This window comes from Cyprinus carpio, chromosome B18 (assembly GCF_018340385.1).
Source record: "Cyprinus carpio isolate SPL01 chromosome B18, ASM1834038v1, whole genome shotgun sequence".
Lineage (NCBI taxonomy): Eukaryota > Metazoa > Chordata > Actinopteri > Cypriniformes > Cyprinidae > Cyprinus > Cyprinus carpio.
Window position 1 is genome coordinate 8,392,485 of NC_056614.1, and position 144,179 is coordinate 8,536,663.

Sequence of the window (144,179 nt, forward strand, 5' to 3'; positions counted from 1 at the left end):
ATTTAGCAAGGGGTATCTGTACTTTTACTCAAGTAATGAAGCTGTGTACTCTGTCCGCCTCTGAGAATGACATGAGGATGAATTAACAATCTGTTTAATCTGTTATACACATTCATGATCCTATCCCAAAATAGGTCAGTGCATGGTGTTCCAAAGAAAAATGTTTGTTTCATCCAAATATAATGACTTGTTCCACCTCTTAGACAAATCTGCGACCTTATTCATTTGATTTCCAAGCCTGCTTATTTTAACCCATCTCCTTCAAGCATCTGTTAAAAAACAAACAAAAAAAAAAAACCCATGCACAGCTTTATGATTGTTTTGTCTTTTTAGGATGGTCAGAGGGTCCTCTATCCAAATGTAGCTGGACAGTTGGATATCGCTACAGTGTCCGGTGATGCAAAACCACTCACTGTTTCCCTAAAACAGCTGAGAGTGCAGTCAGATCAAATGACTCCCCCCGACACAACCGTCCCCGGCATCAGCTGCCATGCCTCCAGCAGGCCCTCTGCTGCTCAACAGCAAACCTGGAGGTGAACCTCAATCCCACTCACACAGCTCACTGCTGCTCTAAAACTGCTGTGCTTCTCCAGCCCCACTGGTGAACGTGAATCATATGAAAATGCATGGTTTTTAGGGAGCAGATTGTGCACAGATTGAACATACAAATGAGACTATATGAATTCAGATGAATTAGCCACTAATTTGCCAAAGTGTTGGTCATTCTCAAAGTAAGCTGTGATTTCTTTTAAGGCTGCAGCATCTCTGCCGATCAGAAAGTGTTGCGTGTCACCTCGGGTGTAATGCAAGACAGGTGCCTGGCTAAAGGATGCTGTTTTGATGCAGAGACCTCAGTCTGCTGTTATTCCATGGATGGTATGTCCTCATCTACTTCATCTACTTCTGAAACTGCATATTCAAGAAACTTAAGTCTATAAGGCAAGTCAGTTCACATAGTGTTATCATAAGTACCTCAAATCCTGCAGATTTTATGTCGGTCCACTTAATGCACACACATTCTTAGGGCTGTAAAATACTTGAATAAAAAAAGTCTCCAAAATTACCCAAATATGATACTTGCACTTTTACTTGATTAAATTTCGGAGGAAAAAGCAGCACCCTAAAAATATTTGTCACATTTTTGCATTTTTATTTTATCTTGCATGCATTAAATGCAGTAAACAGAAGCTCAAACGTATGCATCTGTGTGAGAACCAATGAGGTTTGTTTTCATGCAACAAGCACATTTCAGCTTCAGTTATAAATTTCATGGAATAAATTTCTGACTTTAAAAGTTTGCCATAAAATCTGAGAAAGCATATTGAGGTACATGTCTACCTTTTCATGGATGTGATATGTTATACTGTAGTGCTGTCAAACAAGTAATCACATTCAAAATAAAAGTTTTTGTTTAAATAATGTTCATGTACAGTGTATATTTATGTATATAAATACACACACGTGGATATATTTATAAAAAAAGTTATGTTTACATATTAAATGTGTATAAAATAAAAATCATATGAATATAAATATACACATGTAAATATTTTCAAAATATATACTGTATGTGTGTGAATTTATATATGCATAAATATACACAGTATTCATACATTATGTAAATAAAAACTTTTTGGGATGTGATTAATCATTTGACAGCACTAGTTTACTGCCTAACTTAGATTTATATGTATAAATTTTTTTTAATGTCTTGTTTTCCCAGAATGCACTGCTGATAAGAAATTTGTCTTTGTTGTTTATAATGATTTTGCAAACATCCCTGTGAACCCCATGAGCCTGATGTTTGCTGGAAAGCCTGGTTGCAAGCCTGTTATCTCCAACAAAGACTTTGCCATCTTCAAGTTTTCTGTCTCTTTCATGAATATTTTGTGAGTCGGCTTCTTCTGTACACTGATTCACTGAATTTATTTAAATAAGAGGACAGCTGCTGTAGTTCTGCAGGTCCTTGGCGAGACGATAATTTACCTGGCTGAGGTACAGACCATCATCAGAGTTCTCAGCCTGAAGTACGGCATGATCTCCAGGGATAATCCATTCAGGTTTTAAAAATGATCTAGCCTGTTCTTTTGCTTTCTTCAATGCATGTGCCTGTTCTTATAGTGCATTTTTTTATCAGTACATATTGTTCCAAGTCTTCACTGTAAAAAAAAAAAACCTTGACCTATCTCAAAATAAGTCTACCTATCACACTCAACTTAAGTTAACTCAAGCAACCAACAACTTAAAACCTTTAGCTCATCTAATGAATAAAAGTCAGTCTATTGAATTTTCAAAGATCTGTCAGATCAACTAAAGATTATTTAGCAATGCTAATCCTCTTTAACAATAGTGTTTTTTATATTTATCATTATTTTCAAAGCCTGCTGTATAAAGTGGGTAATATCTGCCTCTTAACTAAAGGCAAAAATTTATGCTGATGTATGACAAATGTATTAAGTTGCAATGAGATGCACATACTGTATAAAGTTCCCCGGTACACAATTCATGATCATGGTGAGGATCAACAAATTTTAAATCAGTAAAAATATGAACTCTGATCCACATGACAGCTAACTGTCAGTGACAGCAGCATAAATTAACCCAGTAAAGTGTAAAACGATAATATTTGAAGAATAATTAATGTTTTCAAGCTGCAATGCTGGGAACTGGTGCAGTATTGTTCAATGTAAAATTGTTTGTTCAGATGGCTCAATCTGGAAAGTTGGGAGAACATTTGAATATGTTGTGAACAAATACTTGAGTATCTAAGTAAGGTAAACAAAACTTTTAAACTGACTTCTCCTACTTAAAATTATATGTTAAGGCTACTTTTTAAAAATTTGTAAGAACTTTTGTTAAAACAAAAGTTGGATTTATTTATTTTCTTTTACGTTTATAAGGATATAATCAAAGGAAGATTTGTCGGGGTAACCTCCAACCTCCAAAACCAAAGATGATACCTTTTTAAAAGCTCATTATTGTCAAATGTTTCTAAAATGTTTATATTCTGAGGCAGATTGCTGGCAACAGCCGTTTTAGGAATAGTTTGTGTCTTGGTCTTAGTGACTTGGGAGTCCTCTACACTACTCCTAACCTTTCACAGATTTAGTAGCTTGTATTACTGCTAAAACGCTTTAAGAAATACTCTTAGAGCAAATTTTAGGACTCCCAAATTTAAGACTTTCTCCAAAATAGGCGAGTTATGAGCTATTTTTAGCCTTAAGATGTTTTGTGAATACAGCGACAATCATAGTTAACTACTGTGTGACCTATCCACGCTCTGCTCAGAGCACCCTGATTCTGCTGTTTGATGGGTAAGACACAGAGGCATATTTGATTTGTATGCATTTTTATATTTTAAGCTCATTAACATTTCAGTTTCCATAGTTACTTGTTGCACTTCAAAGCCTTTCAATTTCAGTTCAGTTAATTCCGTAAAAATTGTTGATTATGCATAGTCACCTTTTTTATGTATGCATTATACAATACAGATTGTCAAAGCAGCTTTATAGTTTTAAACAGTAAAGTAAGTTGGAAGTTTTGCTCTTCTCAGATGTCTTTTTATTCAGCATTGACTTATTCTGCAGATACCCCAATCCTCTCGACTCTGGCAGCACCTCCATCCTTTATATGAAAGATCTTCCTCAGAATCGGCACCAGTGCGCTTTTCAGTTCATGGATTTGTCCACCAGAAAATACCTGAATGAGGAGGCAACTACACAAACACGATCCGAAGCATGATTTGGAAAGACAAGCCAATGGTTCACGTGTTTCTCTCTGCAAACAGATTTACTTCATGTGCTCCACTGAAGTGTGCTTGCCCTCTGGGTCACCTTGCACAGAGACCTGCTTCGATGGAAAGGTGAGTGTGTTCAGAATTTGTGTATATTCACTCAGATGTTCATGATCTATTACAGTGACTTATTTCTATTGTCTGCCAGCTGATGTGATTTGTTGTCCTTTTTTTTGTAATCTCCCTGAACAAGGCACAGGTGAACCACTGGCAATGGGAGTGTGTGAATATTTTTATCTCTATCTTTGCACAATGTTCATTCTGACAAGCACTTAAGACTAAAGCATATAACTGTCCAGGAATGCAGATTTATCAGGGGCCAAAAAGCTGATGTCCCAGGACGACCGTACACATCCTCTCATTGAATAAATACGTTTAATATCACTTTCAGAAGTTTTGGAGGGGAAAAATAGCTTTATTAATACTAGACATAACTACATTCAAATAATCAACATTGTGTTTACAAATGTGCAAACCTTAACATCATTCTTACAAAAACTCAGTTATTAGTCATGAGCGGTTTCTGAGGTAAGTTTACCTTAAACGCCTCTGATTGGATGTTGTGTTGTGACTACAACACTGCAGTAACATGTAAACAGAAAACTTTGACACTTTTAACAGAGCTTGGAAAACAATGTGTGCGTTAACTTATTTAAACCCATAAATCTATAAACCAAAGAAATCCCCCCCCCCCAAAAAAAGGCTCTAGACATTTAGTATGAAGTAAAATTTTAATAGGAACTGGTTTTATTTACTACATGTAAAAACACTTCAGCAAGCTTAAACTCAAAGTAAGCGTGAGAGCTACAAAGCAGTATGTTTAAAATTAAGATAATACATTAAAAATAATATGGTGAGAAACACCCGTTTTTTGCTGTTTTCAACAGCTAAAGTTCTGGAAGCGGATAACACCAGAAGCAGACCAGTTAAATTTACTAATGGCCACATCTGCTCTTAAAATAAGGTGGATATTATGAAATGCATATGACCTTTAACTTACAATACTGCTATTTAACATTCCTCGTTTCTTTTAATTTGTTACATACAAATCTGTTTAAAATTTCTAGGTAACAATGAATCTGTTTTTCAGTCAATTGTGCTAACTTTACTCATGACATGATCTGTGGTGTCTCATGTTTATTTCTACATAGCGAAAGAAAGCTATTAATACTGAAGAAAAAATACAGTTCATCTGCAGTCAACAAAGCCAAATCTTCAACTAAGTAATTGTTTTGCAACCACTAAATAAACCTGTAACATCACTTATTCAAAACTTAAGAGCAACACTTATTTTGAAAAATTCATACTTTGATCTCCGTCGTCTTGTGACTCAAACAGTAAAACAAGCTCTAGTAATGGGTCATGAGTTTGAGTCTCATGAAATATATCAACTGGTGAAATGTATAGCTTGAATGCAGTGGATAAAAGCATTTACCAAATGTATTAATGTAACAAAAGAATATGGCCATCCACTGAAATGTTTGACCTAACCTGAATAAACCTTTTTGGCTGTAACAGTGAATGACTACAGCTTCCATAACCTCCTTTGTTAGGAAAAGGGGGCAAAATGTGTTATTCCAGATATTTTACAGTTTCCTTGAGCTTAAGGGGGTAAAGGTTAAAAATCCCCCATATGTCATGTCCTTTCTCATCACACATGAACATGCATAAAAACACTGCACAGTCTGAAAGTAGCATGATCAAAGTAGTCATTACAAACTATCGGTTTAAGTAACCTACATACTTAAGAGAATTTATGAAAGCAAAGAACATGTTTGCTCTTATGAAAAACAAAAAAATAACAAATCCAAAAATTGAAATTCAATCTCCATCTTCAGTCACTACTTTTCCTGCTTCCTATGGCACAAAAATAAATCATAATCAATATCGCAGTGTAACATGACTATAAGATTCATTTCTTTAACACAATTGTGGAATACATACACTATTTTTCAGTTGGCGATAATTATCACTCCATTGGGTCCTTTGATAGAGGGAAACGAATGAGAAAAATGTCAGAATCATTTAAGTAAACTTCATATACTGTATGCTTATAGTTAGAGATGCACCAGTGTTCAGTAGCCCTGGCCACTTCAGTCCCTTGATTGCATTATAAACACAGGTCGTAATGTAACAGCAGCACATACTGGATAAAGTGAAACAATGTTAACAATATAATTTTCTATCAACATGAGGTTAAGAGCACAAAGTAATGTTATTTTATTATTATTAAATAATTTAAAAAATAATGCAAAGGCTAGTTAGGCTGCAATGTGAACATTTCCAAACAAATTGTACTAATTTGTGAATATGACATGCTACTTCAAATTGTAAAAATGTAAATTTCTGCTTTCTAATTATGCCATTATTTTTCTAATTTTTGAGATATAATCATTTAAATGGATGTTATAAATACATGTTTATATTCTGCAAAATATATAAACATTTAACTACCATTAGAAAAATAATAATTTTGAAAAGAAGCAATTGAATTTGAGGCTATTTACATCCAAAAGAGGTAAAATCAGAAACATTACAGACATACAGCATTTTTATATGCAGTTCCCTTTTGAAGGGTAAGTCAGTGAGAGGTTTCAGATTTGAGCTGTTCCCTGATTGTTTCAGTAACAATTAAGCAGTTAACAACTGTAGTTAATAACTGTAGTTTATTCCAAATGTTAAATTTCATTTTCGAGATATTGCTGGGAACAGTAGAGACTATTTCTAAGTCTCTACAATCAAGAGAAGATCTAGTGAAGGTAAAGACATTACAGAGGGTTTACTACAAGGCAGGTAACTAAAATAATTACATTCTAAACAATTTATTACATTAATAATTTAATACTTATGTGCAGTTTAAACATTTTTTTATTTTAATCTTTTATGCAATGAATTACCACACAGCCCTTATGGCACATTATTTCAGAAAACAGCAGATATTTCTGCTGTATCTGCACTGATAACTGCTTACCTCCATTGACTGCTGTTGGTGCATGTCCATTACTATTATATCCTGTGAAATCCAAAGAGGAAGCTTATTTGCTTACACAGAAAGCTTATTCATTTCAATTTACCATAAAATTATGCATATTTTAAACAGGTCAAAGTGAGTGTTACATTAGTGAAATGGTCACAATAAGTGTGTGCTTTAAAATAAAGCAGATAAGTAATTAATTTACTTATTTCAAATAAACAATAATAAACAATGAATCATATTTATTGGTGGTGGTGGTTTCATGGAAACTTGTCTGTATTTATGGTAACTCCCTGAAATTGTTTATCTAATACATAATTCCTGGTGGTCTAAAATGAAATTGAAACTATGATTGTGGGAAACACCAAATCGTTAAACTATGTTGCTAACTTGCTAACAATGCTTTTGGGAACCGCACTCCAGAATGTTATTAGCAGTGAAAAACTGATTCCCCAAAACATACTTGATATGTGTTTTAAAGCAATCCATAGAATTTGTTATTTTTTCTAATTTAATAACCTGTGAGAAGCACATTAAAACATCCAGCAGTAGGTGTACTCACATCCACCCAAGCTCTAGTGATAAAATTCATTAATGTGTGAACACCCCATACCACTTTTCCAAAGAGAAATACAGATTCATTCCACTTATTCTCTGAAGCAGTTTACCTGGGAGAAGATTTTCATTTACTTCATAAGCACCTTGTACTTGTCCATTGGTTGCACTCTGTTGTCGGCAAGCTAGAGAGGATTACAAATATAGATGATAAATACAGGTGCAATCTGTAAGCATTACTGTCAGGTACAGAGATAAACATGTCAGGATAGCACAACAAAAATTAATTATTAAGGTGTGTAATTAAGCAGCTAAGCTAGTTAAGCAGAGTTTAGTTGTTTGCAACTTAACCACATTATTATAGATTTCAACTATTTCAAGATTTTGGTCATTCATACTCCCCACATAAAACAATAGAGTTATATTTCTCTCTCTGAAGCAGTCCTGTCAATTCTAATAGTTGAGGCACCTTTATTAAAGAATTAAAGAAAAATATTAAAAGCAGTGTGCCCAGAATCTGTAATCATGTAGTAATACTCACTGAGTCTTTTAGTCATAAAAAGGTAAAGGCAGACTGCTGCAACAACAACTATTACAAGTACAGCTCCAATCACAATTCCAATAACCAGGGAGCTTCCGCAGTCTGGGCACGTTCCATCTGCAAAAACAAAAAATTCAAATTAAAACACTGAAATGTACTACATTTAGAGAACTGACATTCAATTACATAGTTAAGTCTCTAATCAAGAGTGATTTTAAGGGATCCTCTATTTTATCCATAGATTTTAACAAAGGTTTTTGTGTTGCACATTATAGAAAACAATGTTAGCAAGTGTTAAATTTTATGGTGTTTGTAAACTGGTTAAGCTTTTTGGTACTATTTTTGTCTTGCACATTGAAAATCTTCAGTGTCACAGGATGTGGCTTGTTCTCACGTTACAGTACTCTGATGACTCATTGTCTCATTATTATTCCTGAGACTGTGCATGCTTATCCTATGAGAGCATTTGTTTTCACTGCACATATGTATAAGTATTCCATGATTCATGTAATAAAATGTTCATAGTGTAATATGTTTTTGTATGAGAAATTGATTGCATTATCAAGTTACATTTTTTTTTTTTCGATTAGGGCTATCAATTTTACATGTTAATTTGATTAATTAGTTTTGAAAAAATAACATGGTAATTTTTCATGCATTTGACACACCATTTGATCCCCTTATTATTTTTGTTAAAATATTTTGGAGCTTTAGAGCTGAGTATAACTGAGCAAAGCTGAGCAATACTACTCCATCTTTCACTAGAAAAAAATACATACTTTTTCAAAGGTTTTCTTTCATTATTTTTTTTTATGTGATTTTATGTAATTTGATTAATTAATCGCCACATTGTGTAATTAATTAAATTAAACATTTTAATTTTTTGACAGCCCTATTTATTGATTTATTTTTGTGAACTGATCTTCAGCCTTTTCTTTTACAATTACTCTCCAACAAACCCACAACAAGCTTAGGGGGTCTAATAAAACTCAACAGAGAGTCAATTCGTCAGAACATCGCTTGATTGTTCATCCCAAAGAAGCACAAAGTCACTTTTACTGACTTTTTAATTAAATGTTCCCTCCTAGTGGAATGAGCTGCCCAACTCAATCCCAGCAGCTGAGTCCTTAACCATCTTCAAGAATCGGCTAAAAACACATCTCTTCCATCTTTATTTGACCCTCTAACTCTAGCACTCTCTATTCTAATTCTATTTAAAAAAAAAAAAAAAATCTAACTACCTTTCTAATCTTTTTGTATTCTATCTATTTTCTTTTCATTTATTATACAATTATAAAAAAAGACCTCTAACACTAGCTTGCTCTATTCTTTTTCTATACTATAGGTTTTCTTTTTATTTATTATATTATTTAAAAGCCCTTGCTACGTGTACTGCGTTTAAGCTAACTGAGACTTGTTATAGCACTTACATATCATTGCTCTTTTGTTGTTTTTGATTGCTTCCATTGTCCTCATTTGTAAGTCGCTTTGGATAAAAGCATCTGCTAAATGACTAAATGTAAATTCAATTCAAGAGAGATGCTGTAGCTTTAATCTGTAACTTTTATCTGTAACTCCTCCTGTAACTATAATAACTGGTGTCACTGTTGAACAGTGTCACTGTTAAAAAAACATTAATTTATATACTTTTTAATATCATATTATGTAATATTTGTGTTGTTTTTTTTTTACTGTGGATTATTTTCTCATCCAATTTTTAAGGAGTCACTGCCACCCTTGCTTCCTCGAAGGAAACGCCCCTGCTTTAACGAGCATTTAATTTAATGCTTTCAGTTTTGCCTACCCCATTTGGTGATAATTGTCTCGTTGAGGGTGCTGTGAGACACAACACAATCATAATCTGCTTTTTCATCCTCCTGGATAATCACAGTCTTCTTCAGCTGGTAGGTTCCATCATGGTTAGGTCTGACTCCTGAGGATTCAATCTCTTTTTCAGGCAGGGGTGAGCGATATTTCCTTATACTCAATATCACGTCTTTGGGGTAGAAGCCAGTGGCAAAACAGGTGAGTTCCAGCTTGGTTTTGTCCCTGGTGCACCTTTTTGCAAACACGTGAACTTCTGGAGGAGCTGAGGACACAGTGTACAGTTTATCAGTGAGTTATATCTCTATGACAGCTGCAGATCATCAACAAATACAAATACTGTACATTTACTCACAGCCCTTTCTGATCACCTCATCTCCGTATTCTCTGAACTTGTTAAGCCAGTCCACACACTCTTTCTCCAGGTAGCCCTTGGTGTACTGGTTTAGAATTGTTACATTATCCCACTTCCTCTTGGTTGGAACAGCTGCAGCAACGGGAGCGACCCACTGAGACTCCTTATCATCAAAAGACAGGAAGTTCGCTCCATCGTAGCTGTACTCATCAATGCCTTTGGAAAACTTCACTTCATCTCCATTTTTCTCAATTTCACAACCATGTCTCCACTGAAGAACATGAACATCTGAAATAGACACAAATTAAAATGTTTGTGAGTTTTTATTATGATAAAAAAAAGAAAGTTCATAAAAATATGCATGTTAAAATGTATCAGTGTTCTTCACCTGACTCATTGTGTCTCATGCGTTTCATCAGAATGTCGACGTTCACATTAAACCACTGTTCTTTGCTCTTTCTGGACTGGGTGCCTTTTTCCCAGTAATCCTCCTGCATTTTCTCCTTCATCCAGTGCTGTCTGGGAATCTTTCTCTGTTCCTTGCTATTGTAATAGTCAATCTCTCTGTCATCTAGCAGACCCATAGCAGTGAACTGATAGATGCCCGGCTGATCGACAGGTTTGGACAGCGCTGTGTAAATGTAATACAGGGAGTGTTTCTCTGCAATAAAGAGAAATATTATATGCATTATATCAACTATTTATGTAAATGAGATAAAATAGGTAGCTACATTGCTGAAGGAAATGGCAAATAAAACATGATGTGAACTCTACAGTCTCAAAACATTTCAGTTACAGAAAGAACTGAACAGACTAAATATACTATAACATATAAAGTCAGACCTATAATTCACTGAGAGACAAAGGAATAAAGCTGAATAAAGTGAAAATCATATTTTCATTTTTTTTTTTTATGCCAGAATTTCCGTTTATCCAGAAGGATCGTATTCTTAATTAAAATAATTAAAACATAATCCAGTTGACCCTGTACTTATGTCTAATCCTGGTCTCGATCTTGTGATCAATAATAAGGGTGTTGGTAAATATAGGCCTCTGCGCTGAAACGTTTATCGACGTTTAGGACATCAAGTCTGTGGATAATTGCTTTTAAGTTGACAAAACTCTTATATAATTATTTTTATGAGTATGTAGATACACTTTTAAATGCATGATGTTAGCATACATTCGTAATCAAGTTTAAATTCTATCGAGACAAAGCCGTTTTAGACCAGGAAGGGTAACGTTACAGTTACTTTCACTTTCTTTCTCTGACAGAAAGAGCAAAATGCGATCGTTTACCTGTTTGAAGTGAGGGCTCACAGAGAAGAAAAACACACAGCAGAGCAAAACTCGCGGTCACGACGGAGGTGCCCATGGCTGGAAAGCTTTTAATTATGTTTAAACTATCCTGATATTTACTGAATACAGCTACGCAACAACTGAACGCAGAAACAGTCTGGTGTCAGAAAATGGTGGCTGAACGAAGGCTGACCAATAAGAAAATACAGCGATGATTTCACTCGTATCTGGGCAGATGCACTGAAGCAAGATTACTAAATCAATACAAGCCGTGGAGGTGCACAGTCTAGACCCGGTTATTACCCGAAAACATGATAAACAGCTTGATGTGTTCGATGATTAACATTTATTAATACCCTATTTTTACAACAAGCAGTTCTTCCACCAAGTTCACTTCTTGCTTGAAGCAACGTTTTAGTGACGTGACGCAGCATGGGCAAAATATCCTTAGAAAAAAAGTAGCTACATTTACATTAAAATTATATTCCAGCTGACAGTAAGTTTGTTTGGGCTTTGTTTAAACGGGTTTGAGTTTAAAAATGCATTATTAACCATTTAGTCCATCTGTATATAATGTGGTACCAACAGAACTAATGTAAAAACAAAAACAGGCCTACATTATAACATTAAAATATTTTACAGAATAAGACATTCAGAATTGTTAGTTTTAAAGAAGCTGAATGAAATACAGATTCACTCTCTGACCGTAGAAAGGAAGTCAATTGGTAGTTTATTTACATGCTATCAAACAGTCTTTCGAATTTTTGTATTCAAAATGGTGTTTACCAACTAATACCAAATAAGATATGTCCTGCATCTATATACAGTCACTTAGCAAAATAATCTGTTCACCCTCAAAGAGAAGAGAGGAGAACACAGGAAAGGTGACTGGCTATCTTTGTGCTAGTTTTCAATAGCAGTTGGGCTGGCTTTGATTCACAGATCTGGCAACCCTGATTAGAAGGCCTCTCAATGAAAAAATACACTGCATTGACTTTATGCAAATATTCATGTCAGTCTAAACAGATGCATTAACAGTCATTCAAATTAAAAGTTTATCACACCAGATATTCATCTTAATGTTAACAGGCCTGTAGTCTATTTTGACATGTAATCAATAAAACCAACAAATCGTAGCAAATGTTAAAACAGATTCAATTATAGACTTATAAATCATTGATTTGTCAACAAGGTCTTTAGCTTCCTATGTGAATATAACTGATTTTGAAACAATAACATTTGTTTTCCAGCCAGCTTATGTTCTATCAATGTATCAAGATATGAGTATTGACTAACCATGTCAACCTCCTTACCAGCAATGATTAATTTCAATCTGAAAATGGCCCTCTGTGCATAAAAGTGCATTTTAAGTCTAAAAATCTACACACTACTCATTAAAATCATGTTTATAAAAAAAAAATAAATTAGTTTGCAAAATCACAGTAGAGTTTATAGGTTATTTCTTTAAAAGTCTCCACTAACTGAATCCTCATAGATTCCTTCCCATTTATTTCCACACAGCTTTTATTCCCCTTACCCCAGTACATCTGATGTCTTATATTTCAGTTTAGTCTTCCTGATTTCCCTTTTCACTGCCGTCCAAAATTTAAAGCATGATGTACAGTTACAGTAACGTGGCGTTCTCATGGTAACCATGGTAATAATGCCTCTGTTTACAGAATCACATGGCATACTGTAATGTAAAATTCTGTATTTGATGCCATCTGTATAAACCGTAACATCACCATATTAAGTGGGAGAGCTTTATTGTAATGGGATTACATCTGGTGAGATGATTTGGATATGTTAAACGGTTGAAAAATAAAAGAGTAACACTTGGTCCCTTGGTACCTTCATGGTCAAAAATGACTGTGGAAAAAATAGCTCATGAAAACTGAATAAATATTGCATAGTAGCTATCATAAAAATCCTCTCAAAATTCTTAATAATACTAAAAGATATTATTAAACAAATTTATATTACATTGATTTTCCAGAAGCAAATATATATATATATATATATATATATATATATATATATATACTGTCACTTTTGACCTTAAAGTGTGATCCAAAAAACGAAGAGAATGCAAAGGATTCAGCATTAGCTGCACTGACATTCAGTTTTTCATGATCTCGTCTCATTCAGATGCTCTTTATGTATAATATATGACTGAATCTATTCATTGTGTCTCATGCAGTTCATCATAATGCTGACATTTACATGAAAAAAATTGTTCTAAACAGACTAAATTTCTATTATAATAAGCTAAATAATTATATAAATTTAGTCTCCAAAACCCAAATTTAAAAGCAATGCTATAACAGAATTAATCAATATAATGAATAAACTGAAATTCCTATTTTTCTGTTTACTTTGTCAGAATTACTGTTTATCCAACAGAAGGATCGTATTCTTAATTAACATAATTAAAACATAATCCAGTTGACCCTGTACTTATGTCTAATCCTGGTCTCGATCTTGTGATCAATAATAAGGGTGTTGGTAAATATAGGCCCCTGCGCTGCCGTGTTGATCGATGTTTAGGACATCAAGTCTGTGGATAATTGCTTTTAAGTTGACAAAACTGATTTATAATTATTTTTATGAGTATGTAGATACACTTTTAAATGTGTGATGTTAGCACACATTCGTAATCAAGTTTAAATTCTGTCGAGACAAAGCCGTTTTAGACCAGGAAGGGTAACGTTAGAGTTACTTTCACTTTATTTCTCTGACAAACAAAGCTAAATGTGATCGTTTACCTGTTTGAAGTGAGGGCTCACAGAGAAGAAAAACACACAGCAGAGCAAAACTCGCGGTCACGACGGAGGTGCCCATGGCTGGAAAGCTTTTAATTATGTTTAAACTATCCTGATATTTACTGAATACAGCTACGCAACAACTGAACGCAGAAACAGTCTGGTGTCAGAAAATGGTGGCTGAACGAAGGCTGACCAATAAGAAAATACAGCGATGATTTCATTCGTATCTGGGCAGATGCACTGAAGCACTGAAGCAAGATTACTAAATCAATACAAGCCGTGAAGGTGCACAGTCTAGACCGGGTTATTACCCGAAAACATGATAAACAGCTTGATGTGTTCGATGATTAACATTTATTAATAGCCTACCCTATTTTTACAATAAGTTCTTCCACCAAGTTCACTTCTTGCTTGAAGCAACGTTTTAGTGACGTGACGCAGCATGGGCAAAATATCCTTAGAAAAAAAGTAGCTACATTTACATTAAAATTATATTCCAGCTGACAGTAGTTTGGGCTTTGTTTAAACGGGTGTGAGTTTAAAAATGCATTATTAACCATTTAGACCATCTATAGCAACACTCCAGCAACCACTGAAGATGCAGTTGTTTTATTTTCTGTTCTATTAAATGTTAAAAATGTTAATTAACAGGTAGTTATTTTAAGCAGGTAGACAGTTATCACAATGAAAACAGCTGTCATATTTGTCAATTTTTGTCTTATAATGTTAAAACTAAACCTGAAACTAATCATAATTTCTAGAAACTAGAATAGCCTAAATACTGTAGATCCCACATAAATAACATTTATAAATAAAATACTACCTATTGATTTGATACCATGAAAAATGATTGTGATTACAATATAAATCTACCTCAACAGATATTAGAAAATACTATCCATTCAATTATTATCAGTGACCATGCCCCTGTATCTTTAACATTAAACATCCCAGCACAAAAGAAAATCTCTACAAGATGGCGCTTCACCAATTCTCTACTAGAAGATCCCAATTTTACCACCCTTATAAGAAGAGAGTGGGCATCCTTTCTGGAGATGAACGACTCTCCAGAAATCTCACCATCAACACTTTGGGAATCGGGCAAAGCAGTCATGAGAGGCATAATTATATCATATTCATCACACAAGAAAAACAGCAACAACAATTGGAAAACACTCTTGAGCAGAAAATAAAACTGCTTAGCAATCCACAGTTTACCGTCCCATCTGAAGAAGTACAAACTGAACTCAAGCAACTTAGGACTCAATTAGATAGTATCATAAACAAAAAAACACAGTTCTGTATACAGCAACTCAAATATGATCAGTTTCACCTCAGCAATAAAGCAGGCAAGTATTTGGCAAACATGTTACAATACAAAAAAAGACAAATCACTTATCCCATCTCTTTTGGACACTTCAGGCAAAACTATGCAGGATCCTCAAGAAATCAAACTCTTTTCGCCATTTCTACAGTTCTTTGTACACTAACGGCACCCAACCTCTACAATCTGAAATTGACTCTTTTCTTAACAATCTGGACCTTCCCTCATTAACCACAGAACAAGCAAACTTTTTAGAACAATCCATCACCCCTGAAGAACTTATCAAAGCCTTACAAAGCATGCAAAACAATAAATCACCTGGACCTGACGGACTACCGGCAGAATTCTACAAACACTTTTGGGACATCTTATCTCCAACTTTTAACAAATTACTCACAGAAATCCAAACTACATGTACCATTCCCACACATATGAACACAGCGCTCATTACTGTTTTTTTGAAACCCAATAAGGACCCAACACATCCTTCTAGTTACAGCCCACTTTCATTAATCAACACTGATCTGAAAATTATCACAAAGACTCTAACTACCAGGATTGAAACAGTTATGCATTCACTAATTCACCCAGACCAGACAGGCTTCATCAAAAATAGAAATGCAAAAGACAATATCCGCAGACTTTTTAATCTCATCAGCATTGCACAAGGACAGTCACAAAAAACTATAGTTGCATCACTAGACGCAGAAAAAGCATTCGACAAGGTCAACTGGACATTTTTATTCACCACCCTCCGTAAATTCGGTTTTGGAGAGTCATTCATTCAATGGATAACAACACTATACACTTCTCCAAGGGCCGCAGTCATCACAAATGGGATCACTTCACCAAGCTTCACTCTGCACCAAGGAACCAGACAGGGATGCCCACTCTCTCCATCCCTCTTTGCCATATTCATCGAACCACTCGCAGCAGCAATACGCCAAAACAATAAAATTAAAGGAATCCAAGTCAACAACTCTCAACACAAAATTAGTCTATATGCAGATGATTTACTGTTATACTTACAAACTCCATCCCAATCACTTAACGAAGCATTCAATGTCATCAACAAATTCTCAAAAGTCTCTCACTACAAAATCAACTGGAATAAATCAACTCTACTTCCGCTATTAGGAGACGATGTGGACTCTGCAGCTCATGACCCCTCCCTTCCCCTCAACACGGGTAATATCAAGTATTTAGGCATATCAATCTCCCCCAGGCTGTCAGAGCTATACAACCTCAACTATGCCTCACTCCTCAAGAAAATAGAAGATGATTATAAACGATGGAACAAGCTCCCACTCACACTCATAGGCCGTATAGCAACAATCAAAATGAAGATACTCCCCCAGATCAATTACCTATTTTCAATGATCCCAATTACCCCGACAGACTATTGGTTCAAAAAAATAAATTCCCTCACCACTCACTTCTACTGGAAAAATAAAAAACCAAGGATAGCACTTACAACACTTCAAAACGCAAAACACAGGCGGACTTGAAGCACCAAATTTCATGCACTATTACCTGGCAAACCAATTACAATACCTATATAAATGGACTCAACAACAGACACATTCCGATCCATGGCTTGATCTTGAGCAATACTTGTGCTCCCCCAACTCAATCGCAGACCTCCCCTTTCTACCACAGTCAATCAAAAAACTAGACTTCTATAATAACATTACAATAGCAACAACTCTGTCAGCTTGGTGGAAAACTAATAAAATCACCAAATCACCCCAAGCTCCATGTAGGTTTACCCCAATCTGGCACAACCCTGACCTCCGTCTTTACAATAAACCAATCCACTTCCCCAAATGGCAACAAAATGGCATCACCCACCTTCACCACGTATTTGAAAATTATAAATTTATGTCATTCCCCTCAATTGTCCAGAAATTCGGGATTGGGAGAGACCAATTTCTCCACTACCAACAGCTTAAATTTTTAATTCAAAGTAAAATAACACTAACTAACACCCTACAGCCTTCTAAAATAAGTTATAAGTTATTAGAGATAGGCAACCACCCGAGAAAACTTATATCTAAACTCTACAGCCTCATCACTTCATCTAACCCCACAATAACCCTGCCCAAGGGGAAGTGGGAAAGTGACCTCATGCTATCCTCCGACCCGGATTTCTGGACGCAGATCTGCTGGAACACCTTTTCTATGACCACCAACACCAATTTACAAACTCATACAATATAAAACTATCCACAGAATCCACATCACTCAGAGTAAACTATTTAAAATGAAATTATCTGACACAGACATTTGCTCACAGTGTACCTCTGGGAGCACAGACACCTATCTCCACGCAACCTGGCTCTGCCAGCCTGTTCACTCTCTTTGGACCACATTAACCAACACACTATCTTCGATCCTGGACTGCAGAGTCCCACTGTCTCCTGCACTCTGTCTCCTGGGAGACATTTCAGAAACCTCTATCCCTTCCAAATACAAAACCCCAGTTCTTGTCTCTCTAGCAATCGCTAAAAAAATAATCTTTCAAAACTGGAAATCCAAATCTTCTTGTCATTTTTCCCATTGGACTAACTTAATCACAGAATTCATTTTGACAGAAGAAACCATAGCTCATAAAAAGAACAATATATTTGCCTTTAAAAAAACCTGGAATCCTCTCATAACCTTTCTACAAATTCAACAGCTGATGTAAACCACGTCCTTACCCCCCCCCCCCCCCCCCCCCAATATAGCTGCCTTAATAACACCTAACAGTCACACACTTACAGACATACCAATCTCACACTTATAACTATTCTCTGTCTGTCTGTCTGTCTGTCTGACTGTTTATCTGTCTGTCTGTCTGTCTGTCTATTTGTCTATCTGGCCGTGTGTCTGTCTGACTGTCTGTCTGTGTACCTCCCTGTCTCCCTGTTACGGCTTGTCACTCTTTATTAATTACAAATATATGATCTGTCTTATTTTGTTATATGAATAAAAATAAAGTTGACCTCCGAAGACGGGGGGGTGGTGGCTGGGCAAAAAAACAAAACAAAAAAAAAAACAATATAAATCTACCTAATAAAACAGAACGGTCCCACTTTATGTTAGGTGGCCTTAACTACTATGTTTTTACATCAAGAAATAAGTAAAATGTACTTATTGTGTTCATATTGTATTGCAAAACACTTCTGCTGCTATTGAGGTGGTATTTATAAGGTTAGGGACAGGTTTGGTGGTATGGGTAGGTTTAAGGTGTAAGGGATGAATCAACAGTGTAATTCTAAAGACTCATCTTTTTCGCCTGCACTTAACCAACTAATACTAGTCCTTACCTTTTCTTTTTCTTGTCTATCATATTCAAAAAAAAAAAAAAAAAACCCTGGCTATATGTTCTGTACTAGACTAACTGAGACTTGTCATAGCACTTGTATACCGTTGTTGTTCTCTCGTTGATCTGATTGTTTCTACTGTTCTCATTTGTAAGTCGCTTTGGATAAAAGCATCTGCTAAATGATTAAAATGTAAATGTAAATCTGTGGAAAGTTTGTGAGGAAGGCTCGAACTAAAATTCAGGAGAGCTATTTTAATTTTTGTCTTGCAATCGTAAAGGTTTTTTAATCAATAAGTAGAGCACTATTTAATGGTAGTGAGAGTTGTTGCTGACCCCATAATCATGGTTCCTCATGAAGCAGCTGATCTGGCCGTACGGGGTGTGCTGGCTCTCGCCGGGGTCTGAGGTTTCAGTGAGGGTTTTGCAGGCGCTCCAGTATCCAGCCAACTGCTGCTCATCCACACAACAGAGAGATGCAGAGGAATCCAGCTGCCATCAGACACAGCAGCAAAAACAATGTCATGACTGAAAAACGCAGTTGGATTATCTCAAAAGATTACTACAGTCCTGGATGCTGATTGGTCAATACAGCATTGGTCATGAAGGTGGGTATATAATGACAACATGTACTTTTTTGAGTGAAGTGTTATTTTAATTTAATAACGACTCACCTTTGTGAGCAGTTCTCGTGCTTTTCTGAAGTGTTCCTTGGCTTTCTCGTACACTGAAGGGTCAGAACAGCCTTGCTGAAAGTAAATGCCTCCTAAATTGTAATGCACCTGCCATATATTAATTATAGCTCACTTTTAAAGGAGAAATTAACCCCCCAATTTTTTTTTCCTGGAAATACCCTCACCCTCAGGCCATCCAAAATTTAGAAGAGTTTGTTTCTTCATGGGAACAGGTTTGGAGCAATAAAACATCACAATAATCCACACGACTCTTCATATATTCTTTAAACTGTCACTTCTAATGAAAATGCGAGTCCATAATAACGGTTGCCTCACTGAACAAGTCTCTCACAAAGTCTCTCTTTAAGTTTGCAAACGTTGTTTGATCTGTGCATATTCCTCTCCTGATGATTTTTCACTGGTGAAAGCAAAATTATGGATTATAGATTTTAGCTGGAGGCAAAAGTTTAAAGTTAAAAACATCTTAATGATTTATTTCTTAAAAATCTGTTCTGTTATTAAAGGAATAGTTCACTCAAAAATTAAAATTTGCTGAAATTTTACTCACCCTCAGGCCATTCAAGAAGTAGATGCTTTTTTAGTTAGTAATAATATTTTCGATAGATTTAAATCAGGTTTCAGAGCTGGTCAGAGTAGAGAGTCTGCTTTAATGAGGGTTTCAAATTACATTTTATTAGATGTAGATTCGGGTAGTCATGTTGTCTTCTACTGCTGGATCACAGTGCTGCCTTCGACACGGTTGATCATGCTATCCTTATTGATCGTCTCAAAGACCAAGTGGATATCCAAGGTATAGCCTTGGACTGGTTTTCCTCATATCTTAAGGGAAGAACCATTTCAGTCAGTTTGGGAAACTGTTCTTCTTCTGTTGTACCATTAACGTGTGGGGTTCCTCAGGGCTCGATTTTGGGAGCCGTTTTGTTTTCCCTATTTGCTTCCATTAGGAAAGATATTTGATAAGCATGGTATAAATTACCATCTGTATGCTGATGATTCTCAAATTTATTTCTCTATAAAATATGGAGAGCAGTCTTCTCTTGAGTCTTTGTATAACTGTTTGGCTTATGTGAAGAGTTGGTTGGCAAACAACTTTCTCCAATTGAATGAGGACAAGTCAGAGTTTATTGTTTTTGGCCAGAAAGGATGTGGTATGGATTCTAATGACAATCTGTTACTGCTTCCTGGGAATAAACTTTCCTTCATTAAAAGCCTTGGCTTTATTTTTGACTCCAAGCTTAAATTCAATCACCAAATAAATGCTGTTGTTAAAAATAGTTTGTTTGTTTTTTGTTTTTTTTACTTAGATCTATAGCTGAGTTGAAGTCTATCCTCTCTTTCAGTGATTTGGAGAAGGTTGTTTATGCCTTTGTGTCTTCTCGTTTGGACTATTGCAACACTTTGTATCTGGGTGTTAGTCAGGCCTCCCTCTCTCACCAGCAGCTGGTTCAGAACTCAGCTGCTAGGCTTTTAACTGGTACCAAAAAAAGAGACCACATAACCCCTGTATTTGTTTCATTGAATTGGTTACCGATTCGATACAGAATCCAGTATAAAGTTTTATATGTTTTTAAATCTCTCCATAGCTTGGCACCAGAGTATGTTTCTGATTTGATTAGTCTACATCAACCTTTGAGATCTCTTCGCTCCAAGGATCAACTGTGTCTGACGGTTCCTCGATTGCGCTTGAAATGTAGAGGAGAGAGCTTTTTCCCTTGCAGCTCCTAGACTATGCAATGAGCTTCCACTGTCATTAAAAAAAATCTCCTAGTCATTTCAGAGGATGTTAAAAACTTATTTATTTTCTTTGGCTTTTAATAATGTCTTGTAAATTCTATGTATTTGGGTAATATGTATTTGTTTTTTTCTTTTCTTTTTTTTTTCATGTACAGCACTTTGGTGCCCATTGTGGTTGAGTTTATGTTTAATTTTTTTTTCCATAAACCTTCTCTCATTTCAAAGGCTGTGACTTTGTAGGCCACATACAGCACTGAGGAGGTCTCATTTCAGATAAGCAATCATTACAAAATTGACTGTAATCCTCATGAGGCATAATCTACTGTCATTTCTTTTTAACTTAAGAATGTAATGGGAACTTTTCTGAATTGAGACAGCCTCAATGATGTATTTGGCCGGCAAATGCGATCTTCGGAGGACGTTTGAAAGGAGAAGCAGCCACAGAAATTACAAAGTTTAACTAAACCGGCATAAACTATGACACAGTTGCACTGTCACACTGACCATCTGTTGTAGATGATCACAGCCATGGCTGTGGTTGGCGGCAGGGTTGACAAATCCAGATCTACATGCTTAACTCCAGGAGGAACACGACTGACGCACAGAAACTCATTCAATAACATATTAAGAACAGGGATGGTCAAACTGTCAATCAAACAGAAAGACAAAAAGAAGAAATCAGTAATCATGTAATTCCTTGAATATCCACATTTTATTTATTATGTCCAAATGTCCAACACAATTTTTACATTTTCATAAGAGAATGTATGTGGAGTTTGCCTGTGCAAAGGCTGTGTGTTGTAATGTGGTAATCCAGACCTGCCAACCTTTGGAAAAAAAATTGAGTACCACTAGGTTTACGAGACGGGACACAGGGTTTTTTTGGGGGGGGGGGGTTAAATGTGAGCTAAAATCATCACAATTACAGACAGACACAACAGAGATGCTTCTCATCACAAGGAAAGAGGTTTGGTGTGTTTTGTTTTTTCAAATGCAGGTTAAGCAGGGAGGCATTTCCTCATCTCAGCGTACAGACTCACGCACACACACAAACAGAGCCAGTGAGGAGACAAATAAAACGCACAGAGATTATTTAAACCAACGTACTTTGAGGTAAAAAATGTGTACAGGTTGGCAGGTCTGGGTAATCTGGGTGGTTGCTAATAATACATTTATTTCAGGTGACAGAGAAAATCAGTATTTATATCAGTATTAATATCAATGTTTTATCATCACTCACCCTTTCTCTAGCAGGTTCAAATCCCATGTCAGGTGTGCAGTAACTTTGAGTGCCATTAGCTTCAGTGTGCGGTTCCTTCGGTTGTCCGCTGGCGGCTGAACCTGGTTTTGCTAATACACAGGCAGTTTGGAGGCTTGCTCAAGAAACTGAACGATGAGCTGAACGGGAGATGGATCTGTGAAAAAGCATTTGAAACTTAATTCTGAAGCTTATCTCAGGAAACTAAGAACTCATGGAAAAGCATTTGCAGCCGATTTTACTTCTGTAATGTGACACATGTACCAGTGAATCAGCACATTCAGATTTTATCCATCAAGAGATTATGAAGACATGTTACCAAGCTAAACTTAAAATAATATACAGCACACTTATTACAAGGACAGTCCTCTGGCATAACCTCAGCCTTAGAAAAATACTTATATTTACTTCAGTCAATATGTGACCCTCGAGTACTAAACCAGTCTTAAGTCGCTGGGGTATATTTGTAGCGATAGCCAACAATACATTGTATGGGTCAAAAGGATAGATTTTTCCTTTATGCCAAAAATCATTAGGATATTATGTAAAGATCATATTCCATGAAGATATTTAGTAAATTTCCTCCTGTAAATATATCAAAACTTAATTTTTGATTAGTAATATGCATTGATAAGGACTTAATTTGGACAACTTTAAAGGCGATTTTCTCAATATTTAGATTTTTTTTTTTTCACCCTCAGATTCCAGATTTTCAAACAGTACAAACGCTGTTGTCCTATACTAACAAACCATACATCAGTTTATTCAACTTTCAGAAGATGCATAAATCTCAGACCCTTATGACTGGTATGTGGTCCAGGATTTGTTTGTTTTCCTGACATTTTGTTTATGTGTCATCACCATTCATAAACTGACCCGGAAATATTTTACAGTTATCATGAAAGAGCTCTAACACTGTGTTTTGCGTCATTGTTTTGGCAATGCATCTGTCAGTCGTGTGTTGTTATATTAATTATGTTGATAATGTCAATAATATATTCTCTATATGTTTTCTTTAAGACATCCATTCAATATAGCCTAATTATTTGTGTGAATCTGGTGGTGAACAGCATTTAAGACATAGTTAAATACTTCAGTTCTGCAAATTCATTATTTCTTCTTCTTCCTCATACAGGCATGGACAGTTCTCATGAAGTCGAGCGGGTGTTTAAAGGCGCTGGCTTTTTGTCACATGACCTTATTAATATTCTGCGTGAGGTAATCATGCCCGGACTGCTGGAGACAGGTGTTATGAGTGATTCAGTTTAAAAACCTTGGTGTTATGAGTCAGGTTCTCTCCGACACTTTAATGCTCTGGTTTCTGCAGCGCTGCTCTTTATTTTTAATCCGTGCTCTGCTGGCACACACGTCTCGGCAGGGCGTGAACACGTTAATACTGGTTTTGTGTGGCATTGAGTTGGCACTGTCACAGAGTTCAACGCCGATATCTACTTTAGGTCCTTTTTCAATCATAGATGATAATGATAATGATTATTTTCGTGGTGAAGCCATAGACTGGTGAAGCTGATCACTCAGAAGTGGCAGTTCAAGACAGTGGCTCTCTCAGTCAGGTTAAGATTTTGGGTAAGTACTAGTATGCTCAGCAATTTATGTTTTCTTGCATGCATGCATGTTTAAATAAAATGTCAGTTTCTGTTGTCAAAATGTGTGTAATTATTTCCAGGTGCTTCAGTAATTGATTCTGTGCTTGGGGCCCAATGGTCTGTGGTTACTCTCTGACACAAGACCACAGCAGTAATGTTTTGGATGTTGACTACACTGGCTGTCATGTCACCTGGGGGTTTTAATGAAGTTATACATGTACATTACATTTAGATTTAGTCATTTAGCAGAAACTTTTATCCAAAGCGACTTAAAAATGAAGTAATCAAAAGAGCAGGAATATGCAAGTGCTATGACAAGTCTCAGTTAGCTTAACGCAGTACACGTAGCACGTTTTTTTTTTTTTTTTTTTTACATAATAAATAAAAATAAAACAGATAGAAAAAGAATAGAGCAAGCTAGTGTTAGAGGCCTTTTATTGCTTTTTGTTAATTGTATAATAAATAAAAAGAAAACAAATAGATAAGAGCATCTACAAAGAATAGAGAAGCTAGTGTTAGTTTTTAATAAAGAATGGAAATAGAATAGAGAGTGCTAGAGTTAGAGGGTCAAATAAAGATGGAAGAGATGTGTTTTCAGCCGATTCTTGAAGATGGATAAGGACTCAGCTGCTGGGATTGAGTTGGGCAGCTCATTCCACCAGGAGGGAACATTTAATTTAAAAGTCTGTGAAAGTGATTTTGTGCCTCTTTGGGATGAACAATAATGTGCCGTTCACTTGCAGAACACAAGCTTCTAGAGGGCATATAAGTCTGGAGTAATGAATTTAGGTAAAGGGTTGCAGAGCCAGTGGTGGTTTTGTATGCAAACATCAATGCCTTGAATTTTATGCGAGCAGCTATTGGTAGCCAGTGCAAATTGATAAACAGAGGAGTTTCACTTTTATGAGTGGGGGGCACCCACTGACAGACAAGCCAAGAGCACTTTTTTATATGTTCTACATTTCATGTATTTATTTACACACATTATACATTAAATATACATTTAGAATGAACAATAACTGCTGTACAATGAGTAAAAAAAATAAAAATGTAGAAAAGCCACCTCTTTTTCCAAATTGCGTAGATGACCTCTATTTTTCTTTCATCTCTTCTAACAAATTTTCAGTCAAATCATTCTGTGTGTGCTAGATCAGAGCCAGTTTCTTATTCTCCTCATAACTGAGAAACTTATTTCTGATGTAGCCAAAATTTAGAGCCCTGCATTTCAGCCCGCGGGCCTGATGGCCCCGACTTTTTACGCCCCTCAGGCTGGGCTTCGGGCCAATTTTCACATCATAGTTCAGACGCAAGCTGGGCCTCAAGCTTGTTGTACGCTTCTCCTTATTTTTATATTTTAGACATCCATCAATTAGAGATGAAAAAATGCTATGCTGGTGGAAACACCAGACCGTGCTGCCATGACTGTCAAGAGCGGCTCGACGGTGTTTAGTGTCCCGCAGCAGCAGCAGTATGGTGTATGCCGTCAGCGCAGCTGAACAGTTCTGCGTTCAAATGCACGCAATAGGCTTAAGCTTGCTGCAAAGCATTGGCAAAAGTAATTACAACAAATGGAAAAACAGAAAGGAGATATTTGAATTAATTACCAATAAATAGTGTTTTCTGGGTTGGTGTCGCAAGGATGAAGTTTCCGATCCTGACTCGGCATCTCCTCATCAGACACACCTTTAGAGAGAAGTGCATCTTTACGGATTATGATTATAATGAAAGAGTGTTTTTTTTTTTTTTTGATTTGTTTTATTTCGTTAAGTATTAATTTAAAGCTTAAAATAGATATATTTATCATGTCTGTGAGGCATGTACAGTATTCACTGAGTTTTGGTTTATTTTTGTGAAGCACTCCTGTTCAAGACGAGACGGCAGAAAGCGCATATTGTGAGCGCACACAAAAAACTAGACCCTTTACAGTTACGAATGGTGTATTACTTGAGTCTTACCTTTATGAGCAAAAATGACGGTGTATCCACTGAAAAAAATGCAAGCGATCGCACTGGTGCCTCCATGTCTTGCAAAGTGTGCTTTAGCTTCCACTCTCCGCGCAAACTATTGGATATAGTGCACATTTATCTAGGTTAAATGTTTAAACATTGTTATATGCTTGAACTGTTTTATATCTATAGATTTTATTTTAGGCAAGTCATGATGATTTTAGAAGGCTAAATTAAACATATGCTCACTCACCGCTGGCCGCTTGGGCATTACTTTAAAAAACAAAAACTTCTATTTAACAAACAAAAATGCTCCAAACGTTTTTCTAAATTAACTTAATACAAAAAACAAAACAAAATATAATCACTTTGCCATTACATACAAAACTGAACTATTTTAATAGCTGAAACAGCCGTGTTACGGAGTCATGTCAAGTCACCCTTTTTTATATAGCGCTTTTAACAATACAGATTGTGTCAGAGCAGATTTACAGTATTAAATAGGAGAACAGTGTGTCAATAATGAAAAAGTGAAAAAAGTGAATGTTGTGACATTTGCCAAGTATGGTAACCCATACTCGAAATTGGTGCTCTGCATTTAACCCATCCAAGTGCACAAATACAGCAGTGAGAAGTGAACACACACCCGGAGCAGTGGGCAGCTATATATCCAGCGCCCAGGGAGCAACTGGGGGTTCAGTGCCTTGCTCAAGGGCACTTCAGCCATGGATATTGAGGGTGGAAAAGAGCGCTGTTCATTCACTCCCTCCCACCTACAACTCCTGCCAGCACTGAGACTCGAACCTGCGACCTTCGGGTTACAAGTCCAAATCTCTAACCATTAGGCCACAGCTGACCCGTAATGCCATATTTACTGTTGTCCCTTCGGATTAGCTTCCCCGTAATGGGAAGGGACAACAGTAAATGCTCAGTTTCAGTTAAAGTCAGTTCATCATTGGTTCGGCGATGTCATCGTCCAGCTCAGTTCAGTTCAATAGTATCTGTGCAATCAAGTTAATGTCAAATGGTATCGATTTCTACTCCTAAATTTAACTTCAAGTCAGTTATTAAAGCAACAGTCCTTTACTTACCCTTATGTCTTTTCAAACCTGTACAAAAATCTATAAACACTATAAAATGCTGGGTTAAATACAACCCAGTGCTGGGTAAAATATGGACAAGCAGCAAGGTTTTTTTTTTTTTTTTTTTTTTTTTTTTGACCCAGCGGTTGGGTTACTACACAGAAGATTGGGTTAAACATTTAACCCAGCCGCTGGGTCAAAAAAAAAATAAATAAAAAAATATTGCTGGGTTTGTCCATATTTCACCCAGCACTGGGCTGTATTTCACCCAGCACTTTTTAGAGTGTACAGTAAAAGTCAATGTTGTTTGGATCCTATTGACCATCAAAAGGGAAGATGTTCTTATAGGTTTAGAATGACATGAGGATGAATTAACAATCTGTTTAATCTGTTATACACATTCATGATCCTATCCCAAAATAGGTCAGTGGATGGTGTTCCAAAGAAAAATGTTTGTTTCATCCAAATATGACTTGTTCCACCTCTAAAACAAATCTGCGACCTTATTCATTTGATTTCTCAAGCCTACTTATTTTAACCCATCAACTTCAAGCATCTGTTGAAAAAAAAAAAAAAAGACATACACAGCTTTATGATTGTTTTGTCTTTTAAAGGATGGTCAGAGGGTCCTCTATCCAGATGTAGCTGGACAGTTGGATATCGCTACAGTGTCTGGTGATGCAAAACCACTCACTGTTTCCCTAAAACAGCTGAGAGTGCAGTCAGATCAAATGACTCCCCCCGACACAACCGTCCCAGGCTTCAGCTGCCATGCCTCCAGCAGGCCCTCTGCTGCTCAACAGCAAACCTGGAGGTGAACCTCAATCCCACTCACACAGCTCACTGCTGCTCTAAAACTGCTGTGCTTCTCCAGCCCCACTGGTGAACGTGAATCATATGAAAATGCATGGTTTTTAGGGAGCAGATTGTGCACAGATTGAACATACAAATGAGACTATATGAATTCAGATGAATTAGCCACTAATTTGCCAAAGTGTTGGTCATTCTCAAAGTAAGCTGTGATTTCTTTTAAGGCTGCAGCATCTCTGCCGATCAGAAAGTGTTGTGTGGCACCTCGGGTGTAACGCAAGACAGGTGCCTGGCTAAAGGATGCTGTTTTGATGCAGAGACCTCAGTCTGCTGTTATTCCATGGATGGTATGTCCTCATCTACTTCATCTACTTCTGAAACTGCATATTCAAGAAACTTAAGTCTATAAGGCAAGTCAGTTCACATAGTGTTATCATAAGTACCTCAAATCCTGCAGATTTTAGGTCGGTCCACTTAATGCACACACATTCTTAGGGCTGTAAACTACTTGAATAAAGAACAAATCTCCGAAATTACCCAAGTATGATACTTGCACTTTTACTTGATTACATTTCAGAGGAAAAAGCAGCACTCAAAAAATATTTATATTTTTGCATTTTTATTTTATCTTGCATGCATTAAATGCAGTTAACAGAAGCTCAAACGTATGCATCTGTGTGAGAACCAATGAGGTTTGTTTTCATGCAACAAGCACATTTCAGCTTCAGTTATAATTTTCATGAAGTAAATATCTGACTTTAAAAGTTTGCCATAAAATCTGAGAAAGCATATTAAGGTACCTGTCTACCTTTTCATGGATGTGATATGTTTTACTGTAGTGCTGTCAAACAAGTAATCGCATTCAAAATAAAAGTTTTTGTTTAAATAATGTTTGTGTACAGTGTATATTTATGTATATAAATACACAGACATGGATATATTTATTAAAAAAAAGTTATGTTTACATATTAAATGTGTATAAAATTAAAATTATATGAATATAAATATGCACATGTAAATATTTTCAAAATATATACTGTATGTGTGTGAATTTATATATGCATAAATATACACAGTACTCATACATTATGTAAATAAAAACTTTTTTGGGATGTGATTAATCATTTGACAGCACTAGTTTACTGCCTAACTTAGATTTATATGTATACATTTGTTTTTTTAATGTCTTGTTTTCCCAGAATGCACTGCTGATAAGAACTTTGTCTTTGTTGTTTAAAATGATTTTGCAAACATCCCTGTGAACCCCATGAGCCTGATGTTTGCTGGAAAGCCTGGTTGCAAGCCTGTTATCTCCAACAAAGACTTTGCCATCTTCAAGTTTTCTGTCTCTTTCATGAATATTTTGTGAGTCGGCTTCTTCTGTACACTGATTCACTGAATTTATTTAAATAAGAGGACAGCTGCTGTAGTTCTGCAGGTCCTTGGCGAGACGATAATTTACCTGGCTGAGGTACAGACCATCATCAGAGTTCGCAGCCTGAAGTACGGCATGATCTCCAGGGATAATCCATTCAGGTTTTAAAAATGATCTAGCCTTTTGCTGTCTTCAATGCATGTGCCTGTTCTAATAGTGCATTTTTTATGTGTATATTTTTTTAAGTGTTTTCTGTGTAAAAAAAAAAAATTTTGATATATCAAAATAAATCTATATCACACTCAACTTAAGTTAACTCAAGCAACCAACAACTTAAAACCTTTAGCTCATCTAATGAATAAAAGTCAGTCTATTGAATTTTCAAAGATCTGTCAGATCAACTAAAGATTATTTAGCAATGCTAATCCTATTTAATAATACTGATTTTTATATTTATCATTATTTTCAAAGCCTGCTGTATAAAGTGGGTAATATCTGCCTCTTAACTAAAGGCTAACATTTATGCTGATGTATGACAAATGTATTAAGTTGCAATGAGATGCACATGCTGTATAAAGTACCCCGGTACACAATTCATAATCATGGTGAGGATCAACAAATTTAAAATCAGTAAAAATATGAACTCTGATCCACATGACAGCTAACTGACAGTGACAGCAGCATAAATTAACTCAGTAAAGTGTAAAACAATGATAATATTTGAAGAATAATTAATGTTTTCAAGCTGCAATGCTGGGAACTTGTTCAGTATTGTTCAATGTAAAATTGTTTTTTCAGATGGCTCAATCTGGAAAGTTGGGAGAACATTTGGATATGTTGTGAACAAATACTTGAGTATCTAAGTAAGGTAAACAAAACTTTTAAACTGACCTACTTAAAATTATATGTAAAGGCTACTTTTTTAAAATTTGTTAGAACTTTGTTAGAACAAAAGCTCATTATCGTCAAATGTTTCTAAAATGTTTATATTCTGAGGCAGATTGCTGGCAACAGCCGTTTTAGGAACAGTTTGTGTCTTGGTCTTAGTGACTTAGGAGTCCTCTACACTACTCCTAACCTTTCACAGATTTAGTAGCTTGTATTAGTACTAAAACGCTTTGTGAAATACTCTTAGAGCAAAAATTTAGGACTCCCAAATTTAAGACTTTCTCCAAAATAGGCGAGTTATGAGCTACTTTTAGCCTTAAGATGTTTTGTGAATACAGTGACTCTCATAGTTAACTACTGTGTGACCTATCCACGCTCTGCTCAGAGCACCCTGATTCTGCTGTTTGATGGGTAAGACACAGAGGCATATTTGATTTGTATGCATTTTTATATTTTAAGCTCATTAACATTTCAGTTTCCATAGTTACCTGTTGCACTTCAAAGCCCTTAATTTCAGTTCAGTTAATTCCATAAAAGTTGTTGATTATGCATAGTCACCTTTTTTATGTAGTGCAATATACAATACAGATTGTCAAAGCAGCTTTATAGTATTAAACAGTAAAGTTAGTTAGAAGTTTTGCTCTTCTCAGATGTCTTTTTATTCAGCATTGATTCTTGTATTACACTTATTCTGCAGATAACCCAATCCTCTCGACTCTGGCAGCATCCTTTATATGAAAGATCTTCCCCAGAATCGGCACCAGCGTCGCTTTGAGATTAAAGCCTTTCAGTTCATGGATTTGTCCACCAGAAAATACCTGAATGAGGAGGCAACTACACAAACACATGATCTGAAGCATGATTTGGAAAGACAAGCCGATGGTTCACGTGTTTCTCTCTGCAAACAGATTTACTTCATGTGCTCCACTGAAGTGTGCTTGCCCTCTGGGTCACCTTGCACAAAGACCTGCTTCGATGGAAAGGTGAGTGTGTTCAGAATTTTTTTTTTTTTGAGGTGACATACAGCCAAGTATGGTGACCCATACTCAGAATTCGTGCTCTGCATTTAACCCATCCAAAGTGCACACACACCCGGAGTAGTGGGCAGCCAATTATGCTGGGCCACCTGGGGAGCAGTTGGTGGTTCGGTGCCTTGCTCAAGGGCACCTCAGTCGTGGTATTGCCGGCCTCCAACCCACAACCTTAGGGATAGGAGTCAAACTCTGTAACCACTAGGCCACGACTTCCCCAAAGAGTCACTGTTCCCTCCCAGTTTCGAACTGGGGACCTTTCGCGTGTGAGGCACTATACTACGGAAACCATAGTAAAATTTGTGTATATTCACTCAGATGTTCATGATCTATTACAGTGACTTACTGTATTTCTATTGTCTGCCAGCTGATGTGATTTGTTGTCCTTTTTTTTTTTTTGTAATCTCCCTGAACAAGGCACAGGTGAACCACTGGCAATGGGAGTGTGTGAATTTTTTTTATCTCTATCTTTGCACAATGTTCATTCTGACAAGCACTTAAGACTAAAGCATATAACTGTCCAGGAATGCAGATTTATCAGGGGCCAAAAAGCTGATGTCCCAGGACGACCGTACACGTCCTCTCATTGAATAAATACGTTTAATATCACTTTCAAAAGTTTTGGAGGGGAAAAGTAGCTTTATTAATACTAGACATAACTACATTCAAATAATCTACATTGTGTTTACAAATGTGCAAACCTTAACCTCATTCTTACAAAAACTCAGTTATTAGTCATGAGCGGTTTCTGAGGTAAGTTTACCTTAAACGCCTCTGATTGGATGTTGTGTTGTGACTACAACACTGCAGTAACATGTAAACAGAAAACTTTGACACTTTTAACAGAGCCTGGAACACAATGTGTGTGTGTGTTAAGTTATTTAAACCCATAAATCTATAAACCAAAGAAATCCCCCCGAAAAAAAAGGCTCTAGACATTTAGTATGAAGTAAAATTTTAATAGGAATTGGTTTTATTTACTACATGTAAAAACACTTCAACAAGCTTAAACTCAAAGTAAGCGTGAGAGCTACAAAGCAGTATGTTTAAAATTAAGATAATACATTAAAAATAATATGGTGAGAAACACCCGTTTTTTGCTGTTTTCAACAGCTAAAGTGCTGGAAGCGGATAACACCAGAAGCAGACCAGTTAAATTTACTAATGGCCACATCTGCTCTTACAGGAAAAATAAGGTGGATATTATGAAATGCGTATGAACTTTAACTTACAATACTGCTATTTAACATTCCTCATTTCTTTTAATTTGTTACATACAAATCTGTTTAAAATTTTTAGGTAACAATGAATCTGTTTTTCAGTCAATTGTGCTAACTTTACTCATGACATGATCTGTGGTGTCTCATGCTTATTTCTACATAGCGAAAGAAAGCTATTAATACTGAAGAAAAAATAAAGTTCATCTGCAGTCAACAAAGCCAAATCTTCAACTAAGTAATTGTTTTGCAACCACTAAATAAACCTGTAACATCACTCATTCAAAACTTAAGAGCAACACTTATTTTGATAAATTCATACTTTGACCTCCGTCGTCTTGTGACTCAAACAGTAAAACAAGCTCTAGTATGGGTCATGAGTTTGAGTCTCATGAAATGTATCAACTGGTGAAATGTATAGCTTGAATGCAGTGGATAAAAGCATTTACCAAATGTATTAATGTAACAAAGAATATGGCCATCCACTGAAATGTTTGACCTAACCTGAATAAACCTTTTTGGCTATAACAGTGAATGACTACAGCTTCCCTAACCTCCTTTGTTAGGAAAAGGGGGCAAAATGTGTTATTCCAGATATTTTACAGTTTCCTTGAGCTTAAGGGGGTAAAAGTTAAAAATCCCCCATATGTCATGTCCTTTCTCATCACACATGAACATGCATAAAAACACTGCACAGTCTGTAGCATGATCAAAGTAGTCATTACAAACTATCGGTTTAAGTAACCTACATACTTAAGAGAATTTATGAAAGAACAAATCCAAAAATTCAAATTCAATCTCCATCTTCAGTCACTACTTTTCCTGCTTCCTATGGCACAAAAAGAAATCATAATCAATATCGCAGTGTAACATGACTATAAGATTCATTTCTTTAACACAATTGTGGAATACATACACTATTTTTCAGTTGGCAATAATTATCACTCCATTGGGTCCTTTAATAGAGGGAAACGAATGAGAAAAATGTCAGAATCATTTAAGTAAACTTCATATACTGTATGCTTAAATTTAGAGATGCACCAGTGTTCAGGAGCCCTGGCCACTTCAGTCCCTTGATTGCATTATAAACACAGGTCGTAATGTAACAGCAGCACATACTGGATAAAGTGAAACAATGTTAACAATATAATTTTCTATCAACATGAGGTTAAGAGCACAAAGTAATGTTATTTTATTATTATTAAATAATTTAAAAATAATGCAAAGGCTAGTTAGGCTGCAATGTGAACATTTCCAAACAAATTGTACTAATTTGTGAATATGACATGCTACTTCAAATTGTAAAAAAGTAAATTTCTGCTTTCTAATTATGCCATTATTTTTCTAATATTTGAGATATAATCATTTAAATGGATGTTATAAATACATGTTTATATTCTGCAAAATATATAAACATTTAACTACCATTAGAAAAATAATAATTTTGAAAAGAAGCAATTGAATTTGAGACTATTTACATCCAAATGAGGTAAAATCAGAAACATTACAGACATACAGCATTTTTATATGCAGTTCCCTTTTGAAGGGTAAGTCAGTGAGAGGTTTCAGATGTGAGCTGTTCCCTGATTGTTTCAGTAACAATTAAGCAGTTAACAACTGTAGTTAATAACTGTAGTTTATTCCAAATGTTAAATTTCATTTGCGAGATATTGCTGGGAACAGTAGAGACTGTTTCTAAGTCTCTACAATCAAGAGAAGATCTAGTGAAAGTAAAGACATTACAGAGGGTTTACTACAAGGCAGGTAACTAAAATAATTGAATTCTAAACAATTTATTACATTAATAATTTAATACTTATGTGCAGTTTAAACATTTTTTTATTTTAATCTTTTATGCAATGAATTACTACACAGCCCTTATGGCACATTATTTCAGAAAACAGCAGATATTTCTGCTGTATCTGCACTGATAACTGCTTACTTCCATTGACTGCTGTTGGTGCATGTCCATTACTATTATATCCTGTGAAATCCAAAGAGGAAGCTTATTTGCTTTCACAGAAAGCTTATTCATTTTAATTTACCATAAAATGATGCATCTTTTAAACAGGTCAAAGTGAGTGTTACGTGTGAGTGAAATGGTCACAATAAGTGTGTGAGAAATACAGATTCACTCCACTTATTCTCTGAAGCAGTTTACCTGGGAGAAGATTTTCATTTACTTCATTAGCATGATTCCCTTGTACTGGTCCATTGGTTGCACTCTGTTTTTGTCAAACTAGAGAGGTTTACAAATATAGATGATAAATACAGGTGCAATCTGTAAGCATTACTGTCAGGTACAGCACAACAAAAATTCGTTATTAAGGTGTGTAATTAAGCAGCTAAGCTAGTTAAGCAGAGTTTAGTTGTTTGCTACTTAACCACATTATTATAGATTTCAACTATTTCAAGATTTTGGTCATTCATACTCCCCACGTAAAACAATAGAGTTATATTTCTCTCTCTGAAGCAGTCCTGTCAATTCTAATAGTTGAGGCACCTTTATTAAAGAATTAAAAAAAAATATTAAAAGCAGTGTGGCCAAAATCTGTAATCATGTTGTAATACACAGTCTTTTAGTCATATAAAGGTAAAGGCAGACCGCTCCAACAAGAACTATTACAAGTACAGCTCCAATAACAATTCCAGTAACCGGGGAGCCTCCGCAGTCTGGGCACGTTCCATCTGCAAAAAAAATAAAAAATTAAAAAAAAAAATGTAAAACACTGAAATGCACTACATTTAGAGAACTGACATTGAATTCCATTTTTAAGTCTCTAATCAAGAGTGATTTTAAGGGATCCTCTATTTTATCCATAGATTTTAACAAAGGTTTTTATGTTGCACATTATAGAAAACAATGTTAGCAAGCGTTAATTTTTTTTAAATAGGTATTTGAAAACTGGTTAAGCTTTTTGGTACTATTTTTGTCTTTTAGATTTAAAATCTTCAGTGTCACAGGATGTGGCTTGTTCTCACGTTACAGTACTCTGATGACTCATTGTCTCATTATTATTCCTGAGACTGCGCATGCTTATCCTATGAGAGCATTTGTTTTCACTGCACACAATGTATTACGTATTCCAAGAGACATGTAATAAAATGTTCATAGTGTAATATGTTATTGTATGAGAAATTGATTGTATTATCAAGTTACAAAGGTCCGATTAGGGCTATCAATTTTACATGTTAATTTAATTAATTAGTTATGAAAAAATAACATGGTAATTTTTAATGCATTTGACGCAATAAGGGGATTTTGTGATCCCCTTATTATTTTTGATCAAATATTTTAGATTTAGAGCTGAGCATAACTGAGCAAAGCTGAGCAATACTACTCATATTTCACTAGAAAAAAATACATAAATTTTCAAAGGTTTTCTTTCATTTATTTCAATGATTTTTCCATGACTGGTGAGATTTTATGTGATTAAGTCATTTGATTAATTAATCGCCACATTATGTAATTAATTAAATTTGAATCGCTTGACATTAATTTAATCTATTTATTAATTTATTTTTGTGAACTGATCTTCAGCCTTTTCTTTTACAATTACCCTCCAACAAACCCACAACACACTTAGGGGGTCTATTAAAACTCAACAGAGAGTCAATTCAATTCAAGAGAGATGCTGTAGCTTTACTCTGAAACTTTTATCTGTAACTCCTACTGTACCTTTAATCACTGGTGTCTCTGTTGGACAGTGTCACTGTCACACTGGAAAAAATAGTAATTTATATACCTTTTTTTTATAATAATTTTGTAATATTTGTATTTTAAATTTTTCTATTGTGAATAATTTTCTCATCCAATTTTTTAAGAAGTCACTGCCACCCTTGCTTCCTCAAAGGAAACACCCCTGCTTTAACGAGCATTTAATTTAATGTTTTCAGTTTTGCCTACCCCATTTGATAATTGTCTCGTTGAGGGTGCTGTGGTTCACAACACAATCATATTCTGCTTTTACATCCTTCGGGATATCCACACTCTTCTTCAGCTGGTAGGTTCCATCATGGTTAGGTCTGACTCCTGAGGATTCAATCTCATCTTCAGGCAGGGGTGAGCGATATTTCCTAATTCGCAGCGTCACGTCTTTGGGGTAGAAACCAGTGGCCAGACAGGTGAGTTTCAGCTTGGTTTTGTCAGTGGTAGAACTTTTTGCAAACACAAACTTCTGGAGGAGCTGAGGACACAGTGTACAGTTTATCAGTGAGTTATACCTCTATGACAGCTGAAGATCATCAACAAATACAAATACTGTACATTTACTCACAGCCCTTTTTAAGCTCCTGTTCTCCATATTCTTTGAAATGGTAAAGCCACTTCACACACTCTTTCTCCAGGTAGCCCTTGGTGTACTGGTTTAGAATTGTTTCATTATCCCATTTTCTCTTGGTTGGAAGAGCTGCAGCAACAGGAGCGACCCATTGAGACTGCTTATCATCAAAAGACAGGAAGTCTTTGGAAAACTTCATTTCACTTCCCTCTTTCTCAATTTCACATCCATGTCTCCACTGAAAAACATGAACATCTGAAATAGACACAAATTAAAATGTTTTTGAGTTTTTATTATAATAAAAAAAAGAAAGTTCATAAAAATATGCATGTTAAAATGTATCAGTGTTTCTCACCTGACTCATTGTGTCTCATGCGTTTCATCAGAATGTCGACGTTCACATTAAACCACTGTTCTTTGCTCTTTCTGGACTGGGTGCCTTTTACCCAGTAATCCTCCTGCATTTTCTCCTGCATCCAGTGCTGTCTGGGAATCTTTTTCTGTTCCTTGCTATTGTAATAGTCAATCTCTCTGTCATCTAGCAGACCCATAGCAGTGAACTGATAGATGCCCGGCTGATCGACAGGTTTGGACAGCGTTGTGTAAATGTAATACAGGGAGTGTTTCTCTGCAATAAAGAGAAATATTATATGCATTATATCAACTATTTATGTAAATGAGATAAAAGAGGTAGATACATTTCTGTAGGAAATGGCAGATAAAACATGATGTGAACTCTACAGTCTCAAAACATTTCAGTTACAGAAAGAACTGAACAGACTAAATATATTATAACATATAACGCCAGACCTATAATTCACTGAGAGACAAAGGAATAAAGCTGAATAAAGTGAAATTCATTTTTGTTATGGCAGAATTTCCGTTTATCCAGAAGGATCGTATTCTTAATTAACATAATTAAAACATAATCCAGTTGACCCTGTACTTATGTCTAATCCTGGTCTCGGTCTTGTGATCAATAATAAGGGTGTTGGTAATGGCGCCCCCAGAAAATTTTAATAGGGGTGGCCAGATGAGGCCACAGTAAATCTTGGGGTGGCACACCAAAATAAAAGAAAAAGGGGTTTGCAATATTGACAAAAAAAATGATATTTCTGGGATTTTATCAATAACGATAAATAGACAATATTTTGCTGAGTGTGTTGTTGTGCTGATATCTTATTTCTAACTGTGCTGACAGCTGACTCCTGAATTTATTATTTTTACATTTACGCCATTTTTTCTAAATGTGTGCACCATCTTTTAGGTCAAATACTTGCATTTGGGCTGTTACCAAGCAAATGCAATCAGTATCAACAAAATTGATCTTTGCAATGCAGAGAAAATAGAAGCTGCATTTGAAGTGGCATTTAGATGTTTTTATACACTGTTTAATGCAGCTCTGTGGGACCTGGAATACTTTAACCTGCAGTTACAAAATGAATAAATATTGTTTTGATATTTTAAACATAAAACAATGAAAACTGATGTTTGAAATTATTTAAAAAATGAAAAAGTACCTTAAATGTGAAATTAAAACCGCCAGTAGGTGGCAGCGAGTCATTGTTAATAAGTGAGTCATTGCGATTGAACCGAATCATTTAAACAGTTGATTCATTCAGGAACGAAACACCGTCATGTTGCTCAGAGACGCAAAACAGTGGCTGTTTTTGGAATGATTTTTGTTTTTAGAAATAGAGCAAAAACAGGGAATATGTTGTCTAAAACACAAGTCTCTTGATAATAACTTCTTGTTTATTGAACTGTTGTATAAAATCAATATCACATTTGTAATTATGCTGACTTTTGGAGAAAAACGTCACTCTTCGTGTGATAGTAACTATATGAAATTATATATCCATTCCCCCCCCCCCCCCCCACTTCTTAAACTATTGTGAATTTACATTCTGCATTTAAATTTATAGTACCCACTGCAAATCATCCTAGGGGTGGCCACAGGGGTGAGAAGGGTATAACTGCAGCCTGGAGATCTCCAAATGGGGGCGGGAACTCCAAAACGGGGTGGGAGCTCCAAAATAGGGCGTGGCTTCCTCCCATTGACAGACAGGCACATGACGCGCAAGCGCAATTTTTCCCCCCAATCAACTTAAGTGCAAACGCCGCCCCATAACTGATTCTAAAGATTTCATTGGTTGTGTTAATTAAAGTGTTGTTTCCTACACTATGCGATATGAGATCATTCCATACCTCCCCAACTGGACCTCGCCGGACAATGGCACCTTTTTAGTTACACCCAGCGTCACTACCCCTTTCTACCCTGCAAATTTCGAGCCCCAGGATGCCCCCGTTGCTGAGAAAAAAGCGTTAGAGCTGTGCTGGGACGGCTCGTGGGAGACCTCGTGGGTGATTCACGTTTATATCATTAAGCAGAGGTTCAAACTCCAGTCCGAACATCACTGGCCACAAGCTTTGGGGTTTCTCTCACAGAGAATATTTATTTATATAGCATATTTTATTTTATGAAAATAAAATGAACTAGAAACAATGTTTAATTTATAAAATTTTATTTTGAAATGTAAGTCAATAACAATTGGCTGGAGCCAGAGACCCCACCCCATTTTGGAGGTTCTGCCCAATTTTGGAGTTCACGCCCCATTTTGGAGATCTCCGGCCTGCGGGGTGGCCAGAGTTTATACAGTGGTGGCCGTGGCCACCCCTTGGGGGCGCCCCTGAATATAGGCCCCTGCGCTGCCACGCTGATCGATGTTTAGGACATCAAGTCTGTGGATAATTGCTTTTAAGTTGACAAAACTCTTATATAATTATTTTTATGAGTATGTAGATACACTTTTAGATGTATGATGTTAGCATGCATTCGTAATCAAGTTTAAATTCTGTCGAGACAAAGCCGTTTTAGACCAGGAAGGGTAGAGTTAGAGTTACTTTCACTTTTTTTTCTCTGACAAACAAAGCTAAATGTGATCGTTTACCTGTTTGAAGTGAGGGCTCACAGAGAAGAAAAACACACAGCAGAGCAAAACTCGCGGTCACGACGGAGGTGCCCATGGCTGGAAAGCTTTTAATTACGTTTAAACTATCCTGATATTTACTGAATACAGCTACGCAACAACTGAACGCAGAAACAGTCCAATAGCATCCAGCTGCAGCCCCGCAGACTCACCTCCGGTTAGACACCACTGGCTGGACACCAGTGGATAGACAGCCTACGTCATTTCCATTTTCTTCGTCATTTCCGTTTCGCCGCTAATTTCCGTTTTCACCGTTAGATGGACTGGATTTTTATTTATTTTTTTTACTTTTGCATTGAGATATATTTATTTTATATTTTCACCTCTGGATAGACAGCATATTTAGTTCTCACCTCTGGATGGACAGAATATTTATTTTATATTTTCACCTCTGGATTGACATTTATTTATTTTATATTTTCACCTATGTTTAGTCTGGATGTTTATTTTGTTTTCACCAGTGGATAGACAGCATTCTTTGCAGGCTTAATTGCACACGTCTTTTCCGTATTGTCATTTTACTTTTATGACTTACAATATATAATATAAAAGCTGTGTTTACATAAAACAATTCTCAATAATATACTTAATATTATAACATCAATAATATATGCAAACTGCATTCACAAGAACCACCTTGAAAATATATATTGTTCAGATCATATCACTATTTTTTGTGACCTAAATTCAGCCTAGATCAATGGACTATAACGTTTTGTCAATAGAACAGACTTGTACATGTTAATTGACCACAGTTTTTTGCCTTGCCCATTTGGATATTCAATTTTTTTTTTTTTTTTTTTGTAAATGTAACCACTTCTGTTTTTAAAATATACGTAGATTCACATGATCAGACAATTTACCAAACAATCCAGATCAAATTAACACGTCATGGTTTTGCAATATTTATTGGAAATTACACAATGTAATTAGTAAAATTTGTCAAATCTTACCATCAGAATGAAGATGCCACAGTCAGGCCCGTAAGGTTCCTATTTCAAGAGAAAATAAAACATGAACAGTTCCAAATAACGTATTGCACACTGTGCACACCACACCTCATTTCTTTTACTGTCTATGATTCCTGCCCCCTAAAACTGGCAGTCTGGGCAATGCTCAGGAAATTCAGGGTCTGTATAAAACCCTCGCAGGTCTCCACGTCTTCCGTTTCCACAGTACCCCACCCAGTCTTTGAAAAAACATCTGCAATTTCTGCATTGTACAATTTTTAAAAGGGACACACATGTCTCTTACAGCCTGGGGCAGTTTTTTTGACATTCACCACACCTAAAGCAAGAACAGATGTACAATATGGTTAGAATGAGCATGTTTATATTTAACTATATTAGAGTACAAGTGTTGATTCAAGGCCAATATAGAAATGAAAAATTGATTAAAAACTTACTCTCCAGCCAATAAGTATAGTGACACATATGAAATACTGGTAGTACCTTATAATTCATAAGAGTTTACAAAAATCCAATTAATAACTTTCCAAAAAAAAAAAAAAAAAAAAAGGAATTGAACAATGTAGGTGAAAAGTTGTGTGTGGTAGATGGACTGTAAAAAATAGTGTGGTAACAAAAACTAAAAAAACTTATATAAATGTTAACATTCTCCTATACAATATATGTAAAATGGTAATGGACTGCATTTAGGCTATATAGCGCTTTCAACAGACCCATGGCCACCAAAGCGCTTTAAACATCATCATAAACATATTAAACATCAGGCATTTACACGTGCATAGGGAAAAGTACTACTTCAACAAAAAACAAAAAAACATAACTAGCTAGCAAACTCTCGTGATGCATAGACAACCTAGCATTTTAGACTATTCTCTACCAAGACTGTTCTATGAGATCTCGTTAACTGGGTACAATCTTCACACATCCAAGTGAAAAAAAAAAAAACGTATTTACAATATTAAATCATGCCACCCAAAGAACGATTTAATTGGAAAATCTATTGTAGCAACCTAACGTTAGCTCTAGAATTGAGGCACACCAGAGTTCACTAATACCTTTAAAAAACACGACACAGTACCTTGAAAACAAGACGATTTTTTTTAACTAGCTAGTTTGTACATTTGAATTCTGACATGACCTATAAATCATCGACAGTTTATTATTTTTTCTTACAGCTGACATCTGCATGGCGCGTCAAAATTGAAAAGTGAATGACGATACGGAAATGACGTCTGCTGTCCATCCACTGGTGTCCAGCCACTGGTGTCTAGCAAGAAGTCTGCGGGTGTCAGAAAATGGCCAATAGTATGTTCCTGCACAACTGGAGGCTGCAGTTTCAGGACCACAGATCTAGGACCGCAGTTCTAGGACCCTAGTTTTTCGTGACAGCGCCACCTACCGTATTGGATGATATAGCGATGGCTGCAGTTTCAGGACCGCAGTTCTAGGACCCTGTTGGTTTAGTTTGTAGTCATGTTTGTATATAGCATCAATATATTAATCTCAGTAGTATTTGTTTTTAAATGTGATTTTTGATGCATCAGAGGTTAATTACTAAGTGTGCTTTGAGTGACAATTTTAAATTTAAACATGAATTTACACAAAATATAAATGAAAACTGTATATCAATTTTAAAACAATTGTAAAAAAAATGGAGAACCTTAAAAGTCTTAGTCTCTTGAATTATACAGTATACTGATTAACCTCCTTAAGGTGAATTAGCTCATTATCAGGTAAGTTAAAGTTGGAATCAGCGTATGCAGTCACTTAATTACAGCCGATATTTTAAAGGTTGTTGAGAGGCAAGACAAGACACAAGAATGATTCAAGAATGTTTATTTATATATATACATATATATATACACATACACACACACACACACACTACCGTTCAAAAGTTTGGGATAAGTAAGATTTTTCATGTTTTTTTTTTTTAAAGAAGTCTTTTCTGCTCATCAAGGCTACATATATTTGATCAAAACTACAGTAAAAAAAAAAACTGTAATCTTGCAAAATGTTATTAGAATATAAAATAATGGTTTCTATTTAAATATCCTTTAAAATATAATTTATTTCTGTGATGAAAAGCTGAATTTCCATCACCCATGACTCCAGTTTAAAGTGTCACATGATCCTTCAGAAATCATTCTAATATGCTGATTTATTATTAGAATTATCAATGTTGGCAACAGCCAAATGTTTTTTTGGAAGCTGTGATGCTTTTTTTTCAGGATTCTTTGATGAATAAAAAGTTAAAAAGAAGAGCATTTATTTAAAATAGAAATCTTTTCTAACAATATACACTACTGTTCAAATGTTTGGGGTCAGTAAATTTCTATTTTCTTTTTTTGCAAGGATGTGTTAAATTGTTAAGAAGTGATAGAAAAGATTTATATTGTTAGAAAAGATTCATATTTTGAATAAATGCTGTTCCTTTTAACTTTTTATTCATCAAAGAATCTTGAAAAAAAGTATCGCAGCTTCCAAAAAAATGTTTGGCAGCACAACTGTTGATAATTCTAATAATTAATCATCATATTAGAATGATTTCTGAAGGATCATGTGACACTTTATACTGGAGTCATGATGCTGGAAATTCAGCTTTGCATCACAGAAATAAATTATATTTTAAAGGATATTTAAATAGAAACCATTATTTTATATTATAATAACATTTTGCAAGATTACCGTTTTTTTCTGTATTTTTGATCAAATAAATGCAGCCTTGATGAGCAGAAGAGACTTCTTTAAAAACATTACAAGTCTTACTGATTCCAAACTTTTAAACCATAGTGTATATATATATATATATATATATGTGTCACTTTTGCGACAACAGCACCAAAGCGAACCCCTTTTCCATCAGTTGCTGCATGGATAGAATGGCTGTAGGCTTCAACTCTAGAGAAATAGAGAGCGAGAGACAGAGAGAGAGAGAGATAAATAAGAAACATTTGTTTAACATATTCAACTGAAATACATACATACATATATATATATATATATATATATATATATATATACACATATAAAATAAAATTTATATATATATATATATATATTTAACACTTATGCACTGTTGGAGTTTTAGAGAGAGAGCCAAACAGAATATTCATGTTACTGACATCTAATTACAAACTTCAAATGTGTAAGTACATAAGAGCAATACCCACCAACTGAATGATCTCCCTTCTTTCCTCAATTGTTTGTCAATCTTTCTATTAAATTCTTCCACTTCACTGAAATAGTTATCAGATAACAATCCCTTTTGTGATAACAGAAATATCAGTAGCAAAATGGTGCACTAGGCATTGTGCAAAAATAATTCATATTGTACTCTGACCTGAAATGATAATCTGGACCAGAAAGGAAGACTTGTTAGAATATTTTGAGATCATGAAAATATCCCTAGTGCCTTTTTAAATCATCTGTCCTACAATGAGCCTATCCAAATCCATAAAATCACTTCATATTGGCCATGCAGAACATGAGAGAAACTAACACATGATAACAATGGACTGTATGTGGAGTAGGCCTGGAGATTAGGCCAAATTGTAACAAGCTATTAAAACTGCCAAACGCCTCATTCATCATTGCAAAACAATGTCAAAACAACAGGCTAACACAACTAGGCAGTCAGTGCAGTTTAATTATGAAAGATATTTTATACTTAAATATGGTAAAACAACGAGTATTAAGCCAGTATTCACACTAATACATTAAGCTGCAGGTAAATCTTACAAACCTTACATCAACCATGGTCTTGTCATCTGATAAGTTTAATTAATGTGCTGGCTAGATTCACTTATAATACTTCGTCATTAAAACTCAACAAGGATTTATGAAATCATGGCCACGAATTAACGTCGTAGTAATTAATAAAACTAGCTCATGAATTCTTAATTTGGTGGGAATTAATTATTAATTCATAGTTAGCAGTTCTCACGATGTAAACTTCGCACCGTTTAAACGTTATAAAATAAAACTTAATTAAATATCGGTACTCACCGTCTGATTGCTGTCCACGTCGTCCATCTTTAATTAATGTTGATCCAGTACGGTAGGTGGAGCTGTCACAAAAAAACTAGGGTCCTAGAACTGCGGTCCTAGAACCGCGGTCCTGAAACTGCAGCCTCCAGTTGTGCAGGAATACCCTTCTCGAAAATGGTGGATGAACGAAGGCTGACCAATAAGAAAATAAGATGATTTCATTCGTATCTGGGCAGATGCACTGAAGCAAGATTACTAAATCAACACAAGCCGTGGAGGTGCACAGTCTAGACCGGATTATTACACGAAAACATGATAAACAGCTTGATGTGTTCGATGATTAACATTTATTAATACCCTATTTTTACAATAAGTTCTTCCACCAAGTTCACTTCTTGCTTGAAGCAACGTTTTAGTGATGTGACGTAACATGGGCAAAATATCCTTAGAAAAAAAATAGCTACATTTACATTAAAATTATATTCCAGCTGACAGTAAGTTTGTTTGAGCTTTGTTTAAACGGGTTTGAGTTTAAAAATGCATTATTAACCATTTAGACCATCTATAGCAACACTCCAGCAACCACTGAAGATGCAGTTGTTTTATTTTATGTTCTACTAAATGTTAAAAATGTTAATTAACAGGTAGTTTTTTAAGCAGTCAGTTATCACAATGGTAACAGCTGTCATATTTGTCAATTTTTGTCTTATAATGTTAAAACTAAAACTGAAACTAATCATAATTTCTAGAAACTAGAATAGCCGAAATACTGTAGATCCCACATAAATAACAAAAATACTACCTATTGATTTGATACCATGAAAAATGATTGTGATTACAATACAAATCTACCTAATAAAACAGAAGGGTCCCACTTTATGTTAGGTGGCCATAACTACTATGTATTTACATCAAGAAATAAGTAAAATGTACTTGTGTTCATATTGTATTGCAAAACACTTCTGCTGCTATTGAGGTGGTATGTATAAGGTTAGGGACAGGTTTGGTGGTATGGGTAGGTTTAAGGTGTAAGGGATGAATCAGCAATGTAATTATACATGTAATTAGAGAAATTAATTACAGATGCTACATGCAAGTCTTTTTTAGTTTATTTATTTATATACAAGTAGTAAAACGGTTATGTAAAATGGTAATGTGGCAGTCTCATGGTAATAATGCCTGTTTACAGAATCACATGGCATACTGTAATGTAAAATTCTGTATTTGATGCCATCTGTATAAAACCGATACTATATTTATGCTGTAGTTAAATTAGTATAAAAATAGATACACTTTCATCATGTACGATGTTATCATAAATTCATAATCAGATTTAAAGTCTGTTGATACAACCCAGTTTTCTGATAAATGCAGCAAAATTCATACCATTTATACTGGTACATTTCAACGTCTGGTGGAAAAACATTCCCCGTCTTCAGCCTAGGACAATATAGGACAAGCGGTTTCGAGAATAGCCTAAATGGATGGATAGCTGGAAACTGGTGCAGAAAATGGCAGATGAGGTTCCAACTAAAACTAAAAATGATAATATCTGTATATGGGCATAAGTTGGTGGAGCAAGTCTAAATCAGCAATGCTGGATGCAACCCTCACTCGGTGAAACTCTTTTGCTGAAACAACAGCAATATGGTTAAAGAAGTCTTTAATGACAATATTCACAATTATTTCTCCCAAGTTATTCCTGTTGGTTTTATTTGATGTTATCAAAATCTTAACATATAAGACAGAGTGTATTCAACAAGTTTTAGATTAGCATACATTTATAGAAACATCAAAACATAAGGCTGTACCATTATTTCCAAGAAATCCTATGTAAAATGTTAGAAATCAGATTTAGACAGTCCATTCTGACAGTGGAAACAGATGTAATCTAATGATTTTTCTTACAACAGGTGAAAACATGTTTATATTATATATAGGCCTATTAAGAATAAATAGATCCCACATAGCCAGCAGGCATTCATTGATACCACTGAACCATTTGGTATCATGAAGAATGATTGTAGTAATCATTGCCTGTATGAAGCGTATTAAAACAAAATCAATCAAATGAGGTAAAACAATCACAATTTTAACTTTTTTTAACAGTAAGACATTCAAGAGTATAAAATAATATATCTCTTTTTTTATAGAGTATTCCAGATAATTATTAGTTAAATGAGATAATTTCACTGGTATTGGAACTATCAAATATTTTTAATGATAGTGTCGAAAATATCTAACATGGTCATACTTCTCTCAAGCAAGGTGTTTAAAAATTCCAGATTATATGAAAAACTATAGAGAATTTATTCTTGTATTTAACTACAAGCAACCTCCAAAAATTAAATGATTGTCAGGACTGTCAGAATTGACCATGAAAAATGCCACAGATCCACCATTACAAATGTTCAGTGATGCTCTCACTCTGAAGACTGTTGTAGTAGTGATTGTGCTTCTGCAGGCTGGCTTTGACCACTGGAGGTCTCGGTCTGAAACACAGACATAAATATTTGTTATTAAATTTACTGTCAGGAATGGCTAAATATTAGGCAACTGATGTTTGGTATTTCCACGTGAGTATCTAAGACACTTTTACTCAGAGCTAGCTACCCTACTCTACAACATCCTATTTGAAATCAGTGGATGTCCAGTATTCCCAAATGTAGAGTTCACTTCAATGTGTGGGGATGCTTAAAAAATAGCTATCCACATCCTGGTCCTGGTCCTAAAGACTGCTTTTGTCTGATTACTCTAACTTGCTTTGGGTCGTATCTATGCAGGTGTATGTCATCAAACATTTGCAGTTCATCCAGAATGCTGCAGTCTCCGGCTGATGTTCAGACTTCAAATATTTACATGTGACTCATCTACTCTGCACCTTCTTCTGCTGGTTCCCTGTCCCTACTAGTTCAAACCCCAGGATCCATAATAGGGAGAATCTTTTAGGGCTTAACCATTTTGTTGCCATATGATATTTTTCCTGTGCTACCCTAACCTATGGAAAAACAGAGAAGTGTCAATGTGATCCCTCTGGCTGCACTGATGTTACATGTAAAATATAGTTACCACGAGGTTCACTGCCTCCTGAGAGTTAGTGGTACTGCTGTCTGGACTTGGATCAGAACTCCCTTTACCTGTTTAGAAACAGTAAATTGTCAAAGTTTTTCTCCAGTGCTGTGCATGAGATGCCATATTAAATAGGGTTGCACCAATCAATCAATCAATAAAAAATGGAAAAGGAAAATAAGCAGCATTTAAGTGATACAGTGGTGAAAAGCTGGCATATACAGCGCATGATGCTTTGCCATGTGTGTGTGTGTGTGTGCACAATAAGATTCATAAGATACCAGTTTGAATTACAGAAAGACAAATGATGCATTTAAAGATGTAACCTGATTTTGGTGCATTATTTAAAGAAAAGCATGAGGTGGCATATTCACCAGAGTCAGAGTCAGAACCAGGCTGACTTCCTTCTATTGCTGTTTTAGGCAAAACATTTAGATGTGCTGTAAAATACAGATATTCAAGTTAAGCAGCAATACAAGTCACATCAGAGATAGTAAAATGCTTCCTCTCTACTGGACATGTCTCTCCAATGCCTGGACATTTTACTTGTATTACACTTTGATTCCACATTCTTTTAACAATGTTTACATATATTTAATGAACAATTTGTATACAATTAACATCACCTTTTAAATGGAATATCGAAAACATAGTTACCACATTTGATTTCTCTGTCCAGAGATCTGTTATTAGCACTCCCTTGCCCTGTTGAAGAAACAATTAAATGTTAAAGTGTATTTTAACATAGCCACAACTAGTTCTAAATCTGTATGCTATATGTTTGTTCAGTGGAACTCAAAAGCATTATATAATTACTACACCAAAGTCATTTTTTTCTTGGGAAAAATTATTCCTTTGAAAACACAAACCTGATAATAAGAATGTATAGTTTATCATTATTCAGTCCATACTCACCAGCATTGTGTCTCCTCCTCCATAAGAAGTAAACCAATCCACCGACTGCCAGCATAAGCACGACTCCGATCACTACTCCGATCACCATGCTCATCATACTCTCTTGAGTGCAGTCCTGGCATTTTCCATCTATACAAATAAAAAAGAAATATTTAAAATCAATCAGAATTGATCAAGGATAAAACAAGAAGGAAAAAAAGGGTAAAAAAAATTAAGTTCACAACCTTTTAATTTGTATATCATGTGATATTTCTGTATATATATATATATATATATATATATATATATATATATATATATATATATATATATATATATATATATACACAGTATATATAAAATTACCCCATTTAATGATAATCGGTTCTTTGAGGGTTCTGTGAAACACAAAACAATCATATTCTGCTTTTTCATCCTCCTGGATAATCACAGTCTTCTTTAGCTGGAAGGTCCCATCATGGTTTGGTCTGACTCCTGTGGATTCAATCTCATCCTCACGCAGGGGTGAGCGATATTTTCTTATACTCATTATCACATCTTTGGGGTAAAAGCCAGTGGCAAAACATGCGAGTTTGACTTTGGTTTTGTCACTGGTGCACCTTTTTGCAAACACATCAACTTCTGGAGGAGCTGAGGACACAGTGTACAGTTTATCAGTGAGTTATATCTCTATGACAGCTGCAGATCATCAACAAATACAAATACTGTTAATTTACTCACAGCCTTTTTGGACCTCCTCATCACCATATTCTCTGAACTTGTTAAGCCAGTCCACACACTCTTTCTCCAGGTAGCCCTTGGTGTACTGGTTTAGGATGGGCACATTATCCCACTTCCTCTTGGTTGGAAGAGCTGCATCAACAGGAGCAATCCACTGAGACTCCTTATCATCAAAAGACAGGAAGTTCTCTCCGTCGTAGCTGTACTCATCAATGCCTTTGGAAAACTTCAGTTCACTTCCCTCTTTCTCAATTTCACAACCATGTCTCCACTGAAGAACATGAACATCTGAAATAGACACAAATTAAAATGTGAGTTAGATAATAAAATAATGAAAAATTGTAATGAAAAAATTAAATATGATTATTGTATGTATATGCATGTTAAAATGTATCAGTATTTCTCACCTGACTCATTGTGTCTCATGCGTTTCATCAGAATATCGACGTTCACATTAAACCACTGTTCTTTGCTCTTTCTGGACTGGGTGCCCTTTTCCCAGTAATCCTCCTGCATTTTCTCCTTCATCCAGTGCTGTCTGGGAATCTTTTTCTGTTCCTTGCTATTGTAATAGTCAATCTCTCTGTCATCTAGCAGACCCATAGCAGTGAACTGATAGATGCCCGGCGATTGGACAGGTTTGGATAAAGCTGTATATATGTAGTACAGAGAGTGTTTTTCTGCAATGCAAAGAGGGGAAAAAAATGCATAAATAGCAAATAATAATAAAAATAAATTAAAAAAAAAGTAATTTACTCAGGACAAGGATAAATAAAATCAGTCTTGTTTCTCCAAGTCAAGGTCTTTTATATTTATAAGTATTGGATGAAAATAGTTTAAACAGTAGGTAGCAACAACTGTAATTCATTCAAGTAGGAACACCACTGTGAGACACGAGATGATTATTAGATGAATATTAGCTGGTAGCCTATAAGCTAGTTTAAGGAAGGCCAAAATGGAATTAGTGTAGCTGGGTAGTTGACCACTTGAAAAGTGCTGCACCAGCCTTAATAGGATTTAGGTTTTTGATTGTTTAATTGTTTGCTTTAATGAACGCTTTTTATTAATTGGGCCATACAAAATATCACTTGCAATCTAGCTGATAGGCTATTTGGAACAACAATAGCCTTTCTCTGTTATATTCTAGTAGAACACTAACTCAAATTTTGTTATTAAAAATCTCTCAAAATTAGTCCATAAACTTTAAAGTATTACTGTAGACAAGAAAATGGATAGACGTTTTAAATTAAATAGTAATTTTTAACATTTATTATTATTATTAGAGCAACACGTCATTCCACAATACACAGTATTATAAATATAAACAGTATTTTAATTTAAGTAGGCTAAATAACGAAAACTCGCAGGTAAAATTGGGCCTATTTCAAACTTATTATTCAATATAGTTTTAAGTTTTGTGGAGTAGGCCTAGTTAAAAGATCCGTCGAGCTGATGTAACTCATACACTTGTTTTTCAAGGAAGTTCAACAAACCGAAAGTATTTCTGGACCTGTTTACCTGCGCCATTTTAGCGACACACCTGGACACCAAAACACACCTGAACTAGCCAATCACTCGGGAAAATTTCAGTTTAAGTCTTTTGAACACTCATTATGTTGATATATATCACAGTAAGCATATTGAGGAACTGTATTGAATGATGACAACACTGGTTTTGCTTTCAGTTTTATTATAACACAAGTAGGCTATATAATAAAAGCATTCTTTAAAATAAAAGCAGCAAACTCACCGCTCCAGGCAGGTACCGCAGCAGCGAGCAGAAACACCGAGCACAAAACGAGGAAAACTCCCATTTTTAAAGCCTGTTAAGGCTTCCGAGCCTCTACGTGTCTTCTTCAACCGACCGTTTCTGTTAAACTGATACCAGTCCAACAGGTTAATAAGTAAAAATTCTTCAATCCACACCCTCCAGAGATCTGATCCAATGCTAAAACAGCGCGCGCAGCGTCACTAATAACCACCATCCAGTGGAGTGAGGAGTTTCTGCTCCTGTTTCTGTTATGATGGTATAAAAAATAACTCAACTAAGTAAGACCTTGTTCTGTGAATGTCATTTAAAATAAACCATTAAATAAGTCATTTAATAATCCGAGCAGCTGAGTCCTTAGCCATCTTCAAGAATCGGCTAAAAACACATCTCTTCCATCTTTATTTGACCCTCTAACTCTAGCACTCTTTATTCTAATTCTATTCTCCAAAAAAAAAAAAAAAAAAAAGTCAATTTTAGATATGCAATCTATTAATTTGCTGCTTGTTTTCTTAAAAAAACAACAACAACTGGATGTCCTGTAAAGAGCACATTCAGGGCTTTTCAGAGATACCAAATTGTTGAATGTTTTTACTATCACCACTCCCTCTCCTTGGTCTTCAAAAATTATTAATATATAATTAATGATATTAATTTAGTGATCAAATGTAACACACTTATGGAAATAAGATAATATTTTGTAATTACCATTTAAATCTGACTAATTTTTTAAACTGTTTGTCATAAATCAACATCTCAGGAAAAAGTTATGGAGTTTCAAATCAAAATATGACTTTCTGTTACGAAACAGGACATTGATTTCATATGTTGAGGACAGTTGAGGACACCGGGACTAAAAGCATGTTTATTACGCATTTCGGGAGACACAACAAATGAAGAGGGAAAGAAAATATATTTCAATATTTCTATGAAATGTTATATATTATTATGAAAATCTGGTTACTTAATTCAATTATTAAATCGTTACAAAATCTTATTACTCCCATTATTACACTTATTTTTTCATTACATGTTGCCCCAAAATAGATACATTGTATATAATGGGAAAACCTGTTTATAGCCATTTTACACACCTTGTGCAAAATGGTATATCAAATCATTCTGTTATATAACAGTTAAGAATAATCTTTATACGAAATTTGATATAAAAAAAAATCCTGAAACCTAAAAATGTATCAGTGATAATTTTTATTATTTTTTTTTAAATCAATTGTTTTTGCCTTCATTCATGTCTTTTTATTTATTTTTTAAATTGAGTCCCGGTGAAAAACAATTAGACTATTCACAGCTAATTTCTACTTTTAGCTTAAGACTGTGTATTGTTTCATCCAATTTATTAATATCATCTATTCAAGCCAATCTTTGTATTGTCTACTGTATATGCAATCCAGTGGCCATGCATTTACCACACACAATCCTCTTTCAAACTAGTTGTCAGGTAGAGCAAGATCTGTAGCAATCTAGTTAACACCCGACATTAATTTTGGCGTAAATGATTTATTTTTGTCCATGACATGCCCTTTCATATTTCATGACCACAAAAAAAGGAAAAATAAATAAATAAATAAAAAGGTAAGAAACAGCCATGTTGTATATTGATATTTTTCAAATCCATGAAAATTCTATTTTGTTCCCTCAACTGCAGGTTTGTTCTTACCAAATATTTCATTTTTTTCTTTTTCAGGACATTACTTTTTATATATATATATATATATATATATATATATATATATATATATATATATATATATATATATATATATATATATATATAAAACCTTAAGTTAGCGATTTTGTTTATTGCAAAGCAACCAGAAGTTCATTTTTAATGATAGTTGCCAATTTAAGGTGTAATGCAGCAACACTGGCAACAAACATCAAGTTGAGCTGAGTCAGGGAAAGTATACACATATCACTTTAAGTGAGAAAAATGTTTTGTGGAAAAATAAGTGATTACTACAGAATATTTGTTAACAGTTTTTAATAGATGTCATCTAATCTGCATTTTGAAATAAACATTATTTCTGTTATCCCCACCCCATAAGTTTCAAAGGACATTTTCAAAGATTTAGATTTAGTTCACTTTTAGTCTCTTTAATTTGTCTCCAAAGTATAGCTACGTACATAATCCACACACACACACACACACACACACACACACACACACACACACACACACACCTTCCCCTTCATTTTCTGCCAAATCGAAAGCCAAATCCTCCTTTCTGTCTGTTGAAGGCTTGCAAACCTCCTGCGATGGAAGTGAGCGCCTCGTTCCTGTTCTCTCCACCCTCCTCCTCCTCCCCCTCTCCCCCTTGTGGATACGGCACAGCCACTATATGGTTGTCTGGGAATGTCCCCACTGGTCTCCGTCCCAGCTCCTCTCTCTTCTGGCCCTTTACCGTGCTCCTCTGTCCCCATCCCAGCTCTGCCTTCGCTCTCTCCAGGAGCTCCTCGGGGTCCGGCTCCTCAGTCAGAACCCAGGGCTGGAGCATGGCCGCTGCTCTGCCGCTTGGAGCTCCCAGTGAAGCCTGAAGCTGGAGCAGTGCAGCTTCCCACTCAGGGTTATCCAGCGTAGGCAGGTAAACCATGGGATGGTGAGGCAACATTAAACCTATGGGAGGCTGGACCAGCAGCACCAGCAAGAAAAAGACTGTGGTTTGAAGAGTGGAAGAAAGATGAAAAACCTGGAATTTCATCTGAAATATAAGGAATAAATGAGAATTAAGAGAATCCCATGCAAAAAGAGACAAACATTATCCTGCACTGACTTAATTTTTCACATTGAACTGATTGTAAGACTTACCTTGCAGAGTGATCTGAATCTCCTTGAAGTCATCGCCTTGCAGCTTCTTTAAATACCCTACCCATGCTAGATTTGTCCATTGTCAATGAGACAGAAAGCTGTTTGTTAATTGGTTAAAAATGCCTGTGACGCACAAACCCATCTCCACAATGTCATCAAAATTCCTTTAACTAGGATACACAGTCAGCTTAACTGGCAGAGGTGAAGGGGACAATTACTGGAAAACGGGCACGCATGCAATCTAACACACACACAGCCTCAAGTTTGTTTTGAGTTTGCACCTCACCAGGAGGGCTCAGAACCATCAGAAAGAATTTTGCAGTTTTCAGTATAAAGTTCAGATCATTAGGCCATTTTAGTATCCATCCATTCGTCCATACTTCTGTCAGTGTTATCTGTCTGTATGTACACTCTCAAAAAAAAAGTGCAAAAATTGCACCTTTAGGGGTACAGCAGCTTGTCGCTGAGTTCAAGTAAAAAAAAAAAAAAAAAAATAGGAAGGATTACTACCCCAAGGTACTAATATGCACCTTTTAGGGCTACAAACTTTAATGGTATATCAGCATTCAAGAAAATACTTGAACACATTACAACCACATCAGCTGGACATCTCACATTAGGCCAGTCATCTTATTCATTAATGGTGGGAAACAGATACACGGCTGATGTCTAAATTAATACAAACACACACACATTATTAAAGGGCACCTATTATGCAAAATCCACTTTTACATGGTGTTTGGACATAAATATGTGTTGTGTGAACACAACCACCCTACAATGATAAAAATCCACCCACTTTTTTATTTTTGCATCCCCATTACTATGGCCCATGACTATGCAAACCTTTATCTTGGTTATCTTGAAGATCAATATATTTTCAATAACAATCCTTTTATCAGCAATTCAGTATGGTTCAAAAGATATATTGATGATTGTTCTATTTATAAAGGTTGTGTTAGTGATTTTGAAGTCTTTACCTTATATATGTCCTTGATCATCCATTAAGTTCAACTATTATGTGAGGACAACAGATATTAACTTTTTAGATACAAATATCTCAGTCATTAATAACCACGTAGCTTGCCGTAGTGTTTATGAGACTTTTTCGTATCCGTTTTAATAAGGATGATATTAAAGCTAAAGCTCAGACTTTATATAGTGACTTTAGATATCGGGGATATCCTAACAAGTGGCTAGATACTGCACTACACAAAATTAGTACATTGCTAGATGATACCAACTTGACCCCCCAAAATAAGATGTTTTTTTTTTTTTTTTTTAAATCTACTTTTAGTCCCTTGAGTCCAGAAATCAAAAAGTTAATCAATAACCACTGACATATCATACAGAGTGATTGTGATCTGTCAGGTTTGTTCACTGATCCACCTCTCTTTGTTCACTCCAGGCCTCCAAATCTATAGGATAAATTGATGCATGCAGATACTATACATCCCCTTTTCTTGGGACCCTCTCTGATGCCCATGGAAATTTTCCGTGTAAAGATTATGTTGCTTGTTCTTATTATTTAAAATGTAAATCATTTACAAATCCACTAACTGGCAAAATGTACACAATTAAACAATTGATCACATATAAAGCAACACATGTGATATACATATTTATGTGTTCCTGCAATTTACTGTATGCTGGTAAAACGAAACATGCATTGCACATTAGAATTGCAGAACATATGAGTGTTATCAGGAGACAAGGTTACGCTCCTCCACATGCTTTTTCTGATTTCAAATTCCTGGGCATTGAGAGGGTTCTCTTCCATAGGAGACAACTGTGATAATTATGAAGAGAGGCTTTTTGAGTTGAAATCATTAACCCCAACTTGATTAAATGAAGAGATGGATCGCTTATGTTTTTGTAAAGGGAAATTGTTGGCTTGACAATTATCCCTCATTGATAAAGATCAGCTGTTAACAATTTGCAACTGTGCATATAAAAGTGTGTTATTGCTTTTTGCCTCATGAGCAGTGAAGAAAGCATGGGCTGAAACATCTGCTCCTTGGTCTGTTTTTAAGACACTTTGTGCTTTTGTCACTTTTGCACATGGAAAATAAAATATATTTTTGATTTTTTTGGTCTGATTATATTTTTCCAGTGTGTGGACAACTTCAGTTACATCCCCTTTAAACCAATTCAGTCTCATTAGACATGCCGTTTTGATTCTCTGAGCAGTGTGACATCACATTGTTTAGGCCCCGCCCACAGCTGCTGACTGACAGTCCTGCATTTCTCGGAGATTGAGCAGCTATAACATCAACAATGTCTCTTAAGCAATCCCTGTGTTCTGTGTTTGAATGTAAGACTGAACATTTTCTCCCAACATCTGAGCCACTGAGGCTGTGGATTACTTTTATTTTTGTAGGTAATGGACCTCAAAATCATGTCGTTATAGTACTTAGCCAAAGTGTTAACCGTATTTGTGTGTGTAATTTCATTAAAGCACACAGCGAATGTTTTCAAAACATTTGTGTATATGTGTGTTGCTCATCTGTCATTGCAAATGGTCTGTGAAAACTCTACAAGTACATAAATGCATCAAATAAGCATTGTGAGATGGTCCTGGTTCATTCTCATAAGTGCTTCTTCTGCCGGAGTCTCTCCTTCATCTGTGTCTGACCCCAGTCTTCTCACTCTCAGTGATGTTGCTTCTTTTTTAAAATCACATTTTATAATAAATGATCTGTGGGGTATTTTGAGCTGAAACTTCAAAGACACAATCTGGGGACACCCGAGACTTGTATGACATCTTAAAAAGGTGAATGAAATCATAAAAAGGGGCATAACCAATGCCCTTTAACGCAGTGTTGCCAACTAATTTTCAGGGAAAGTTGCTAAAGGTCGTTTTGTTGCTAATTGACGATGTCATTGCGAGATGACGTCATTACGTAATCACAATGTAAAATTTTGCCTACATTAAACCTCAGGGAAAAATATATATATTTTATATACTGTATGTTAACTTAGATTTGTTCGTAAAATAATATAAATGCCCAGAATAATATTAAAATATAAATAACTATTTTTAAATAAATCTTTGAACACTTACCCATTTTTGAACGATTACAATTTAAGTTTAATTTTTTATTATCTAGCAAAGTAAAAGTACACATTTTGAACAATTATAGTTTTAAGCAGTGAATTAGTTAGTATGCCACACTCTAAGAAAAGTCTGTAAAAATAGTGCACAATCTACTATCTTATTATGAAGGAATTTTCTGTATTGATTTTTCACAGGTTTTTAACCTGCATTTTAAATTATATATAGCATTTGGAGTTTTGGGGTTACAGGGTTACAACGGATAATGGATAATGTCCTATGTCCCATTTTGATCAACAATCACAGGTACTACTATTGTTTACCTATTTATTGTTGGTTTTTTCTATTGTTAAAACAAATGCAAATAGCAGGAGACTTAATACACATGATTCATGTACTGATGGCCATCTTTCATTTCCTTTTTGTGTAATTTAGATGGAAAATGTGTGCCTTTTTATTGCCTGCCTGCCTTATCGTTCAGGCAAGGCTTTGTCAAGCCAGGCAAGCAACCTTTAAAGGTTTGACAGTCTTTTAAATTTTGTCAGATGTGCTCAGATCACTGATTCCACATAGCTGACCAAACTGCATTCCTGTCAGAACATGGTCTCAAAATAAAACTTAGCAATAGAGCTAAACATGTAGATTTCAGGAAATGTAATAAATAATTATTTATTTTGTCTTCTTAATACTTTATTTATAATGTATATGTACATATACACACATGTACATAAAGAAATAGAAACATGACATCAACAAGTTAAAAAACAACTTAAAGAATGTTTGAAAAGATGTTTATGCTGTTACTGACACTGATAGAGCTCTCTGTCACATGCTTTCGTTTTCTTTCACACAAACAAGTTTCCAAACAGCATGACATGACATGAGTGTAGTGTTACATTCTTTGCTGGTCTAGGAGAGTGAGGAGAGACTAACAAAGTAAAAATGGAGAAACTCCGCTCCAGAGTTAAACAGACCACACTTATTTAAGTGTTTATTCCCTCTACTGTGAACAATAAACCCACATATCTATATCTGAATTCAAAATGAGAAAACATATTTATTTCATTGTATCACAACATAAGTACCACAAAATACTGTCCTATGCTAACAAACCATACATCAATGGAAAGCTTATTTATTCAGTGTAAATCTTCATATAAAGTATAATTGAGATTAATATGTATAATTCTCAATTTCAACAAATTTACCCTTATGACTGATTTTGTGGCCCAGGGTCACAAATGTGAAAGTTGAATGATTAACACCATTCACTACAAACTTGCTTTACACTGATCTCTATATATACTTTGCTCAAATAAATTAAGGGAATACTTAATCATAATGATATAACACCAAGTCAGTTAAATCATATTTCCATTTTTTTTTTTCATTTTTAATTTTCATTGTGATTTTGAATCAAGCATTAAAGGGGATGATGATTTCTTTTTTCACTGACCATTATCACATAATTTTCTTCTCTACGATTTACACAATTTATATAAGTAAAGATTTTCAACTTGAATATTAACAACACCAAATCATAAAAAAATTGGGACATTTTGTAAAATGCAATAAAATACAGAATCTTTGATTTGTTAATTCAATTTCATCTTTATTTAACTGACAAAAATACAAAGAAAAAAATTCCATAAAAGATGTTTTCTCTGACCAAAAAAATTCTGTGAATATAAACAAATTTTGATGGCTGCAACACACTCCAAACAAAGCTGGGACAGAGGCATGTCTAATACTGTCACATCACCTGTCCTTTAATGTTTAAATCAGAATCTTTGAGGGCAGTATATCTCTGTACAATCCCAATATATGGCTTCATGTCAATGGTACAATGGCAAGTCAGCATGATGGTTTCTTATGCAATGCCATCTGAGGGCTCAAAGGTCATGCACATTCACCTGAGCTTTCCCGCCTTGCCCTATCAGGCTGAGGTTTCTCTGGATTCCATGAATCTTTTCAAAATATTATGCATGGTAGTTGGTGAAATATCAAAATTCTTTGCAATTTTGCATTAAGAAATGTGATTTTTGATTCAGTTGACACTTTTCTCATGAAATTTGGCACAGACTGAGATGCTCCTTTTATACCCAAACAAGATCCTCTCACCTATTACCAAATCACCTGTGGACTGTTTCAAAAGAGTTTAATTTGAGTATTCTATAACCTTTTCGCTTTTATTTTGCCTCTGTCCAAAACTTTTTTGTGGAGTGTGTTGCCTCCATCAAAATCATACAGGTATTTACAAATTACATTTAAGTTGTTCAGTTAAAACTTTGGAAAACTTTTCTTTGTACAATACTTCAGTCAAGTATAAGTCGAAAAGAATTAACAAATCAAAGATTTCTTGATTTGCATTTTACAAAACGTCCCAACCTTTTGTGATCTGAGGTTGTGGTTCATTGTGATCCAATGTGTGATTTAAGTGTTCCCTTATTTTTTTGTGCAGTGTACATTATAGATACAGTAAATGCTATTTTTATTTTTTTTATATGTAATCGGCCCTATAGAGCCTTCAAATGTCAAAACTGTGCATCATCTAGAATTCAGTTTCCCAAAGTTTTGTACTTAAAGGGTTACTCCACCGCAAAATAAAAATTTTGTCATTAATCACTTACCCCCATGTCGTTCCAAACCCGTAAAAGTATGAAAAGCATTGTCAGAATAGTCCATCTGCCATCAGTGATTCAACCGTAATGTTATGAAGCGACGAGAATACTTAATACTTTTTGTACACAAAGAAAACAAAAATAACAACTTTATTCAACAATTCCTCTCCTCTGTGTCTCTCCAAATCAGCGTAGCACATTTAGGCAATTCTGAGCAGTACATAAGCGGCGTACACTCTTCTGTGTCAGCCACGCCACAAGGATACGTTTTTTACGGCATCTGCGTACTGCTCAGATTTGCCAAAATGGTACTAAGCTGATTTGGACAGACACAGAGGAGAGGAATTGTTGAATAAAGTCATTATTTTTGTTTTCTTCATGTACAAAAGTATTCTCGTCGCTTCATAACGTTACGGTTGAATCACTGATGGCAGATGGACTATTCTGACAATACTTTTCATACTTTCCTGGACCTTGGCACTGTTATTTATTTGGCAGTCTATGGGACAGTCTCAAGCCTCCCTGTTTTCATCCAAAATATCTTATATTGTGTTCCGAAGACAAAGAAAGCTTTTACGGGTTTGGAACGACACGGGGGTAAGTGAATAATGACCAAATTTTCATTTTGGGATGGAGTATCCCTTTAATTGTAATTGAAATAGTGATGGATTAGATCAAGTATACTGAGGGCTGAATTTGACATTTTATTTTTTTTGTATTATTCCTCACCTCCATATCTAAATTTAGGAGTAAATCCACATTGTAGTTCAGAAGACATCTTCCCCCATCTTCTCCTGCATTTAAGTCCATGAAAGAATTTATTTTCTAGTGTTTTTGTGTGAGCTCTTTTGACTTACCTAAATTTACTGCTCAACTTTATGGCACATGTATGGGCTAAACAGCAACTCAAGCTTATTAAGCTCTGTTATTGGTTTTTCAAAAGTTTCCCTTAATTGTGTTTCAATGCAATTTTGTACCCCAAAACAAGTCACTTAAAACAGCAATGTTAAATAGAGGTTGAATAATTATGATGTAGCTTAGTTGTATTAAAAAAAAATAAAAATATCATCAAATCAAAAATATTACAATACATATTGACATTTTTACTTTTAATATGCCACCAAAATGTTACATACAATTTTGCTTGTTTACATATACGTTATTATAATCCGCCAGTTTCTGTGGAGTGTGTGGTTAAGTGAAGAGATTGTTCTTGATTGTTCATCTGAGATCACAGCATACAATACATAGAATACAGCAAGCTTCACTAAGGAAGGAAAATAAAGATAATAGTCAGGACATTTGAAGGGTCAAGGGTTGCTGTTTTTTTCAGTATAGGTGTGTCACTAATGTACTTTGGACATCAAAAGGCCTCTGGCACCATTCACCCACATTTAGCAAATGCTTATTTGGACTAATTCTTAGATATAGCCTATGCAGCTGCATTTTTATTTATTTATTTTAAAATATTTGTCATTTATTACCTATATTTATTTATTTTATATATATATCACATATTTTGTTAAAATATATATTGTCAGTATTTTCAGAGATGTGTCTGTGAAATATAGTTTTATTATTCAATGAATAGGAATTGTGATCAAGTCTACAGACATTTAATCTCAAATTTAAACTTTAACTAACAATGTATATATTACTGTATGTTCATTTAATGTAAAGTCTGTAAGTTTTGCTGCCAGCTAGAGGATGACTTTGTTCATGTGTATTTGCTTGTTGTAGTGAATCTTGCCCAATCTTTAAAAGTGTTATCTTTACTATAGATATAAATGAAATAAGTGATGCCAAACAGGTGCATAATGCTGAAAGACAGGTCATAAAGTATTTTCCATATTTTATAACATTTCAGAGTAAATTTATTAATTATTGTGATATAAGAATACAGAATCACACAAAATTGTGGGAGAAATCCATGTAAATTTTCCATATGGTGTTTTGCACTTAACACTTGTTGACCACCTCTCTGCATTTCAGCTGTATTTCCAGTGATATAAATCAATTTGACTATTACATCAGTGGAAAACTATGAATATTCCCACATGATAACTACTTTAGCTTTAAGTGTGATTTTTTTTTTTTTTTTTTTCATATGTTTTTCTTCAGTTCATGAAAATACTTATAAAACACGTGTCAGATCACTACTTTTAAAAACTGCATCACATCAGACTGGAAACAGGTCTTTAATGCCACAAACATATTAGCTTACATATTAAATTCCGGCTCATAGTCTTTATAGTGTTAGTACTTGACTAACTGGCTTAAAGGGATCATATGATGCAATTTCAAATTTTCCTTTCTCTTTGAAGTGTTACAAGCTCTTGGTGAATAAAGATCTGTAAAGTTGGAAAGACTAAAGTCTCAAATCCAAAGCGATATTCTTTATAAAAAGTTGAGACTCGTCCACACCCCCCGAAACGGCTCATTCTAACACACTCCCACATATCTACGTCAGTATGTGGGAAGATTTGCATAACACCGCCCAGATGATCACGCAAAGAAAGAAGGCGTACCTTTTATTCTCGTTGTAGTATTGTTGTTGCTCGCCGCCATGTCGTATAAACACTGTGTGTTTCACTGTGAAAGAGAAACTACTTTGTTTGGCATTCCAAAAGAGGACGATAATCGCAGAATGGGCTTTCACCATGGACGAAGCAGAGGCCAGCCCGGGGTCGTCACATGTGGTTGCCACACCCACAAGGTACGCTCCTTCGCAGAATCCGCCCGCCTCTGCTCACTCAAGCCGGCCGCAGCTCACTCAAGACCACGGCTCACTCTAGGCTACACAAAACACTTATATATATATATATATAGAGTACCATGCTAGACTGGGGTGGTGCTTCAGAAGGGCCACACCCCTACACGTGTTTAATTCCAACTGTGCACCAACACATCTATCTGTTTTCAAGCAATCCTAAATGAAATGATTCACTGGATCAGGTGTTTTTAACTAGGGTTGAAGCTGAACTCAGCAGGACTGTAGCTAGGGTTGGGTATCGTTTGAATTTTATCAATACCAATTCCGATTCTGATTCTTATGGATTCCCAGTTTCGATTCCAATGTGGTTTAAAAACATGTCAAACATTTAGATATCAAACATATTTATTTATCTTTTTGCAAAACATTTAGTTGCTGCTGAATACCATGAACAAAAATCAGCAGGCTATATAAAAACTGGACTTTTTAAAGAGCTGTTTGTGTGCAAAATAGAGCTGCGTGATTCTGGATAAACTGATACTTTTTTTCTTAATAGATGTTGTGGTTCTCTCTCAATTCTAAAGAAATAAATATTACTAAAAAATTAAACAAAATCTCATGGAATTTATGAAAAGAATAACTCAATAACACGAAGTTTACTTGTTTCATTAATTTAATTTAACCTGTTAACTGTCACCAGCCTACGTTTACTTCACTATATTACAATTAAATCCTAATCTAATCCTGACAAACTATATATCATTGGAACTTTTTTTTTTGTTTTTGTTTTTTGTAAAAAATTATGTAGGAAAAGTAAGAGATTAATTTATGACAAGTGCACCTAAAAAAAATCTACATCATAAAAGGAGTTCTGACCTTTGTCGAAAAAAGTCATCTTTGTTGCCTTTTTCTTTATCATACTTTAGAAATCATCAGAAATTATATATCAGCTGAAAACTTAATCTCAAAATTCATCCTTTGAAACCCATTTTAAAATCAGACATTGCATTACCATGAAAACTGTATTATCTATATCATGTTGCAAAATGTTTTCATTCATGAATTATAAAAATTTAAGTTTGGATTGTGCACTTTCAAGTCTATGTTCAAAAATGTGAGTGACAGTTAAGGGGTTAATATTAATTTTTAATTTTACAACAGGTATCCAATTCCTGATCTTTAGTATCCGATTCTGAAATTGGAATTGATTTTCGATTCTCAACCCTAACTGTGGCCCTCTAGGAGTTTGGCACACCTGGCCAAAATGGTTGTCATCTACACTAATATCAGTCTCTTTGCATTCCTTCCTACTCCTACAGTATCCTCCCTTGGCATACTGTACATATCCTGCAGGATATAGACATTGGCAGCAAGATATTCAACAGCGAAACATCACAGTGCTGTATTTAACCAGATAAAAACATGAACTCTTGTATGCAGTCTTAAAAATAAAGGTGCTTCATGATGCCATTGAAGAACCTTTTTGTCTAAATGGTTCCATAAAGAAACTTTAACATCTGAAGAACCTTTCTGATTGACAAAAGGTTCTTTGTGGTGAAAGAAGGTTCTTCAGATTACAAAAAGGTAAGAAAGAGATGGTTCTTTAAAGAACCTTTGACTGAATGATTCTTTGTGGAACCAAAAATGGTTCTTCCATGGCATCGCTTTAAGAACCTTTTGAAGCACCTTTATTTTTAAGAGTGTAATTAGCTTTTGATAATGTGGTATTTGGGAGTGCGAGGATTTTCAGTTTAACAGGATGTTAGCAATCCATGTTCAAAAACATCAAGAACATAGACAATAGTATATATTATCATTCTAATGCAATTTAAGAACCAAGCTGATTAAAATACTTAAACATTCTGATGATGATTGGCCAAAGAGCTGCCAACACAAACTGCAATAATGCAAATATCGGTTTATTATCAGCAAACATCATCAGAACAAACATCATCTTTGCAACCTTACAACACAAAATAAAATGTTTTATATTACAATTCTAAAAAATGTTAAAAAATTGGTTAAATGTCATCAACGCACTATGATGCCATATGAACATTTGGTTTCTTTGGCCCTATATATGCAACCGTTTGAACATTTGATTGAAGGTCTGAAAACAGATTACATGCCACCAAATATAGAAAGTGTCCATACATTTCTATCTGCACAGTAGTGATGGGAGAAACAAACCTTTTCAAAGCTTTGAATCAATTGAACCAATTGCTTAGCAAAATGATTCACTGTTTCAAAGCGCTCAAAACACCACACACTGGTGACGGTTGCTGGTCAAAACTGTGTAAATGAAACAAAAACTCAGGCTAAAACATGCATAAAAACTGCTTTTTACAAATCCAATACAAATGCTTTCATTAAAGTATAATATATTAAATGGAATCAAAATAATAAAATACCATTAAATATGAAGTGTCTGTATAATGTGTTTTTAAAATAATTATGAAATTATTTAAAATAATTGTCTCTCCTCAACCACCACCAGTGTGCAGCATAAGAGACACAACTCATCCTATTAATTACACAAATGTCTTGTTAAAAATGTCTACAAATTGATCATCAGAGACGATCAATGGTTCGCCACTGCGAATGGTTCGCATGATTCACAGAGATCATCCCCAAAGGCAAACTATTGACTTTTCAAAAGTGTTCGAAACTTCATTTCACATTTTGATACACGCTATGAACTGTTTCAAAACAAATGGTTTCACAAAGGTTTCGAAGCTTCATGAAGCAGTGTTTCAAAAGTGGACATCACTACTGTATAGATCTTGAAGAAGAAGAAGAAAAAGAAGAAGAAGAAGAAGAAGAAGAAGAAGAAGAAAAAGAAAAAAGAAAAAGAAGAAGATCCAACTTCACATGTTTTCAACACCTCTGATTCGCCGGGCGAGTTGTATGTCTCGTGGAAACAATGTCACCCTCTTTGCATGAATGGCACAGAGGTTGGCATCAGAAAACAGACGGACCAAGAATGCTTCTGCAGCCTGAAAGCACATGAAAGAGCCAAGTTATGTACTCTACATGATGACAATAATGTATGTATATGTATATGTATATGTATATATATATATATATATATATATATATATATATATATATATATATATATATATATATATATATATATATATATATATATATATACTGCGATACAAAAATATGACAATGTGAATGGATGCAAGAAATCCATTGTGAGAGTTAATCACAATGTAGATTTAGTTTACTTTTCAATTTAAAGCAGTCTGCCTAGACGCATTACATTTCCACCTATTATTAACATGTATTAACACGCTGTGAACACATGTTCGGATTTGTAAGGACACTCCCTCTATCATCACACACAGAAAAACAAGAAATTCATTGCATAACTGCAGTTAACATGCATAACTGTTTTGTAAGCAACTTAAATAACCAATGTGAAGTCTTGATTTTCCACAAAAAGCAATAAACAAATTCATAAATGGTTCTTAGCTTGTTTTGTCTGTAAAAATGTTTAACATTCATTAGACTTTAAAAAATAACTAATAATCTAATTTAAGTGAAATTAAAACAAGCCTTTATATAAACCTATTGAAATATGTCATATTTACCTGTGCAAGCAGCAAGTATGAAATATACAGAAATTGAATAAGTTATCAAATACAAAATTCTAAATTAAATGAACCAAAGCTACATAAGTTACTGATTTCCTCTTTTGTCTTTTGTTCTTTGACATCACAGCAGCTGGATTATGTTATTTGGCTGCTATAACTTTAAGAGCTGCCGCTGCTGAATGTAACGCGGATCTAATATGCATGCTCAGTTTCCTTTGCGTTTTAATATGAAATGATACAGGCTACAGCGCGAACCACAGTTTTTATGCATGTAACTGAAAAGCATGCGCTCCAAGCACAGTATAGCGGCTGACAGGACAGGAATATTTGTTTTTAACTGACATATGACCTGACAACATCTCATCTGACCGCAGTTCACTGTTGTTCTACTGAAGCTCCTAGTCACCTGTACCATTTCCTCGCTCGTTTGTCTAATGCCTGGTGCTTAGGCAAAGTGGAGTGCACCTCTGAAAAGTCCAGAGGTGGACAAAGTACACAACTCTATTACTTAAGTACAGATACTGCTGGTCAAATATTACTCCATTACAAGTGAAGGTTGTAAAGACCTATTTTAAGTAAAAGTACAGAAGAACTTGCTTTTAAATACCAAAGGTAAATGTTCTGCACTGTTTTATTATGGTTTTAATACCTGCAATACCTCAATACATTACACATACTGAATACACTAGTATCTTTGGACTGAAGAGCTTTTAGAAAGTTAAAAACTTATAGAAATTAAATAAGCAGGTTGAGAAAAATACTTTTTAACACCCCTACCGACCTCCACAAAAGCAGTATGGTAGTGATCTCACACAGCTCTGCCAGTGTTCACACATCTACATGTAGCCATTAATCCACAGAACCGAGCGGACAGTGAAATTGCAGTGAATACAGACTAATAAGAAAAAGGAGAAAAAAATAAATAATAAATAAATCAAACCTGCTTTAAAACCCAGCAAAACAATTTTAGCTGTATAACTTTATAAAAGCAACACTTCCTTAAAAACAAAACAGCAAGATTTTTTTGAGTAAAAATAAAAATAAAAAATGCTCTCTAGTCGCTCTCACTGTAATTTAATGTCATACACAGTATGGGTCTGTGCAGTGCTGCTTCAAGTCAAACACCTGTGTTTTATTAGGAGATGTGCAACAGTTTTTCTGTGGCTTTTTAGGTAATATTTTCATTTACACAATTTAGCAAAATCAGACAATATGGTTTCTAATAAATACCACAATATTAACTTCTTATTATTGAATTATTGCAAATAAATATCAAATTTGCAACTGGTCAGTTTTCAAAACATGCTGAGAAATCACTTCACGTAACACTACAAGACTGATAAGTCATAGGCTGTCTGAAAAATAAGTCACGTTTAAGAGAAGAAGAAAAAAAAAAAAAAAAATCACAGACTGACTTTCAAAGCTGCTACATCATAACGACTTTCTACTTCGAGGAGGTTGATAGAAATGTAGTGGAGTGAAAAGTACGATATTTGTCTTTCAAATGTAATTAAGTTTAAGGCAGATGTTTCAAAAAAAAAAAAAAAAAAAAAAAAAAAAAAAATAATAATAATACTCAAGTAAAGTACATATACTCAAAAAGTGTACTCAAGTACAGTAATCAAGTAAATGTACTTCGTTACCGTCCAACTCTGATGTGGTCGTAAAGACGTTCTCTATCTAAATAAACGCAATTCTTGTCAAAAAAAAATAAAAAATAAATAAAAATAAAAAAGAGTAACAGAAGCTGCAGCTGTGAGTGGGGTGTCCAACCCTAGCTCCTCCCCTGCATCAAATATTTGTAATGCTGTTAAACTGAAAAAATTATTTGCCTGCCTCAATGTGCTAATTTTGACAGCACTACAATAAATATGTAATTAGGGCCAGATATTCGCACATGTAGGGGGCCCAATTACAATAAAAAGAGAATACGATGAAAAGAAACAACACACGAATATATTGCAAAAAACCTTGACCAACATATTGGTTTATTTAAACAATTGCTTGATTACTTGGCTGTGCGCCGCTACAAGAAAACCTTCAATTTGGATGAAAGCAGCAAGGCCATTATTATTAATTATCAAAAGAGACATTAAAGGTAGTAACTATTACTATTAAATTAAAGTAATACTGTCTGTATGTGCAATATAACAGCAGCATAACAGAGTGATGGTAAAACGATAAAGCCGACTAAAAGCTTAATTAATATTATTATTGTTTTGGAGTTAATACTATATAGGGGGAGAATTCTTTTCACAGTAAAAGGTAAATCTGGCTCTGACTATAATGAAAATTAACATAACTGTTTAATAAATGGGGGAAATATCTCTGTGTTCCTGGGACCAGTGTTCACGCTAAGTTTTCTCAACTGCTGGCAATAAAAATGACAGCAGAAAAGAGCGGTCTTAAGTCAGCCCTGTTGAAAAAAAAAAAAAAAACGGCATATGCTGGTTAGGTTTGCTTTGATGCTGGTTTATGCTGGTCCTTTGCTGGTTTATGCTGGTCCTTTTGTTGGTTTATGCTGGTCATGTGCTGGCAAAGGACCAGCATAAACCAGCGTCAAAACATACCTAACCAGCATATGCTGTTTTTTTTTCAGCAGGGAGACCATGTCCATCAGCTGCTTTTCTTGCAGAAAAAATGATAATCATCAAAAAAAAACATTAGTAGGATAAGTAAAGAGTTGTTAATTTTATGGACAAACAGTATGTTTTGTAAACACAATGTCCACAGTTTTTATGGACTGTTTTAAAAATGGTTTGATTTCTTGAACAGCGTAAATGTGCAACAGTGAAATTCACATAAAAACTCAAAACATTTTTTTCTTTAAAAATTTTTATGTGCAGTTTATGCTTTGCTTGTGTGAACTGTAGATTGTTTCTGCCTTAATGTTTTAGTTTTGATATCTTTAAAACCCACCTTCCAAAAATCCCAGTCTGCTCTGATTGGTCAGCCGCCCACAATCTGTTGTGATTGGTCTACTGCTTGGAGTGTTTGTTTCAGAAACAAACAAACAAACAAAAAAAACATTTTGTCCATGTAACATTATACCCAGCCCCACCCAGAACGATCACATATTAGGTGAGAGGCAGTAAGTACAGATCTGGGCCCGTATTAACAAAACATTTTATCTCACCACTAAGAGTTCTCCTAAATAGCAGTTAAAGTTTTTAGCTAAGAGTTTTCTCTTAAAACCTGTTCACAAAGCTGTGGAGACAAACTTTTACTAAGGAATACAGAGAAGTCTAAAGTTCAGAGTAAGCTCAGATCTCATTGCTATGGATGATGTCAGCATGCTTACTAACTATGCCCACAGTGATTGGCTGACATGCAAACATGCAAACCTAAAAGAAAACCAAACCGGATTCAAGAACAGCTGTTACTTCTTGCCCAGCTGGTTAATGAAAACAAGGATATAATCAAAGGAAAATCTGGAGTTGGGATAACCTCCAACACCAAAGGTGATATCTTTTTAAAAGCTCATTATCGTCAATTTTTTCTTAAATGTTTATGTTCAAAGGGCAGATTGCCAGCAACAGATATTTTAAGATAGTTTTTGGCTTGGTCTTAGTGACTTAAGCCTCTGTTACACTTTCCGCGTCTGCTATGGTGCGCGTGACGTAAAAATCGTCATCAGAGAGTGTGCGCGGAGGCTCTGAGCGGATGACCGCGTACCTCCCATTTTTTATGACTGCGCGGACAAGTGCGTGTGGTCAGTAGGCTTCAAAAGCACAATTGCACATGTGCAGACAGTGTGAAGAAGCCCACTGCTACTCAAACCTGTGCAATCCGTTAATAAAAGAATATAAAGACAGCCAGATGTGCAATAATTCTGGGCAATTGTTTGTTCACATGTTTGTTGCAGAGCGGACCATCAGTGTACGCTTTCGGAAGTATAAATGGAAGAAGTTCGCGTCCGCGCTGTCCGTGTATGCGTCCGGATTGCTCATGCGGAAAGTATAACAGAGCTGTTCTGTAATTATTAAAAGTTTATTCATTCTGAACGTGTCGCGTGTCCATATTTCACCAAATGAGACACTGCACTCCCTTGGGTCCGCAGCAACACACCCGCCACGCATGAAGTTGATTGGATGGACAGTTCTTGATATAACAAAAGTGCAAACAGACAGACAGACACACAGAGATTCCTGCCTTTCTTAGACAGAAGAATATGTTCTGCCTCTCCAGCCGAAGCTTCGAATATTCAGTGTTGATTAATATCGAAGATTCGAAGCTCAAAAAAAAAAAAAAAAAAAAAAAAAGGTATTCGGATCAGCCCTAGTTTCTACAGGGGTGCTAAGAGCCCTCAAATCAATGCAAGAGCACTGTCAGGTAAAACTACAGTATTATAATGGCATATTGGTAATGTATTTGGTACCCGCTTATAGGGCCTGTTTACACCTGGTCATTTCATGCGTTTTCGCTGATCGGATAGTGGTCTGATTTATTAAAACGTTTTCATTTACACTTTGCTCACATAAATGTGAAAAGTAGTTGTTTGTCCTACTGTTTTATTGAAGATGATTGTGTGTTGACCGTCTGCGTCTTACTTTCAGTTTCATTCACGGAAGTTTAAGCGTCGGCTTGCTGAAGAGATGCTCAGCTGCTGGTCCGCAGCAATGCGTGTTGCATAAGCGCAATCTGACTGATGTCATAAAGCCTACAGCTACCACACTCTCACACGTTAATTATTTTAACATTTTGGGAGGAGTAAAATTTACATATGTGGTTTCAACAAACAGATTAGGGATGTAACGATTAGTGGTTTGATGATAAATCATGATAAAATTACCCACGGTTAGTATTACCGTTTCATATTTGAATTATCATTAAAACTGTATTAGATTACGCGATTTGAACAACTCACGATACAAAAAATACTGTCCAGCATAAAGTTTTAAGTAACAGTCTCATCTAGACATCATTGGTAATGTTATTGTTTTAGTGATTGTGCAAACAAAAAGTAATTTTATTCGTTGTTTGTTGATTTTTAAATATAAAACTTGGTAGGTATATGTGTTGGTACTTTTTGAACATTTCCAGCACATTTTAACAATACTGTGATAATATTGGTAACCGTGATAATTTTGGTCACTATAATCGTGATAAGAAATTTTCATACCGTTACATCCCTAAAACAGATGCATTTACACTTGTCCAGATTAATATGGAATGCGGCCAAGACCACCTCCTGAAGTGGTTTGAGCAATCAGATTTATATCCGTCTTGAATTCATTTTGGAGGGCGTTTACACCTGGGGCCTCATTTATAACCGTTGCATACGCACAAAACGTGACCTGAAAGAGGCGTACGCCACTTCCTACTCAAAAGATGGGATTTATAAAAACAAACTTGATGGGAAAATTTGGGCACCTGCATGCAAACTCTGACCCATGCGTATACGCACATTTTTGCTACATTGAGCAAAACAATTAAGTATTTTAAACTCTGCTTTAATTTTGATATAAACAATTAGATTAAAAATGACATTCAATAATGGAGATGAGCACTGAGATTGCATAAAGTCATTATGCAGAAGTTAAAGATTATATGAATAGACATTTGTAATGGATGCACTATATTTTTGATGACTTTTCCTGTGGTATGCTATGTTTTAATGACAGGGAGGAGTGCTAGGCGCACAATAATTCCTCCTTAAACTAAACTGCAGATCTCATGTTATGAGCAAATATTTTTAGTGAGAACAAGGAAATGATGTGCACTTCAATATTATGGGAGACACTGCTGGATTTGATGGATGAACGGTCCATCGGCAGGTTTTTAGCAGGTCCAATGACAATACTGTACAACTATTGCTGCACAGAGATGTTGAAGTGTGCAGGCAGACTCCTGTGATATTTGAAGGATAGAATTTAAACGGTCAGATTTGCACGTTTCATTTTTTAAAAATTTCATCAGTGGCGCAGCGAGTCAGACAACTGCATTTTGTAAAATATGAGTAGACCAAACTAACCTATATAAATACCCTAAAACATACATGTACATTATCAGCAAAATGGCATAAATTTAATTTATTTAAAACAATTAAAATAGCCTACTATTTGGTCAATGTAAAAGAATGGATCAACTCTTTTCTAAAATTTTCTCTTAAAAGTATTTTATACAATTATGTTTTTATGGATTTTTTTATATATTTATTCTAAAACATAACAAGGATACTGGATGATTTTAGCAATGTAAATTGTATGGCAGAAATGGCATTTATAGTCCTTATCTCCTTAATGTCTTGTACCTTTAACGGTGTTAAATATGGTGTCACGTGGATGAGAATATGCACGGAAATAATATGCAGATGAGGTTATGAATAGTAAAACTAGGCGTTGTAAGCTCTATACATGGTGATTTCGGGGAGAAGACTGGATGGATTTTTGTGCAGGTTCTGGCGTACCAATGGAGAATCTAGCTTTCGTGCGTACATACACTTTTAGGATGAATTCTATGTAAAGATTTATAAATGAGGCCCCTGGTCTTTTCACGATTGGATAGCTATCCGATCAGAAAAAATGCATGAAGTGACCAGGTGTAAACAGGCCCATAGACTGTTTCTTTCAAATGCTGCTATGTGCATTTGTGTTCGCGCTCTGAAAGTGAAAGAGGTTTCTATTCACAATGTAGCCAATTATGCACATAAACACAATCGCCAATTAGAGGTGTTTAAGTTAATCAGAATCCACTCAGTCCAAGAATGTATTCAGTGTGAGATCCTGCATGCTTGGGTATCCTCTCCTTACAACCAGCAAAGTGCAAATACAATGCAAGTAAGATGTACATTATGCATTGTAGTAGTAGCTGCTTTGATTTTGCTCACTTTCTAAATACTAAAAAGTCACAATTTGAATAAAAGTTTTGGGGGAAACTTTTATTAATCAACCTTCTTAAAAATATTGATACAATAGCAACGGATAGGATGAAAAGCATAAAAAAGTGCAGTAGTCTTGTTAATTATTCACTTTTTTTCTGCATTTACACTGCAGTTTGAAAGTTACAAGTTAACATTACCTATTAGCACAAAAATAAAATAATGAATGAGTTACTGGGGGGTTTTGCTGTGGTGCTGCAATTGGTACAGAACTAATTATGTAAAACTATACAGGTGCATCTCAATAAATTAGAATGTCATGGAAAAGTTAATTTATTTCAGTAATTCAACTCAAATTGTGAAACTCATGTATTAAATAAATGCAGTGCACACAGACTGAAGTAGTTTAAGTCTTTGGTTCTTTTAATTGTGATGATTTTGGCTCACGTTTAAGAAAAACCCACCAATTCACTATCTCAACGAATTAGAATACACTGACATGCCAATCAGCTAATCAACTCAAAACACCTGCAAAGGTTTCCTGAGACTTCAAAATGGTCTCTCAGTTTGGTTCACTAGGCTACACAATCATGGGGCAGTCTGCTGATCTGACAGTTGTCCAGAAGACAATCATTGACACCCTTCACAAGGAGGGTAAGCCACAAACATTCATTGCCAAAGAAGCTGGCTGTTCACAGAGTGCTGTATCCAAGCATGTTAACAGAAAGTTGAGTGGAAGGAAAAAGTGTGAAAGAAAAAGATGCAGAACCAACCGAGAGAACTGCAGCCTTATGAGGATTATCAAGCAAAATCGATTCAAGAATTTGAGTGAACTTCACAAGGAATGGACTGAGGCTGGGGTCAAGGCATCAAGAACCACCACAAACAGACGTGGAATTTGGCTACAGTTGTCGTATTCCTCTTGTTAAGCCACTCCTGAACCATAGACAACGTCAGAGGCGTCTTAAGCCTGGCTCACACTACAGGATTTTTAGCCCGATTTAGCCCCAATTTTCCCCTCCCGAAAATCGTAGCAAACATCTTGTCGATCCCGATGTTCGGCGTGGATTATCTGGTAATGTGAGGCGTTCACCAATCTAATCTTGCACCTCCCGATCTGCTTGCACACAAATCGGGACAGCCCCGATTAATATCAAACATGTTTGATTACGTCAGTACTTTCACATCCAATGCGCAAAAAAAAAAAAAAAAAAAAAAAAAAAAAACGCAAAACAACTGATGTACGGCTCCGTTGGATAGTGGAGACAGAGGAAACTGTTTCTTGACATTTTGTAATAACACGACAGTCTGTATAATGTGTCGAAAACGCATCACAACCGTAAGGAGAAAGAGAAGTGCTGGAGTAAAATCGCCTCAGTTTTGAATGCACCGGGTGAGTGCAGAAAGCTGCTAGCACGCTAGCTAACATATGTAAACAAATATCAGTGACGAACTGCTGCGTGAGATCACGTGAGGCGCTCCCACTGGCATGATAATCTTAATGACATCTTGCAGTGTGTGATGCGCCACGATGTTCAAATCTTGTAGTGTGTGCATGTTTAAGATTTGAGGGAAGATAATCTGTAAAAATTCTCCTAGTGTGTGTGCTGCAGCCAGATTTCATAATCGGTTAGGATTTTAAAAATCCTGTTGTGTGAGCTCGGCTTTACCTGGGCTAAGGAGAAGAAGAACTGGACTGTTGCCCAGTGGTCCAAAGTCCTCTTTTCAGATGAGAGCAAGTTTTGTATTTCATTTGGAAACAAATGTCCTAGAGTCTGGAGGAAGGGTGGAGAAGCTCATAGCCCAAGCTGCTTAGAGTCCAGTGTTAAGTTTCCACAGTCTGTGATGATTTGGGGTGCAATGTCATCTGCTGGTTTTGGTCCATTGTGTTTTTGAAAACCGAAGTCACTGCACCCGTTTACCAAGAAATTTTGGAGCACTTATGCTTCCTTCTGCTGACCAGCTTTTTGAAGATGCTGATTTCATTTTCCAGCAGGATTTGGCACCTGCCCACACTGCCAAAAGCACCAAAAGTTGGTTAAATGACCATGGTGTTGGTGTGCTTGACTGGCCAGCAAACTCACCAGACCTGAATCTATGGGGTATTGTCAAGAGGATTATTGAGAAACAAGAGACCAAAAAATGCAGATGAGCTGAAGGCCACTGTCAAAGAAACCTGGGCTTCCATACCACCTCAGCAGTGCCACAAACTGATCACCTCCATGCCACACCGAATTGAGGCAGTAATTAAAGCAAAAGGAGCCCCTACCAAGTATTGAGCACATGTACAGTAAATGAACATACTTTCCAGAAGGCCAACAATTCACTAAAAATGTTTTTTTTTTTTTTTTTATTGGTCTTATGAAGTATTCTAATTTGTTGAGTAAATTGGTGGGTTTTTGTTAAATGTGAGCCAAAATCATCACAATTAAAAGAACCAAAGACTTAAACTACTTCAGTCTTTGTGCACTGCATTTATTTAATACATGAGTTTCACAATTTGAGTTGAATTACTGAAATAAATGAACTTTTCTACAACATTCTAACTTATTGTGATGCCCCTGTATTACCAGTGCACCAGATTTCTTATACTGTGGGTCCATCTAGTGGACAACTTTACTATTACAGATTTCACCTTTTAGTTGAAAGGAAATTACAATAATGAGAATTATTACAGTGACTTTTTTTTGTTTGTTTTACCTTTGTTTTAATGGCCTAAAATATGCTTCCTTCTCAAAAATAAATAAAAAAATAAAAAGCTTTAATATTTTAATCTTTTTCATTTTTTTGATTTAAGAACTGCACATTTTTTGATATTCACCTTCATACATAATAAAAATACCAAAGACGCACATTTTTATAGTTAATTTAAAAGTTCTCCACTGTGTGTATTGCGCTGTGATGTAGAGTTAAGCAGCGGAACTCTTCATTTTATAATACAATGTGAATGCAAAATAAATCCTTTTTAATTGTCACCTACCTCCTGTAAAGCCATTAGAGCATATCCCTGCCACATCATCTGTTCTCGACTAAATGTCTGACACACCTCTCGAACCTGTCAGGAGGAAAAAATAATGTTTACATCGATTAAACAGCTTGCTCATGTTTCAAATTATTAAGTGTCAAAAGGTCTGTCTGAAGTGGTTATTGAAGGATGCACTGAAGCAGTAGTACCAGCCGTGAAAATGGGGCCTTGCGCAGCAACAGATCAGTAGACTTCTGATATCTGCGTATCTCCATGAGAGCCCGAGTGCCAGGGCGAAACCTGTGTTTCTTGCGTGGGGACGCCTAGTACAGAAAGCACATAAACGGTAGACATTTAGCTAATACTCTGGCATACAGTTCACTTTGTACATGTTCAGCTTACCTGAAGAGTATTGCAGAAACAGTAGACATTCTCAACAGAGCTCTGAATCTGTGAGTTACTATGAAAACAGATGCTAAAAAGATTTAGGGTAGAGCGGGGAAATCACCCTCCTACTGTTTAAGAAAAAAAGCCTGTTGTTTTTTTAGAACATCACAGTTATATGATATGAGAATAGTAAGGCCTGTAGATAGGAAGTAGTGAGTGACTAGTGACGTGACATACAGCCAAGTATGGTGACCCATACTCAGAATTCGTGCTCTGCATTTAATCCATCCAAAGTGCACACACACAGCAGTGAACACACACACACACCGTGAACACACACCCAGAGCAGTGGGCAGCCATTTATGCTGTGGCACCCGGGGAGCAGTTCGGGGTTCAGTGCCTTGCTCAAAGTATGCGTTATATAAGAAAAATATAATTATGTTTTCACAATGATATTATTATTTTTTTCCAAGCCTAGTCTGTTTGGTAAAACAGGGGGCGTGAATGAATTACTATAGTTACCCTGTTCTGAACATCAAATCCTTTGTTTTTCCATCAGGTGTATTCTAAGGCTGATGATACCCGGGGCAACTTTTAGAGCATATGTTGCCATCAACGGGCAACCAAGGGTGTTTACCAAATAAGCCAGGCTTATTTCAGTTAGTCTGACTTATTTTGAACCAAATCAACTGACAATAAGTCAGACTAACTGAAATAAACCTGGCTTATTTGGTAAATTGTTTTCCAAAACAGGCCCTAGGTGAGACACAGGGCGCACCACTGATTTAAAGTATCCAGAGAGAAATTTGTTACCCATTCTCAATGGTACAGTGCCCAAGCACTTCTTCTGCCACTTATTTGTATATATTGCTCTGTCTGTGTCCGTTCTGCCTATGGTCACTAAAGTAACTCAAAATTTCAGTGCCCGCCACGTATGTCTATGTCTGTTTATGTCCTGTTATTGTCACTTTATGTCTGAGCCTCGTCACAAGCATTTCAATGTTTTCAGTTTTCCCCAGTGTTAACTATGCAAATTATATATAAATGCCTCTTGACTTGACTCAAGCAACATTGCTCAAGTTGCCCTGTGTATAATCAGCCTAACTAGTTGATTGAATAAAAATATTTGGACTTTCTTCTCAAAAAGACCTCAAAATAGCATCAGGTAGCTAGTTAGGTAGCCAGTTAGCATCAGCTAACAAAATTTTGTAATTCATAATTATAGATTATATTCTTCTTAATCCTAAACTAAAACTGCCTGTACTCTGATTTGCTATTAATGCTATACATATATTAGACTGGGTACAAATGTAATTTTTGTTAAAAATCTAGTAACATGAAAACTATTTTGTAAATTTCCTACTGTACATGTCAAAACTTAATTTTTGATTAGTAATATGCATTGCTAAGAACTTCACTGGACAACTTTAAATGCGATTTTCTCAAGATTTAGATTTTTTTTTTGCACCCTCAGATTCCAGATTTATCTATGGCAAATATTGTCCTATCCTAACAAACCATACATCAACAAAAAGCTCGTTTATTTAAAAAAATTGACCCTTATGACTGGTTTTGTGGTCCAGGGTCGCAGATGTAAATTTTCTAAATGCAAACCTCTTTTTTTTTAGATTCACACTTTAAATGAAAATGTATTTTGAATCTATTGAATTCTCTACAAACTTAAAAGCAATAAGAACAAGGCTTTGCTTGGCACTTCCTCTGGACTGAAAGACTGAATGACCCTAGACTGTTGTTGTATTGTTATGATTTGACAATAATGACAATTGTTATTGTTTTTTCAAGCATTCAATAAAAAACATTAAGTGCACATGCATGACGCACACAGCTAAGAGAAGGACGCCGAAGGGAGCGAGTTTACCGGAGGGTCCGCTGGTGCGCCGGGCTCTGGAGGTTGACGGTGTTGGCCGCGGCTCTGGAGGAGATCTGCGCCTGGGGGTCGACGGCTTTCGCCTGTGAGCTGATTTATTATGCCGCATGGCCACACAATATCAGATCAACAGTGCTAGACAGCAACACACCAAAAACGACTGTTAGTCGCGTATGAACGGATACTAATCACAGTTACATTACTCTCTTATACACTCACGTTAAATATCGGAAAACGTATTCTCCAATTCAAATAACGTTACAAAACTATTAAAATTGAATGCAAAACGACTGCGCGACGACAGACACTTTCTCTCTCTATTCCTGGGCCTATATTTCGCGAGGTCGACAAATTTCAGGCAATCAAAGCTCACAAAACCAGCGCATTATTTACCAATACCGTAGCTTTGAGTTCTTCGATCACGCACGAATTCAAACAATGCTGCACGCTGCCAAAACAGTTCCCTGGCCAATGAGGGAGCCCATAGCGCATGACGTCACGAAGAGACATTTGATTAGGCCACCCCTATTTACTTATTTTAAAGGGATGTTTACTACAGCATGTACTGCTGTACTGCCAAGTACCAGTAATGAAGTTGAATATATATATTGGTTCCCTTTCAAAGCAATAAAATGAGAGTTAGAATCAAAGAGCGATGGAAATGGGTGGGCTTTAGCGCAAAAAGCTTATCCATATGGTTATTGTTACTTTTCTCAGCGCTGGTCCAGGTGCACCAATCATAGTTGTCTCTAATCGGTTTGCTAAGGACATTTAGTGAAGATTTCTGGCCCTTTGGGGACATTTAAAATATCAGATTACAACACAATTTCAGTTTCTCTTACAGTTTCTCCAATAACACAAAAAAAAAGCGTTTCAGTGAAGGATTCGGCTTTCTGAGCACCCTGGAGGAAGAACAACAGTTTCATGGAAAACAGTAGAAATAATCATAGAAATTTGTTTTGTTGATTAAATTTATATATTATCGTGTCACCTTTGGTTCAAAGTGCAGATATATTTATTGTTTGTTTGTGTCAATGTTATTTAATCCCAAAGGTTGACATGCTGTCATGACAGTTTTAGACTGAAGGTTGAATGGTCAAAATTGGTTATATTTTACACAGAATTATATGAAAGTGAAAAAGTACTTGAAAATCTTGAATTCATTAACATTATTACATCCAAAACATTATTACTAATAAACATTATAATGTAACATTATTACAACGGCCATTTATTTCATTTCAACATTTCATCATCTTCATCAAAATACTGATTACAGATTTAAAGCTAAAAGGTATATTATTGGTACTTGATTACTTTAAAAATCATGATCACCTGAGATGTCAGCATATGGTCACAATTTTGAACAGTGGGAAAACACACAGCCTCGTTGTTAGGTGATTGATTGAATCCTTTATACATTAATTACTTATTCCTCATAATTGCATTCATTTAAAAATATGCTTTAATGCTCAGACTTGTCTGAACTTCATCCTCACTCCACCTGGACTTCATCCTGTTATACATCTGACCAGCACATATTCAACAAGTGTTATTATATACCAAAGCAAAGGGAATGCAAAATTGCTGCTTTACAACATTGCAGGTGATTAAATGAACCCTAAAATGAAGACAATCTCTTATCTTCTTCTTATAAAGACAAAATCCCTTGAACTAACACAATTCAATTAAACAACAATAAGAAAATGTGAAGGTACTGTAAATAAGTTAATCCATTAACATAAATTATTATATGACTAAACTGAGTAATTAAATAATTTAATATTATTAAATTAATTAAAAAAGAAAAAGAAAAAAAACAGATCAGAGTCATTCACATCACAGATAGGTTGCTGAGAATCCTTAGATACTTCATTCTAAAGTTTGCAATGTTATAATGGGTCTTGACTGATTTTAAGCTTCCTACTGGTAACAGCTGTGACCAAAAATAAATCTCATGCTTTCACTAACTAAAAAATAATGGATATAATAATATATTCACTTACAGTAGCTGGAAAAATGGCATTAAATGGATTAAGTGTTGTTTCAGTTTGGGAATAACATAATGGGACATTTCTCATCATGTTGAAATATGTGGCTATACATTTTATTTTTATTTTTATACAACTATAAAACCTTTTATTGATTAATATTCATCAATGTGAACTAGTAGTATAATTTCCCCTTTGCATACAACAAATGAATATTTAACTCAGTTAGTTTAAAGAAATGTCAATTTTATTACATGAACTGTAAAACTACACAAATATCTTTTATCTGATAGGTTAATGACAGGTGTAAGGAAATGTCTCATTCAGCATCCGTCAGGTCTCTTCAATATTTTACAATGTTTGCAAAACAGTTTTGAGCAGCTCAAATGCAAATAACTGAATACAGGCGAAAGGTACAAAACATTTTCAAACCACAAAGAAAAAATACGCTTTCCCTAATCTCAATTTTTAAACTACACACATACAGTATCCCTCATATTTTCCAATGAGTGAAGCAAAGAATATACTTCATGTCTCATTCTGTGTCCATCACTTGGACAGATTCATCCACAACATCCAGCGGTAATGGAGTCACTGTTTTTGTGAGCACAGCAGTAGTGCCTGGCTTGTATCTGTACGTACCCCCCCTGGTTCATTGGAAGAAAGAGAGAATATTTAGCTGAGTCTTAAGATATTTTCTTAAAACATATATATAGCTGTAAACTGAAGGTTATTAAAAGACCATGGCAGTTATGTATAGAACTTTTTTTTTTGTTATAGAGCTGGATGAGAGTTGATCAGGGGTATAATCCAGAAATTATGAATTTTTTATAAGGTTCTTTTTGATATCCAGCATCTGAGTATGAAAGCGCCTCCTCCTCTTGTACGTAATTAAACCTATGATGGTTGAGTGCATAGCAAGTGTCCAGCGTTCATTTAATTTTCTCATTTAAATAAGTAAAACAAAATCAATCAAGTTACAGTTTTGAAGGGCATGTTTTCTCTTTGGAATTTATACAAAAATGGCATCGAATAGTGCAAAGTACACAAATAGAGCACTGCAGGGATGATGTGTTTTTGTAAGCCAAACCCCCGGAAACAAATTACCATCTTAGCACTTCTGGTTCCATCATCCCAAAGTCAATGGGTTTTCTAAATGTGTTTTTGGTTAAATGCCTAAAAAATTGGTCTGTGGTTAACATAAGCTTTATGTATTTTCAAATTGTATTCTATGACATAAAATATATCAATAATACCCCTTTGTGACTTTTTAAAAGCTTTTACTTTTCTTGAAAAAGGTGGTTGTTAACAATTGTTTAAATGGGACTAGAGGTTGTCATGCACATTAAATATTATGCTGAACAGGAAAACTTTCTAGTCCGCTTTCACAGTCTCACTGTGTTTATTATCACACTCTTGCAAACAATTATAAGTCAAAATTTGAGAGAAAATGATTAAAAAAAAATTGAAATGGTGGTCACAGAGCTTATTTTCTGAAGAAATCCAAAAGCCAACAGAAAAATACAATTGGGTTTTGTAATTGGAACCAGGTTGATGCTAACTTCAGGGTTGGCCTACAAAAGTATGTCATCACTGCAGCTATCTATTGGGACCCCCCTTGTGTGTAAACGCCAGTGAAGGCTAAGTCACACTGCACAGACAAACAGCATCAAACAAGTTTGTTGGGTTTTGTCTTATCAGTGTGTTACCCTGTCTGTGACTGTTGGCATCAGTCAGGGTTTGATTTCACCAAAGTGAACATTCAGTGTTTGTCAGCGTTTTGATGGCCAACTTGTTTGTTGGTGTTTGTCAGTGTGGTGTGAACTGCCCATCAGAAAGACCACTAATTTGTGGTTTATGTGACGGCAAATTGACCCTGCTTTCTGGAATGCACCCCCCCCCCCCTCCCCACAACCCCAGGACAATGTGTAAATGGAAAAAAATATGATGGTTGTCTATATATCTCACCTCATTCCTTTCTGAACAGGCTGGTCATATCCTCTCAGATAGTCCACAGTTTTGTCTGTGATCACACACAGGTCTACATTGCTGCCGGAACCCAGATCACAGAAGATGCCTGCGGTGATGGCATCTCTCACCAGCTGCTTTGCTTCCTCCAGTTTCATTCCCAAGGGTTTATGTAGAAGTGGGTTTGGAAAGAACAAACATAGAACATGAGTTTTAGAACTTGGATTAAAAAAGCACATTCAGGACAAAAATTGGATTGATTAAATATTTATTAATTTATTTATTTTTGCAGAATATAATAGAAAATGGGAATAATATACATATGTGTGTATGTATGTATGCAACATTTCCCCCATATATAATTTTTTTTTTTGGGGGGGGGGGGGTATTTTAAAATATGTTTATCATAAATATACTGTAAATCAGTAGTTTTATATTGTACTGTTCCATTATTCACCATTATTCAGTGTATTGTAGTTAATTTCAAATAAAAAATAATAAATTAAAAATACATTCTTTTACCTATATGAATAGGAAAATACCAGAACCAAGTCCACTAAAAATGTAATTACAGTGTCATAGAAAGTTTGCAGTATTATAGAAAGTGATCATATTTGCCATTACAGTACATTCTGTCATGTTCACATTTTAATAATTTGCTTTTAGACATTCAGTGTCAGGTTACTGAATACAACTGGCTCTCGTGTGCCATGTGAATGGACATGCTGTGGCAAGTTTAAATATATAGTGCAAATGCGTTTTTAAAGCCACAGTATGGCTGGGGGAAGATTTCAGCAAATAACAAATAGTCTGTTCCTTACACAAAGCTGACTTTAATACTGCACACAGGTCATATGGATTACATTTTAGGATACTTTAAGGTGATTTTTTGTTATTATTTTTTAGCTTAAACGGCTCCATGGTCATTATATGCAATCATTGTGAACATTATTCAAAACTTTTTTTCTGTGTTCCATGGAGAACAATTAAAACATGTTTCTAAATCAATTTTAAAATACATAGAATGTTTTAATATTTTATCAGTCCACATATCCCCTTTACAACTACAATAACATAGTTATTAATAAAATATTAATAAGAATGTCTATAAACACTTGTCTGACCTCCATGTTTGGCTTGTAACGATCCTCAAATACAGAAATGGCAGAAGCTGCTCCAGACCCTGAAATATATGTTTTTGCTAAATAAGGCCAGGTGGTGAAAACAGTGTTGTTTTTTTTTTTTTTTTTTTTTTTTTTTTTTTTTTTTTTTTTTTTTTTTTTTTAAAGATTTAGCATTTTGCAGGATTGTGTTCATTCAAAGAAAGGAGGTAAGGAAAAAGCAACTGTACCCATGGTAAGGAAAGGCAGCTTATCATAGGAACCATGAGGGTAGATGCTATAGAGCTGTGGGCCGTTAACATCCACACCTCCCACAATTAGAGAAGAACCAATGTGCCCCTGATACCTACAACAATGGGAAACAATCAGGCCTAGTCCTAAAACTATTCTGAAGTAGTCTTTTAAGATAAACAAACATGTGATCCTGGACCAAAAAACAGTCATAAAGGTAAATTTTTGGAAACTAAGATTTGTACATTAACTGAAAGCTGAATAAATAATCTTTCCATTGATGCATAGGACAATATTTGGCCAAGATACAACTATTAGAAAATCTAAATATTGAGAAAATTGCATTTAAAGTTGTCCAAATGAAGTTCTTAGAAATGCTAATCATATATTTTGTTTTGATATATTAATGGTACGAAATTTACTAAATATCTTTATGAAACACAATCTTTACTTAATATCCTAATTATTTTTGGCATAAAAGAAAAATCAATAATTTTGTCCCATACAATGTATTGTTGGCTATTGCTACAAATATACCCGTGCTACTTATTTGTGCTCCAGGGTGACATATTATCAGTTAACTAGAAAGCAATAATTTAAAGACAGAATGATGTATCAATCATTCAGTCAAATGAATTGAACTATATGGCAAACCTCCTTCACCTAAACAGCATCTGTTTGAGCTGTCGAGTCACCATGGCAACAAGAGGAGGCCGTCCTGTGCTGAGTGAGTGCAGTTCCACGTTTGATGACATCATCTGAGTAGTGACATCAGCATCCGCCGCAACACCTGCACCGCAGCAACTTTAGTGGAGAGAGGAAAACATACCAGGCAATGTAAAGAAAGTTTCAGACAGAGACTTGAACTCTAATGATGAGCAACCAAGGAACTGACTTACTAGATTTTGGGAGCTATGTAATGGATTTTCATGCAGTTTTTATCAGCTACGACCATATCATCTGTGGCTCTGGTGTCTGCACCTAAAATCACTCCATCCTATAAAAGAAAATGCATTTTATTTTTTTATTTCTTTCAATTAAATATTATACACCATTTTATTAATTTATTATTGCAGAATTTATTTACAATCAATCGATAACATAACAACTTTATAGAATTTTTTTTCCACCTCACTTTATTTTGATTTTCTCCCCCTCAGCAGTTTACACCATAAAATTTCAAAAACAGAATGACTGAAGAATGATAGGATGATTGATGACATGTCTATGACCTTAGGCTTAGTTAAATATTCACTCGGTAAAAAATAAATTTGATAAAACAGACTTTGAATATTAGCCCAGCTATGGTGGTGCCAGTCTTTCGGGCGTTTGGCGCACTGTAGCCTTTCTCTGACAAGTTTGCTTCAAGAACAGCATTTCTGTGAAAGCATATAAACATCACAAACATAACAGCATGCATATAAGTAGGCTACTTAGCAATCAATGTAAATTGTATTTTATGTCTTGATCACGTTGTCATTACGATGTCTCACCTGCGTGTGTTCTCAAAAGAGAATCCTCCGGTCGGTGTCTTTGTCGATATGTTTAACATCTTTCACCTGCACTGTATAATATCTAACGTTATAGCTCTAACAATCAGTCTGGAGTAAAGCGCTTTCTAAATACCGCTTTTGAACGTTTACACTCCTCGCTTTACACAAAGAGTCGGTGCGTCAGCGCTTTTAACGCCCAAAACTGCAGAAGATCCTTCTTTCACTTTTACTTCTGACACATGATCGCTTCTCGGTCATTCAGTCGAACGAATCGGTTACTGGACGGTAAAGGGTTGTTTGTTAGTGCGTGAAAATATGCCTAATTTATTATAGGCTTTAAAAGTGTTTTTGTGTGTAAAAAAAAAAATTAAATAAATAAATAATATATATTAAATATTAAAAAAAAAAATGTAATCCACACACACACACACACACACACACACACACATATATATATATATATATATATATATATATATATATATATATATATATATATATATATATATATACAGGTCCTTCTAAAAAAAATTAGCATATTGTGATAAAAGTTCATTATTTTCCATAATGTAATGATATAAAAATTAAACTTTCATATATTTTAGATTTATTGCACACCAACTGAAATATTTCAGGTCTTTTATTTTTTTAATACTGATGATTTTTGCATACAGCCCATGAAAACCCAAAATTCCTATCTCAAAAAATTAGCATATCATGAAAAGGTTCTCTAAACGAGCTATTAACCTTATCATCTGAATCAACTAATTAACTCTAAACACCTGCAAAAGATTCCTGAGGCTTTTTAAAAACTCCCAGCCTGGTTCATTACTCAAAACCGCAATCATGGGTAAGACTGCCGACCTGACTGCTGTCCAGAAGGCCATCATTGACACCCTCAAGCGAGAGGGGTAAGACACAGAAAGAAATTTCTGAACGAATAGGCTGTTCCCAGAGTGCTGTATCAAGGCACCTCAGTGGGAAGTCTGTGGGAAGGAAAAAGTGTGGCAAAAAACGCTGAACAACGAGAAGAGGTGACCGGACCCTGAGGAAGATTGTGGAGAAGGACCAATTCCACACCTTGGGGGACCTGCGGAAGCAGTGGACTGAGTCTGGAGTAGAAACATCCGGAGCCACCGTGCACAGGCGTGTGCTTTTGAACCAGAAACAGTGGCAGAAGCGCCTGACCTGGGCTACAGAGAAGCAGCACTGAACTGTTGCTCAGTGGTCCAAAGTACTTTTTTCGGACGAAAGCAAGTTTTGCATGTCATTCGGAAATCAAGGTGCCAGAGTCTGGAGGAAGACTGGGGAGAAGGAAATGCCAAAATGCCTGAAGTCCAGTGTCAAGTACCCACAGTCAGTGATGGTCTGGGGTGCCATGTCAGCTGGTGGTGTTGGTCCACTGTGTTTTATCAAGGGCAGGGTCAATGCAGCTAGCTATCAGGAGATTTTGGAGCACTTCATGCTTCCATCTGCTGAAAAGCTTTATGGAGATGAAGATTTCGTTTTTCAGCACGACCTGGCACCTGCTCACAGTGCCAAAACCACTGGTAAATGGTTTACTGACCATGGTATTACTGTGCTCAATTGGCCTGCCAACTCTCTTGACCTGAACCCCATAGAGAATCTGTGGGATATTGTGAAGAGAAAGTTGAGAGACGCAAGACCCAACACTCTGGATGAGCTTAAGGCCGCTATAGAAGCATCCTGGGCCTCCATAACACCTCAGCAGTGCCACAGGCTGATTGCCTCCATGCCACGCCGCATTGAAGCAGTCATTTCTGCAAAAGGATTCCCGACCAAGTATTGAGTGCATAGCTGAACATAATTATTTGAAGGTTGACTTTTTTTGTATTAAAAACACTTTTCTTTTATTGGTCGGATGAAATATGCTAATTTTTTGAGATAGGAATTTTGGGTTTTCATGAGCTGTATGCCAAAATCATCAGTATTAAAACAATAAAAGACCTGAAATATTTCAGTTGGTGTGCAATGAATCTAAAATATATGAAAGTTTAATTTTTATCATTACATTATGGAAAATAATGAACTTTTTCACAATATGCTAATTTTTTTAGAAGGACCTGTGTATATATATATATATATATATATATATATATATATATATACACACACATACCCTACACTGTTAACCCTTGCTGTATTTTCTAGGGTAAACAACTGTAAAATAGCCAGTGTTTTGCTGTATCATCTGGGAACAGTATTTTACTGTAATATGAGGTGCATCTTTAAGAATTTATGCAGCTCAAATAATAAATTACAGTAAATTACTCTATGTACCTATTACAGGTACCAATTGTAACATTAATCAGTAAATTACTGTCCTCCGAAACTACTCGAGTGCATTACGTCACATTATATTGTGAATTGCACACATATTCAGGCAGAAACCAAGGATTTATGCATTAACACACACATACGCACGCACTGACTGCCTTATCCTAAACGCGAAGGTGTTGCCCCTTTAAGGCAGCCTGGTGGTCAAGTCATTTGTTTACTTTTCAGCGTGCATCGTTAGTCAACCAGTTGCAACGTTTTCACGTTTTAAGCCTTAAAATGGAACCTTCCACAACGAGTAAGTAAACTGTTCAAATATTAGTGAGGTTAGAATACTTTATGTGAAGTTAAATCGTTATTATTTGTTCTTGGACTCCCTTGGTTCCAGAAAGCTATATGGTTAGCTGAGTTTTGAGCCTCTCGTCACAACTTTCAGTTACATCCCTTGGTGTTGCACAATATTTAATTGATCAATAATTGACCAACTCAACTTGTTTATTTATTTAGTAATGTTTTATTTATTCATTTAATTGGTTAGTCAACATTTGCCACAAAGTACAGATGCAAACTGTGCATTTTGCCTTTCCACCAACTTAGTGTTTTTTTATGCATATATAAAAAGACACCAACATAGAGCAAATTTTCAATATGCCTGTGGAATGGAGAAGTGCCCTTGTACATTTAAGAAATTCTCCTCGTTTAGGTCTCATATGCACAGAAATCACAGGCAGTCACAAAAACAAGATAACGTTATACATAGGCATCCACAGGCGAACCTCCAGTGTCAGGTCCTAGGGTGTGCATTTGTGGCTTGTAATTTTTCAGAGCTGTGCTTCCACTTGCGAATTCATATTAGAGACGGTAGAAAAGTTTGCTGTCCAGTTGAAGGCTGCTTGAAATATTTTAGAGTGAGAACATCATTCACCACTCATATATCGCGGAAGCATAAGCAGCCAGGTCCAGTGCAGCAGTCTTGTCTCCACAAACTGGGTGAGACAGCAACACCAACAGATCTGTCTATTGATGGTCAACTACCTCCTATAGATCTGTGCATTAATAGTGAGGTACCGCCTACATCATCTTTTCAAAGTCATATAAATACTGATGAAGAGGCTTTTTTACATAACTTGGCTCTGTTTTACCTAAAGATGCAAGGCAAAATGTTGTTACCTGCCAGTACAATTCAATCAATTATCGAGGAATTTCAAGCAGTTCATGTTGATGGAATGCAGGCCATGCTTGTAAGACTAAAAGAAAAGCTGTTATCATCATCAGATATACCATCATGTGACATAGACAAACTTATTGATGAACTGGTTACACAAGATCTTTTAACTTTGTACAATGAGGGTCAGTTAAAGTCTGACAAAACCAGAAAACACTTCTTCAAAAAAAAGTTTAACTTTGTTGAGCCAAAACAGATATACCTGGGCACTGACACAGCTGGTAAAGAACGCTTTTGTCAGTATGTGCCAGTTAAAGAAACCCTTGCATCTCTGTTTATGCAAACATCAGTGAGGGAACAGTACAACCAGTCAAAAATGCTTGATTCTGCTGACAAAGTGATGGAGGACATAAAGGATGGCACATGCAACAAGCAAAATGCAATCTTTCATGAGCATCCATCATCATTATCAATTATGTTGTACCAGGATGCATTTGAAGTTGTAAATCCACTTGGCTTGGGTAAAAAGAAACATAAAATCCTGGCAGTGTATATGACCCTAGGTGAGATTCTGCCACAGTACCGCTCATTAGTTGACCCAATGCAGCTTGTTTTACTGTGTAGAGATGAGGACTTTAAACAGTTTGGTCAGCAGAAGGTCTTTTCCAGCCTTGTTGCTGATCTAAAATATTTAGAGGATTCTGGATTTCAGTCCGTAGACGGCACTATTATTAAAGCAGGGCTAATTGTCATTTGTGGGGATAATCTTGGGTCTCATTGTATAGGTGGCTTTTCTGAAAATTTCAGTACCAACAAGTATTTCTGTCGGTACTGTCTAATTGACAGAGACACTTTTCGCCAACAACCTTTAAATCTTGGCCTAAAAAGAACAAACAGAAATTATGCGCATAGTGTTGATCAGCTCACAACTACTGATCAATGTATGGTAGATGGCATCAAATTCAATTCAGTTTTCAATTCCCTTAATTATTTTCATGTGTGTGGTGGACTACCTCCATGCTTAGGACATGATTTATTTGAAGGTATTGTGGCTAATGACTTGGCAGTTTACATAAAACATTTGGTCACTGTTGAAAAGCACTTCACCTACAATGAGCTGAATAGAGCCATTACACAATTCAGGCATTTAGGAAGTGACTCTCACAATGCACCATGTACTGTTAAAGCAGATGGCCGATGACTTGGTGGTTCAGCTACACAGAATTGGTGTCTCTTGAGGCTCTTACCAATTTATGTAGGAAGTAAAATCGAAAACCCAGTTGATAGTGATGTTTGGCAATTGTGCCTTAAACTAAAAGAAATGGTTGAGCTGATTTGTGCTCCAAAAATTAGTCATAATGAGATTGGCTACCTCAAGTTTTTAACACAAGAATATGTCTCTGTAAGAAGCTCCTTGTTTCCTTATGAGAGTCTGAAAGCAAAGCATCATTACTTGTTGCACTATGCTGACCTTATACTTCATTTTGGACCATTGATTCGCCTGTGGACCCTTAGGTTTGAAAGTAAACATTCATATTTTAAGAACTGCGCAAGAAAACTGCACATTTTTTTTCATCTTTGTAAAACCTTGGCAGAAAGGCACCAGATGCTGCTGTCCTATTTAGCTTGTGGCCAGTTATTTCCTCCTAAAATTCAATCTGTCAGTGAAACACATATACACAATATCCAGTTATATAATACAAAAATACAGACTGCAATAAGGGCAGCTAACTGTGTCACTCAAAGTACTTCAGAGGTATCAGGAGTTGTTTATAAAGGAACCAAATATACCAATGGCCTTGTTGTTGTTGTAGACCACAACAGCTGTGGGTATATCTTTGGAAAAATATCACTGATACTCATTAGTCCAACAGATGTCCACTTTGTTGCTGAATTGTATGAATCTGTGCTTTTGTCTGACCTTGGAATTCACTCTCTGCAAAAATATGATCCGAAGTATGTGTGTGTTAATGCTGACAGTCTGTTGGATTACTATCCCCTTCCAGTGTATAAAGTGGCAGGCCTTTCTGTGGTGTCATTACATCACTCAGTGTGTTCTTTTTAACTTCAGATACAGAGCAGATACAACAAGAAATCAAAAGAGTTCTCCCAGAATTAGATGTCAACAAACTTCAAGATGTGGTCAGTCATCTTTGTTTTGTGGTGGGTGTTCAGAAGACACAGGATCTTGCGCTAGTAGAGGTAACAGATCTTCAGGACCTCTTATTCCCTATACAGTGTCGAAAACTACTAATGCACTTCAAACAAAGAGGTAAGACAAAAAATGCTGCTAAACCATGTTTTTCCTCATTATTTTCACCATTATGATCCTTTAAATTTGTAAGCTGTTTTTTGTAGAACACTCATAAGAGAGAAATAATTTACATACAGCTGTTCCATGTATAGTTAAAAGTTATTATAAAAGTCCTACAGAATTTTTTACAAATTTTAAAAAATGGTTTCACAGAAAAGGCTTAAGCTAGCCCCAGACTAACAGGCATGTTTGAGCTGTTTTAAATGAAATCAACTTGCACTGACATACAGTATCTTAAAATATGCCATTTTTTGTCTTATTGTTTTTTCTAAGGCATGTTTCTAAAATCTGGCTGAGCCCTGTCTGTGAAACCAGGCCGTATAGTCTATTAAGTGTATACAACTTTTCACTTTGTTTCTCTGTATTTTTCAAAGCATCTAAGAGGCCAAGTGGATGAAATGCCAATTGAGATCACATTCACCCCATTACCACCACACGACTCACTATCTGAACAGCCATCCATTTCTTACACTCCTTCAAATTCTGATTGGCTCAGTATGTTCCAGATTCCTTGGGAACACATGCCTGCAGCCCTCTTACATGCAGCATCCAATAAGGAGAAGGCTCCACTTGGACCGAGGAGAGAGTTTGTAAGAAATGTTGTGACAGCCATGAGAGAACTTTGCCCAAACCCAAACTTAGCTGACTGTGGGGAAGTAGCAAAAAAAATTTTTCTAAACATTCTTTAACATTTGGAGACTTTTCAGAGGAAGGGGAACAACTGGGAAAAGGCTATAGTTCACTTCAAAGACAGTTGAAAACCAGAGTAGAACATGTTAATAGAGACAATGTAGCACACAGGATACGTCTACCCAAAATAAAACACAGCAGAACAAGAACTGAACAGCTGCACAGTCAAAAAAGTTAGATGTAAAGTTGATAGTTATGGATGCATTAATTGGCAACCTACCTCCATGCCTGATGGAGAGACCACAGAATCTCTTGAAATGAAGAGAAAGGTTCTATTAGAAAAGTTTCAGTCTGGAGGCCCACATTCTACTGAATTGTCTGATGTGGACAACCTAATGCAAGAGACTTTACATTTATCAGCGACAAATGATTAATTCATGTCCTCCTCCAGCCATTAGTGACATAGAAGTTGAGTGGCCATATTTATTCACTAAAAGAGGCCTATGCAATCATTTTGAAATCCTCACAGGGATTGACATAAGCAGTCGCCTCAGTGAATGCCTGATTGGCAAAAGCAAAAGGATTGTGAACTACTTTCAAAAACAGACATTAAAATGGAATGCAGAGGTCCAGGCTCTCCTAAAAGAAATTGAAGCCACACCAGCAACTAATAACAAGACTGCCATATCAGCCATCCTACTGACAATGAAATACGTCAAAGAAAAAGAAAGACTCTCTCTTCATTTTAGTAGATGTAAGTAATTATGACATTACAGCACTAATAAAGTAACCCATTAAAATAATAAATGGAGTCCTGGTTTCATAGATATGGCTTAAAATAATACTAGTTATACTAGGACATCTAAGAATATTTGATAAACATGCCTTAGAAAACACCATTACTGGTGTGTACAGTATCTTGAGACAAAACAATTGCACTGACATATTTTAAAATATGTCAGTGCAAGTTGCTTTCAGTTAAGACATGTATTTTAGTCTTGTATATAAAATGGGACAGTAAATCAGTTTTATATATATATATATATATATATATATATATATATATATATATATATATATATATATATATATATTTCGGTATACTTACGTTCGTATGTGGCACAAATAGGTTTCTAACAACATTATGGAGAGTAAATAAAAAAAAAATGTTTACATTTTGTGTAAGACTATCCCTTTAATGCACACATTTTTATTTAAATAATTAAATAAAACTATTAAAAAAAACTTTTTAAAGGGAACATTGGTAAGTTTTTGCTGAGTAATCTTTTTTTTATGTTGTTTTCAAGGAAACCTCCACCAAGATGTCAATAGAGACTGAGCAAACCCTACCAGCCACACCAAGGCTCATCATGCTTGGTAAGCATAAAATATATAATAAACAACCTATATGTGTTTCTTTGCAGTTTTTTATGGTGACTTTTCATATTTCAGGAGATAAACTTCTAACTTCATCTAAGTGGATGGTCAGCATTGAGGGGGAAAGTGACACATTGCATTGAAGAGAAGCTAGATTTTGCTGCAGCACTCTCTGCGCTTTTTGGTTGCTTTTATGTTTTTAATATTGAGTACCAGGAGTCAGCCAGTGCCACACTTGAGCTAATTCAAAGGTAAGTGTTAAAAATTATTATGTCCAATCATGGTTTTATTTAAGGAATGGCTAGTACAAATACACACGGGAACAACTACTGTTTTGAATTTTTTTTGCCATTATGTATTTGTTGTTGTACTTGGTTCTCATAATACAGTTTGATTTTTTTTTTAACTAACTGATAAAATTCTAAAATTGATGTTGTCTGATTTGAGGATTAGGTTCTTTGTGAGGATTAATTCTGAGGGGACAAAGTGTGCTGCAAAATCTGGAACTAGCCGCAAAACTGGGTCTACAGTTAAAAGAAAGGTTCAAAATGTGAATCCACATGTCCATACATTTTTGCAGAGCCTTACCGAATTTGAATGGAAAACATCTAATTAATTAAGCAAAAGCAGTGTTTATTAAGACTTTCATTATAAAGACATAAACTGGTAATTTAATTTTTGTTGAATTATTACAGGTTTGGAACAACATGTGGGTCAATTATATTTTGGGTGGTATATATTTTTTATTGTTTTGTTTTGTTTTTTGGTTATAATTCTATATTGTGGTGATGTGATGTAATTATTTTGCCAGTTATGTTGGAAATATGCCAGATAATTTGCTAGAATTCACTAAAATGAACTGGCTTTGTTAATTTTTATTTATTTATTTACTTATTTGTGTATGTGTGTGTGTGTGTGTGTGTGTGTGTGTGTGTGTGTGTGTGTGTGTGTGTGTGTGTGTGTGTGTGTGTGTGTGTGTGTGTGTGTGTGTGTGTGTGTGTGTGATATTGTAAAGGAAGAAAACATTATTTCTGTTTGGTTATAATTTTATTGTAAATATTGATTTCTTTAATTTGCTTTTGTATTGAAAATATGCTTGATGAATTAAGTTACTAAAATACACTGGTATTGTTGTTTATTTATTTTACTTTTGTTGTTATATTGTTAAGGAAATAAGAACGCTTGTATTTTGTTTATCATTTTTACTGAGGTTGTAAGATGTTATTTAGCCAATTCTATAAATAATGTGGTTGTTTTTTTGCTTTTTGTTTTCATTTTAGTATATGTTCTGATTTGTTTAATTTTGTGATATATTTCATGTTATGTATTTGTTTTTTTTTTTTCCCAAATTAATAAAATATATTTGTATGAACATTTTATATGCTTTCTCTTTTTTAAAAAAGAAAATAAGAATATTGTAGTCATTCTGGTGTTACACAAATATTATATACAGTACATTTATATGCAGTATTATACTGAGTGGTTTTGTCATTACAGTAAATAACTGCCAACACTCCTGCCAGTTATTCACTGCAATTCTTTATTTACAGTAAAATACTGGCAACACTTTTGCCAGTTAGTCACCGTAATGGTTCAGTTACAGTAAAATACTGGCAACACTGTTGCCAGTTAGTCACCGTAATGGTTCAGTTACAGTAAAATACTGGCAACACTGATTATTTTTGATAACAAGCAAAATATGTTAGCTCCTTAAATCAGATTTACGGAAACTGCAAATTCATACTCTGCCAGCAGGAGATGCTTTAAAGCGGGAGAAACAGAGGTTTCCCCAGTAACTGCTGTACACAAAGCAGCGCTGAGCTCACAAACGCTGCTTTATCAGGCATATAGCATGCAAGATGAAATGAAAATGACATCGAAAATTTAATACACTAATTAAAGATAGTCTTCCTTCAGAAATACAGTGACAGTGCAGTATGTGCTCATGTTTATTCAATGCAGCGTTTTGGAAAACCGATGAAACTGTCTATATATACGCTCTTTGAAGAGATTGAACCTTTAGAGTTCAAAAAAGAACTTTAAAGTGCAAATATGAACTTCTAACTATGAAAAGGTTCAAAGTTGACCTTAAAGGTTCTATAATGATCCACTGGTTATTTGGCAGTTATTTGCAGAACCTTTGTTGTGGTAAAAGGTTCATATTAGATCTTTCATGAACCTTTTCTAAGATGTACTGTAAAGACTAGACAGAGTACAGTTAGAACACCATTTTCTTGTTAAATTAGTAAATTATTAATTCACATACTCCATATTAATGTATTTACTCTTATTTCGTTACTAATTGCGATGTCAGATGCAGTTGTGACCTCCATCAGTTTAACCAAAATGTTTAGGCCTTGAGTTGATACAATGTGTTTCTGTACTCATGACCACCTCACATATCCCTAAATTGCACAATAACCTTAGTGTACCAAGATGTTGTCAATTTTTTGAACAAAAATTAAAAGTCACAAAACTCTAAGTTCAGTTTTATGTTCATAAATGAACAAGAAACTATTGTGTTAAATTGAGAGGGTTTCAATTCTTACCCCTAAAAACAGACATTGTTCAATAGGCTATGTTCATATTTAACAGCTGTACATCCTTTAAATTTTCCCCATACCACATACAACCTTCAAATCTCAGATACTAATTTAGCTCAGAACATGAGAAGTGACAAAAGCGAATTATTTTAAATGAATCTGGTTGGCAAAACACCTTTTAGACATGATCAGGTTGGGCACATGTTTATATTATTGATGAACACCATTATGTCATTCTGTAACACTCCTTCAAATGTGAAGCATATCTATGTGTTGTGCAAGGTTTCATCAGCAAGATTCTTTTTCTTTCTTTCTTTATTAGTAATTGTTCTATTATTATTATTATCAGTATTATTCATGTGTGTTGATTATTTTCACCAACAGAGGGCGCTGCGAGCTACATTGATTGCTTGGTCATGTGCCACTACTTCATTCATGAAGAACTGAACCTGGACAACAGCAGGGCGCTATTATCATCAATTCTCAAAAGAGACACCGTTGTCTCTATAAAGGTAGTATGTTGAATTAAAAATAATACAGTTTGTATGTACTTTATCACTGCCTTTATAACTCTAACCTTATAATTATAATTTTATGACTCCTGTTGTTTTAAAAGGGTTATATGATGCTGCTAAAAAGAACATAATTTTGTGTATTTGGTGTAATGAAATGTGTTTATGCCGTTTAAGGTTAAAAAAACACATTATTTTCCACGTACTGTACATTATTGTTTCTCCTCTATGCCCTGCCTTCTGAAACGCGTCGGTTTTTACAAAGCTCATCGGTCTGAAAAGGGAGGCGTACTGTGATTAGCCAGCTATCCAGTGCGTTGTGATTGGCCGAATACCTCAAGCGTGTGACAGAAATGTTACACCACTTAACATATTGTGATGCCCTGTCCGGCCAGAGTGACGAGACATAAACATTAAAACCCATTATAAACGTGATATAAACATGATTTCTAGTCGTGTCCTCTTTTGGAAGGCCAAACAAAGTAGTTTCGCTTTGTCAACAAAACAGCGTCACATACCAATCACAGCACACCTCGCTTTTTAGAGCGATGAGCCTTGTAAAAATCGACGCGTTTCAGAAGGCGGGGCATAGAGGAGAAACAATAATGTACAGTATGTGGAAAATAATGTGTTTTTTGTTTTTTTAACCTTAAACCGCATAAACACATTTCATTACACCAAATACACAAAATAATGTTCTTTATAGCAGCATCATATGACCCCTTTAACTTTTATAAAGAATATTTCTTTGGATTTGAGACTTTAGTCTTTGCAACTTTACAGATCTTCATTATGCACCAAGAGCTTGTAACACTCCAACGAGAAAGGAAAAATTGAAATCGCATCATATGACCCCTTTAACAGAGACTGAAATTGATGGAGACACTTTAATGAACCTAACAGAGACTACGAAAGCTTAAAGGGATACTCCATCCCAAAATGAAAATTTTGTCATTATTCACTTACCCCCATGTCGTTCCAGACCCGTAAAAGCTTCTTTTGTCTTCAGAACACAATTTAAGATATTTTGGTTGGAAACCAGTAGGCTTGAGACTGTCCCATAGACTGCCAAGTAAGTAACACTGTCCAGGAAAGTATTGAAAAGCATCGTCAGAATAGTCCATCTGCCATCAATGATTCAACCGTAATGTTATGAAGCGACATCAATACTTTTTGTACACGAAGAAAACAAAAATAACGACTTTACTCAAAAAATTTCCTCTCCTTTGTGTCTCTCCAAATCAGCATAGCGTCATTTTGGCAAATCTGAGCAGTACGCAGGCAGCATACGCTCTTCTGTATCAGCTGCGCGACAAGGATATGTTTTTTACGTATATTTACGCTTTAATCTGAAAGAAAACAGTGCATCGGCGCAGCACGGCTGACACAGAAGAGCGTACGCCATCTGCATACTGCTCAGGCTGTTGCCAAAATGCCGCTACGCCATTAAAGTCCATAAAAATATGGCAACAATTGTAGAGGTAGGTTTGATAAAATAAAGTGACACTTTACTTAAATTTCTATTATCCTGTGAGAATGTTTCATGTATATGTTTAATTCATTATTTGTTTATTTATTTTGCAGATGGAGGGAGATATTGTTACTGAGTTGGATGAAGAAAAACAAATATGCGTTGATTTGGCACACAAAGGTAATAAATCGCTGATTTGCATGAAAAGTAAAGCTAAGAATCACAATGATCAGAAACATAGTATGCCATATTCAGTTTAACAAATTTTCAATTAAAGGTCTCAATGGTTGCTGCTGTCCTGCTGTTTCCACTTCTATTAAAGGAGAGTCTGATATCTCTTTATGTCATCAGTGATGTGAGTGTATTGTATCCATAATATTTAAATTGTTTATGGGGTTATAGGTTCCACAGTAACAGCAGCAAGAATGAATAAATGGAATATAAAAAAAAAAAATTCTGTCATAATTTTCTCACCTTCGTGTTGTTTCAAACAGCAGCAAGAATGAATAAAGGGATTATTCTTAACAATATCTTATTTTGTGTTCTGCAGAAGACAAGAAAAAACATTATACAAGTTTGGAACAAACATCGGGGAGAGTAAATTACGACAAAATATCCTTTAATGGGGTATTTACAATTTGTTATATTTATAATTATTTTTTTCTCACTGATGTCAAGTAAGGTAAGTAATAGTAAGGGATTCTTGAAACCAAAACGCTCATAATTTAGTTTTTCATGACCACTTGCCACCCTCTCTATTATTTTTAATTTAGTTTATACTGCCTCATCTTTCTTTTCAACGGCTCTATTACATTGTGACATGCTTAAAAAATGTCAAAGATTTATTACTGAATCATTTTTTGTCTTAACCCTCTGGAGTCTAAGGGTATTTTTGGGGCCTGGAGAAGTTTTGTCATGCCCTGACATTTGTGCTTTTTTCAGTTTCTTATAAATATCTAAATGGCTAAAGTCTAATCTCACTGTAATCAGCACAAACTAGGCTATAATAATATGTGAGCAGCATGTATGTACATGATTGTGTTTTTGAGAAAAAAAATGTTATGCGTGGTTAGTGAAAAACTAAAAATGTTAAATCACTTTGAAAAAGGCAATAAAAAACACATACAGAAAATTGGTTCCCAGGAATTTTGAGAACTGGAGCTTGTAGCCTAGAATTTTTTTTTTTCTAAATGATGTGAAAATCATCTCGTTTACTCACTTACAGAAAACAATATATTGATTTAAATTTTCTAAGACACTTTTTGTTGGTAAAAGTCATATGCGAGTAGGCGTCAACTATCATGAATTCACACCTGAGAAGACAAAGACCTGCATAATGAGCTGCATAATGAGCCATTCAGTCAGCTGTGGCACTGAGAGGGATGAGTTTTAAGAAAGAATGTGAGGACAAAATAAATGTATATAATTTTATGTTTGTAGTTTATTTAGAATATATTTAATTATCCCACAACATAATTTAATATTCACTTGTGAGTGCAAACAGTTTAATTAGGAAAAATCAAAGCTGACTTTCAAACTGAATTTTTTGCATCATTACTCCAGTCACACAATCCTTCAGAAATCCTTTTAACAATCTTATTTTCTACAAAAAAACATTTATTGTTATTATTATTATCATTATTATTATTATTAGTATTATTATATTATTATTATTATTATTATTATTAATGTTGAAAAGAGCTGAGAATATTTTTTTTTAGGTATTTTAGGGGGGGATAAATTGAAAGAACAGCAATGATTGTTACATTTGTTACAGTTACATTTATTGTTATATTTATATTATTTACATCAAGCTTTTTGAATGGTATAGTAGTGTATATTGTTATTGAAACTTCATAATATTTCACTTGATTATACATTTAGTCAGGCATTATAGTTTGGAAAAAGTCTTTGTAAAAAGTCTAACTAGTAAAATGTTTACACGTTATGTGAAAACTAGTACAAGTATATAAATAAATTAAAAAGAGACTTACTCATGTTTATGAACTCTGCTGAATAAAGTGCTTCATTCTTTTTTCTGAGGAAATCCAAATCTCAAATCCTCAACCACATCACATCTTTTTGGGGTGAATTATGTCTTATTCCTCTCATCGCGAAGCAAACAGTAAAATAATTTTTTTTTTGAAGAACACTCTCTCGCTGTGTTGTCTTCTGTTGTGTGGGTGTATTCAAGCCGCGCGCTTCAGTGAAACATTTGAATCTCAAAAGCGCGCTCGGCGCGGGGGCGTGGTCGCATTAGAAGATAATGAAGTGAGACGTGAAAAACGGACATCGCGTTGTTTTCATATGGATTACTTTATCACAGAATATTTGTTTTCGGCAGCACTTGTTTAGTTTAAAAGTAGACATGTCAGGCTTTCTATAGATATCTCTGTCATGTCTCTTCGTTGAGTATTCACTGAGTTACAGTTCATTTTAATGACGCATTTGTATCTGAAGATCAGCGCAGACAAAGGCTGCAGACAGCACTCCTTGTTTGTTATCTTTATTTTATAAGTGCACAAAGTTTTGTTGTTATTATGTCTGTATACAAAAAAAAGTAGACCCTTTACAGATTCGATTGATGTATTGCACTTATCTGTACGATCAAAACTGAAAGTGTAATTTAAGTTCTTTTCGGGGTTATCAGGAGAAAATACCCCAAAACGCGTATACGCGTTAATCGACTCCAGAGGGTTAATTTAAACAATAATAAAAATAATAATACATTTCATGTTAATTTCTAAATATTGTTATAATATAACATTATTTTCTCCTCGTTTAGGAACCACATACACCCAACCCTGTGCTGTTTATAAAGGGACATGCCTTGGATGCAGAGTCTCTTTTAGAAATAATGATGGGAAGGGCAGGAGGAGGTCTTTGAAGTAGACTATGCGAACACAGCTCTACACTTCTACACTTCTACACTCTACACTCTACACATCATCAACAATCAAAGTTGAGAGACACCCTGACATTCACTGAAAACTCTTTAATGTACTTTTTTTATTAAATGAATGTATATGTGGGAGACGGGGGAAGAAGAAGATGGTGGAGAGGTCGCCGTTGTTAAGAATCCTAGTAATGCCGATATAATGGAAGAATTTAAAGGGATGGAAAAACGAGTCGGCAATAAGATCGACGAGGTTCTTTCAGCGGTCACAGAGGTTACAAAGAAAATGACGTAAGCAGAGGAACAGATCTCAGGCACTGAGGACGAGATTGTTCAATTAAAGACTAGAGCTGAGTTGCTGGAAACGCAGGTGAAATCGCTGTCGGATAAGGTGGATGATTTGGAGTGTAGAAGTCGGAGGAATAATCTCAGATTAGTTGGTCTTCCAGAGAAAGAGGAGGGAACAGATGCATGTGATTTTTTGGAAAAGTGGCTGCCAGAGATTTTGGAGATGGATCCATCCAACACATAGAGAGAGCCCATCGGATACCCAGCTCTAGTCAGGGCCGTAGAAGGCAGGATGGTAAAGTGCCTCCAAGAACAATAGTCATGAAGTTCCTTAATTTCAAGCTGAAAGAGCAGGTACTAAAGGCTGCTAGATTGAAGGGATTCATTATATATAAGGATCACAACTTCATTTTGTGATCCTTATATATAATTTTGAGTTGCTGGAAACGCAGGTGAAATCGCTGTCGGATAAGGTGGATGATTTGGAGTGTAGAAGTCGGAGGAATAATCTCAGATTAGTCGGTCTTCCAGAGAAGGAGGAGGGAACGGATGCATGTGATTTTTTGGAAAAGTGGCTGCCAGAGATTTTGGAGATGGATCCATCCAACACTTCACTAATCATAGAGAGAGCACATCAGATACCCAGCTCTAGTCAGGGCCGTAGAAGGCAGGAAGGCAGGATGGCCACCGGTAGAAGTAGTGATGGTGTTCCTTAATTTCAAGCTGAAAGAGCAGGTACTAAAGGCTGCTAGATTGAAGGGATCCATTATATATATAAGGATCACAACTTCATTTTTTTTCCCTGATGTATCAGCTGAGATCCACAGAAAACAGAGGAGCTACAATGCAGTTCGAAAAAGATGACTTGAAAAGGGAATAAATTGGCACAGAATCATATTTCTTGCAGCTTCTCACAGATGGAGACTGTACAATGACTTTTAATAGCCCAGAAGAAGTCGAGAATTATCTGCAACACAAAGAGAGGGCTAGCCACTTGTGGAGTAGTAACCTATGCAAACAGAATTTCTCAAGAAGCCAATAAGTAATGGTCGAGAAGTTGTTTATATATTTTGTTAAAGTGCCCACAATGTTTTTTTTTTTTTTATAATTAGTACTACGAGATTATTTATATATGTTTATATATATGTTATTAATTGTGACGAGTTGAAGACGTATTGGATAAATGGACGTGTTTGATGAACAGAAGAGGGCACTAATTTGTTTTGTGAACTGCAATGTTAGATGAACAGAAGAGGGCTATTTTGATACAGGTTGATTATTTGTATAATTATTTTTTCATTATGTATTTAGTTTAATTGTTATTTCTAAGATAAACGAGTATTACTAGCTCTACAAGTTTTCAGTGCAAATTGTGACAAAATAACATTATAAAGGTGAAACTATATTTTGGATGAGAAGATCTTTAAATGTGGGTAATAAGTAAAAATGGGGGTTGAAATAACACAAATAATAATTTATAGAGTTTAATAGGTTTGCACAGTAGTGTGTGCAGAGAAACACCTTTGGAGAAGCTAATTGAGGGGGATGGGTTATTGATATACGGGTTATCGGTAAAATATAGGGATTAAGTGGAATGAATCAATGTTATGTGTTAAGTTTTTGTTATGTGTTAATTTTTGTATGGCTTCCTGTTACTTGACAGTTAGGAGTACTTAAAGGCAATATTTAACGTAATAATGTCACAAGTAAGGTAGAATTAACTTTCAATCATGGAATTTGCAGAGGTTTGGGTAAATTAAAGAAGATTAAACAGAGTGATACAGAGAATTAAACAATTGCATGCAACAGTGGTGTTATTACAAGAGACACACATGACAAAAGAAGAGGTTGTGAAAATAGAAAGGCGGTAGCATGGGCAAGTTTTCTCAGCATGCTTTACAACGCAAGCCAGGGGAGTTATAACTTTGATACACAAATCTGTGCCTTTTCAAGTGCAAGATATAATTAAGGTTTCAGCTGGTAGATTTGTAATAATTCAAGGGGTGCTGTTGACAGAGAGAATAAATTTAGTAAGCATATATGGCCCTAACAAAGATGATCCCAGGTTTTATAGTAATATATTTTTAATTAGTTTGCTTCACTACAAAGACAACATATTATAGCAGGGGATATAAACTGCAGCCTTGATCCAAAAATCGATCGATCTACTGGCATCAATACTAGTCATTTGTACTCTAGGAAGCAGATACAGCATTTTATGAAAGAGCTTGACCTAGTGGATATATGTAGACATCTTAATCCAACTGTAATTTCTTATTCTTGTTATTCTGCAACACATCAAAACTTACTCCCGAATTGATAATTTTTTTTCTCAGGCCAAATACTGTATAAGATCATAGACTGTCAATATCACAATATTGTCATTTCTGACCATGCAGCAGTATCTTTGATATACATTGATACAGACTTGGTTAGAGACCCTCCAAAACAGCGCTTTCAAACAGGGTGGTTGGAAGATCCATCATTTGTTGACCTTTTAGGTCAACAAAAAGATATTTACTTTGAAACAACCCTATCTGAAACGTCGGCGGGGGTTCGTTGGGAGGCATTTGAAGCTTTTTTGCGGGGACAAATGATCAGTTTTTGTAGTTCAAAAAAGAAAAAATCTCAACAAGATTTGAAAACATTGGATATGAAGATTAAAAAGATGGAAAATGAGATTTATCAGACAGGTTTGGTGTCTTCAGATTTGCATAAGCAGCTCTTGTTGCTTTGTTCAAAGTATAATACATTATCAGCAAATAAAATGGCTACAAATCTATTGAATTTAATAAAATGGCTACAAATCTATTGAATTTGAAACAGACTTTTTAAACTAGGCAAGCTGAAAGAGCTATTTCTTACATAGAAAATACTGATGGTAGTAATATTGAAAGAGCTATTTCTTACATAGAAAATATTTTGTTTTTGCCCTCATTTTTCATGAGCTGAACTCAAAGATCCTAAGACTTTTTCTAGACACAAAAGGCCTGTTTCTCTCAAATATTGTTCACAAATCTGTCTAAATCTGTGTTAGTGAGCACTTCTCCTTTGCCGAGATAATCCATCCACCTCACAGGTGTGGTATATCAAGATGCTGATTAGAGGCCACTCTAAAATGTGCAGTTTTAATGTATTGGGGGGTCTGAAAATAAGTCAGTATCTGGTCTGACCACCATTTGCCTCACGCAGTGCAACACACTCTCCTTCGCATAGAGTTGATCAAGTTGTTGATTGTGACCTGTGGAATGTTGGCCCACTCCTCTTCAATGCTGTGCGAAGTTGCTGGATATTGGCAGGGAACTGGTACACGCTGTCGTATACGCCGCTCCAGAGCATCCCAAAAGCATCCCAAACATGCTTAATGGGTGACATTTCCGGTTAGTATGCTGGCCATGCAAGAACTGGGATGTTTTCAGCTTCCAGTAATTGTGTACAGATCCTGGCAACATGGGGCCGTGCATTATCATGCTGCAACATGAGGTGATGGTTGTGAATGAATGGTACAACAATGGGACTCGGGATCTCGTCATGGTATCTCTGTGCATTCAAAATTCCACCAATAAAATGCACCTGTGTTCGTGGTCCATAACATACGCCTGCCCATACCTTAACCCTACCGCCACCATGGGCCACTCAATCCACAACATTGACATCAGCAAACCACTCACCCACACGATGCCATACATGCTGTCTGCCATCTGCCCTGTACAGTGAAAACCTGGATTCATCCGCAAAGAAAACTCCTCTCCAAAATGCCAGACGCCTTCTAATGTGGAGCATTTGCCTGCTCAAGTGGTTAACCCGACGAACTGCAGTCAGGTCGAGACCCCCGATGAGGATGGCGAGCATGCAGATGAGCTTCCCTGAGATGGTTTCTGACAGTTTGTGCAGAAATTCTTTGGTTATGCAAACCGATTGTTGCAGCAGCTGTCTGGGTGGCTGGTCTCAGACGATCTTGGAGGTGAAGAGGTCCTGGGCTGGTGTGGTTACATGTGGTCTGCGGTTGTTAGGGGTTCGGTTGGATGTACTGCCAAATTCTCTGAAATGCCTTTGGAGATGCCTTATGGTAGAGAAATGAACATTCAATTCACGGGCAACAGCTCTGGTGTACATTCCTGCAGTCAGCATGCCAATTGCTTCACTCCCTCAAAACTTGCAACATCTGTGGCATTGTGCTGTGTGATAAAACTGCACATTTTAGAGTGGCCTTTTATTGTGGCCAGCCTAAGGCACATCTGTGCAATAATCATGCTGTCTAATCAGGACTTGATATGCCACACCTGTGAGGTGGATGGATTATCTCGGCAAAGGAGAAGTGCTCACTAAGTGATGTTTTCTTAACAAGTTTCGGGAGGAGTACGCGCAGATAATTGTTGAAAAACAGCCGGCACGTGACCAACCTACAACAAGGTCAGTTGTTTTAAGGTTGGAACGTTATGTTTAATAAAAGCAGTCATGTGTTCGTTATTTATAAAGGTCAGTTGTTCGGTTCATTCTGTTTGCCATCTTATCAAAGACCCAATTTTCCCTCCAACGAAGATAACTATACTGAGGATTTTTTCAGATCTGCCGCAATTTGCTGGCCCCATGATCACTCCTACCCCACCAGACACGGCCGTCGAGCACCAGCCGTCATCGCGGCCGCTGCTCTTCTCAACCAGCCACACGCTGTGGCCAATAGACCGTGCAAAGCCCCGAGCTCGCCTCGCTCGACACCACCATTATCCCGCTCAAGATCCGGCTCTCCTCGAGCGCTGGATCGCAGCAGCAGCAGGCCTTCAACGAGCCTGGGCCACACCCCAGATCTCACCGCAACAAAGCCTCACTCACTTCCCGCTGCGCCGCAGTTTGAGGCTGCCTCCGCAAGCGGCGCAGGCCATGTGTTGCAAATTAATAAATTTTCAGGTGAAGATGCTAAATGCAGGTTTTCATGCCTAAAGTTTGTTAAACGACGTTATGACGTAATTATGTCGGATGTCGATGCCATTTTTAAACATGAAGCCAACAAGGAGTTTTTCCAAAGTTTATCATCCACACTGAAATATCTGAAAGCATTAAATTTGCCTTACTGTGCTTGTATAAACCTCACTGAGATGATACAGACATAAGTTTCATGCAATTCTTCTGGCAGGATCAATTCATTTATGGAAATATTTCACCATTCACTGGCATGCTCACTCAGAATTGATCTAAAATTCAACTGCCCTTGTGTTTTTCCACAGGACAGCAATTGTTAGTAAATTTTCAGTTGTCTTTTTAGGGACTGTAATATGAAGAGCGTGCAAAGTAAATATCTTTAGCAACAGTGTGAAAGTGAATAGCACATAACTGCAAAATTAACATTACTGCTATAAACATGTCTATTGGTACAGTGCGTTACAAGACTAAACATGCTTCATCGTTTTTCAAAAGCCTCCGTTTCCACAGTCCATACTGAAAACAGCATTTTCAAATTTATCCGCTCTGGAGAGCGTTTAAAAAGTCTGGAAGGCCAAAACGAGAGGAAAAGATGCTTTTTCAACGGAAACTTATTAATCTGGACAAGGCTTGAGGAATTGCCAAATCTAGCAACAAATTGCTAAGTCTGCAACACCATAGGCTACCCAGGCAGTTTTAGCTTTTCCCGTCAAATGTCACTAATCCTTCTACTTTCCCGCAGCCTACAGCTACAGCAGCCGAAGCAAGCTTTCCTTTCAGTGGCCTCCAGCTCCCGTAGCAGACGTTAGCATAAGGCTGCCCCCGCTAACAGTGCAGGCAACACAGGCTCTTCAGGACATCACACACCCCACCCCCTTCCCACGGCCTACAGCTACAGCAGCTGAAGCAAACATGTGGCTGCCTCCATTTGTAACTTGCCCACTTCTCTTCCGCTCCCTCATGCTACTAATAACCATTTTTTCTGTCTTGCAAACAAGCCCTCACATATCAGACTTTCCTCCTGCTACTTCTTACCCCTTTTTTCATTTTCAGTGGCCTCCAGCTCCCGTAGCAGATGCCAGCGTAAGCGCGCCTCCGCAAGTGGCACAGACCCATCCACACCCCTATTATGACCAACCCCCTCCCCTACCCATGGCCTGCAGCCCCACAGTCCAACCCTAGCGTGAGCATGCCTCCGCAGACGCTTCTGGCAGCTATCTTTCCTCCTCCTCGCATGCTTGCCCTCCCTTCTCTCCATCTTCCGCCACACCCCTACCCATCCCCCTCTGAACAGGCAGAGGGCTCCATGATCAGAGAACCCCTTTAACGCCAGTCCATCCCTGTTCACTCTAACTCCTGACCCACCATAGCTTACCCCCTTTTAACATCATCTAATCCATCTATACCAGCCCATCTCCACTCCAGCCATCCTAGCAGCATCCCGCAGGAGCTTTGCCTAATTCCCACACTGCCACAGCAGTTACTGCTCCCGCAGGAGCCTTTTCTGTCTTTCCCTACTGCCACAGCAGTCACCGCTCCCACAGGAGCTGTTCCATACTTCCCTATTTTCCCCACTGCTACTGCAGTGTTTGCTCCCGCAGGAGCCCTTTCTGTCTTTTCCCTACTGCCGCAGCAGTAGCCGCTCCCACAGGAGCCCTTTCTGTCTTTCCCCACTGCCGCTGCAGTGTCTGCTCCCGCAGGAGCCTTTTCTGTCTTTCCCTACTGCTGCAGCAGTAACCGCTCCAGTAGGAGTCCCCTTTCTGTCTCTCCCTACTGCTGCAGCAGTAGCCGCTCCCGCAGAAGCCTTTTCTGTCTTTCCCCACTGCCACTGCAGTTCTCACTCCCACAGGAGCCTCTATCTATATCTCTCCACTGCCACAGCAGTGTCTGCTCCCACAGGAGCTTTTCCATACTTCCCCACTGCCACAGCAGCTCCCACAGGAGTTTTTTTTTCCCCACCAGCCCCCCACAGCCGCTCCCGCAGTAGCCTTTTCCTTATTTTTCCACTGCCGCAGCAGGGTCTGCTCCCGCAGGAGCCTCTATCTGTATTTCTCCACTGCCGTAGCAGTGTCTGCTCCCCGCAGGAACCTTATCTGCCCCCCCCCGACTGCCGCAGCAGTGACAGTTCCCACAGGTGCCTTTTCCATATTTATCTACTGCCGCAGCAGTGACCGCTTCCGCAGGAGCCTTTTCTATCTTTCTCTACTGCTGCGATATTAGTGTCTCCCGCAGGAGCCTTTTAGCTCTCTTTTAGCAGTGAACACTTCCACAGAAGCCAAATTCTCTTCCTAGATACCGTCGCAACAAACGTATACCAAAGGACGTCCAGCACCCCTCTAACATTAAGCCTTGCTTTTTGGGGGGCTGCAAATGTACATATTTGGCTGCTGTCCTGTTCTAATTGCATTTTTGGGGGAGCGCTTGTGTCTGGGCTAAACGCTGAGCTCGGACCCCTCTCCCCAGACAGGGGGAGTACCCCGGGCTCGGGAGTAAGTACCGAGCTCGGAGCCCTCTCCCTGGACAGCATGCCAAATATGCATAACCTTTTACTCAGTTTATTATATGTAAGTGTGAACTCGTGAAGTCAGCTCAGTTTAGCAGTGTGCTGCATGCTCTATTCAGAGCTGTGCGAAATTTTGTGTTAAAGCAACTGAACAACATTAATTAGGAAAACAGTGTGTCAATAATGCAGAATGACGGTTAAAGGCAGTTCATCATTGAATTCAGTGATGTCATCATGCAGCTCAGTTCAGTTTAAATAGTATCTGTGCAATAATTTGCAATCAAGTCAACGATATCGCTGTAAATGAAGTGTCCCCAACTAAGCAAGCCAGAGGCGACAGCGGCAAGGAACCAAAACTCCATCAGTGACAGAATGGAGAGAAAAAAACCTTGGGAGAAACCAGGCTCAGTTGGGGGGCCAGTGTCTCCTCTGACCAGACGAAACCAGCAGTTCAATTCCAGGCTGCAGCAAAGTCAGATTGTGCAGAAGAATCATCTGTTTCCTGTGGTCTTGTCCCGGCGGTCGTCTGAGACAAGGTCTTTACAGGGGATCTGTCTCTGGGGCTCTAGTCCTGGTCTCCGCTGTCTTTCAGGGCTGTAGAGGTCCTTTCTAGGTGCTGATCCACCATCTGGGCTGGATACATACTGGATCCGAGTGACTGCAGTGACCCTCTGACTTGGATACAGACTGGATCTGGTGGCTACGGTGACCTCGGAATAAGAGAGAAACAGACTAATATGAGCGTAGATGCCATTCTTCTAACGATGTAGCAAGTACATCGGGTGTTATGGGAAGTGTTCCCGGTTCCGGTTTACCTAATTAATGCAGCCTAAAAATCCTTTAACGGATTTGGATATTAGAAGTGTATTAGTATGTTATGTGTAAGCCAGGTTAAAGAGATGGGTCTTTAATCTAGATTTAAACTGCAAGAGTGTGTCTGCCTCCCGAACAATGTTAGGTAGGTTATTCCAGAGTTTGGGCGCTAAATAGGAGAAGGATCTGCCGCCTGCAGTTGACTTTGATATTCTAGGTATTATCAAATTGCCAGAGTTTTGAGAAGGGAGCGGACGTGGAGGGACTATAATGTAACAAGAGCTCGTTCAAATACTGAGGTGCTAAACCATTCAGGGCTTTATAAGTATAAGCAAGATTTTAAAATCTATACGATGTTTAATAGGTAGCCAGTGCAGTGTTGACAGGACTGGGCTAATTTGATCATACTTCCTGGTTCTAGTAAGAACTCTAGCTGCTGCATTTTGGACTAACTGGAGTTTGTTTACTAAGCGTGCAGAACAACCACCCAATAGAGCATTACAATAGTCTAACCTTGAGGTCATAAACGCATGGATTAACATTTCTGCATTTGACATTGAGAGCATAGGCCGTAATTTAGATATATTTTTGAGATGGATGTGAAGTGATGTTTTATTAACAAGTTTCAGGAGGAGCACGTGCAGATAATTAACACGGCCAATTCATCATCAGTAATCACATCCATCTATCCAATCAGCGCAAGAGAGAACCCCTATAAATAATCAAAGCAGTCCTACCTTCGTTATTTCTAGTCTTTCAGCATCCCTCCACCACCCCGACTCACCTTCAGCCCATTCCTAACCCAGCACGGGGAAGAACACTTGGTGGAGTGCTTGGGTCCAGGCTAAACGCCCGGGCTCGGACCCCTCTCCCCGGACAGGGGGAGTACCCCGGGCTCAAGAGTAAATACCGAGCTTGGAGCCCTCTCCCCGGACAGCACGCCAAATACGCATAACCTTTTACTCAGTTTATTATATGTAAGTGTGAACTTGTGAATACAGATTTAGACAGATTTGTGAACCTTTTGTGTACATAGAAAAAGTCGTAGATCTTTGAGTTCAGCTCATGAAAAATGGGGCAAAAAACAAAAGTGTTGCGTTTATAGTTTTGTTCAGTGTATGTCCAGAAAACAGCTGAAAAGATGGAAGCAAGAAACTGAAGGGAATCCAGAAGGAGACCCATTAATGGCAACATTGTTAAGAAATGCTGTGAAAGATTGAACAAGCTGTTAAGAGCAGGCTGGAGGACGTGGTCGGCTTAAACTTTTAAAACACACAAAGAATTCTGTGACCATGTGTCTTATGCAGTGGAGCAATACAGAAAAATTAACAGAAGCTCAAGAACCAAGAGAAAGAGCTACAGAGATAATTAACTCAGTTACAACTTGAAGAACTAACAAAAAAGAATAAGAAAAAGATTCAAGCTTCAGTAAAGAAAGAAGAATAAGAACAAATGACAGTGATGTCTCCAGTAAATGCTCCTTCACCAGCTATTCAGCCAAGCCAACCCACAGCAGTCCGTCCAAATGCACACCAGATCCCTGTACCCATCATTAATGTCTATACTCCACAACCAGGGCCAATGGGATGGAAAAAGAAACCAGTACAAAAAGGACAGAGAGGAAGAGGCAAGCCTTATACTGGTCCTCCAGGAGTGTGCTGGGGATGTGGACAACTCGGACATAACAAAAATTACTTTCCCACCAATCCATGGCAACAGCCACCTCAGGGTGGAAAGGGCGAGAGTTGGCAGCAGCCCACCTGGGGTCCATTACATTGCCCAGTAAAACCCTTGGGGATGTCCAAATCAAGGATATTAGGGGTGCCCAGAGAATCTTACAGGAGAGAGTCAGCTTCCAATTTTAACAACTAAAGCTGATCAAGAACCTATTATGCAAATTTAAATAGGGGGAAAGACCACACCAATGATGGTAGACACAGGAGATGTTTATACTTGTGTAAATTCAAATTATGCCTCATTTGTTGAGGGAGATCCCTTGTCTGGAAAATTCACAAAGACAATAGGATTCTCTTGACAAACACAGCTAATTCCAATGACAGCTCCAGTGTGTCTACAAACCAAAAATAAAAGTGTAACTATACCCATTCTTGTATCAAATCAGGCTACAAATTTGATGTTCTCCAGAAGGAGTATATATAGACACAATATGAATAGAAACTCAGATGATAGTTGTAGAGCCAAAAGCAAATGTTTCATGGATAGTACAGATAAAACCAGATGTGAGACAGACAATTAATACAAACCCAGTTCCCAAAAAGTTGGGACACTGTACAAATTGTGAGCAAAAAAGGAATGGAATAATTTACAAATCTTATAAACTTTATTCACAATAGAATATAGATAACCTATCAAATGTTGAAAGTGAGACATTTTGAAATGTCATGCCATATATTGGCTCATTTTGGATTTCAGGAGAGCTACACATTCCAAAAAAGTTGGGACAGGTAGCAATAAGAGGCCATAAATGTTAAAAGTACATATAAGGAACAGTTGGAGGACCAATTTGCAACTTATTAGGTCAATTGGCAACATGATTGGGTATAAAAAGAGAGCCTCTCAGAGTGGCAGTGTCTCTCAGAAGTCAAGATGGGCAGAGGATCACCAATTCCCCCAATGCTGTGGCGAAAAATAGTGGAGCAATATCAGAAAGGAGTTTCTCAGAGAAAAATTGCAAAGAGTTTTGAAGTTATCATCATCTACAGTACATAATATCATCCAAAGATTCAGAGAATCTGGAACAATCTCTGTGTGTAAGGGTCAAGGCTGGAAAACCATACTGTGATCTTCGGGCGCTTAGACGGCACTGCATCACATACAGTAATGCTACGATAATGGAAATCACAACATGGGCTCAGGAATACTTCCTGAAAGCATTGTCGGTGTACACAATCCACTGTGCCATTCGCCGTTGCTGGCTAAAACTCTATAGGTCAAAAAAGAAGCCATATCTAAACATGATCCAGAAACGCAGGAGTTTTCTCTGGGCCAAGGCTCATTTAAAATGGACTGTGGCAAAGTGGAAAACTGTTCTGTGTTCAGATGAATCAAAATTTGAAGTTCTTTTTGGAAAACTGGGACGCCATGTCATCCGGGCTAAAGAGGACAAGGACAACCCAAGTTGTTATCAGCACTCAGTTCAGAAGCCTGCATCTCTGATGGTATGGGGTTGCATGAGTGAGTGTGGCATGGGCAGCTTACACATCTGGAAAGGCACCATCAATGCTGAAAGGTATATCCAAGTTCTAGAACAACCAATGCTCGCATCCAGACATCACCTCTTTCAGGGAAGACCTTGCATTTTCCAACATGACAATGCCAGGCCACATACTACATCAATTACAACATCATGGCTGCGTAGAAGAAGGATCTGGATACTGAAATGGCCAGCCTGCAGTCCAGATCTTTCACCCATAGAAAACATTTGGCGCATCATAAATAGGGGTGTAATGATTTATCGATATGGATCGATACATCGATATGATGTCTGACGATATGATGCATCGATAGCACACGTAAAATATCGATATCTGTAATATAAATAGGCAGCTTATTTGCCACTGTCTACATTTTCACGTAATGTCCGTCTATGCATTACCGCCAACGGGTGCATTCTCGTTCAAAACTCACGGATCAGGACTCGGTATAAGGACTGCCAAAGGCACAAGGTGAGCATAAAAGACGCTCAGGATTTATTGTGGAACAGTCGAGCGCTGTGTGAGAAGTTTTCACCGCACACATCTGAAGCGCGTGCATGCACACAGACAGCCGCACAGCGCGGATACTAAATTGAGCTCTCTTCCGCTTTTTTGAGCATGGATCAATAAATACATAATTACATCAAAATGCGTGTTTTTGGGAATATCCTAGTAAACACAGTCGGTTAGGCATATGTCTTAACATTAACAGTTCAGAAAGAAAAGGCATGTGTATATTAAATCCGTGCTTGGTTCTTAAAGTGAAAGCAAACTAATAATAAATCTAATCATTTCAAAGAAAAATACAAGTGCTCACTGCTTCTGACTAAATAACCTTTGTAACATCAAAAATGATTAATCTATATTTAGTTTTAAACAATGAAGACTATGCAGTTATTTACATTTGATTATTACATTTCTGTAGCGTACCTTAAAATGTATTTTATACTGAGCTGAAACACCAGAAAAGCAGTTTATTTAACTGTTTTAAAGTTTATTGAACTTGTGTCTTTGTTGTATTGTATTGATTTCCTGATTTTGCTTATAATTTGGTTACCTGTAGAAAATATTTTTTTGCACTGAGCCCATAGTAGCAACCAGAATTGTTTGTCCAATTGTTTATTTTCTTTATTATATATATAAAAAATAAAAATAAATGTGTAGGCTTATTTTTTTGCTTAATATTGTTGTTGTGAATCTCCTAATTGTGGTACACGATGTGAAAAATTTCAGGTAAATGTTCGTTATATATTTTGGTAGCATTTGTGAGTTAATAAAAATATAGATGTATAATATCAAAATATCAATATATCAATCGATATACTTCTGTATCGAATCAAATCGTAAGCATATCGTAGAAATTTTTGAGGTATCGGCAAATATAGTATCGCTGGGTATGAAAATCGATATTGTATCGTATCGTGACGAACCGTCCAATTTACACCCCTAATCATAAAGAGGAAGCTGCGACAAAGAAGACCTAAGACAGTTGAGCAACTAGAAGCCTGTATTAGACAAGAATGGGACAACATTCCTATTCCTAAACTTGAGCAACTTGTCTCCTCAGTCCCCAGACGTTTGCAGACTGTTATGAAAAGAAGAGGGGATGCCACACAGTGGTAAACATGGCCTTGTCCCAACTTTTTTGAGATGTGTTGATGCCATGAAATTTAAAATCAACTTATTTGTCCCTTAAAATTATACATTTTCTCAGTTTAAACATTTGATATGCCATCTATGTTGTATTCTGAATAAAATATTGAAATTTGAAACTTCCACATCATTGCATTCTGTTTTTATTCACAATTTGTACAGTGTCCCAAATTTTTTGGAATCGGGTTTGTAGATGGGGAAAGTTTATTGAGGCACAGATTCCAGAAGCACAGTTACCAAAATCAGAATTTCATTGCACAATGATATATGATCCCGAAAGAGATGAAAAAAATAGAAAAGAAATGGCAGGAAGAAACTGAAAGACAAAAAATTTTAATAATCTCACAGCACATTATAATAGGTAAACAGGGAGCAGCTCTGAGTATACCTGAATGTGAATTTGTGAAAAAATGGTTCAATGTAACCGATTCTGTGCCACATGTGTATGTATATGTAGGAAAAAATTGTGAAGCAAAAGATTTAGGAGCAATGATGAAAAAGGCAGAACAAAGTAAATGGGAACCAGCAGAACATCCATTGATTTTTCATTCAGCTGACAAAAATTACATCAAAATTTTGTGTGCAACCAGTTTGATGGGAATTCCTCAGGAAGTAGTTATCAGTCAAAGGAAACTTGACACAGATGACTACAATATCTGAATTGATAAACAATACTGAGACAAAACTATTTAAGGAAGTAGAGTGTCAGGTAACAACTGAACTATGGTCTCAATATGACTCAGATGTAGGATTGATAAAATCAGCAAACCCAGTAAGAGTACAACTTAAACCAGATGCATGTCTGCCCAGAAAGTCATGATACCCCTTGCTTCCTGATGCTGAAACAGGTATAAGAAACACTATTGAAGGTTTAGTGAAGGCAGGGGTATTAAGAGCCTACTTCAGCCTACTTCAGTGTTCCATTAGCAGAGGAAAGTAGATTGTTGCTTCCGGCTTCGCTACCGTTAGGATGTTCTAGCTTACTGCTCTGCGCTTTGCTTCTTATTTCTGTACTTTTCTCTGATTTTTCTAAGATTTTTACTTCAGCAGATCAGCACAGTGCTCAAACAACAGATTTTTGGCACAAACACTAAAACTAAAAACTCTTTGGGACTGGAATAATACTACAAAAAGAAGACTTTGTCTCCCACTGCCAGCAGCTTACATTCCGGAGACGGGAAAACAACTGCCTACATTCAAACAGAAGAGAGAGAAAATGCCTCCTGTTGGATCTACTTTTTGCATGAACTGCTGCAAACTTCTACAAAGGATTGTGGTTCTTGAAACAAAGTTAATTGCTGGACTTCCAAAACAGGCGGGACACTCAGCAGACCGTCGTCATGGACCCTCTCAGCATACAGCCGGTGAGTCCCATGAATCTTCTGAATCTCAACAGTTTATACCAAGTGTAGAAGAACAATCCAAAACTGATCGCCACACTAATCGATGGCACAAACAAGGAGCGAGACCCAGAGGAACACGAGACATCAAACTGTCACGAGTTTCTCGTATTGCTGCCGTAGCATACTCTGCTCCAGATTCGACAATGATAAGGCTTGTGAATACTGGTATTCTACCACCCCCTATACATCTTGAGAACAGATTTGAAGCATTAATGAATGCGGGTGAGGAATCCCCAAATGTGATTAAACATGGATCGGATCGGCCAGCAGCTAACACAGCTACTAACAGGCACTCAAGGTCAAGCAGACAGCGGCATTCAGCTCAGTGCGCAGCCGAGCCCAGGACTCTGATAGTGGGTGACTCTATTATCAGAAACATTAGTAGCAGAAATACAACAACATGCTGCCTTCCTCAAGTAATGGTCTCTGATATGAACAAGGAACTTCAGAACATTCTGATGAAGCACAAGACTGCAAATTGAATCATCATCCATGTGGGGAAGAATGATATTCAGAAAGAGCAGTCAGAACTCCTTAAGAAGGACTTCAGTGAACTCTTTGAAACTCTTTGAATCCTTTACTGTACAAACTGTCATTCTCTAACAGAGAAAAGGTTTTCAGCACTTGTGGGCTTTCTGTCTGTTCTTTTGCTTAGTTGCACTAACAGAGTGATACTGTTCACAGAAGCGCTAAACTGAGCTTTTTATGCTTAGAAGCTCAAACATGTGTTCATGATCATAAAACTAGTGACTCACTGAAATCTGTTTTCTGCATTGCTAAAACATTACATTTAAGATGTTAGAAACATCTTTCATGTGGGGCAAGCTTTAGTCTTAACTTTGCCACAAACTATCATTCTCTAACAGAGAAAGAAGTTTTTCAGCACTTGTGGGCTCTCTGTCTGTTCATTTGCTTAGTTGCACTAACAGAGTGATACTGTTCACAGAAGCGCTAAACTGAGTGTTTTGTGCTTAGAAGCTCAAACATATGTTCATGATCATATAACTTGCAACTCACTGAAATCTGTTTTTATGCTTAGAAGCTCAAACATGTGTTCATGATCATAAAACTAGTAACTCACTGAAATCTGTTTTCTGGACTGCTAAAATATTTCATTTCAGATGTTAGAAACATCTTTCATGTGGGCAAGCTTTAGTCTTATCTTTGTACAAACTGTCATTCTCTAACAGAGAAAGAAAGTTTTCAGCACTTGTGGGCTTTCTGTCTGTTCTTTTGCTTAGTTGCACTAACAGAGTGATACTGTTCACAGAAGCGCTAAACTGAGCATTTTATTCTGAGAAGCTCAAACATAAGTTCATGATCATAAAACTAGTAACTCACTGAAATCTGTTTTCTGCACTGCTAAAACATTTCATTTAAGATGTTAGAAACATCTTTCTTGTGGGCAAGCTTTTGTCTTAGCTTTGTACAAACTATCATTATCTAACAGAGAAAGAAGGTTTTCAGCACTTGTGGGCTTTCTGTCTGTTATTTTGCTTAGTTGCACTAACAGAGTGATACTGTTCACAGAAGCGCTAAACTGAGCGTTTTGTGCTTAGAAGCTCAAACATATGTTCATGATCATATAACTTGCAACTCACTGAAATCTGTTTTTATGCTTAGAAGCTCAAACATGTGTTCATGTTAATAAAAACTAGTAACTCACTGAAATCTGTTTTCTGGACTGCTAAAACATTTCATTTCAGATGTTAGAAACATTTTTCATGTGGGCAAGCTTTAGTCTTAACTTTGTACAAACTGTCATTCTCTAACAGAGAAAGAAGGTTTTCAGCACTTGTGGGCTTTCTGTCTGTTCTTTTGCTTAGTTGCACTAACAGAGTGATACTGTTCACAGAAGCGCTAAACTGAGCATTTTATGCTTAGAAGCTCAAACTTATGTTCATGATCATAAAAGTACTAACTCACTGAAATATGTTGTTCTACAATGGTAAGACACTTCATTTAAGATGTTAGAAACATCTTTAATATGGGCAAGCGTTAGACTTAACTTTGCACAAACTATCATTCTCTAACAGAGAAAGAAGGTTTTCAGCACTTGCATGCTTTCTTTCTGTTCATTTGCTTAGTTGCACTAACAGAGTGTTACTGTTCACAGAAGCGCTAAACTGAGCGTTTTATGCTTAGAAGCTCAAACATATGTGCAAGATCATGAAAGTAGTAACTCACTGAAATCTGTTTTTTCTACAATGCTAAAACACTTCATTTAAGATGTTAGAAACATCTTTAACGTGGTCAAGCTTTAGTCTTAACTTTGCACAAACTATCATTCTCTAAACAGAAGAAAGAAAGATTACAGCACTTGCATGCTTTCTTTCTGTTCATTTGCTTAGTTGCACTAACAGAGTGTTACTGTTCACAGAAAGCGCAAAACTGAGCGTTTTATGCTTAGAAGCTCAAACATATGTGCAAGATCATGAAAGTAGTAACTCACTGAAATCTGTGTTTTTCTGCAATGCTAAAACACTTCATTTAAGATGTTATAAACATCTTTAACGTGGGCAAGCTTTAGTTTTAACTTTGCACAAACTGTCATTCTCTAAAAGAGAAAGGTTTTCAGCACTTGCATGCTTTCTTTCTGTTCATTTCCTTAGTTGCACTAACAGAGTTTTACTGTTCACAGAAAGCGCTAAACTGAGCGCTTTATGCTTAGAAGCTCAAACATATGTGATAGATCATGAAAGTAGTAATTCACTGAAATCTGTTTTTCTACAATGCTAAAACACTTCATTTAAGATGTTAGAAACATCTTTAATGTTGGCAAGCTTTAGTCTTAACTTTGCACAAACTATGATTCTCTAAAAGAGTAAGAAGGTTTTCAGCACTTGCATGCTTTCTTTCTGTTCATTTGCTTAGTTGCACTTACAGAGTGTTACTGTTCAAAGAAAGCACTAAACTGAGCGTTTTATGCTTAGAATCTCAAACATATGTTCATGGTCATAAAACTAGCATCTCACTGAAATCTGTGTTCTGCATTGCTGAATCATTTTATTTAAAGATGTTAGAAACATCTTTAATATGGGCAAGCTTTATTCTTAACTTTGCACAAACTATCATTCTCTAACAGAGAAAGAAGGTTTTCAGCACTTGCTTGCTTTCTTTTTGTTCATTTGTATAGTTGCACTAACAGAGTGTTATTTTTTGGGGAAGTAGATATACTTTCATTACTTTTTTTTGGGGGATTCAAAATTATGTGCAAGATCATGAAAGTAGTAACTCACTGAAATCTGATTTTCTACAATGCTACACCATTTCATTTAAATATGTTAGAAACATCTTTAACGTGGGCAAGCTTCAGTCTTAACTTTGCACAAACTATCATTCCCGAACAGAGAAAGAAGGTTTTCAGCACTTGCTTGCTTTCTTTCTGTTCATTTGATTAGTTGCACTAACAGAGTGTTACTGTTCACAGAAAGTGCTAAACTGAGCGTTTTATGCTTAGAAGCTCAAACATATCTGCAAGATCATGAAAGTAGTAAATCACTGAAATCTGAGTTCTGCATTGCTGAATCATTTTATTTAAAGATGTTAGAAACTTCTTTAATGTGGGCAAGCTTTAGTCTTAACTTTGCACAAACTATCATTCTCTAACAGAGAAAGAGGGTTGTCAGCCCTTGTGGCCTTTCTTTCAGTTCATTTGCTTAGTTGCACTAACAGAGTGTTACTGTTCACAGAAAGCGCTAAACTGAGCGTTTTATGTTTAGACGCTCAAACATATGTGCAAGATCATGAAAGTAGTAACTCACTGAAATCTGTTTTTTCTACAATGCTAAAACACTTCATTTAAGATGTTAGAAACATCTTTAACGTTGGCAAGCTTTAGTCTTAACTTTGCACAAACTATCATTCTCTAACAGAGAAAGAGGGTTTTCAGCCCTTGTGGCCTTTCTTTCTGTTCATTTGCTTAGTTGCACTAACAGAGTTTTGCTGTTCAAAGAAAGCGCTATACTGAGCGTTTTATGCTTAGAAGTTGAAACATAAGATCATGATCATACAAGTACTAACTCACTGAAATCTGTTTTTCTTCAATGCTAAAACACTTCATTAAAGATGTTAGATACATCTTTAATGTGGGAAAGCTTTAGTCTTAACTTTGCACAAACTATCATTCTCTCACAGAGAAAGAAGGTTTTCAGCACTTCTGGCCTTTCATTCTGTTCATTTGCTTGGTTGCACTAACAGAGTGTTTCTGTACACAGAAGCGATAAACTAAGCGACTTATTCTTAGAAGTTCAAACTTAGGTTCCTGATCATATAACTTGCAACTCACTGAAATCTGTTTTTATGCTTAGAAGCTCAAACATATGTTCATGATCAAAAAACTAGCAACTCACAGAAATCTGTTTTCTGCATTGCAAAAACATTTCATTTAGGATGTTAGAAACATCTTTCATGTGGACAAGCTTTAGTCTTAACTTTGCACAAACTATCATTCTCTAACAGAGAAAGAAGGTTTTCAGCACTTGTGGGCTTTCTGTCTGTTCATTTGCTTAGTTGCACTAACAGAGTGATACTGTTCACAGAAGCGTTAAACTGAGCGTTTTGTGCTTAGAAGCTCAAACATATGTTCATGATCATATAAGTTTGAGCGTCTAAGCATAAAACACTCAGTTTAGCGCTTTCTGTGAACAGTAACACTCTGATAGTGCAACTAAGCAAATGAACAGAAAGAAAGGCCACAAGGGCTGACAACCCTCTTTCTCTGTTAGAGAATGATAGTTTGTGCAAAGTTAAGACTAAAGCTTGCCCACATTAAAGAAGTTTCTAACATCTTTAAATAAAATAATTCAGCAATGCAGAACACAGATTTCAGTGAATTACTTCTTTCATGGTCTTGCACATATGTTTGAGCATCTAAGCATAAAACGCTCAGTTTAGCGCTTTCTGAGAACAGTAACACTCTGTTAGTGCAACTAAGCAAATGAACAGATAGAAAGCAAGCAAGTGCTGAAAACCTTCTTTCTCTGTTAGAGAATGATAGTTTGTGCAAAGTTAAGACTAAGCTTTTCCCACGTTAAAGATGTTTCTAACATCTTAAATGAAGTTTTTTAGCATTGTAGAAAAACAGATTTCAGTGAGTTACTACTTTCATGATCTTGCACATATGTTTGAGCGTCTAAACATAAAACGCTCAGTTTAGCGCTTTCTGTGAACAGTAACACTCTGTTAGTGCAACTAAGCAAATGAACAGAAAGAAAGCATGCAAGTGCTGAAAATCTTCTTTCTCTGTTAGAGAATGATAGTTTGTGCAAAGTTAAGACTAAAGCTTGCCCATATTAAAGATGTTTCTAACATCTTTAATGAAGTGTTTTAGCATTGTAGAAAAAAACAGATGTCAGTGAGTTACTACTTTTATGATCATGAAGATATGTTTGAGCTTCTAAGCATAAAACGCTCAGTTTTAGTGCTTTCTGTGAACAGTAACACTCTGTTAGTGCAACTAAGCAAATGAACAGAAAGAAAGCATGCAAGTGCTGAAAACCTGCTTTCTCTGTTAGAGAATGATAGTTTGTGCAAAGTTAAGACTAAATCTTGCCCACATTAAAGATGTTTCTAACATCTTAAATGAAGTGTTTTAGCATTGTAGAAAAACAGATTTCAGTGAGTTACTACTTTCATGATTAAACATATGTTTGAGCTTCTAAGCATAAAACGCTCAGTTTAGCGCTTTCTGTGAACAGTAACACTCTGTTAGTGCAACTAATCAAATGAACAGAAAGAAAGCAAGCAAGTGCTGAAAACCATCTTTCTCTGTTAGAGAATGATAGTTTGTGCAAAGTTAAAACTAAAGCTTGCCCACATTAAAGATGTTGCTAACATCTTTAAATAAAATGATTCAGCAATGCAGAACACAGATTTCAGTGAATTACTACTTGCATGGTCTTGCACATATGTTTGAGCTTCTAAGCATAAAACGCTCAGTTTAGCGCTTTCTGTGAACAGTAACACTCTGTTAGTGCAACTAAGCAAATGAACAGAAAGAAAGCATGCAAGTGCTGAAAACCTTCTTTCTCTGTTAGAGAATGATAGTTTGTGCAAAGTTAAGACTAAAGCTTGCCCACATTAAAGATGTTTCTAACATCTTTAAATGAAGTGTTTTAGCATTGTAGAAAAAAACAGATTTCAGTGAGTTACTACTTTTATGATCATGCACATATGTTTGAGCTTCTAAGCATAAAACGCTCAGTTTAGCGCTTTCTGTGAACAGTAACACTCTGTTAGTGCAACTAATCAAATGAACAGAAAGAAAGCATGCAAGTGCTGAAAACCTTCTTTCTCTGTTAGAGAATGATAGTTTGTTCAAAGTTAAGACTAAACCTTGCCCACGTTAAAGATGTTTCTAACATCTTTAAATGAAGTGTTTTAGCATTGTAGAAAAATAGGATTTCAGTGAGTTAATACTTTCATGATCTTGCACATATGTTTGAGGTTCTAAGCATTAAACGCTCAGTTTAGCGCTTTCTGTGAACAGTAACACTCTGTTAGTGCAACTAAACAAATGACCAGAAAGAAAGCATGCAAGTGCTGAAAACCTTCTTTCTCTGTTAGAAAATGATAGTTTGTGCAAAGTTAAGACTAAAGCTTTGCCCACATTAAAGATGTTTCTAACATCTTTAAATGAAATGTTTTAGCATTGCAGAAAAAAAAGATTTCAATGAGTTACTACTTTTATGATCTTGCACATATGTTTGAGCTTCTAAGCATAAAACGCTCAGTTTAGCGCTTTCTGTGAACAGTAAGACTCTGTTAGTGCAACTAATCAAATGAACAGTAAGAAAGCATGCAAGTGCTGAAAACCTTCTTTCTCTGTTAGAGAATGATAGTTTGTGCAAAGTTAAGTCTAAAGCTTGCCCACATTAAAGATGTTTCTAACATCTTTAAATGAAGTGTTTTAGCATTGTAGAAAAACAGATTTCAGTGAGTTACTACTTTTATGATCTTTGAACATATGTTTGAGCTTCTAAGCATAAAACGCTCAGTTTAGCGCTTTTTTGTGAACAGTAACACTCTGTTAGTGCAACTAAGCAAATGAACAGAAAGAAAGCATGCAAGTGCTGAAAACCTTCTTTTTTTGTTTGTGTGTGATGGTTTGTGCCATGTTAAGACTAAAGTTTGCCCACATTAAAGATGTTTCTAACATCTTAAATGAAGTGTTTTAGCATTGTAGAAAAAAAATAGGATTTCAGTGAGTTACTACTTTCATGATCTTGCACATATGTTTGAGCTTCTAAGCATAAAACGCTCAGTTTAGCGCTTTCTGTGAACAGTAACACTCTGTTAGTGCAACTAAGCAAATGAACATAAAGAAAGCATGCTAGTGCTGAAAACCTTCTTTCTCTGTTAGAGAATGATAGTTTGTGCAAAGTTAAGACTAAAGCTTGCCCACATTAAAGATGTTTCTAACATCTTTAAATGAAATGTTTTAGCATTGTAGTAAAAACAGATTTCAGTGAGTTACTAGTTTTCTGATCATGACCATATGTTTGAGCTTCAAAGCATAAAATGCTCAGTTTAGCGCTTCTGTGAACAGAAACATTTTGTTAGTGCAACTATGCAAATAAACAGAAAGAAAGGCCACAAGTGCAGAAAACCTTCTTTCTCTGTTAGAGTGAAATAGTTTGTGCAAAGTTAAGACTAAAGCTTGCCCACATTAAAGATGTTTCTAACATCTTTAAATGAAATGTTTCAGCAATGCAGAAAAACAGATTTCAGTGAGTTACTACTTTTATGGTCATGAACATATGTTTGAGATTTTTAGCATAAAACGCTCAGTTTAGCGCTTTCTGTGAACAGTAACACTCTGTTGGTGCAACTAAGCAAATGAACAGAAAGAAAGCATGCAAGTGCTGAAAACCTTCTTTCTCTTTTAGAGAATGATAGTTTGTGCAAAGTTAAGACTAAAGCTTGCCCACATTTAAGATGTTTCTAACATCTTTAAATGAAGTGTTTTAGCATTGTAGAAAAATAGGATTTCAGTAAGTTACTACCTTCATGACCTTGCACATATGTTTGAGCTGCTAAGCATAAAACGCTCAGTTTAGCGCTTCCTGTGAACAGTAACATTCTATTAGTGCAACTAAGCAAATGAACAGAAAGAAAACATGCAAGTGCTGAAAACCTTCTTTCTCTGTTAGAGAATGATAGTTTGTGCAAAGTTAAGACTAAAGCTTGCCCACATTAAAGATGTTTCTAACATCTTAATGAAAGTGTTTTAGCATTGCAGAAAAACAGATTTCAGTGAGTTACTACTTTCATGATCTTGCACATATGTTTGAGCTTCTAAGCATAAAACGCTCAGTTTAGCGCTTTCTGTGAAAAGTACAACTCTGTTAGTGCAACTAAGTAAATGAACAGAAAGAGAGCATGCAAGTGCTGAAAATCTTCTTTCTCTGTTAGAGAATGATAGTTTGTGCAAAGTTAAGACTAAAGCTTGCCCACATTAAAGATGTTTCTAACATCTTTAAATGAAGTGTTTTAGCATTGTAGAAAAACAGATTTCAGTGAGTTAGTACTTTTATGATCATGAACATATGTTTGAGCATCTAAGCATTAAACGCTCAGTTTAGCGCTTTCTGTGAAAAAGTAACACTCTGTTAGTGCAACTAAGCAAATGAACAGAAAGAAAGCATGCAAGTGCTGAAAACCTTATTTATCTGTTAGAGAATGGATAGTTTGTGCAAAGTTAAGAATAAAGATTGCCAACATTAAAGATGTTTCTAACATCTTAAATGAAGTGTTTTAGCATTGTAGAAAAACAGATTTCAGTGAGTTACTACTTTCATGATTGTTAGTTTGTGTTTGGTATTGTAAGCATAAAACGCTCAGTTTAGTGCTTTCTGTGAACAGTAACACTCTGTTAGTGCAACTAAGCAAATGAACAGAAATAAAAGCATGCAAGTGCTCAAAAACCTTCTTTCTCTGTTAGAGAATGATAGTTTGTGCAAAGTTAAGACTAAAGCTTTCCTACATTAAAGATGTTTCTAACATCTTAAATGAAGTGTTTTAGCATTGTAGAAAAACAGATTTCAGTGAGTTACTAGTTTTATGGTCTTGCAAATATGTTTGAGCGTCTAAGCATAAAACGCTCAGTTTAGCGCTTTCTGTGAAAAGTAACACTCTGTAAGGGCAACTAAGCAAATGAAAAGAAAGAAAGCATGCAAGTGCTGAAAACCTTCTTTCTCTGTAAGAGAATGATAGTTTGTGCAAAGTTAAGACTAAATCTTGCCCACATTAAAGATGTTTCTAACATCTTAAATGAAGTGTATTAGCATTGTAGAAAAACAGATTTCAGTGAGTTACTACTTTCATGATCTTGCACATATGTTTGAGATTCTAAGCATAAAACGCTCAGTTTAGCGCTTTCTGTGAACAGTAATACTCTGTTAGTGCAACTAAGCAAATGAACAGAAAGAAAGCATGCAAGTGCTGAAAACCTTCTTTCTCTGTTAGAGAATGATAGTTTGTGCAAAGTTAAGACTAAAGCTTGGCCACATTAAAGATGTTTCTAACATCTTGAAGTGTTTTAGCATTGTAGAAAAACAGATTTCAGTGAGTTATTACTTTCATGATCTTGCACATATGTTTGAGGTTCTAAGCATAAAACGCTCAGTTTAGTGTTTTCTGTGAACAGTAACACTCTGTTAGTGCAACTAAGCAAATGAACAGAAAGAAAGCATGCAAGTGCTGAAAATATTCTTTCTCTGTTAGAGAATGATAGTTTGTGCAAAGTTAAGACTAAAGCTTGCCCACATTAAAGATGTTTCTAACATCTTAAATAAAGTGTTTTAGCATGCAGAAAAACAGATTTCAGTGAGTTACTACTTTAATGATCTTACACATATGTTTGAGCTTCTAAGCATAAAACGCTCCGTTTAGCGCTTTCTGTGAACAGTAACACTCTGTTAGTGCAACTAAGCAAATGAACAGAAAGAAAAGCATGCAAGTGCTGAAAAACCTTCTTTCTCTGTTAGAGAATGATAGTTTGTGCAAAGTTAAGACTAAAGCTTGCCCACATTAAACATGTTTCTAACATCTTTAAGTGTTTTAGCATTGAAGAAAAACAGATTTCAGTGAGTTACTACTTTTATGATCATGAACTTATGTTTGAGCTTCTAAGCATAAAACGCTCAGTTTAGCGGTTTTTCTGTGAACAGTAACACTCTGTTAGTGCAACTAAGCAAATGAACAGAAAGAAAGCATGCAAGTGCTGAAAACCTTCTTTCTCTGTTAGAGAATGATAGTTTGTGCAAAGTTAAGACTAAAGCTTGCCCACATTAAAGATGTTTCTAACATCTTTAAATGAAAGTGTTTTAGCATTGTAGAAAAACAGATTTCTCTGAGTTACTACTTTTCATGATCTTGCACATTTGTTTGAGCTTCTAAGCATAAAACGCTCAGTTTAGCGCTTTTCTTTTGAACAGTAACACTCTGTTAGTGCAACTAAGCAAATGAACAGAAATATAGCATGCAAGTGCTGCAAATCTCCTTTCTCTGTTAGAGAATGATAGTTTGTGCAAAGTTAAGACTAAAGCTTGCCCACATTAAAGATGTTTCTAACATCTTTAAATGAAGTGTTTTAGCATTGTAGAAAAACAGATTTCAGTGAGTTACTAGTTGTTACGCCCTTGCACATATGTTTGAGCTTCTAAGCATAAAACGCTCAGTTTAGCGCTTTCTGTGAACAGTAACACTCTGTTAGTGCAACTAAGCAAATGAACAGAAAGAAAGCATGCAAGTGCTGAAAACCTTCTTTCTCTGTTAGAGAATGATAGTTTGTGCAAAGTTAAGACTAAAGCTTGCCCACATTAAAGATGTTTCTAACACGTTAAATGAAGTGTTTTAGCTTTTATAGAAAAATAGACTTCAGTAAGTTACTACCTTCATGACCTTGCACATATGTTTGAGCTTCTAAGCATAAAACGCTCAGTTTAGCGCTTTCTGTGAACAGTAACACTCTGTTAGTGCAACTAATCAAATGAACAGTAAGAAAGCATGCAAGGGCTGAAAACCTTCTTTCTCTGTTAGAGAATGATAGTTTGCGCAAAGTTAAGACTAAAGCTTGCCCACGTTAAAGATGTTTCTAACATCTTTAAGTGTTTTAGCATTGTAGAAAAACAGATTTCAGTGAGTCAATACTTTCATGATCTTGAACATATGTTTGAGCTTCTAAGCATAAAACGCTCAGTTTAGCGCTTTCTATGAACAGTAACACTCTGTTAGTGCAACTAAGCAAATGAACAGAAAGAAAGCATGCAAGTGCTGAAAACCTTCTTTCTCTGTTAGAGAATGATAGTTTTTGTGCAAAGTTAAGACTAAAGCTTGCCCACATTAAAGATGTTTCTAACATCTTAAATGAAGTGTTTTAGCATTGTAGAAAAACAGATTTCAGTGAGTTACTACTTTCATGATCTTGCACATATGTTTGAGCTTCTAAGCATGAAACGCTCAGTTTAGCGCTTTCTGTGTACAGAAACACTCTGTTAGTGCAACTAAGCAAATGAACAGAAAGAAAGCATGCAAGTGCTGAAAACCTTCTTTCTCTGTTAGAGAATGATAGTTTGTGCATAGTTAAGACTAAAGCTTGCCCACATTAAAGATGTTTCTAACATCTTTAAATGAAGTGTTTTAGCATTGCAGAAAAACAGATTTCAGTGAGTTACTACTTTCATGATCGTGCACATATGTTTGAGCTTCTAAGCATAAAACGCTCAGTTTAGCGCTTTCTGTGAACAGTAACACTCTGTTAGGGCAACTAAGCAAATGAACATAAAGAAAGCATGCAAGTGCTGAAAACCTTCTTTCTCTGTTAGAGAATGATAGTTTGTGCAAAGTTAAGACTAAAGCTTGCCCACATTTAAAGATGTTTCTAACATCTTAAATGAAGTGTTTTAGCATTGTAGAAAAACAGATTTCAGTGAGTTACAACTTTCATGATCTTGCACATATGTTTGAGCTTCTAAGCATAAAACGCTCAGTTTAGCGCTTTCTGTGAACAGTAACACTCTGTTAGTGCAACTAAGCAAATGAACAGAAAGAAAGCATGCAAGTGCTGAAAACCTTCTTTCTCTGTAAGAAAATGATAATTTGTGCAAAGTTAAGACTAAAGCTTGCCCACATTAAAGATGTTTCTAACATCTTTAAATGAAGTGTTTTAGCATTGTAGAAAAACAGATTTCAGTGAGTTACTACTTTCTTGATCATGAACATATGTTTGAGCTTCTAAGCATGAAACGCTCAGTTTAGCGCTTTCTGTGAACAGTAACACTCTGTTAGTGCAACTAAGAATGTGAACAGAAAGAAAGCAAGCAAGTGCTGAAAACCTTCTTTCTCTGTTAGAGAATGATAGTTTGTGCAAAGTTAAGACAAAAGCTTGCCCACATTAAAGATGTTTCTAACATCTTGAATGAAGTGTTTTAGCAATGCAATAAACAGATTTCAGTGAGTTACAAGTTTTATGATCATGAACATATGATTGAGCTTCTAAGAAATAAAACGCTCAGTTTATTGCTTTCTGTGAACAGAAACACTCTGTTAGTGCAACTAAGCAAATGAACATAATGAAAGCATGCAAGTGCTGAAAACCTTCTTTCTCTGTTAGAGAATGATAGTTTGTGCAAAGTTAAGACTAAAGCTTGCCCACATTAAAGATGTTTCTAACATCTTTAAATGAAATGATTTAGCATTGTAGAAAAACAGATTTCAGTGAGTTACTACTTTTATGATACCTTATTTATGTTTTAGATTATGATAGTTTGTGGATAGTTTTGGCGCTTTCTGTGAACAGTAACACTCTGTTAGTGCAACTAAGCAAATGAACATAAAGAAAGCATGCAAGTGCTGAAAAACTTCTTTCTCTGTTAGAGAATGATAGTTTGTGCAAAGTTAAGACTAAAGCTTGCCCACATTAAAGATGTTTCTAACATCTTTAAATGAAATGTTTGAGCAATGCAAAAAACAGATTTCAGTGAGTTACTACTTTCATGATCTTGCACATATGTTTGAGCTTCTAAGCATAAAAAGCTCAGTTTAGCGCTTTCTGTGAACAGTAACACTCTGTTAGTGCAACTAAGCAAGTGAACAGAAAGAAAGCATGCAAGTGCTGAAAACCTTCTTTCTCTGTTAGAGAATGATAGTTTGTGCAAAGTTAAGACTAAAGCTTGCCCACATTAAAGATGTTTCTATCTTATTTAAATGAAGTGTTTTAGCATTGTAGAAAAACAGATTTCAGTGAGTTACTACTTTTATGATCATGAACATATGTTTGAGCTTCTAAGCATAAAACGCTCAGTTTAGCGCTTTCTGTGAACAGTAACACTCTGTTAGTGCAACTAAGCAAATGAACAGAAAGAAAGCATGCAAGTGCTGAAAACCTTCTTTCTCTGTTAGAGAATGATAGTTTGTGCAAAGTTAAGACTAAAGCTTGCCCACGTTAAAGATGTTTCTAACATCTTAAATGAAGTGTTTTAGCATTGTAGAAAAACAGATTTCAGTGAGTTACAACTTTCATGATCTTGCACATATGTTTGAGCTTCTAAGCATAAAACGCTCAGTTTAGCGCTTTCTGTGAAGAGTAACACTCTGTTAGGGCAACTAAGCAAATGAACAGAAAGAAAGCATGCAAGTGCTGAAAACCTTCTTTCTCTGTTAGAGAATGATAGTTTGTGCAAAGTTAAGACTAAAGCTTGCCTACGTTAAAGATGTTTCTAACATCTTTAATGAAGTGTTTTAGCATTGTAGAAAATCAGATTTCAGTGAGTTACTACTTTCATGATCTTGCACATATGTTTGAGCTTCTAAGAATAAAACGCTCAGTTTAGCGCTTTCTGTGAACAGTAACACTCTGTAAGTGCAACTAAGCAAATGAACATATAGAAAGCATGCAAGTGCTGAAAACCTTATTTCTCTTTTAGAGAATGATGGTTTGTGCAAAGTTAAGACTAAAGCTTGCCCACATTAAAGATGTTTCTAACATCTTTAAATGAAATGTTTGAGCAATGCAAAAAACAGATTTCAGTGAGTTACAAGTTTTATGATCATGAACCTAAGTTTGATCTTCTAGGCATAAGTCGCTTAGTTTATGGCTTCTGTGTACAGAAACACTCTGTTAGTGCAACTAAGCAAATGAACAGAAAGAAAGGCCACAAGTGCTGAAAACCTTCTTTCTCTGTTAGAGAATGATAGTTTGTGCAAAGTTAAGACTAAAGCTTGCCCCACATTAAAGATGTTTCTAACATCTTTAAAAAAAATGATTCAGCAATGAAGAACACAGATTTCAGTGAGATGCTAGTTTTATGATCATGAACATATGTTTGAGATTCTAAGCATTAAAACGCTCAGTTTAGCGCTTTCTGTGAACAGTAACACTCTGTTAGTGCAACTAAGCAAATGAACAGAAATAAAGCATGCAAGTGCTGAAAATCTTTTTTCTCTGTTTGAGAATGATAGTTTGTGCAAAGTTAAGACTTAAGCTTGCCCACGTTAAAGATGTTTCTAACATCTTAATTGAAGTGTTTTAGCATTGTAGAAAAACAGATTTCAGTGAATTACTACTTTCATGATCTTGCACATATGTTTGAGCTTCTAAGCATAAAACGCTCAGTTTAGCGCTTTCTGTGAACAGTAACACTCTGTTAGTGCAACTAAGCAAATGAACAGAAAGAAAGCATGAAAGTGCTGAAAACCTTCTTTCTCTGTTAGAGAATGATAGTTTGTGCAAAGTTAAGACTAAAGCTTGCCCACATTAAAGATGTTTCTAACATCTTAAATAAAGTGTTTTAGCATTGAAGAAAAACAGATTTCAGTGAGTTACTACTTTTATGATCTTGCACATATGTTTGAGCTTCTAAGCATAAAACGCTCAGTTTAGCGCTTTTTGTGAACAGTAACACGCTGTTAGTGCAACTAAGCAAATGAACATGAAGAAAGCATGCAAGTGCTGAAAACCTTCTTTCTCTTTTAGTGAATGATAGTTTGTGCAAAGTTAAGACTAAAGCTTGCCCACATTAAAGATGTTTCTAACATCTTAAATGAAGTGTTTTAGCATTGTAGAAAAACAGATTTCAGTGAGTTAATACTTTCATGATCTTGCACATATGTTTGAGCTTCTAAGCATAAAACGCTGAGTTTAGCGCTTTCTGTGAACAGTAACACTCTGTTAGTGCAACTAAGCAAATGAACAGAAAGAAAGCATGCAAGTGCTGAAAACCTTATTTATCTGTTAGAGAATGATAGTTTGTGCAAAGTTAAGACTAAAGCTTGCCCACATTAAAGATGTTTCTAACATCTTTAAATGAAGTGTTTTAGCATTGTAGAAAAACAGATTTCATTGAGTTACTAATTTTATGATCATGAACATAAGTTTGAGCTTCTAAGCATAAAACGCTCAGTTTTTAGTGCTTTCTGTGAACAGAAACACTCTGTTAGTGAAACTAAGCAAATGAACAGAAAGAAAGCATGCAAGTGCTGAAAACCTTCTTTCTTTGTTTGTTGATTAAGTTTTGTGAAAAGTTAAGACTAAAGCTTGCCCACATTAAAGATGTTTCTAACATCTTAAATGAAGTGTTTTCGCATTGTAAAAAAAATCATATTTCAGTGAGTTACTACTTTCATGATCTTGCACATATGTTTGAGTTTCTAAGCATTAAAACGCTCAGTTTAGCGCTTTCTGTGAACAGTAACACTCTGTTAGTGCAACTAAGCAAATGAACAGAAAGAAAGCATGCAAGTGCTGAAAAACTTCTTTCTCTGTTAGAGAATGATAGTTTGTGCAAAGTTAAGACTAAAGCTTGCCCACGTTAAAGATGTTTCTAACATCTTTAATGAAGTGTTTTAGCATTGTAGAAAAACAGATTTCAGTGAGTTACTACTTTCATGATCTTGCACATATGTTTGAGCTTCTAAGAATAAAACGCTCAGTTTAGCGCTTTCTGTGAACAGTAACACTCTGTAAGTGCAACTAAGCAAATGAACAGATAGAAAGCAAGCAAGTGCTGAAAACCTTCTTTCTCTTTTAGTGAATGATAGTTTGTGAAAAGTTAAGACTAAAGCTTGCCCACATTAAAGCTGTTTCTAACATCTTTAAATGAAATGTTTGAGCAATGCAAAAAACAGATTTCAGTGAGTTACAAGTTTTATGATCATGAACCTAAGTTTGAACTTTTAAGCATAAGTCGCTTAGTTTATCGCTTATGTGTACAGAAACACTCTGTTAGTGCAACTAAGCAAATTGAACAGAAAGAAAGGCCACAAGAGCTGAAAACTTATTTCTCTGTTAGAGAATGATAGTTTGTGCAAAGTTAAGTCTAAAGCTTGCCCACATTAAAGATGTTTCTAAAATCTTTAAATAAAATGATTCAGCAATGCAGAACACAGATTTCAGTGAGATGCTAGTTTTATGATCATGAACATATGTTTGAGATTCTAAGCATAAAACGCACAGTTTAGCGCTTTCTGTGAAAAAGTAACACTCTGTTAGTGCAACTAAGTAAATGAACAGAAAGAAAGCATGCAAGTGCTGAAAATCTTCTTTCTCTGTTAGAGAATGATAGTTTGTGCAAAGTTAAGACTAAAGCTTGCCAACATTAAAGATGTTTCTAACATCTTAAATGAAGTGTTTTAGCATTGTAGAAAAACAGATTTCAGTGAATTACTACTTTCATGATATTGCACATATGTTTGAGCTTCTAAGCATAAAACGCTCAGTTTAGTGCTTTCTGTGAACAGTAACACTCTGTTAGTGCAACTAAGCAAATGAACAGAAAGAAAGCATGCAAGTGCTGAAAACCTGCTTTGACTGTTAGAGAATGATAGTTTGTGCAACGTTAAGACAAAAGCGTGCCCACATTAAAGATCTTTCTAACATCTTAAATTAAGTGTTTTAGCATTGAAGAAAAACAGATTTCAGTGAGTTACTACTTTTATGATCATGAACTTATGTTTGAGCTTCTAAGCTTAAAACGCTCAGCATAGCGTTTCTGTGAACAGTAACACTCTGTTAGTGCAATTAAGCAAATGAAAAGAAAGAAAGGCCACAAGTGCTGAAAACCTCTCTTTCTCTGTTAGAGAATGATAGTTTGTGAAAAGTTATGACTAAAGCTTGCCAACGTTAAAGATGTTTCTAACATCTTAAATGAAGTGTTTTAGAGATGTTTCTAAAACCTTATTTCAGTGAATTACTACTTTCATGATCTTGCACATATGTGTGAGCTTCTAAGCATAAAACGCTCAGTTTAGCGCTTTCTGTTAACAGTAACACTCTGTTAGTGCAACTAAGCAAATGAACAGAAAGAAAGCATGCAAGTGCTGAAAAACTTCTTTCTCTGTTAGAGAATGATAGTTTGTGCAAAGTTAAGACTAAACCTTGCCCACGTTAAAGATGTTACTAACATTTTAAATGAAGTGTTTTAGCATTGTAGAAAAACAGATTTCAGTGAGTTACTACTTTCATGATCTTGCACATATGTTTGAGCTTCTAAGCATAAAACGCTTAGTTTAGCGCTTTCTGTGAACAGTAACACTCTGTAAGTGCAACTAAGCAAATGAACAGATAGAAAGCAAGCAAGTGCTGAAAACCTTCTTTCTCTGTTAGAGAATGACAGTTTGTGCAAAGTTAAGACTAAAGCTTGCCCACATTAAAGCTGTTTCTAACATCTTTAAATGAAATGTTTGAGCAATGCAAAAAACAGATTTCAGTGAGTTACAAGTTTTATGATCATGAACCTAAGTTTGAAATTCTAAGCATAAGTCGCTTAGTTTATCGCTTCTGTGTACAGAAACACTCTGTTAGTGCAACTAAGCAAATGATCAGAAAGAAAGGCCACAAGTGCTGAAAACCTTCTTTCTCTGTTAGAGAATGATAGTTTGTGTAAATTTAAGACTAAATCTTGCCCACATTAAAGATGTTTCTAACACCTTTAAATAAAATGATTCAGCATTGCAGAACACAGATTTCAGTGAGATGATAGTTTTATGATCATGAACATATGTTTGAGATTCTAAGCATAAATCGCTCAGTTTAGCGCTTCTGTGAACAGTGACACTCTGTTAGTCAACTAAGCAAATGAACAGAAAGAAAGCATGCAAGTGCTAAAAATCTTTTTTCTCTGTTTGAGAATGATAGTTTGTGCAAAGTTAAGACTAAAGCTTGCCCACATTAAAGATGTTTCTAACAGCTTAAATGAAGTGTTTCAGCATTGTAGAAAAACAGATTTCAGTGAGTTACTACTTTCATGATCTTGCACATATGTTTGAGCTTATAAGCATAAAACGCTCAGTTTAGCGCTTTCTGTGAACAGTAACACTCTGTTAGTGCAACTAAGCAAATGAACAGAAAGTAAGCATGCAAGTGCTGAAAACCTTCTTTCTCTGTTAGAGAATGATAGTTTGTGCAAAGTTAAGAATAAAGCTTGCCCACATTAAAGATGTTTCTAACATCTTAAATGAAGTGCTTTAGCATTGTAGAAAAACTGATATCAGTGAGTTACAAGTTTTATGATCATGAACATATGTTTGTGATTCTAAGCATAAATCGCTCTGTTTAGCGTTTCTGTGAACAGTAACACTCTGTTAGTGCAACTAAGCAAATGAACAGAAGGAAAGCATGCAAGTGCTGAAAACTCTCTTTCTCTGTTAGAGAATGATAGTTTGTGCAAAGTTAAGAATAAAGCTTGCCCACATTAAAGATGTTTGTAACATCTTAAATGAAGTGTTTTAGCATTGTAGAAAAACAGATTTCAGTGAGTTACTACTTTCATGATCTTGCACATATGTTTGAGCTTCTAAGAATAAAATGCTCAGTTTAGCGCTTTCTGTGAACAGTAACACTCTGTTAGTGCAACTAAGCAAATGAACAGAAAGAAAGCATGCAAGTGCTGAAAACTTTTCTCTGTTAGAGAATGATAGTTTGTGCAAAGTTAAGACTAAAGCTTGCCCACGTTAAAGATGTTTCTAACATCTTTAAGTGTTTTAGCATTGTAGAAAAACAGATTTCAGTGAGTCAATACTTTCATGATCTTGCACATATGTTTGAGGTTCTAAGCAATAAACGCTCAGTTTAGCGCTTTCTGTGAACAGTAACACTCTGTTAGTGCAACTAAGCAAATGAACAGAAAGAAAGCATGCAAGTGCTGAAAACCTTCTTTCTCTGTTAGAGAATGATAGTTTGTGCAAAGTTAAGACTAAAGCTTGCCCACATTAAAGATGTTTCTAACATTTTTAAATGAAGTGTTTTAGCATTTGAAGAAAAACAGATTTCAGTGAGTTACTACTTTTATGATCATGAACATATGTTTGAGCTTCTAAGCATAAAACGCTCAGTTTAGTGCTTTTCTGTGAACAGTAACACTCTGTTAGTGCAACTAAGCAAATGAACAGAAAGAAAAAATGCAAGTGCTGAAAAACCTTCTTTCGTCTGTGTACAGAAACAGTTTGTGCAAAGTTAAGACTAAAGCTTGCCCACATTAAAGATGTTTCTAACATCTTTAAATGAAATGTTTTAGCAATGCAGAAAAACAGATTTCAGTGAGTTACTACTTTTATGATCATGCACATATGTTTGAGCGTCTAAACATAAAACGCTCAGTTTAGCGCTTTCTGTGAACAGTAAGACTCTGTTAGTGCAACTAAGCAAATGAACAGAAAGAAAGCATGCAAGTGCTGAAAACCTTCTTTCTCTGTTAGAGAATGATAGTTTTGTGCAAAGTTAAGACTAAATCTTGCCCACATTAAAGATGTTTCTAACATCTTAAATGAAGTGTTTTAGCATTGTAGAAGAACAGATTTCAGTGAGTTACTACTTTCATGATCATGAACCACATGTTTGAGCTTCTAAGCATAAAACGCTTAGTTTAGCGCTTTCTGTTAACAGTAACACTCTGTTAGTTGCAACTAAGCAAATGAACAGAAAGAAAGCATGCAAGTGCTGAAAAACTTCTTTCTCTGTTAGAGAATGATAGTTTGTGCAAAGTTAAGACTAAAGCTTGCCCACATTAAAGATGTTTCTAACATCTTAAATGAAATGTTTTAGAGATGCTGAAAACAGATTTCAGTGAGTTACTACTTTTATGATCATTTGTGCAAAGTTAAGTTTCTAAGCATAAAACGCTCAGTTTAGCGCTTTCCGTGAACAGTAACACTCTGTTAGTGCAACAAAGCAAATGAACAGAAAGAAAGGCCACAAGTGCTGAAAACATTATTTCTCTGTTAGAGAATGATAGTTTGTGAAAAGTTAAGTCTAAAGCTTGCCCACATTAAAGATGTTTCTAACATCTTAAATGAAGTGTTTTAGCATTGAAGAAAAAACAGATTTCAGTGAGTTACTACTTTTATGATCTTGCACATATGTTTGAGCTTCTAAGCATAAACCGCTCAGTTTTAGCGCTTTCTGTGAACAGTAACACTCTGTTAGTGCAACTAAGCAAATGAACAGAAAGAAAGCATGCAAGTGCTGAAAACCTTCTTTCTCTGTTAGAGAATGATAGTTTGTGCAAAGTTAAGTGTAAAGCTTGCCCATATTATAGATGTTTCTAACATCTTAAATGAAGTGTTTTAGTGATGAAGAAAAACAGATTTCAGTGAGTTACTACTTTTATGAAGGTGAAAATTTTTTAGAACCTTATTTCTCTGTTAGAGAATGATAGTTTGTGCAAAGTTAAGTCACACTCGTTTAGTGCAACTAAGCAAATTAACAGAAAGAAAGCATGCAAGTGCTGAAAACCTTCTTTCTCTGTTAGAGAATGATAGTTTGTGCAAAGTTAAGACTAAAGCTTGCCCACATTTAAAGATGTTTCTAACATCTTAAATGAAGTGTTTTAGCAATGCAGAAAACAGATTTCAGTGAGTTAGTACTTGTATGATCATGATCTTATGTTTTAACTTCTAAGCATAAAACGCTCAGTTTAGCGCTTTCTGTGAACAGTAACACTCTGGTTAGTGCAACTAAGTAAATGAACAGAAAGAAAGGCCACAAGTGCTGATAACCATCTTTCTCTGTAAGAGAATGATAGTTTGTGCAAAGTTAAGACAAAAGATTGCCCACATTAAAGATTTTTCTAACATCTTAAATGAAATGTTTTTGCAATGTAGAAAAACAGATTTCAGTGAGTTACTACTTTTATGATCATGAACTCATGTGTTGAGCTTCTAAGCATAAAACGCTCAGTTTAGCGCTTTCTGTGAACAGTAACACTCTGTTAGTGCAACTAAGCAAATGAACACAAAGAAAGCCCACAGTGAGTTACTGTGACTTGTCAGGTTTTCCGAGAATGATAGTTTGTGCAAAGTTAAGACTAAAGCTTGCCCACATTAAAGATGTTTCTAACATCTTAAATGAAATGTTTTAGCAATGCACAAACACAGATTTCAGAGCGCAACTAGTTTTATGATCATGAACTTATGTTTGAGCTTCTAAGCATAAGACGCTCAGTTTAGCGTTTCTGTGTAGAGTAACACTCTGTTAGTGCAACTAAGCAAATGAACAGAAAGAAAGCCACAAGTGCTGAAAACCTACTTTCTCTGTTAGAGAATGATAGTTTGTGCACTTTTAAGACTAAAGCTTGCCCACTTTAAAGAAGTTTCTAACATCTTTAAAGGAAATGTTTTAGCAATGCTTAAAACCGATTTCAGTGAGTTACAAGTTTTATGATCATGAACTTATTATTGAGCATCTAAGCATAAAACGGAGACATCAGCGCTTCTGTGAACAGGAACACTCTGTTAGTGCAACTAAGCAAATGAACAGAAAGAAAGGCCCCACATGTGCTGAAAACCTTCTTTCTCTGTTAGAGAATGATAGGTTGTGCAAAGTTAAGACTAAAGCTTGCCCACATTAAAGATGTTTCTAACATCTTAAATGAAATGTTTTAGCAATGAAAAAAGAAAAACAGATTTCAGTGAGTTACTACTTTTATGATCATGAACTTATGTTTGAACTTCTAAGCATAAGACGCTCAGTTTAGCGCTTTCTGTGAACAGTAACACTCTGTTAGTGCAACTAAGCAAATGAACAGAAAGAAAGGCCACAAGTGCTGAAAATATACTTTCTCTGTTAGAGAATGATAGTTTGTTCAAAGTTAAGACTAAAGCTTGCCCACATTAAAGATGTTTCTAACATCTTTAAATGAAATGTTTTAGCAATGCAGAAAAACAGATTTCAGTGAGTTGCTAGTTTTCATGATCATGAACTTATGTTTGAGCTGCTAAGCATATAACGCTTAGTTTAGCGCATCTGAGAACAGAAAAACTCTGTTAGTGCAACTAAGCAATTGAACAGAAGGAAAGCCCACAAGTGCTGAAAACCTTCTTTATCTGTTATAGAAAGTTGGTTTATGCCCTTTTAATACTAAAGCTTGGCCACATTAAAGATGTTTCTAACATCTAAAATGAAATGTTTTTGCAATGCACAAAAACAGATATGAGTGAGTTGCTAATTTTATGATCATGAACTTATGTTTGAACATCTCAGCATAAGACGCTCGGTCTAGCGCCTTCTGTGAACAGTAACGCTCTGTTAGTGCAACTAAGCAAATGAATAGAAAGAAATCCCACAATTGATGAAAACCTTTACTTTATGCAGTCTTTTTAAGACTAAAGCATGCCCGTATTAAAGAGGTTTCTACCATGTGAATTTATATGTCATGTGCAATGCCGATATACACGATTTTAATGTGTTAGAATTTTAAGCTTACGAAATTATGTTAGAGCTTCTGAGCATAAAACGCTTAGTTTAGCGATTCTGTGGAACAGTAACACTCTGTTAGTGCAACTAAGCAAATGAACAGAAGGAAAGCCCACAAGTGCTGAAAACCTACTTTATCTGTTATAGAAAGTTGGTTTATGCCACCTTTAAGACTAAAGCTTGCCCACCTTAATGATGTTTCTAACATCTTGAAATGTTTTTGCAATGCAGAAAACAGATTTCAGTGAGTTACCAGTTTTATGATCATGAACTTATGTTTGAGCTTCTAAGCATAAAACGCTTAGTTTAGCGCTTTCTGTGAACAGTAACACTCTGTTAGTGCAACTAAGCAAATGAACAGAAGGAAAGCCCACAAGTGCTAAAAAAACCTTTTTTTTCCTGATATAGAAAGTTTGGTTGAAGCACTTTTAAGACTAAAGCTTGCCCACATTAAAGATGTTTCTAACATCTAAATTGAAATGTTTTTGCAATGCACAAAAAACAGATTTCAGTGAGTTACTAGTTTTTATGATCATGAACTTATGTTTGAACATCTCAGCATAAGACGCTTGGTCTAGCGTTTCTGTGAACAGTCACAGTCATTAGTGCAACTACGCAAATGAATGAACAGAAAGAAAAGTGCTGAAAATCCCACAATTGCTGAAAACCTACTTTATGCACTTTTAAGACTAAAGCTTGCCCGTATTAAAGAGGTTTCTACCATGTGAATTGAAATGTCATGTGCACTGCCGAAATACAGATTTTCATGTGTTATAATTTTAAGCTTATGAAATTATTTTAGAGCTTCTGAGCATTAGACACTTAGTTTAGCGATTCTGGGAACAGTAACACTCTTTTAATGCAACTAAGCAAATGAACAGAAGGAAAGCCCACAAGTGCTGAAAACCTACTTTATCTGATATAGAAAGTTGGTTTATGCACCTTTAAGACTAAAGCTTGCCCACCTTAATGATGTTTCTAACATCTTGAAATGTTTTTGCAATGCACACAAACAGATTTCAGAAAGTTACTAGCTTTATGATCATGAACTTATATTTGAACATCTCAGCATAAGACGCTAGGTCTAGCGCTTCTGTGAACAGTAACACTCTGTTAGTGCAACTAAGCAAATGAACAGAACTAAAGCCCACAAGTGCTGAAAAACTACTTTATCTGTTATAGAAAGTTGGTTTATGCACTATTAAGACTAAAGATTGCCCACATTAATGATGTTTCTAACATCTTAAATGAAATGTATTTGCAATGAAGACAAACAGATTTCAGGGAGTAACTACTTTTATGACCATGATCTTATGTTAGAGATTCTAAGCATAAGACGCTTAGTTTAGCGCTACTGTGAACAGTAATACTCTGTTAGTGCAACTAAGCAAATGAACACAAGGAAATCCCACTTGTGCTGAAAACCTACATTATCTGTTATAGAAAGTTGTTTTTTGTACTTTTAAGACTAAAGCTTGCCCACCTTAATGATATTTCTAACATCTTAAATGAAATGTTTTTGCAATGCACAAAAACAGATTTCAGAAAGTTACTAGCTTTATGATCGTGAACTTATATTTGAACATCTCAGCATAAGACACTTTGTCTAGCGTTTCTGTGAACAGTAAAACTCAGTTAGTGCAACTAAGCAAATGAACAGAAAGAAAGCCCACATGTGCTGATAACCTACTTTATATGTTATAGAAAGTTGGTTTATTCACTTTTAAGACTAAAGTTTGCCCACATTAAAGAAGTTCCTACCATGTGAATTGATATGTCATTTGCTATGCTTAAATTCAGATTTTAATGTGTTAGAAGTCTGAAGGTCATGAACTTATTTTAGAGCTTCTGAGCATGAGACACTTTGTTTGGCGCTTCTGTGAACAGGAACACTCTGTTTAGTGCAACTAAGCAATTGAACAGTAGGAAAGGCCACATGTGCTGAAAACATACTTTCTCTGTTAGAGAATGATGGTTGGTGCAAAGTTAAGTGTAAAGTTTGCCCACATTAATGATGTTTCTAACATCTAAATTTAAATGTTTTTGCAATGAAAAAAAAAACAGATTTCTGTGAGTTACTAGTTTAATGATCATGAACTTATGTTTGAACATCTCAGCATAAGACGCTTAGTTTAGCGCTACTGTGAACAGTAATATTCTGTTAGTGCAACTAAGCAAATGAACAGAAAGAAAGCCCACAAGTGCTGAAAACCTACTTTATCTGATATGGAAAGTTGGTTTATGGACCTTTAAGACTAAAGCTTGCCCACCTTAATGATGTTTCTAACATCTTGAAATGTTTTTGCAATGCAGAAAAACAGATTTCAGAAAGTTACTACTTTCATGATTATGAACTTATGTTAGAGCTTCTAAGCATAAGACGCTTAGTTTAGCTCATTTGTGAACAGTGACACTCTGTTGGTGCAACAAATGAACAGAAGGAAACCCCACAAGTGCTGAAAAACTTTTTTATCTGTTATAGAAAGTTGGTTGACGCACTTTTAAGACTAAAGCTTGCCCACATTAATGATGTTTCTAACATCTAAATTTAAATGTTTTTGCAATGCACAAAAACAGATTTCAGTGAGTTACTAGCTTTATGATCATGAACTTATGTTTGAACATCTCAGCATAAGACGCTTGGTCTAGCGTTTCTGTGAACAGTCACAGTCATTTAGTGCAACTACGCAAATGAATAGAAAGAAATCCCACAATTGATGAAAACCTACTTTATGCACTTTTAAGACTAAAGCTTGGCCGTATTAAAGAGGTTTCTACCATGTGAATTAATGTCATGTGCAATGCCGAAATACAGATTTTTAATGTGTTAGAATTTTAAGCTTATGAAATTATTTTAGAGCTTCTGAGCATTAGACACTTAGTTTAGCGATTCTGGGAACAGTAACACTCTGTTGGTGCAACTAAGCAAATGAACAGAAGGAAAGCCCACAAGTGCTGAAAACCTACTTTATCTGATATAGAAAGTTGGTTTATGCACCTTTAAAACTAAAGCTTGCCCACCTTAATGATGTTTTCTAACATCTTGAAATGTTTTTTGCAATGCACAAAAACAGATTTCAGAAAGTTACTAGCTTTATGATCATGAACTTATATTTGAACATGTCAGCATAAGACGCTCGGTCTAGCGCTTCTGTGAACAGTAACACTCTGTTAGTGCAACTAAGCAAATGAACAGAAGGAAAGCCCACAAGTGCTGAAAACCTACTTTATCTGTTATAGAAAGTTGGTATATGCACTTTTAATACTAAAGCTTGCCCACATTAAAGATGTTTCTACCATGAGAATTGATATGCTATTTGCAATGCAGAAAAACAGATTACAGTGAGTTACTAGTTTTATGATCATGAACATATGTTTGAACATCTCAGCATAAGACGCTTAGTGTAGCGCTACTGTGAACAGTAATACTCTTTTAGTGCAACTAAGCAAATGAACAGAAAGAAAGCCCACAAGTGCTGAAAACCTACTTTATCTGTTATAGAATGTTGGTTTTTGCACTTTTAAGACTAAAGCTTGCCCTCATTAATGATATATCTAACATCTTAAATGAAAAGTATTTGCAATGAAGACAAACAGATTTCAGTGAGTTACTACATTCATGATCATGAACTTATGTTAGACGCTTCTAAGCATAAAACGCTTAGTTTAGCGCATCTGTGAATGGTAACACTCTGTTGGTGCAAATAAGCAAATGAACAGAAGGAAAGCCCACAAGTGCTTAAAAAACCATTTTTTTCTGATATAGAAAGGTTGGTTTAAGCACTTTTAAGACTAAAAGCTTGCCCACATTAAAGATGTTGATAACATCTAAAATGAAATGTTTTTGCAATGCACAAAAACAGATTTCAGTTAGTTACTAGCTTTATGATCATGAACTTATGTTTGAACATCTCAGCATAAGACGCTTGGTCTAGCGTTTCTGGTGAACAGTCACAGTCAGTTAGTGCAACTAAGCAAATGAATAGAACGAAATCCAACAATTGATGAAAACCTACTTTATGCACTTTTAAGACTAAAGCTTGCCCGTATTAAAGAGGTTTCTACCATGTGAATTAATATGTCATGTGCAATGCCGATATACATATTTTAATGTGTTAGAATTTTAAGCTTACGAAATTATGTTAGAGCTTCTGAGCATTAGACACTTAGTTTAGCGATTCTTGGAACAGTAACACTCTGTAAGTGCAACTAAGCAAATGAACAGAAGGAAAGCCCACAAGTGCTGAAAACCTACTTTATCTGAAATAGAAAGTTGGTTTATGCACCTTTAAGACTAAAGTTTGCCCACCTTAATGATGTTTCTAACATCTTGAAATGAAATGTATTTGCAATGAAGACAAACAGATTTCAGTGAGTTGCTACTTTTATGATCATTTTTTTTTGTTATATTTTGTTAGAGTTTGTAGGTTTGTTTAGCTTATTTTTGAGCGTTAACACTCTGTTGGTGCAACTAAGCAAATGAACAGAAGGAAAGCCCACAAGTGCTAAAAAAACATTTTTTTCTGATATAGAAAGTTTGTTGAAGCACTTTTAAGACTAAAGCTTGCCCACATTAAAGATGTTGATAACATCTAAATTTAAATGTTTTTGCAATGCACAAAAACAGATTTCAGTTAGTTACTAGCTTTATGATCATGAACTTATGTTTGAACATCTCAGCATAAGAATAATGGCTCGAGTTTTGGAAGAAACAGCAAAGCTCTCTGTAAAGGAAAGTTCACAAAGGTGTCTTTTGAGCACATCATGGCTTATATTTTGATGGGTTACGTTTTGGAACTCAAAATTGTAATTAATGAATTATATGGCTTGTGTCAGAAATCAACACATTTTGTAAGTTGAACATTATGTAAACCATCTCAAATTATTTGCATAAATTGATTACTTCTTTTCTTAAATTTTGCGCTGAGATAAATTGAGATATGATTGAGCTATAATATTAAATAATGTCTCATATTGAGACTAATTTGAGAGCTTGCACTACTCTATTTTTTCTTTTTGCTGAAACACTAGAAAGAGATAACTGTAAGATAATCTGAGAACTCAAATAGTGAGCAGTACGAGACATATTTCTCACTGAGATATAAATGAGATCAAATTGAGACATATTTGAAAGCAGCACAGTATGTCTCATTTTTCTCTTAGTTGAGATCAGGAAAAGATAAGACAGCTGTGAGAGAATTTAGAGAACTTGCACTGTGCTCAATGTGAGACTCAGTTCTCAGGAGAGACACATTTGAGAAGAATGATGAAGAAAATTTGTTTTGTATTAATTATTGTTTATTTGTGGTGTATGTGTGTGTGACGGAGGTGTTATCTTCTTTAGTTTCTGTGAACAGTAGCACTCTGTTAGTGCAACTAAGCAAATGAACAGAATGAATTCTCACAAATGCTGAAAACCTTCTTTATCTGTTATAGAAAGTTGGTTTATGCCCTTTTAATACTAAAGCTTGCCCACATTAAAGATGTTTCTAACATCATAAATGAAATGTTTTTGCAATGAAGGAAAACAGATTTCAGTGAGTTATTAATTTTATGGTCATGAACTTATATTTGAACATCTCAGCATAAGATGCTTAGTTTAGAGCTTCTGTGAACTGTAACACTCTGTTAGTGCAACTAAGCAAATGAACAGAATGAATGCCCACAAGTGCTGAAAACCGTGTTTCTTTTTTGTTGGATGATGATTTTTATTATGATGGTAGTAAAGCTTGCTCACATTAAAGATGTTTCTAACATCATGAATGAAATGTTTTTGCAATGAAGCAAAACAGATTTCAGTGAGTTACTAGTTTTATGATCATGAACTTATTTTTGAACTTCTCAGCATAAGACGCTTAGTTTAGCGCTTCTGTGAACAGTGACACTCTGTTAGTGCAACTAAGCAAATGAAAAGAAATAAAGCCCACAAGTGCTGAAAAAGTTTTTTATCTGTTAGAGAATGATGGTTTGCAGAAATATAAGATTAAAGCTTGCCCACAATATAAAAGATTCTAACATCATAAATGAAATGCTTTTGCAATTAAGAAAAACAGTTTTCTGTGAGTTACTAGTTTTATGATCATGAAGTTATATTTGAACATCTCAGCATAAGACGCTTTGTTTAGCGCTTCTGTGAACAGTAACACTCTGTTAAGCAAATGAATAGAATGAAAGCCCACAAGTGCTGAAAACCTTCCTTCTCTGTTAGAGAATGATGATTTGTATAAAGATAAGACTAAAGCTTGCTCACATTAAAGATGTTTCTAACATCATAAATGAAATGATTTTGCAATGAAGAAAAACAGATTTCATAGAGTTACTAGTTTTATGATCATGATCTTATATTTGAACCTCAGTATAAGACGCTTAGTATTGCGCTTCTGTGAACAGTAGCACTCTGTTAGTGCAAGTAAGCAAATGAACAGAAAGCACACAAGTGCTGAAAACGTTCTTTATCTGTTAGAGAATGATGGTTTGCAGAAATATAATACTAAAGCTTGCCCACATTAAAGATGTTTCTAACATCATAAATGAAATGTTTTTGCAATGAAGAAAAACATATGCTGAGAAATTCAAATATAAGTTCATGATCATAAAACTAGTAACTCACTGATATAAGACGCTTAGTTTAGTGCTTCTGTGAAAAGTAGCACTCTCTTAGTGCAACTAAACAAATGAACAGAATGATGGTTTGCAGAAATATAAGACTAAAGCTTTGCCACATTA

At 35.8% G+C, this 144,179-nt stretch overlaps 4 protein-coding genes, 1 long non-coding RNA gene and 2 pseudogenes across 10 annotated transcripts; 1 reads left to right on the forward strand and 6 right to left on the reverse strand.

The window, feature by feature from the left end:
• Positions 1–4,510: 4,510 nt before the first annotated feature.
• On the reverse strand, positions 4,511–14,284 carry LOC109052935 (H-2 class I histocompatibility antigen, Q10 alpha chain-like). 3 transcript variants are annotated; one of them, XM_042743733.1, is made up of 9 exons: positions 11,342–11,536; positions 10,431–10,703; positions 10,043–10,330; positions 9,668–9,952; positions 7,864–7,980; positions 7,436–7,507; positions 6,765–6,806; positions 5,738–5,777; positions 4,511–5,650 (listed from the first exon to the last, which is right to left on the reverse strand). In XM_042743733.1, the coding sequence occupies exons 1-8, from the start codon at positions 11,415–11,417 to the stop codon at positions 5,746–5,748; spliced, it is 1,185 nt and encodes a 394-aa protein (XP_042599667.1). In that variant the 5' UTR covers positions 11,418–11,536; the 3' UTR covers positions 4,511–5,650; positions 5,738–5,745. The 3 variants fall into 3 exon arrangements, with proteins under 3 accessions (XP_042599667.1, XP_042599666.1, XP_042599664.1); XM_042743732.1 differs by lacking the exons at positions 4,511–5,650; positions 11,342–11,536 and adding an exon at positions 14,107–14,284 and having other exon boundaries at positions 5,756–5,939; XM_042743730.1 differs by lacking the exon at positions 4,511–5,650 and having other exon boundaries at positions 5,756–5,939.
• Positions 7,514–39,794, reverse strand: LOC109052939 (annotated as a pseudogene).
• On the reverse strand, positions 32,104–34,944 carry LOC122140376. The gene is made up of 2 exons (XR_006157025.1): positions 33,294–34,944; positions 32,104–33,206 (listed from the first exon to the last, which is right to left on the reverse strand). It is a non-coding gene; the product is annotated as an uncharacterized LOC122140376 (long non-coding RNA).
• Positions 39,795–46,287: 6,493 nt separating the features above from the next.
• LOC109052931 (H-2 class I histocompatibility antigen, Q10 alpha chain-like) lies at positions 46,288–51,215 on the reverse strand. Of its 2 annotated transcripts, XM_042743734.1 has the most exons (9): positions 51,060–51,215; positions 49,717–49,989; positions 49,310–49,597; positions 48,935–49,219; positions 48,590–48,718; positions 48,332–48,379; positions 48,049–48,114; positions 47,675–47,742; positions 46,288–47,097 (listed from the first exon to the last, which is right to left on the reverse strand). In XM_042743734.1, the coding sequence occupies exons 1-9, from the start codon at positions 51,121–51,123 to the stop codon at positions 47,029–47,031; spliced, it is 1,290 nt and encodes a 429-aa protein (XP_042599668.1). In that variant the 5' UTR covers positions 51,124–51,215; the 3' UTR covers positions 46,288–47,028. The 2 variants fall into 2 exon arrangements, with proteins under 2 accessions (XP_042599668.1, XP_042599669.1); XM_042743735.1 differs by lacking the exon at positions 48,332–48,379.
• A 13,554-nt stretch (positions 51,216–64,769) lies between these two features.
• On the reverse strand, positions 64,770–78,477 carry LOC109052934 (histone H3-like centromeric protein A). Of its 3 annotated transcripts, none has more exons than XM_042743739.1 (6): positions 78,352–78,477; positions 77,950–78,093; positions 76,913–76,914; positions 75,893–76,006; positions 75,699–75,773; positions 64,770–65,289 (listed from the first exon to the last, which is right to left on the reverse strand). In XM_042743739.1, the coding sequence occupies exons 2-6, from the start codon at positions 78,065–78,067 to the stop codon at positions 65,161–65,163; spliced, it is 438 nt and encodes a 145-aa protein (XP_042599673.1). In that variant the 5' UTR covers positions 78,068–78,093; positions 78,352–78,477; the 3' UTR covers positions 64,770–65,160. The 3 variants fall into 3 exon arrangements, with proteins under 3 accessions (XP_042599673.1, XP_042599674.1, XP_042599672.1); XM_042743740.1 differs by having other exon boundaries at positions 78,358–78,448; XM_042743738.1 differs by having other exon boundaries at positions 78,178–78,411.
• Positions 78,478–80,174: 1,697 nt separating this feature from the next.
• LOC109052932 (proteasome subunit beta type-7-like) lies at positions 80,175–84,991 on the reverse strand. Its single transcript, XM_042743737.1, has 8 exons — positions 84,763–84,991; positions 84,555–84,648; positions 84,169–84,266; positions 83,933–84,073; positions 83,269–83,384; positions 83,042–83,100; positions 81,918–82,069; positions 80,175–80,596 (listed from the first exon to the last, which is right to left on the reverse strand). The coding sequence occupies exons 1-8, from the start codon at positions 84,819–84,821 to the stop codon at positions 80,485–80,487; spliced, it is 831 nt and encodes a 276-aa protein (XP_042599671.1). The 5' UTR covers positions 84,822–84,991; the 3' UTR covers positions 80,175–80,484.
• A 1,924-nt stretch (positions 84,992–86,915) lies between these two features.
• On the forward strand, positions 86,916–92,891 carry LOC109048212 (annotated as a pseudogene).
• Positions 92,892–144,179: the final 51,288 nt, after the last annotated feature.

Excerpts from the sequence above, each read along its gene's own strand:
- LOC109052935 (XM_042743732.1), bottom strand. The coding sequence starts at position 14,182 with ATGGGCACCTCCGTCGTGACCGCGAGTTTTGCTCTGCTGTGTGTTTTT. Across the intron at positions 9,953-10,042 it reads TGAGGTGATCAGAAAGGGCT|CTCCTCCAGAAGTTCACGTG; the intron begins GTGAGTAAATGT and ends CTGTGTCCTCAG. Across the intron at positions 6,807-7,435 it reads AAATGAAAATCTTCTCCCAG|GATATAATAGTAATGGACAT; the intron begins GTAAACTGCTTC and ends TGGATTTCACAG.
- LOC109052931 (XM_042743734.1), bottom strand. The coding sequence starts at position 51,123 with ATGGGAGTTTTCCTCGTTTTGTGCTCGGTGTTTCTGCTCGCTGCTGCG. Across the intron at positions 48,719-48,934 it reads ACCGATTATCATTAAATGGG|ATGGAAAATGCCAGGACTGC; the intron begins GTAATTTTATAT and ends TTATTTGTATAG. Across the intron at positions 48,380-48,589 it reads GAGGAGGAGACACAATGCTG|GGCAAGGGAGTGCTAATAAC; the intron begins GTGAGTATGGAC and ends TTTCTTCAACAG.
- LOC109052934 (XM_042743739.1), bottom strand. The coding sequence starts at position 78,067 with ATGCGGCATAATAAATCAGCTCACAGGCGAAAGCCGTCGACCCCCAGG. Across the intron at positions 75,774-75,892 it reads AGGCCCCATTTTCACGGCTG|GTTCGAGAGGTGTGTCAGAC; the intron begins GTACTACTGCTT and ends TCCTCCTGACAG. Across the intron at positions 65,290-75,698 it reads CTCTAATGGCTTTACAGGAG|GCTGCAGAAGCATTCTTGGT; the intron begins GTAGGTGACAAT and ends ATGTGCTTTCAG.
- LOC109052932 (XM_042743737.1), bottom strand. The coding sequence starts at position 84,821 with ATGTTAAACATATCGACAAAGACACCGACCGGAGGATTCTCTTTTGAG. Across the intron at positions 83,385-83,932 it reads CTCAAACAGATGCTGTTTAG|GTATCAGGGGCACATTGGTT; the intron begins GTGAAGGAGGTT and ends CCATTGTTGTAG. Across the intron at positions 80,597-81,917 it reads CCTGTTCAGAAAGGAATGAG|GGGGGGTACGTACAGATACA; the intron begins GTGAGATATATA and ends CCAATGAACCAG.